At 41.0% G+C, this 128,110-nt stretch overlaps 1 protein-coding gene and 1 long non-coding RNA gene across 4 annotated transcripts; one reads left to right on the forward strand and one right to left on the reverse strand.

The window, feature by feature from the left end:
* Nucleotides 1-3,270: 3,270 nt before the first annotated feature.
* On the forward strand, nucleotides 3,271-115,872 carry LOC122661281 (methionine aminopeptidase 1D, chloroplastic/mitochondrial). Of its 3 annotated transcripts, XM_043856634.1 has the most exons (12): nucleotides 3,271-3,515; nucleotides 28,889-28,958; nucleotides 33,129-33,360; nucleotides 35,197-35,358; nucleotides 35,455-35,496; nucleotides 47,138-47,209; nucleotides 64,845-64,924; nucleotides 73,034-73,131; nucleotides 86,604-86,651; nucleotides 93,002-93,185; nucleotides 113,313-113,323; nucleotides 115,861-115,872. In XM_043856634.1, the coding sequence occupies exons 1-10, from the start codon at nucleotides 3,410-3,412 to the stop codon at nucleotides 93,145-93,147; spliced, it is 1,056 nt and encodes a 351-aa protein (XP_043712569.1). In that variant the 5' UTR covers nucleotides 3,271-3,409; the 3' UTR covers nucleotides 93,148-93,185; nucleotides 113,313-113,323; nucleotides 115,861-115,872. The 3 variants fall into 3 exon arrangements, with proteins under 3 accessions (XP_043712569.1, XP_043712570.1, XP_043712571.1); XM_043856635.1 differs by lacking the exons at nucleotides 113,313-113,323; nucleotides 115,861-115,872 and having other exon boundaries at nucleotides 33,132-33,360; nucleotides 93,002-93,223; XM_043856636.1 differs by lacking the exons at nucleotides 35,197-35,358; nucleotides 35,455-35,496; nucleotides 113,313-113,323; nucleotides 115,861-115,872 and having other exon boundaries at nucleotides 93,002-93,223.
* On the reverse strand, nucleotides 45,730-64,744 carry LOC122661283. Its single transcript, XR_006332856.1, has 3 exons — nucleotides 64,526-64,744; nucleotides 51,496-51,500; nucleotides 45,730-45,743 (listed from the first exon to the last, which is right to left on the reverse strand). It is a non-coding gene; the product is annotated as an uncharacterized LOC122661283 (long non-coding RNA).
* Nucleotides 115,873-128,110: the final 12,238 nt, after the last annotated feature.

Consider the following 128,110-nt stretch of genomic DNA (forward strand, 5'->3'; position numbering starts at 1 on the left):
CACTTAATGGACTTTAACAAGCAATTTGGGAATATTAAACATCTTCATTGTTGTTGAGCACTTCCACTAGTTAGATTTCTTGAAAAATGAATTTGTTACAACGTGAAGTTGTATGGAGTTAAGTCGTTCAAACTTGTTTGGGAAAAAAAAAAAACAAGATTGACTCCAACAACTAGTTAATGGCTAGTTGTTTGCCTATATAATAGGCTAAGTCGAATTATACTTTAATCACATACATATGTGAAATAACTTAGAGGGGTTGAATAGGTTGTATCTAATAGATTAAGTCATTTTTATGAAATAAACCACACAATTTAAAATTGATGAGATAAAACAATCACAAGAGACAAGAGATTTATAGTGATTCGACTCCCAATAGTCTACATCCACTCCTCTCAACACTTGAGAAAATTCCACTAGATGTTTTCTCTCAGTATAGTAAGTGGAAAACAATACCTTTAAAAAATCTTGTTATAGGACAAGAGAATCATTTACAAAAGCTCTTTTAAGGATAAGAGAATCCGTGAACAATTTTTTTTAAGGATAATGGAATTCATGCAAACACCTAAGTCCAATCTAGGTGCACACTTAGTTTGATCAAGAGTTCTACCATACGTTAGATCAACACTAAGATTTTATAAAAATAAACAAGTGAGGAAAGATAGCAAAGCCTTTGATAAGAATGAAAGTGAATGCATACACATGACAAAGGCTGATTCAAAGCTTCTTTGATGAGAAGATTAAAAGTGGTGATGCAAAGCCTTCAATGGTTGAGTAGATTCAAAAGCTAGATCTTATAATGACAATACATGTGGAACCAAGACCTCCCGAGATGCTGGTTTTAGATCCACCTTGCGGCCAAGATCCTTTGGAGTGGTTGCTTATTGAGGTCCCTTTGCAATGGGGATTTGGGATCATGCTATATATAGTAAAATAAATGGAGTCATCACCTAGGATTCAGGCCTAAGACCAATGGGTGTAGAAATCTGTTACTTTGTTCGTGATCAAAACAAAAAATTTGATTTCTTCTACTTTCTTTTTCAAGTTAATTCTTTTTGGATTAAATTAAATCTCTGTCCATATTCAGTTTTGTCCAGACATTGAAGCCACTATCCAGTATCATTCTTGATTTCCAAATTGACAAATCACCATCATACAAAACTGATCTTCCTTGTTTGATATTTGACTCTCTAATTTTGTCCCCTATACAATTCCTGAATCTGTATTGCATCTTTGGATTTCTATTGCCTTCAAGTTTGACGTATGAAGCTATGGAGCGCAGGGAGTTGCAGGTATGAAGCTACAAAGCTCGGTTGAGTTGCGAGTACGAATGTCATTTGAGTTGTAGAAATGAAACCCGGTTGAGTGCAGTTAGCAAAAAGGGTTGACTTCAGGAAAAGAGTTTGCTTTTAGTGAAAGTTTAAAGGCCAAATGTTCTCTGTGCAGCAGCGCAGGCTGCACCCAAACACATGAGGGTGGGCAAAATGACCACCCTGCCCCCCTAAAAGGGCAGCCCATGTGTCTGGGCGCAGCTTGAGCTGCTGCACACAGAACTTCCACCCAAGTTTAAATTTGTAATTTGCTTTTTTCGTTAACAATGTTAGTCAAATGGGGTTGACTGTATATCTTGGAAACACAGGTGAAGTTCGTATATTTAAGGGAAATTTTTGGCAACACCCCCTCCGTTGGACCGTGGAATTAATGCCACCCCATTAAGTCCCAATATATCAATTTGGGCCCAAAAACTAACGAAAATAACAGAGAGTTAACCATGTAGAAGTAAAATGACTAAAAAACCCCAGCCTTCTCCATCTAACTCTTCCTCTCCCTTTCTTCTTCGTCTCCGGCTATCATTACCTAAGCCAGTAATTGATCTGTTTCATTTTACTAATCTGTTTCCTTCACATTCTTCAAACCTTATATCCTAGGTCTTGATTAAACAAGGAATTGGATGCACAAGGAAAAATTAAAAAATAAAATAAAATGAAATCTACCATAATCTATTGACTTCATCAGGGGACAACAAGATCCCCTGTAACATGGGAAAGGGAATGTGCCTGCTCAGGTAGCAGGGGAAGGGAGGAGTAGAGAGAATAGATAGAATGGAGAGAAGAGTTCACTTACAACGCAGTCGTCGGCCGATTGAAGGTTGTCAGGTGAGCAAGATCGCAAAGATGGAAGAAGGAAGAAGCGGTGGTTGCAGGTTCTCGGTGGTAGAAGGTTCTCAATTGCCCTAACATTTGAAGTTCAATGGTAAGATAGGAGTGTGTATTCCTTCAAATCCAAAGAGCCCGTCTCTAGAAGACGAAGCAGAGGGCCAAACCCCCTTCTTCCATGTTGCAATGCCTGGATGAATTGTTGGCGGTGGCAATGAGAGAAAAGCCAGCGGCACCTGCTCTCGAACTGAGGGAGATTTTTTTTTTTGGGTGCAAGAACTGAGGGAGATGGATTACTAGAGCTGAGCAAATGGACCAACCAACCAATGTCGCCCTCTTTTGGGACCAAAACAGTAGCCTTGTCATCTTCTCTGAGGAGCTGGAGCAGCGAATCCAGGGCCGCCTTCTTGAACTCGATGCCTCTGACCTGCAAGCCAGCGAAGAGGTTGTAGATGAAAAAACCAAGCTCCTCTTTGCCGGAGCCGGGATAGGGTTGAGAGAGACCAATGGCATTCGATTGGCGGAGGACACCGGATTTGAGGAGCAAGTTGAGATCGTGGAGGATGGAAGAGAGGGAGGCAAAGGCAGGTTTGAGTTGGGGCTGAAGAACCCCAAGTGTGAGGAGCAAGTTGAGATTGGAGGATGGAAGAGAGGGAGCGAGGCCAACGGGTTTGGAGTTGGGGCTTGGAAGATCCACCCCAAGTGTGTGTGTGTGTGCAAGGGTGCAGAGGAGAGAGATGGGAAGTTGCAGAGATGGGAAATTGACTAAGGAAGAAGAAGACTAGGGTTTAGTTGTTTTAAGTGGAGGGGTAAAATAGTCCTTCAAAAAAATCTAACATGCTGACATCACTAATTAACACTTAAAAGGGTTTTTCTGTTAGATTTTGGGTCCAAATTTATATATTGGGTTTTAATGGGGTGGTATTAATTCCACGGTCCAACGGAGGGGGTGTTGCCGAAAATTTTCCCATATTTAAGGCAAAACTCAGGGGAGGTCCGTGTAATTTTTCCATTTCAGTTTCATACAAATAAGTGGTAAAAAGCATACCAAACACGACGAGAAATTGAAATCACCCCTGAATTCTCGAAATTATACCAAAGAGTGGTTTTCAGTCGTTTCTTTGGGTTTGGATAATTAAAAATTCTCCTTGCCGGGTACATAAAACTAGTTCAATATTTTGTTACAGCTTCCGAAGTTCATTCTAAGAGCAGAGATTAGGAGCGGAGAAAGGAAGAACTTTTAGCAGAGAAAAATGATCTGTACATCATCTCTCCAACCCAGTCTCATCTCTTCGTTCTTTGGGGTACGTTTCATTCAACCTGTACAGCCTCTTCACCGAATGTTCGGCTATAACCCCGGTTCGTTTCTCTCCTTCTCCCCTTGCTTTCTTTGAATTTACTTGTTTGTAGTACTTTTATTCTGGTGAACAGAATCGTGGATACATGTTCCTGACACCCACTCATTGTTTTGGCTGGTTTCCGGGTCTTTGCCATTTATATCAGTGAAGCTTCATGGAATATTTAGATAAAGCCATGTTTTATTGATTAAAGAAAGACATGCAATTGGGTTCATATTTCATGATTTATTTGTTTTGTGTTTGGTATTTTAGCGTCCTCGAATTGTGTATCCATGTCCTCATATTAGAGATGGAAATACTTGTTTAAACTACTGCTTCTCAAGTTTTGTGGTTTGTCGTTCCTATTTGGATATTTTTCTCCTTGAGTATATCCCTGTAAATGTTCAAAATGTAGTCATGCTTCATGATCTGACCAAAATTATTCATCAAGACTTTGCAATATTACTGTTTCAGATGCACTCTATGTCTGCTAATACTTGAAGGTTACTAGGTGCTGCCCCACGAATAATCTGATATCAGCTAACTGTAGATAAAATTTGGGCATTAGAAATGTTTTTAAAAATTAATGCATGGTGTTGAACATCCAATGGTCTCTATGAACTATGTTTTATAAGTTTACATTGGTGGCTAGATTCTGAATGTTGGGCTGGATTTTGCCAGTTAGAAGGGTGGAATGTTATGCATGTTCATAATCTGCTTGACCTAGATAGGTAGTTTTGGGTAGCTATTGCTTGTGAGCTGGTTGAGAAATGATGTTCACAGACAGGAAGGTACTAAAAGTGACAGAGATTGAAGTAGGAAATCATGGCAGCTTGAATTCCAATGTTTATGGGTGGAGTTACACAATCTTCTGACTTTTATTATGACAAATACCCCGTTGACAGCTGAAGGAATTTTCTTTGTAAGTGCAAAAAAAATTTTAAAGACCTAAAAGAACCCTCTAATTTCTCAGCTCAAGCTGACTATGAGGTCATGTTCATCATGTGTATTAAGAACTGAAACCCTTGCCAAGAAGAGGCCAAGGTGAGGATATCTGCAGTTTCGGTATAAAATGCACGAACCAAATTTTAGGTTTTTCTGCTTGTACTATTTCAAACAACATGTAGGTCCCCTTCAATTTGCTTTGTCGGGCGAAAAAAATGCTTCAAGGGAGTTTGTGCCTTTGTGGTGATGGAAATAGCACATTTATATACTGAAGGAAAATGAATGATATTGTCATCAATTCATGTTAGAGCCATCCCTGATGCAGTAGCACTACAGTGGTTGGACTGATTCAACCAGGTTTGGAAACCCAAGCCCAAACAAAACTGGCACAACCCAGGTTTTTGGAGAAATGAGGGTTGGTAAGGGTTTATTAGCTACTTGGGGATATTTTTGTTATTACATTCTGTTTTGGTAGGACTTAGCTATATGTAGGAATGTTTCAACTTTCCTATTTTGTTTTAACTTTTATTTTCTTAGTGGACTAGATTTCTTTTTTCTGTATACCATGTAATCCTATCAATGGAAGTCGGTTGAATAAAGTTTGATTTGAAGAAGAGAGAGCTCCATGTATGTGGCATGGTTTGCTGGCCAGTCGTGAATACTGTTGGACCTACGCCATTGATGTTGTTATTAGTTGTGCAGTTGGTGTTGTCATTGTTGTCAACACAGTCTTGATCAACACACTGACACAGAGGTCAAAGCAGCACAGTCAGCAGTATGACGTGGCATAAGCAGCGCACAAGTAGTGCAGTGGCAGCTGGTAGATTGGCAGTTTGGCTGTGATGTTTACAGAAGTGTACAGATGTATCACAGGGCTTACAGAGTGATGTGGCAGTACTGGCAGTATCAGACTGTAATTTGGCAGTGTGGGGATGCAGAGGCAGTGTGTACTGGACATGTGTCAAGTTGGCAGTGTATGGCAGCATTTGGTAGTGATTGGTAGTGGCTGCATCGGCAATGGTGTTTATAGGTTCACACTGATGTGTCCACTTTACAGCCAATTTGAGCTAGCCAAGTGGTAGAGTTGAAAGGTGGTGTGGACTGGAAAAGTGTAGAGCATTGAGTCATCCTTCCAATGCAACTGGAATCACATCGATCCGACTCCAGATGAGGGAGTTATGGCCATTTCAGTACAGTCACTCTAGAATGGTTAAGTGTTCGATGAAATGCCTCAAAGAGGTGCTACACCCAAGTGGCATGATATATGGGTCCCACATGATGAGATGCCATCATCTGCTGATGTGGCACCATGAAGATGAGGTGGCAGAGGTGTCTGAATGATGTGATGTGCATGTTTATTGATGATGCATGGATGGTGGTGATGATATGGCCGTACATAGGGCAGAGACATGGAGTAATGAAAATGCATGACATATGGTGATGGTGATGTCTAGTGTTACATGATGATGGGCATAACATGCATGTCATGGTGATGATATGATGATATGCCTGAAGTACATGATGCATGATATGGATGCCTTCATGGCATGGGTGACATGGCACAGTTGAAGTGAGGTGGCATGATTCAAGTGATGTGGCAGCTCATGGGGCATGCCAGTAGCAGCAAAGCAGCTACATGGCCAAGGCAGCAACAACAGCCTGCAGCACATGGCCGCAGGCCACAGGGTCATGCCCACAGGCAGCCTAGCAGGCACAGCCTGCCGGCCATGCCCGCACATGGTGCAGGGGCCAGCCAGCCTTGACCGCCCAGCATGCGTGGACAGGCCATAGGGGGCAGCAAGGGGTCACATGTCCTTATGGGGTTTGGTTTCAAAATTTGGCTAAGGATAGACTTATATGTAATGACACAGAAAATATCAGAAATAAAATAATCACTGAATTACCCTCTCTGATTTCTTCGTCTTTAGACAGTGAATACCTTCTCAGACAAAGTGTGTTAACCACAAATCAAATTACCAAATAATTTCAGTCACCAATATCAGTTTGCTGAAACTGATATATGGATTGCTTCAGTAATCAAATATTCAAATATGAACTTCAAATAACATGGAGTGATATGTTTACAAAATGTACGTGCATATCATTAATTGCCAATGTATGCAAAAACGGCCACCATGGCACCAATAAGCCCAACCCAGCTGAAAAGAATGATTAAGACGGAGATGACCTGAAGGTGACACTCTCCGGCGATGCCCTCTCCCCCTCCGGCAGCCCAGTCTGCCTCCCCTCTCCCTACTTGCCCAACTGCCCACACCTTCCTTGCTGCCACTGTTACACCCTCCGCCGTTAGCTCTTCCCCACCCCCCTCTGCCTCCACTGTTTCACCCACCCCTGAAGCTGCAACCACCCCTGATTCACCCTCTGCTGCAACCACCAACCCAGCAACAACCCCTACTACCTGGAGTTCTCTTCTTTCTGGTAACTCCTCCAATCCCATCGACAGGCACTCCCTCCACTTTGTCCCCCCCTCCTCCGTTGACGACACCAAGGTTGGCTTCTGTCCCAAGGGCCTGCTGGATGTTGAAATCAGCAAATGGAGCAGCTGTCTTGTGGGACACTTCCTTGGTGTGAGACCCCCCTTCTATGCTGTCAAAGCTTCCCTTCTCAAGCAATGGCGTGCAGCTGGAGCTGTCTTTGTTTACCTCCTCTCCAATGGCATCTTTATCTTCAGATTTTCAGACGATGCAGACAAGTCTCGAGCCCTGGAGGGTGGTCCGAGGTTGGTAGGCAAAAAGCCAATCTTCCTCCGACAATGGGACCATCGCTCCTCCCTCAGCAAAATCAATCTCAAATTCATACCCATCTTGGTCAGCTTGCCGGGACTCCCTCTCCACTACTGGTGTGTCTCAGGCCTCAGCATCGTGGGTTCAATTATTGGCAAGCCTCTCTTTTCTGACGGGAGAACAAAGAAGATGGATCGGCTTTCCTTCGCCCGTATTTGTGTTGAAATTGCTGCTGATTCACCCCCACCGGAGTTCGTAACCATTCAAGAAGAAGATGGTCACACTTTCTCCCAGAGAGTTGTGTATGAATGGCTGCCCCAATTCTGCTCTGTATGCAAGACCTTCGGACATCCTTCGAAGCAGTGCCTACCTCCGAGCATCCCTCCATCCACCCTTGTTGCTTCTCCTTCGACTGCCGATGGTGCCCCTGCGTCAGAATCTGGAACAGCTTCAATCCTGGACCTGCGTCAACATCTTGCTGGTCTCACTGCAGCAGCTCCTCGGCCTGCGACAGAGACGAAAGATGGGCTGGAAGTTGTTGCTATTGACTCGATGGTAACCCCGATCGCAGTTGAGGTTGTCGCCGTGCCCTCGACCTTGATCCAAGACCTGGCGAAGACTACTCCGCTGCCTTCAAGGCCTCAACATACTTCTCGCGGCCGAAAAAAAACCAGGAATCGTCGCCGGAGAAGAAACCCTGAAGACGATGAAATTTCTAGCCCTGGCGAGGTTCCCGATGTCCATCAACTTCGCGATTCAAATGTGGCTGACCAGAACCGATTCGCCGTCCTCCTGTCGCTGGATCCAGATGCTGATGGAGACACTGCAGTCCTGCCTGCTCCTACTGAGCTCTGTGCGAATGACCTGCAGGCTTCCTTTGCTCCCCCTCTTTTGCCTTCGCACAGCTCCCCTCCCACTTTTGGAAAACCTTCTGCCACCCACAGCCTTTCACCTAGTTTCAACTTACAGCCTTTTCGTTCTTTGAACCCCCTTTCCACCAAACACCCCTCACGTGATCACCTTTCTTCCCCCCGTCTCGCCTCCAGCTATTACCCACCTTGACCCGACCCATCTACCTGCCCCCTCAACCCATTTATCTTTACCCAACCCATTTGACTTATCCACCCTTCAAACCCATTTAACTTATCACTCATTTACAGCCCACCCACCCAACCCTCTTACCAAACACCTTGGGCCGAACCTTTTTGGGTCTGCTTCTGACCCAGAGGTAGGACCCTCCCCCCCCTTTTGTGCTCAGTCCATTTTGCCCCCTTCCTCTCCATCCTTCCCCCTGGTTTGCTTTCCCCCCTTGAGGGAGTATAGGTCGAGACCCCGTAGTGTCCCGCCGGGTTCCCGGGTCAGTCCCACGGCTGGTTGGTTGCCCCCTCCCCCTCCTTGCTCATGATCCCTTGGACCATTTGGAACGTCCGTGGCCTCAACGCCCCGGCTAAACAAGCCGAAATTCGTGCTCGCATCAAGTCCTCCAATTCCTCCCTTTGTTGCCTCCTTGAAACAAAGGTTCTTGAACCCAATGCCTCTCGCATCGCTCATTCCATTGCCCCCTTCTGGTCCCTCATCTCCAATTACGCCCACTCTCCTAATGGGCGTATCTGGGTTCTTTGGGATCCTTCAAAATTCCATCTGTTAGTGTCCTCCGCCTCTCCCCAATATTTACATCTCAGCATTTCTGACCATCTCCACAACCATCTCTTCCTTTTCACCATGGTCTATGCTTCAACCGGCCTCAGGACCGTCTCCCACTTTGGGTTGACTTCCATTCCATCTCCCAGTCCGTTGGTTCCACCCCTTGGGGCATGGGAGGCGACTTCAATGTCGTCTGCTATAGTCAGGAAAAGCTTGGTGGCTCCCCCATTGACCATCAAGCAGTTGATGCCTTCAATACCTGTCTCGAGGATATTGGTCTCAACGACCTCCGTTGGTCGGGTGCCGAGCTCACTTGGCACAATAAGCGCTCTGGTGACGACAGAGTGGCTTGCAAACTTGATCGTGTTCTCGTTAATGATACCTGGCTCTCTTCCCTTCCTTCTTCTCACGCTGTTTTTGACCTCCCTGGCCTCTCTGACCACTCCCCCATTTCCCTCTTTGTCCTCCATTATCTCTCCTTTGGTCCCAAGCCTTTCAAGTTCTTCGACATGTGGTCCTCCCATGCTAATTTCCTTCCTTTGGTTCAGGCTGCTTGGGTTATCCCAGTCCAATCCTTCTCTTCTCCCCTCCTTGCCTTCTCTAAAAAGCTCAAAAATGTCAAATCTGCCCTCAAGTCTTGGAACTCTTCCACCTTTGGTAATATCTCTTCCCGTGTCTCCTCTTGCCGTGACACTCTTTCCTCCATTCAGGCCCGTCTCCAATCTGACCCCCTCAACCCTTCTCTCGCTGAGGAGGAATCCCTTGCTGCCTTTGAACTCGCCTCCTCTCTCTCTCTTTGGAGGAGTGCTTCCTGAAACAAAAATCCTGTATCAAATGGCTTAAACTTGGAGACTCCAACTTTGCTTTCTTCCATCGATCCCTCAAAGCCAGAACCAATTCCAACTCCATTCTCTCTCTCACTTCCTCTGATGGATCGGTCCTTTCCTCTGTCGATGCCATCAAATCTGAAGCTGTTTCTTACTTCACCAATATTTTCTGCCCCCCCTCCTCCTCTCAACCCTCTATTCCGGAGGGCCTTATCAACAAATTCGTTCCTTCCAACATCTACCACTCCCTTTGCTCCATCCCCTCTGACTCTGAAATTGCTTCAGTTGTTCACTCTCACAAGGCTAGCCAAGCCCCTGGCCCGGATGGCTTCAGCATGGGATTCTTCTCCTCCTGCTGGGACATCATTGGAACTGAGCTTATCTATGCCATTAAGAGCTTCTTCTTCAACCCCCACCAGATCCTTGGCATCAATCACACCTTTCTCTGCCTCATCCCCAAATCCTCTGGTGCCTCCACCATGGCGGACTTCAGACCCATCTCCCTTTGCAATCTTCTTTACAAGTTCATCGCCAAAATTCTTGCCAATCGTCTCCAACTTGTCATTGACTCCCTTGTTAGTCCCAATCAGTCCGCCTTCTTCTTCGGGAGAAGTATCTCAGACAACATCATCCTCTGTCAGGAAATTGTTCGAGACTTCCACCGGAATTCCATTGCCCCTTCAGCCCTCCTCAAGATTGACATTCACAAAGCCTTTGACCCCATTCGTTGGGACTTTATCACCCAAGTTCTCCTTAAGATGTCGTTCCCCCCCACATTTGTTAATTGGATCCGCTTTTGTATCTCTTCCCCTCGGTTCTCTGTTCTCCTCAACGGCAGCCCTGCGGGTTACTTCCCATCCTCTGCTGGTATCCACCAGGGATGCCCCCTCTCCCCCTTCCTCTTTTGCCTCTCCCTTGAGGTCCTCTCTCGCAGTCTCCAATCCAAAACTGATCTCCACCTCATTGCCCCCATCCCTAAGTGCAAGCCCACCAACCTAACCCATCTTGCTTTCGCGGATGACCTAATGATCTTCTCCAAAGCCGTCCCCTCGTCCATTGAGCACATTATGTCTTCCCTCCACCTTTTTCAAGGGCTTTCCGGACTGCGCATCAACCTCCTTAAATCCCAACTCTTCGTAGCTGGGGTTTCCGACTCGATCAAAGCAGCCCTCTCTACCATCATCGGCTTTCCCCTAGCCTCCTTCCCTGTCCGTTACCTTGGCCTTCCCCTCATTCCAGCCAGACTCTCGGCCCACCACTATAACCCTATCCTTGACCTCCTCCGAAAGAGACTTTAGCTTTGGAAAGCCAAACTCCTATCCTATGCAGGTCGCCTAGAGCTTATCAGATCGGTTCTCCAGTCTTGCTATATCTATTGGAGTGGTGTTTTTGGTCTTCCCAAGGCTACTATCAAGGCTGCCGAGTCCATTATGTGCGTTTTTCTCTGGAAAGGTATTGATTCTGCCAGATTCCTTCATCCCAAGAGCTGGTCCTCCATTTGCCTTCCCAAATCTGAAGGAGGTCTAGGTCTCAGAAGGATCAAAGATGCCAACTTAGCAGGCGCTATCAAACTGGTTTGGAAGCTCCTCACCAACAAATCTAGCATTTGGACTTCTTGGGTGTATGCGGGGCCTCTTCGTAGAGACTCCATTTGGACGGTCAGCGCTAGTCCGGACTTGTCCTGGATTTGGCTCAGAATTCTTCAAGTAAGGCACATAGCCAGGGATGCCATCTCTTGCAGGATTGACGATGGATCACAGACCTATCTTTGGCTCGATAAATGGCATCCTTCAGGGGTCCTTGCCACCATAGTCAGCCCCCGTACCATCTATGAGTCTGGCTTGGACAGACTTTCCCCTCTGGCATCCATCATCACCAACGGCTCTTGGTCGCCCCCCTCCTCTCGCCCCCCCCCTTGCGGACCTTTGGAGCTCCCTCCCCCACATCCCCCCTGGGCACAAAGGCAGAGGTGACACCATCTCTTGGCTCCCCTCCAGCATAGGCACTTTCAGCTCCCACTTTGCCTGGGAGATGGTTAGACATAAAGGGACCCCTTGTCCTTGGCAAAAAGTGGTCTGGTTCAGAGGTTACATCCCAAGGCAGAGTTTTACTGCTTGGCGTGCACTAGCAAATTGTCTTCCAACTCAAGCCTTTCTCTCTCACCGGCACATCCAGGCCTCTCCTAGATGTTGCCTCTGCTGGAGTGGACATGAAGACACAGACCATCTTTTCTTCACTTGCCCCTTTGCTGCCTCCATCTGGAACCGGGTTCTCAGCCATTGTTGGCCTGCTCGTAGAAGGCCTCTACCCCTTTCTCGTGAATGGGTTTGGATTCACATGACTTTTGGTGGTAACTCGATCTGTGACACTGTTGGCAAGCTTGCCTTTTGCGCTACCATATCTCACATATGGATGGAACGTAACCTTAGAAGATGGACGTCCAACTCCCGCTCTTTCGACAAGATTTGGAAGGCCATCTTCTTTGATGTTTCATCTAAAGCTAGTTCCCTCCCCCTGAGTAGTGTTACGGGTTCCCCAAGGAACAGGCTTATTGTTGTCTCCTGGGGCCTCCCTACCACCATTTTGAGCTCTTCCTAGCCTCTAGCTAGCTTTGTTGGCCCTCGGGCTTGTATATCCCTCCCCCCTTTCTTCGTAATTAAATTTTTATTCATCCAAAAAAAAAAAATAAACGTGGAGCAGCAACAGTAACAACACCTTATGTATATTCTCCTTCAGATCTCCATTGAACACATAGAACTTGTAAAGAAGTAGAAAACAGAGATAGAAGAGAAAGGAGGAAGAAGGAGAAGAGAATGTGAGAGCCAAAGAAGCAGTCCTCTCGTTAGTTAGAGAGGACTGATAATATGATCTCATATATCCAAAATAGGGTACAGGGGTATAAAGGGAAAGAGACAAATAAAATAAAATAGAGATGGGAATCTTTGGGTATTCCTGACGCTAATCCCAAGACTCCTATTTCCCTCTCCAACACTCTAACACTCCCCCTCAAGCTGGAGCATATATATCAATCATGTCCAGCTTGTTACAAATGTAGTCAACCCTCCAACTGACTAGAGACTTGGTAAAATATCAGCGAGTTGTTCTCCAGTCTTGATATACTTTGTAGAGATTACGCCCTGTTGGAGTTTTTCTCTTACAAAGTGACAATCCACCTCAATATGTTTAGTTCTTTCATGGAATACGGGGTGTGAGGCAATATGTATTGTTGCCTGGTTGTCACACCATAATTGCATTGGTGTCAAATGCTCAAACCCGAGTTCAGTTAGCAACATCTTCAACCAAACCAGTTCACAAGTGGCATGTGCCATGGCTCGATATTCTGACTCCACACTTGATCTAGCCACAACACTTTGTTTCTTACTCTTCCATGAGACAAGGTTACCTCCAACAAATATACTGTAACCTGTAGTTGATCTTTGATCAGTTGGTGATTCGGCCCAATCTGCATCAGAAAATCCATCAACTCGTGTATGCCCATGATCGGTATACGCTAACCCACGTCCTGGAGCCTTCTTGAGATGCCTCAAAATCCGAATGACAGCATCCCAATGAGGAATCCTAGGAGATGACATGAATTGACTTACAACACTAACCGAAAATGAGATGTCAGGTCGAGTGAATGTCAAGTAATTCAGTTTCTCAACCAACCTTTTGTATCCTTTGGATCATCAAGAGCATCTCCCTCATCTGCAACAAGTTTGACATTGGGGTCCATTGGGTTATCAAGAGGTTTGCACCCTAGCATCCCAGTCTCCATAAGCAAGTCAAGAGTATACTTCTGCTGTGAGAGTGATATTCCCTTCCGGGACTGAGCCACTTCAACTCCTAGAAAATAATTTAACTTTCCCAAATCTTTAGTTTGAAATCTCTGTTGTAGATGAGTTTTCAAACTATCAATTCCTGTAGGGTCATCACCAGTAATCACAATGTCATCTACATATACAATCAGAAAAATTCTTCCAGCACTTGTCTGACGATAGAAAAGAGAGTAGTCACTATTGCATCGTGACAAACCAAACTCAAGAACCACTTCTGTAAATTGGCCAAACTAGGCCCTTGGAGACTGTTTCAGTCCATACAAAGATTTCTTCAATCTGTAAACTAACCCACACTCCCCCTGAGCAACAAACCTTGGAGGTTGCTCCATATACACCTCCTCTTGGAGATTGCCATGGAGGAAGGCATTCTTGACATCGAGTTGATGCAAAGGCCACCGATGAGAGGCGGCAAGAGAGATCAAGACACGAACAGAGGAGAGCTTGGCAACTAGAGAAAAGGTATCCAAGTAATCGACACCATACGCCTGGGCATAGCCTTTAGCCACCAAGCGAGCAAGAGATCCATCACCATTAACTTTGATCACATAGACCCAATGACAACCAATGGTAGATTTCCCAGGGGGCAGTGGAATAAGGTCCCAAGTGTGGTTATGGTCCAAATCCTGTAATTCTTCTTCTATAGCTGTCCTCCAGCCAGAAATAGTGAATGCCTCTGCAATGCTCTTAGGAATAGGATGAGAAGCAACAGTGGAAAGACAGGTTTGAAAGGTAGAAGATAAACTAGAATAAGAAACATGAAAAGAAATGGGGTGTTTAACACACTGACGGGTACCTTTCCAATGTACAATGGGCTGATCCAAATCAGAAACAAGAGGATCAGGGGTAGGATCCACGGACGGCAAAGATGTGGCAGCAGGTGGAGCATCAATAGGGGTAGCAACTTCTTCCCTTGGACGAGGTTCATGATGATAAACATGAATGATTGGAGGCCGAACACGAGGTTGCACAAGAGGCTGCACAGGAAGAGGAAGATCCTCATCCAAGGAAGGATCCTCAATAGGCTCATGGACATAAGTTTGAGTCTCAAAGAAAGAAACATTAGTAGTAATAAAATACTTGCGAAGAACAGGAGAATAACAATGATACCCCTTCTGAACATGAGAATATCCACAAAAATGCATTTAATAGCCTTGGGATCTAACTTTGACAAACCAGGAGTATGGTCCCGAATAAAGCAAACACGGGCAAGGGGAACAAAGAGTCAGAAGGAAAGAGCAAAGCATGAGGAATGCCCCCACCTAGGACAGAAGAGGGCATTCGATTGATAAGATAACAAGCAGTTAACATTAAATCAGCCCAGAAGGACTTGTCTACTTTCATTTCAAAGAGAAGGGATCCAGTTACTTCCATCAAGTGATGGTTCTTCCGTTCAGCCACACCATACTTGATGGTTCTTCCGTTCAGCCACACCATTTTGTTGGGGTTGTGTCAGAACAGGAAAACTGATGAATGATCCCACGAGCGGTCATAAACTCAGAAAAGGGGGCAGAAAAATACTCCCGTGCATTATCACTACGCAACACCTTAATATGAGATCCAAATTGATTCTTAATTTCAGCAATAAAAGAAGAAAAAATAGAGAACAATTTAGAACGACTTTTCATTAAGTACAACCAAGTCACACGAGAGTAGTCATCAACAAAAGTAACAAAATATGTAAAACCCAACTTGGAAGACACACGGCAAGGACCCCATACATCTGAGTGAACCAAAGAGAAGGTATGTAAGGCCCTTTTGTTGACACGAGGGGGATAACTCCCACGATGGAGTTTCCCAAACTGACACGACTCACAATCTAAAACTGAAAGAGAACGCAAACTAGGAAACAATTTTTGCAAATTCTGTAAGGACGGATGACCAAGCCGACAGTGAAGCTGATGAGGGGAAGCTGTGCTGGAACAAGCAACTGAAGATGAGTCCTCAAGAAGATACAATCCCCCAGATACCCTGCCTCTACCAATCATCCTCTTTGTCTGCAAATCCTGAAAGACACAAGAATCAGGAAAAAAGGTTATGGAGCAGTTGTAGGCAGTGGTAAGTTGGCTAATAGACGAGATTAAAGGGGAACTCAGACAAATACAAAACAAATGATAGGGACAAGGAAGAAGTGGGATAAACAATACCGGTGCCTTTGGCTGTAGCACAAGAACCATCAGCTAATGTAACACTGGAATGAGAAGGTTGTAAGGAAGAAAAGATACTTGAGGTTCTAGACATATGGTCTGTGGCCCCTGAATTGACAATCCAAGGCCTAGAAGTGGAGAGACACGCTGTGGCATTACCTGTCTGAAGTAGCAGTGGAAGAAATATCGTGAGATGCCTTTGTCTGGCTGTAGCGAGCATATTCCTCCTCTGTCATAGTCAAAGTCACAAGGCGGTTTTCCATAGGTGCAAATGGGACTGCAAGATCAAAACTGGCAGTGTTGGCAACCTTGGACTGTGAAGGTTTGCCATGCAATTTCCAACAGAAACGCTGTATGTGGCCAAGTTTGCCACAATGATGACAAGTCCTTAAAGGACCAGATCTCTCAGACTTCTTAGATGAGTCATGAGCACTAACAGAAGGTGCAGCTGGGGAGGACTGAGCAGGCTGACGACCCCCACTGCGGCCACTACTCACAAGGGCAGAACTATCGTTAGAAGAGACTCGAGTAATGTCACGAGACACACGAAGAACTCGAGAAAAAGTGTCTGCAAGAGATGGAACTGTAACACCTCCATGAATCTGAGATTGGACTGAGTCAAAGTCAAGCCCCAAACTGCCCAAGAAACTCATAACTGCTAGTTGCTCATGCTGTTGCTGCATCTGGGTAACATCAGAAGTAATGGGCAACAAAGCATTCAACTCCTCATACATCCTCTTGAAATCAGCAAAGTGTTGGGTCAAGGGTCGACCCTTCTTATCAACTCGATAAAACTCTTGGGAGAGTTCATAAATCCTGGAGAGATTGTTATGTCCAGAGTATAAAACAGCCAGATAGTCCCATAGATCTTTAACAACGTCAATATGGGTCACAAGGTCTGCAATATTACTATCCATGAAATTTAATATCTGACCCAAGATATGAGCATCAACAACCTCCCAAGCATCATCAGTCATGGTAGTAGGTTTCTTTCCAGTCAGGTAATGTTTCTCACCCCTTCCTGTGAGAACCAAGGTCACAATCTTGTGCCATTGCTGAAAATTCTGACTCCCTTCTAGCTTCTTAGAGGTCAGAAAATTTGGGGACGAGGATACAACCTCGGGCACAGCCTTTGTGTCCTTCGATATCTCTCCCATAATTACCACCAGAGAGGAATCCAACAATAATAGCTCTCAAGCCAATGCAAACAACAATCAATCTTCAAAGAAGCACCCGAAAGTGCATAACAGAGCAACCAACTAGTGCATCAACAGGCCACAAACAGCCACAAACAGTCCACAAACAGCCACAAATAGTCCAAAAATAGTCCACAAACAGCCACAAACAGCCTACAACTTCAACATAGACCCACCCGAAAAAGTATAGTAGAGCAACCCAACAGTGCTCAGCCCTGAAAAATTACTGCAGCAGCATAGTAGCAACATAATGGCCCAATAGCAATCCAATAAAAGGGTAACAGCAGTATAACAGTAGCATAGCAGCCCAAAGAGAACTCCAAAAAACAGTTCAAAGATTGATATCAATGTCCAAATCGATCCAGCAGCAGCATAATCCCCCAAAAAATCGATTCACAGCAATGAAAAGGACCAAAGATAAGCCAGAAATTCAATCTAAACCACCAGAAACTAATACAAATGACATCGAACCTTGGAGGAAGCCTGAATCGATGTCTCTTATCCATCGCAGCAGGCTGCAAACACCCTCAAAGTTCCAGAAATGGGGTAAAGTACCCCTACGGTAGAGAAGAAACCTAGAGGAACTTCAAAATCTGAGGAAGTCTATCACACCTTCTTCTTTTGGTTGGATAAATAAGAAAGGGACTGAGAGAAAAGAGTAGAAGCGTGTCCTTCTCGATCAGATGTGCTCTGATACCATGTAGGAATTCGGCAAGGCTGTCCCCTCTCCCCCTACTTGTTCACTTTGGCTTTGGAAGTCCTCTCTAGGAAAATCCAAATTAGCACAGATCAGCAGCTCATTTCTCCTTTGCCAAAGTGTAAAGCTCTCAAGCTAACTCATTTGGTGTTTGCAGATGACCTGATGATTTTCTCTAAGGCTTCCATTGCCTCTCTAGAGTCTTCTTTGCTCTGTCTTCAGCATTTCCATGAGTTATCGAGCCTTTGCATCAACCCTTCAATGACTCTTTTTTTCTTTGTTGGGGTTTCGGATTTGGACAAAGTGGCTTTCATTGGGAGATCTGGTTTCCAAGAGGGTCATCTTCCTGTCAAGTACTTGGGTTTCCCTTTAATTCCAGCTAGGCTATCAGCTCACCATTGTTCCCCAATGCTTGATCTCATCAGCAAAAGGCTTCAGTTGTGGAAAAGCAGACTTCTCTCTTATGCAGGCAGGTTGGTGCTTATTAGATCAGTTTTGGATTCATCTTATATCTACTGGTCCAGTAGCTATGGTCTCCCACAAGCTACTATCAAGTCCTTGGAAACTCTTTTGGCTTCCTTTCTCTGGAAGGGTAATGATTCTCCAAGGTTCCTATTAGCTGGGCAGCTGTGTGTCTTCCTAGGAAGGAAGGTGGTTTGGGTATTAGAAGAATCATCAAGCTCATTTGGAAGATTGTCTCTAAACAGAAAAGCATCTGGGTTGACTGGATTTACTCGGGCCTTCTTCGTCAGGACTCCATCTGGACGGCTTCAGCTTCCTCTAATTCTTCTTGGGTCTGGCGTAAGATCTTAGACTCCCGCCATCTGGTTCTTCACAAAATTCACTCTAAGATTGGTGATTGTCCCACTTCCTATCTTTGGCTCGACCACTGGCACCCAAGGGCGATCCTCATCCACTCGATAACCTCGCGAATCATTTATGCTTCTGGTCTTCACAAGCTCTCCTTGGTAGCTCACATCTTAGATCAGACTGGCTGGTCCCCTCCTTCTACCTCCTCTCCGGAGCTTAATTTCATCTGGGACGAGCTTCCCTCCATTTCCAGATGACATATGGGTAGAGGTGAAATTCCAGTTCCTTCTCCTCTAAATCAGCTTGGGATCTTAGAAGGGTCAATTGGTCCCTTGGAGAAAGCTTCTTTGGTTCAAGCATCACATCCCTCGGCACTACTTCACTGCTTGGAGGATCTTCTCCAATTGTCTTCCAACTCAGGCCTTCCTTCGTCACCACCAGATTCCTGTTTCGCCCTCTTGCTGCCTCTGTTGGAACAATGTGGAAGATTCTGATCATCTCTTCTTTAAGTGTCCTACTGCGGCAGCAATTTGGAAAGGTATCTTGACCAAATGCTGGCCTGCCCCTAGAAGAATCCTTCCCTTCTACCGCGAGTGGATTTGGATTGACATGACCTTTGCCGTTCCTCTATCTGTGACACGGTCGGAAAGCTTGCTTTTTGTGCAACTCTTAACCATATTTGGATGGAGCGTAATATCAGGAAATGGACCTCCAACTCTAGTTCTTATTAGTAGATTTGGGATTCCATTTCTTTTGAAATTAAGGCGAAATTATCGTCAGCTCCTCCATCTTCTTGCCTTGACACCCCAAGGAACAGGCTCATTGTTGTCTCCTGGGGCCTTTCTTCTGTCTCTCTTGTTGCTCCCGGCCCTCATTTTTGAGGGTTTGGCTTTTGATTCTTTGTTTTGTTGCTCCCCTTTAGGGGCCCTGTAAAATTTTCCTCTTTGGTAATGTATTTCTTATTCACCCAAAAAAAAAAAAAAAAAAAGAAGTAGAAAACAGGGATAGAAGAGAAAGGAGGAAGAAGAAGGTGAAGAAAATGTGAGAGCCAAAGAAGCAGTCCTCTCGTCAGTTAGAGAGGACTGATAATATGATCTCATATATCCAAAACAGGGTACAGGGGTATAAAGGGAAAGAGACAGAAATAAAATAAAATAGAGATGGGAATCTCTCGGTATTAGCGCCAGAGTCCTGACGCTAATCCTGAGACTCCTATTTCCCTCTCCAACACTCAACAGAACTCACAGCGAACATAGTGATCAATTGAAGTAATTTTTATATAAAATATAACCCAAAAGTTTGCTGAAAACAGACCTGATATAGTACCTTAATTTGATCTCCTTCTTCTACTTTTCAAATCTCCATCAAGAATAAACAAGCAAGATTAGTGAAGTACAGCAGAATTACATTTATAACAGTAGCCATGAAATGGAGTGCACCTGGATGGTGCAGGTGGCAAGGCATATGGTTCATATCGGCAAGATCTCTGATGTGCTACTCTGGTGAAACCATCATGGCCTACCACTCTGCTTCTCTTCTGTCTAGGGGGTGCCTTCATCTGCTTCTTTGACAGCTTTATAGGGTCCTTAGCTGTGCCTTTGCCTTTGAACATTGAAGTATGCTTCAATGACATATTGTCATGACCTAAGCCAAACTTGATGTGTCTCTCTGGCAGCTTAGTATCTCATCAAGTTTGTCAGTTTGAGGATCAGTGGCTGGAGGAGTACTCATCATATTTCTTCAATTATTCTCTTAGCATGACAATCTTTTCCACAGCTTATAGCAGTCAACAGACTTGAGGGAGAGTTGAGCCTCAAGGCCATCAGCAACCTTCTTAGACTCTTGCATCTGAACCTTTATCTCAACGATCTTCTGCTTAGCTTCCTTGAGTTGCTTTACTGTTTTCTTGTGGCTTCTACGTTTAGGCTTAGTTTGCCTATGGCGGCAATGAACTCTACTTCTAGAGTTCTAGGTCATTTGTGCCCTAATCAGCAACATCCTTGTCCTTGTGTGGACACTTAGCAACAAAGCGACCAACAGGTATGGTTGAAGCATTTGAATGGCAATTTACCTCTGTATTTTCCTTTAACTCGCTTCAATTTGCTGACGAAGTTCATTTCGGCATCATCATCAATAAAGGACTCTTCGTCAGAATCAAACTGGATCTGTTGCTTCTTCTTGACCTTGAATGCAGCCGTTTTGTTAAGGGAGCCGTGCTGTTCATCCATGCAACGTATCAAGGTCCTTTGCTTCTTCAATGGCAGACGTCTTCAAATCGTACTGGGGTGACAATGTTCTCAAGACTTTCTACATGATCACGTGGTCTTTAATTTCTTTTGCAAGTCCTCTAATGGCGTTGACTGCCCATAGTTCAAAATCTCGCCGAGATCTCGGAAAACTCGGAAAACTCAAGCTTCTCAAGATGAGTTATTATACGAAACATTAAAATGTAAAAACTCGAAATTCAACCGAGATTTCGAATATGTCGAGAATCTCAGAAATCTTGGCGAAATCTTGACCTCCTCAGTACTCAGAGTCATAGTATTGTATTGTTGGGACTTGGGAGTTAAGACGTGGAAGACTAGGGCAATCTGGTGTCTATGACTTATTTATTATTCATTGTACTTAGGTTGGGTGTCTATGTAATATGCATTGTGAACACTTTATTGTATCTTGTGGTTTGTAGTAGAAACTTTAAGTCTAACTACTTCTTAATTAATTATTCAATATTATGTGCATGAAACAAATTGGGTGTTTTTTTGTTTTTGCCAATTTGAACCTTTAAATATGTTTATTAAGCCTAAAACAAGCTTACCTTAAAGTTTCGGAGCCAACTATGGCCATATGCCCACCGAAACATAATTCCGAAACATAAAAAAAAGAGGGAAAATTATAAGATTAACTAGAATTGAGTTTCACTTTACAAAACTATCTACCTAATCTTTCATTTAACTAATATATCAACAACAAAGATAGGTATTACAAAAATAGCCAACACAGTAACCTTTATACATAACCTGCTACGAATTGGACAATTTTGTCCCTAAAATTGCACCGATCTCTCTCTCTCTCTCCATGGGCAATCCCTTCCCCTGAAACTGGTCTGCATCACTCACTCTGCCCTTCACTGGACTTCAAGTTTTCTCCTGCACCTCCAACATTATAGGGTTTCTGGGTTATGGGTGATATGATACTGAACATCCCAGTAGGTGGAATCTAAGTAAGGATTTTCAAACAAGTGATAATCCATTTCTCTGATAATGGGTTTTACTTCTAGAACTACTTTCTGAGTATATTAAGATAAGAAGACAAGGTGAGGAGGTGACGGTTAAAATAAAGACATATTTAGAGATACCATGCGATCTCAGATCTTACTGTTAGAATCCAAATTTCTTTTCATTTTTTATTTTCCCTTAAACGTGAACTCCGCTTGTCTCGATTTCACTGGTATCGTCCCTAGTCATTGTGTTGCTTTGCATTCGAATAGCCGGAAAAACTAAACAGAAATCAATTTTCTACTTTCTAGAGGAAAAGTTCTGAAGAGATCGAAACTCCGGTGACGGATGCAGAAAAGAGATAGCTTTAGTGATTTGGGCAAATGGATTGAAAGGGAAATGTTAAGCATTTATCGTAAGAAGGGAAGCAAATGTCGTTAAAGAGAGACGTTGTGGATTAGTAATTTGGTTGTCACTGTATTTAATGCTAGAACCTGCTGGTTTAGTAGGACCTTGTGGAGAGAACTATTTTGACTTTTATGACTTCCCTAGGGTTAGAGATGACTTAGATCAATCCTGTTTCCTCTGTTCTTCTCTCTCTCTCTCGCCAAAGAGAAATCCTTTATGAACGTTGTTGGTGGGCTGAAGCTAAACAGTTTCTGAATATCATGGTTGTTGGGTTTCCTGGGTTTCCTATCAACGAGGATTTACAGCGGTGAGTCAGAAAATTTAACGGTGGTGTGCAATTAGCAGGTAAAGGTAACGATTGCAAAGAGAGGGAAGAAAAAAGTGAGGGTAAAAATGTCATCAACCACAGTGAAGTGAAAGGAAAACGCTGTTTTGGTTAGTTTTGTAATGCCGATTTTTATAATGGTTAATATGGTTAAAGGAAAGTTTGACTGGTTACTTTTGTAATGTGAAACCCAATTGTTGCTAATCTTGTAATTTTCCCAAAAAAAAAATACACTGAGATCTGGGAAAGCTCGACCTGGCCGAGACCATGGTTGAGACCTAGTTTTAGAACCTTGTGATTACCTCATTAACCCTCAACATGTAGGCCTTGATAGTTGCATCTTTAGACATCTTCAGTCACTCGCATTGAGCTCTGTGAGACGGGCGTTGCCTTCATGAACATTGCATAGGTTGTCCCATATTTGTTTGGTAGTGGTGTGGCCCATTACTTTCACTAGTTCACTATTAAGTATTAACCAATCAGCTCATCAGTGCATTCTAAGCTTTGCTATCATGCTCGTAGGCTTTCTTTTGTGCATTCTTTGTCAAATGTCCTTCCACAAGTGTGTAGCCACTCTCAATTGACATCCAAGCATCGTAACCAAGTGACTTCAAATATGTCTTCATCCGGAGCTTCCAGAAAGCGTAGTTCGTTCCATCGAACAGTAGTGCCTTTTTGGATGATGATCTCGGCTGGCCTTTGGGTACTCATGATACTTCCCTCATGGTCAAGATTTCCTTTAGTAGTCTAGTTTCCTAGTCAGTTTAAGTTACCTAATAGGTTAGGGATAGGGTTAGGCCTTTCCTTTTTAGTGTCTAAGTCTATTTTTGAGTCTTCTATATAAGTTTGTAAGGGGGGCCAGCATTGAATACGAATTTGATTAATGAAAAAAGCTTTTGCTTGTTGGCTGCCATTGTTGCTGCTCTGCTCTGTTGAGTGTTGCTCCTTGTGAGTGTGTATCCTTGTGGTTCTATCAAGGTGGAAAGGGACTGGTGGAATCCGGTTGACTCCTTACGCCGTGACGGCTGGGAGGATCTTCTTCAATTCGAAGGTGGTTCTATCATATCTGTTCAAGCTGCTGCCAGTGGAATCTTTAGTAAGTTTGACACCCAATTTCTTCTTCTAACCCTCTAATCCTTTCCCCCAATTGATCCCCTTTATTTTTGGTTTGAATCCCATAAACCCTAACTCCATTAAACCCTAGATCTTTCTACCAAAAAAAAAATAAAAAAAATAAAACCCTGGATCTTGCTGCCCAGCCATATTTAACCATTATAATTACTTCAAATTCAAACCACAGCCTCTCCTTAACACCCCCTACACTCGACCCAAGCTGCTGCCCATATTTGTCTTTCAAAACCCTAAATTTGACCTAATTTCTAAAACCCAAAACCTGAAAGTCTAACCCTAATTTCTGGAATTTTGAATTCTCATCCAAACCTAACCAAATCTAGCTTTCTAAACTCCCCAAAACCTGCCTAGTTTAATTGTATAAACTATATTCCCATTATCCTACCCTAACCCTAGGAATAACCTAAATCCTAGTGCTGTCCGTTCGAACCAGCAGCCCCTTTTGTTATTTGATCCTATTGTTTGGCTCCTAGTAGGTCTCCTACCTATCTAGAACTACATTAAGTGGTATCAGAGCCCATGGCTGACCCCATGGCTGACCCCATGGCTGCAATGCTCGAGATGTTCCAGAAGGTTGCTGCTGAATATAGGGCTGTAATTGAAGCCTAGAGGGCTGCAGTTGATGCCATCATGGTTAGGTTGCAACGTTTGGAAGAACAGCGAGTTACCCTTGACAGATATGGGAATCCCAGATATGGATATAGAGAACACAAAGGACAGCAGGTCATTCTAAATCCTTTTAATCTACCCTCCAAGATGCGCAAACGACAAACCATGCGTACCAATCAGAAGGGGACAGATTATGGGAATAAAGTCTTAGCTGTACCACAAAAGGAATTTGAGCAGACCAGCCATGATTCAGGTCTGATCCTAGCCGTGGTTGCACAAGGAGTTGCTGCCCAGCCTGAGGTCATGTTGGCACAGCCCATTAAGGAGTTATTGCATGTTTTTTCTAATGTAGTGCCAGAGGAGCTGCCAAACGAGTTACCCCCATTGAGGGATATTCAGCATGTAATTGATTCAGAGGTGATTCTACAGGAGAACAATGACCTTCAAGATGCTGTTCTTGAAGAGGTGGAGCTTGTGTCTCAAGTATTAGATGAGAAGGTTGCTAACACTGAAGACTCTTTGGATAGGACATTCACAGTTGGTGTTGATTCAGAGGTAAAGCATATAGAGTTTGTTATGCTACCATGGTTCTTCGAAGAGAAAGCTCCACTCCTGGAAGACTATATTCCTAATGTTCCTGCCCCACTAGAGTTTTGTTTGGGAATGGTCAAATCTGCTACTCACATGTTGTTTCCGCCTTACCACTACAAAATTCGAGGACGAATTTTTTCAAGTTGAGGAGAGTTGATGCAGAATTATCACCAAACTGGGCTTCTTTTATTAGGAATAAGTCTAGGGTTGGGATATATATATGTTGGGCCTTTGATCCCAAGGGTTTTCTATGTAATAGACCACTTTAATGAGTCTAAATTAGGGGTATATAGGTTGCATACGGGATTAGCCCAATATTTAGTTTATTTCTATGTTTTTTAATTGAACCGGTTCCAATTGGTTCAATTTAAGTGATCATGTGACTTGGTTAAGTGGTCATGTGATGTAAGTTGGGCTGGATTAAGACTTTATAAGTCCAGCCATGTTTTTAGTCTATTTCCTTTAGTATTCTAGTTTCCTAGTCAGTTTAAGTTACCTAATAGGTTAGGGATAGGGTTAGGCCTTTCCTTTTTAGTGTCTAAGTCTATTTTTGAGTCTTCTATATAAGTTTGTAAGGGAGGCCATCATTGAATACGAATTTGATTAATGAAAAAAGCTTTTGCTTGTTGGCTGCCATTGTTGCTGCCCTACTCTGTTGAGTGTTGCTCCTTGTGAGTGTGTATCCTTGTGGTTCTATCAAGGTGGAAAGGGACTGGTGGAATCCGGTTGACTCCTTACGCCGTGGCGGTTGGGAGGATCTTCTTCAATTCAAAGGTGGTTCTATCCTTCACATCTGTTCAAGCTGCTGTCAGTGGAATCTCCAGTAAGTTTGACACCCAATTTCTTCTTCTAACCCTCTAATCCTTTCCTCTAATTGATCCCCTTTATTTTTGGTTTGAATCCCATAAACCCTAACTCCATTAAACCCTAGATCTTGCTGCCCTACCATATTTAACCATTATAATTACTTCAAATTCAAACCACAGCCTCTCCTTAACACCCCCTATACTCGACCCAAGCTGCTGCCCATATTTGTCTTTCAAAACCCTAAATTTGACCTAATTTCTAAAACCCAAAACCTGAAACCCTAACCCTAATTTCTGGAATGTTGAATTCTCATCTAAACCTAACCAAATCTAGCTTTCTAAACTCCCCAAAACCTGCGAAGTTTAATCGTATAATCTATATTCCCATTATCCTACCCTAACCCTAGGAATAACCTAAATACTAGTGCTGTCCATTCGAACCAGCAGCCCCTTTTGTTATTTGATCCTGTTGTTTGGCTCCTAGTAGGTCTCCTACCTATCTAGAACTACATTACTCGTGCAATGGGTACTCCCTTTAGTTTTGTTGGTTGGTTAGTTGGTCACATTTTGTAACAAGATCTTATTTTGGATAACACCAAAATCGTTTTATCAGATCTAATATACTTATTCAATCTAAGAAGGATTTTGTGTCAAAATTGAGATATTCTATGGCCTTTGAATCTTTATAATTCTCTTATTTATCACCTTTTGTATCTCCTATTTAGGTAGAATGGTGTCACCGATTGCCACTAACTGAAAGAAACCTAAAAAACAGAAAAAGGGGGGCAAAGTGAGGAAGAAACAGAAAGAACTTCCATAATGAAGGGGTCTAAACAAGAACAAGAGGGATCCACCGAAGAAGACGCTCACTCTTCCGTTTGGTCCAGAAGAAAAGGAGGATCCAGGCAAAATTGATGAAATGGAAGAGATCCGAGTGAATGGAAATGAAAAAGCAAATGATGAGTTCCGTTTCATTTTAAAAAGACATCCTATAGAAATAGCCCAGTTTTAAAAAATTCTTATCTTGATGGAAATCCAGCAAATTCGAAGTTAGAAATGCTTAAAGAAGATAAAGAACAATTTTTGGTTTGAAAACCCCCTGCATACTTGCCAATGCATTTTCTTGAAACCTATGAATCGAGAAGACTAATGCATTAGTACCTTGTAATGTTTTTGACTTATTAGTTTTGGTGAATAGACTTTTACTTTCTCGTTGTATGAGGTTTACTATTTATAATAAATCTTGATTTTAACATTTATAGTAAGCTAAACAATTACCATTTATAGTAAATACAAATTTAAACTACTTTAAAAAGTATAAAAAGTATTACTGCTTTTGTTTCTGTTTTAGTTATTGGGAGTTTATATTTAGTTGGTAGCGATATTTTTGAATCACTTATAAAAAAAATGAAGTTTTAGAGTTCTAGTTAGACTATCGTTTGAATTGAGTTGGATTCATAGTTCGAAAACTCGTTTCGTTTCGGTGTCTACCAGTACCAGGTATAGACAACTGAAACCTCGAAATTTCAGCGAAACATTATATTTTTTTCTCTGAGTTTTGCTTGGCCATTTCGGGGTGCAAAAGGCCGAAATGAGCGAAATATTGAAACGAAATGACCGAAATAACTGAAATTTCGATGAAACGATGCATTTTTTAGACCAAAATGAGTGAGATTCCAAAACGAAATGACCGAAATTTCCGATGGTCAGAACATTCTGTTTTGGGTTTCAACGGTTCGTATGATGTTTCGTCTCAGGGGATTCAAAATTACAGAAATATTAGAAATTTCAGCAAAATTTTGCCGAGTTTTTGAATTCGGATTAGGGTTGTGAATTATGTTCAGTTTAGGAATTTCTTTTCCAGTCCCAATAGTAGTTCGTTTAAGTTTGATTCCCATTAGGATTTGTTAAAATTGTGTAGGATTAATATGAATTTAATTCAAAGTAGTCACTCTTTTGAAGAATTAATTTTCCAATTTAGAGCAGGAATTGGTCCGGCAAGCCTAATCCTGGCCACAAATAAACTTGTTAGCGGTTTTATTTTCAATATAATGGCATGCTTTTGTTTATGGCTAAGAGAATGGTTTGCTGCCATTAATTTTTGATGGTCAAACCCTAGAACTAGTCAGGTGGATGCTCCTTCTCTCTTTTTAATTCTTCAATTCTGGAGCAAAATAAAAAAGATTTAGCCCAGTTTGGACCCTTTCGTCTATTCTGTGACTTCTATCTTGCCATGGTAGACTCCCTCTCAGAGGTTTTCCAATTATTTAGATGCTATTCCAAAGGGTGCCCAGAAGACAAAATAAAGTTATACTTAAAAGCTCAAACAAAATTACCCCGTTTTAGTCCAAAAGCCCAAGGATGATGAGTTGAATTTGAAGTGGAGGCTTAGAATAATAAAATACTTTTATGTGGGAATTTAAGGAAACAGATAGTGAAGTTCAGAAATGAAAAGGGAGTCAACTAAGACAATTCAGTGAGGATGATGCTATGGTTTAATTGTGAAAAATTAGATGTTTGGGTTGGGGTTGATAAGACAAAGTTCGTTGAGGTGTATTACTGGCTGGCTGAAGAAAGACAATTTTCTACTGTTTTGCAATTTGTTGGTGGACGAGGGTTTTTTGGGTTGAATGACAAGCAGATGGAAGGTTTGATAGTTGGTGGGATTAGGGTTTAGAAATTAATGCAGGTGAATTGTTGGAGTAAATTATCCCGGTCAAAGCAGTAGCCACCAGCAAAATGCAGATAATTTGGACAGATGGAGATAGGAATCAGTAGAAGTCAAATATAGTTACCCTACCAATCTAGCTTTCTTTTAAACTGCGAGGCTCCACAAATCATCACAGTTCAAAATCATGCATTGACAAACTCTCAAATCCAGCATATAGGGTTTTATTTCTCCCCCTCCTCCCCCCCCCCCCACCCCAAACGGTGATTATTTTTAGCCTGGATGTTCTATTTGCTTTCTCTTTTAATTTGATTCCTAACCTAACTATTAGTTAAAAGTCAACTGAGATATATAATGGGAACCAAACAATTGTTGACCCAAATAACATATAGAATGAGCCTTGACCAAACAAGAAATAAAAATAATAGAACTGGAACTAGACTAGATTCTGGGAGTTAGGAACAGTACTAAAAATTAGTAAAATACTCTTCCAAACTCGGAACAAATCGAATAATACTTGAACTAGTGGCTGAAGACCCATAAGAATCCAGCCTCCTCCAGAATAGAGCATCAATTTTGATTGACGTAGTCCTTGTGACCAATCATGAATCCCATCTCAGCCTCACATATGTTTCACTAAGTTTGGCCTAGACAAATTCAGAAAACCTCCCCCTTTTGATTGATGCTTGCTTTCTGGCCCAAGGGGTCTACCAGGTGTACTTGCATGGTTTTGCTTATGGGTAGTGATGAATTAATTATCAGCTTTATATTCTCGTGTTTCAATTTCTGTAATCAGGATCTAAACATGTATTGATGCGGTTATCAAGAAGCCTTTCTGGCTTAACTGATCTTCTATTCAATAAGAGGTACTTCATTTAAATCTCTCTCAACACACACACACACACACATAGCAGTTATCAAGAATGTTTTCTGGCCTTTCTGTACTGTAAAGATTAAGTGGCTGTTACCATTGCCCTTGATTTAGTTCAGCATGATTGCAGTAAACACATAGAAGTTGATTGTCATTTCATGAAGTAGAAGTTGAGGTTGTGACCGATTTTGTACACGATATGTGGACCAATTATCTGGTTGTAGATAGGATTTTGGGGCTATTTGTCCTTTGTATGTTTCGTATCTTTTCATCTCTTTGTCTTTGTAGGGGGTGTCTCAGAGAAGTGACTGTGCTCTCCCCATTTTTCCTTTTCCTCTTGTTCTTTCTTCTATGAACCCTAAACATAGGGCTACTTCAAGTAATGCAGCCAAGAGAAGCATTTACTCATTAGTATTACTTTTTATGGTAGGAAACTCTCATATTCCAACTTCTCATTGTAGCCTTCAAGAGAGCAGCACACCAGTTGAGAAACTTGCTTCAAACAATGCAAGAAAAGAATCTAAAGAGTAGATGAATCATTCTCCGTGCTTTCCTTGCATAACATGTAGGTTGGCATGTGCCTTCCCTGACTCACCAACTGATCCAGCATCAAAATTTTATCCAAATTCCAAGTAGCATTCGTTGCAAAGAAACTTCTGAGAAAGTTTAGTGCACCCAAAATAGCTTTCTCTGGAAAGCACAGAATCCAACCAGAACCGTACCTGAAGATAGGGAAGACTATATTGATCTAACAATATACCCCTGAGCTCTACTTCTAATATCTACTGTCCTCTGCTAATCATGTCGTCCCCCCCCCCCCCTCCCCAAACTTATCTTTAATATTTAACAATTGCTTGAAAGGTTTAATCTCTAATTACTTCCCTAAGTTTACTGCTGTATTTTCTAATGATGATTGAAAAAAGAAAAGAAAAAAAGAAGTGATTGTTTAGCTTTAAGTTCATTGTTTTTCATTACATAAGAACAACATTATGCTTTTATAACCATGGTTCAAGATTTCGTGAAATATCGCCGATATATTGGGATATTTCGGAAATCTTGACAGTACCGAGACAAAATGGCAAGGCGAAATGGAAAAAGTTCATATTTCGGTGATATTTCGGCGATATTTCGTGATATTTCTTGTGAGTCTTGCATTCTTGTGAGTTGTGAAATATTGTGTAATGAGTATTGACTATTGAGTATTGAACTATTGACTATTATGGAGTTTATGAGTTATGAGTTATTTTTGTTTCATTACTTTGTTTAAATTTCTTATGTCTTTTAGTACCTAATCAATGTGTATTTAACTATTTATACATCAGGGTCGGCGACCATATACTGTCAATCAAGGGTGCAGACCCAAAACACCATTTTAAGTTCATTTTTTTTGCAATATGAAGGTTTAAATGTGTTTATTTAGTTTAAATAAGGGTGTACATGAAGTATTAGGCCTTAATATGGCAAAAAACCCACCAAGATGGAGTGTCGAAATATGGCAGAAAAAATACCATATTTCGGCGATATTTCGGTATATTTCGGATATTTCGGCCATCTCGACGAGCCCGAGATACCGAGATATCGTGAGATTTTAAACTATGTTTATAACTAACTGAAGAAATATTTCCAGTATAGAAATAGATTGTTTATGAACTTGAGGAGAAGAAAATGAAGAAATGAATCATGATTTTATACTTTCACTTTAAATTACTGTTTAGGTTTCATTAGGGAGTGATATCATCCTTTAGTGAAACCGAATATTTCTCTAAACTTCTCCAGTTTCAGCCCTTGGCAAAACCGAATATGTTGCCAAATTTGGTTGAAATTTTGATACTACTACCAATATGAAATCCCATACTGTAAATAGTCATCCTTGGTAAGCACTTGTCAGTAACTATTTCAGGAAATTGTTTAGCATATTGATAACTTTATCCATTAAACGTCTTAACTAAAGGGACCAACGTTTGCAATTATTTGTAAGTGGGTTTTGTTTTCAACATTTGTCAGGGAAAAAAAATTAGAACATAACTAAGTGGGAAATATTGCAAGGATCGGTTCAGGAGGAGAGAGAAGAAAGTAAGAGCTGAGAAGAGAAGATGAGAGGAAGAAAAGAGGAGAAGAGAAAAGAGAGTGTGGAATCGTATGGGAGAGAGAATGGACTCCTCTGCCCTATATTGATTTACTAACATGGTATTAGGAATTACATACACTAACCTAGGGAGGTAAAAGGTAAAAAAGGAAAAATACAATATAAGACAACAAGATAATAGATCAGTGCCCAAAGTACCCTTATTACATAAACTCTAACACTCCCCCTCAAGCTGGAGAATAAATGTCATACATTCCCAGCTTGTACAAAGGGTTTTGAATATAGAACGAAAACTCGCGAGATATCAATTGAGATCTCAGTTTTGCAAGACCTCGAGACGAGATCTCATGCGATACGAAAAAGTACCCCAACTCAAGCGAGAATAAAAATGACAATTAAAACTTGGCCTACCCAAAGACCCTTGATGAACCACTAGATCCTTGCAAAAATTCATTTTTGGGTAGAAGTTCATTACCTGGAACTATTGAATGTGGCCAACTCTTCATCAATTTGGAGCAAACGATGTCGTTGGAGAGAAGTGGTTGCCCCCAGCAGCGTATTCCAGCAGTGTGTAAAGGAAAAAATGAGGTTTTTCCTTCCTGCAGGTGAAACAATCGAGGCTCACGAGTTTTGATTGAAATTTTGTCAAGAGCTCACAAAACAGCTTATTTACATAACACCCAAAAGTCGTATCGCTGAAATGATAAGACAGAAGGCCAAAATTTTGGCAAAGCACCAAAATTTCAACCGAAATGAAGGTATCACTCAAATGATAAGACAAAAGGTCAAAATTTCGACCGAAATGAAGTCTTTCCTCTGATTTGCCTTGCATTTCATCTTGGTGGCTTCAAAATTAGCGAAATTTCTCCAAAATATCAGCGAGTTTTTGAACCATGCTCAGGAAGCATTTACTGGTAGCCCGAAAAACTTGTGTTTTTTCTGGATTTTTGACAACATAGTTTCAAATACATTTTCCAACATATTCCAAGTAAAAAACCCCCAATTTAAACCAATTTGCTTCCCAAGGCCAAACATTGATAAAGTCTACAGTCTGGGTATACCAATATGCTCAAGTTAGGTCTTTTTGATTCAGGTGAGTCTTTAATGTCCTAGTGTTGCGAATCACCTTACATATGCATGCTTAGGATTACAAGAGATTACAAAAATGAAATCTTAAGTTATAGAGGCACATCACCATTGATGAAATCTTTGTTGAATGATCACTTAATGCTCTTGACCCAATTGTTGCTTTGACGATCTCCAATTATTGGTCTTGCTGATGGGAGCTTGATCGAGTCCAATATGGCTTCTCAATCATCATGCCACAATGTTGGACTTACTAAGGTGCTCTTGATGATGCTGAGTGAGTGTCACCACATGTCGTAGGTGGACTTACTGAAGCGTAGAACATTTAAAGCCATTGGGGGTGGACTTGCACAAGCGCAAATGGTAACCAATGAAGTTGCCATTAGCTGCAACACATGGGAAGGCCAAGCTCATAATAGAGGCTTGACTATCCAAGGAACCGTTGCTTACAAACCATCCTGCACACATACAAGACAATAAGTGAGGTTAGATAATACAAATTTAATAGACTTTTTCCCATTGACGACACAGCCATTAATCACCAAAAACTTAAGTATATATACCATGTCTCAACAGATATGGTATTATATGATGACTTATGTGTTATCACAATAGGAGCCATAGAGATGAACATAAGCAGTAGAAAATGTGTGTTGTCTTTGCTTCTAAAATGTTAATATTGCAACTAATTATCATCTTATACTCTTATTGGGATTTCAAAATTTGTTATATTAAAATTAAAAAAAGACCACTGAGACTTCTTACCCTTACCATTTTGGAAGAAATTAAAAGGTCTTCATAAATTGGTTTTGTTTTGGTATATAAATATTTTAGGATCAAAATTGAAGGACATTGAATTTTCTTGACTTCTAGAAGTAATAGGGTCAAAACCATCCTCATTCCTCAATATGTATCACTTTATTAGTTTCATTCCAGTACATAAATCTATAAACCTGTACTTTGGATGGGAGCTGATTTATTTGTTTAAATTAGCAGAAACCAGGTTGACTCAGTGAACAGTAAACAAAAACGTCTACGCCCTGGAAAAATATCTCCTCGTCGACCAGTTCCAGATCATATACCAAGGCCTCCATATGTTAATTCACGACAACCACCTGGAATTTCAAGTGGTTCTGAAGTTCATGATGAGAAGGGAATAGAGTGCATGAGAGCTTCTGGTAGGCTTGCAGCACAAGTCTTGGAGTATGCTGGAACTTTAGTCAAGGTGATTGTGAAACATTTTTATTGAAAAAGGTCTTGGAAATTTTTGTGGCATGTATTGATCCAGTATCATTTAAACCCAATCTGACAAAGCAAATTCAAAATATATGCCAACCTGGTCAGTTAAGACCTATCTGATCCAATTTTTAATTACCATTTTTCTGCTACTACTATCATTGTTGTTATTGCTACTGCTCCTTGCTGTTTCAGCTTTTAGGCAGGGTTTTACCTTTATGCAGTACAGGAGTCAGGGATTTAAGGAGTTAATCATCAGGCACTCTCCAATCCCTCCACTTCTGTGGTTTCAAAGGTTTGAGATTTCAACAGGGTAGCTCATTTCGACCCTTGTAGAAATCAAGATAGTTCATCAAAATGGACGAAGTGTGTTGAAATGGTCGAAATTTGGTAAAATTTTGGGAAATGGAGGGAAATTAGCACAAATAAGGAAGTACCTCGAATATTGAAATGAAATTTTATGGGATGCTTATTTAAACATAAATATGTATGGATGAAGGTTTAGATGTTAAAAAAAATAAGAAAAAGAAAACTTAAAATGGAGTTTGTCTAACTTCGTATTTTGCTTGTGCAAGCATTCAAACAGTGCTTGAATCTAATTAAAAAATTGAACGAAGATAAGTTTTAGGGGCATCTTGAATTTTCAACCCAAATATTTCTTTGCAATCTTGTCATGGGAGCTTAGATGAGTTTGGGAGAGGTTTGAATCCTTGAACAAATTTGAAGCACTCTAGCAATTTCAATTCATTTCCCTATTTTGCCAATTTTTACTCTTTCAACTCAAAATTTGGTATTTTATATGAAGGAATGTGACATTTCGACTAAAATTTTCACATTTCAATCATTTTGTTTTGCTCAATTTGATGAAATATTGTATTCTTTGTATTTCACCTGTGATTTCATTTCGAGGTCCATTGGAACCTAAATATAAAATTTTGACCAAAATTTTGAACATTAGTGGTTTCATGTGGGGGTCAGAAACATATTGAAGCGAGCTGTTGTTCCAGTTTGCAAGCCCAAATGGAGTTTTGTTCATTAAGGATTGAGCTCTGGATACTCTTTATTGCTTTGCACTTTGTTTCCGCAAAAAATGATTCAGTTGTATTCTTTCATTACATGTGCTTGAGTCCTCTTCATTTTCTTTTCAGGCAAGTTGTCTAAAGATATTAGCTTGTCGAAGAAGTCTCTTTGTTTAGAGCTTTATGCATATCATACATAGAAACCAAAATTGCATGGTAGCTTGTTTGTTTGTGTATTTGTTATTAAGTAAATAAGACAAGGGAGAGTGTTTCCTGCCTGGGGACATAGCCTCTGCTAGCACCGCTTCTCTCTTTGTCTCTTTCTCTCTCTTGCCCCCATGAAATGACCTCTCTACCCCCAATTGATTGAACCGATTGGGGTCTTCATACCACAAACTGTATATTGTAGGAATCTGTCGTAAAAAAAACTTTTGGTGGAAACTTTCAGGGGCTTGTTTTTGGGTTCTTCTATGTTTAACTATAATATCCCTTTGTTCTTCCGTGAGTGTCCCCTAGTATTATCTAGGTTATTAGTGAATCTACCTCTATATGGGTTTTGAATGGCATTTCAAATGCCTATACTAGTGAATAGTTGGACATAGAGACAGGCAGTTAGAATTCTTTCTCTTCTGCCAGGGATAAGGTTCCAAGTTCCGACAGTTTTGTCTTGAGTTTTTTGCGTTGATGACTAATTGCTGACAGAATAAAGATGGGAATTGAAACAGTTTTGTGGATTTTTTTTGTTAATTTTCAGGAGGCCAATTTTCTTCCACCTAAAACTTATTGATTGGTTATTTCTTTGACAGCCAGGTGTAAAAACAGATGAAATTGATCAAGCAGTTCACCAAATGATTATTGATAATGGAGCATACCCTTCACCTCTTGGCTATGGTGGTTTTCCAAAGAGCGTGTGTACATCAGTTAACGAATGTATTTGCCATGGGATACCAGACTCACGTGTCCTTGAGGTCCATTCTGCATTTTAATAGAGTTGATTCCTTGTTATGTGGTCACTTGATCTATGCATTACAATAAAGTTCACTAAGCCATATTCCAATTTGCAGGATGGTGATATAATCAATATTGATGTCACTGTTTATTTGAATGTAAGTTCTTCTGGTACTTGTGGGTTTTAAGCACATAATCTAATGAATTAAATGGGCCACTCAACTGATTTGTGGACTCCCTAGTAACTGATTACAATTTTTATTTAAAATATTCTGTTGCTTGATTATTTTGACTTTGTAGCATGGTTCAAGCTCTCGGTTTCGGCCAGGCAGAAAACCGAGTTGGGCCGAGATCTCGGCGAGTTGGTGCATTTTTTTTGGTTGAACTCGTTGCTTGGTTTTGGTGGGTTTTGGACTTAGTTAGGTCATGAAACTTCGTATACAGCCTTTTTTAGGCTATTTAAACATAATGGTACTATCAGATTTTGAAAAATCAAAGTCCAAATAAGGAGTTTGACTTTGGACCCTAGGTTGGTAGGCACGTATACGGTCTCTAATAGCCCCTATTTTACACATAATTTAGTAGTAAAAAGCATACAATTAATGTAAAACGACTTAAATAAGCATTAGGAATGTAAAAATGTAAAATACATCAACCTTATCTCACCTCTATCATGCAAACGAGTGCTGTGCTGGATCTAAACCTTGAGACCTCGCCTGACTTTGTCGTAGCAAGTTAGCCTATGTCTGTGACATATAGGCTTCCCATGTTATAGTGTTGTTGAAGAATCGCATGTACTCATTCACACAATACAAAAAAAGTGGAGTCATCAACAAACTGAAGGTGCCCTATCTTAGGGTATGGATCTCTAAAACATGGTTGCGATGAACTCGATCCACTGCTAATGGATGGTGGCTGTCGAACTACCATCGACATGTATGGCTCGGTTGGGATTATGAATATGTCGACCACAAAACCTGACCCAGTTGTCATAGTCTTAGTTTTCTCTGAGCAACCGCGCCGACACTTAGCACTAAGTCAGCCTTACTTTATTCTTGAGGGACTTAGGAAGAGAGCTAGGATGAATACAAGAGAGTTTGAGAGAATGGAAACTTGTATTGCATTAAAGAGCTTTGAGTACAATGCTTGAATGCTCACTTGCTTGGTGCCTTGGCCAAATGAAGCCACCTCTATTTGTAGGTAACCAAGAACCCAAAGAATGCCTAAGATATTTATAAGCGTCCTCCATCCAATGATGGAGAACTTTCTAGCCTAAGATACTAGAACCTTCCCACCTCCTTTGTGGAGGATTCTAGTTACTTGGAGAACTCTAGAAGTCTCCTCTTTCCTTAGCTATTTATAAGGCTTCTCTAGAAGCTTCTTCTAGAACCTTCTTTAACCCTCCTTGCTTTTAGAGGTTCTAGAACATCTTTAGACTCTTTCTTCAAGTGTAGAGAGTTCTAGGTCATGGACTTGGTCTTAGCCCAATGTCCAGTCCATGGGCTTGCAAGCATAGTTCGAAAACTCGTTTCGTTTCGGTGTTTCGGGCTAACTGAAATATCCGAAATATCCGAAAATTTCGGATATTTCGGTCAAAATTTTGCATTTTTCTGTTATGTTTCGGTAGGTCATTTTGGTGGGTTTTAGGCCAAGTTAAGGCCTGAAACTTCATGGAAACCCTATTTTAGGCTATATAAACACATTTAAATGTTTGAATTGCAAAAATAGTCACCCAAAGTGGTGTTTTAGATTTGCACCATTGATTGGCAATGTACGGTCGAATCCTAATATATAACTTAGTTAATTACACATACACATTGTTTAAGACTTTAAGTACTAGAGGACATAATAAATTAATGATTAATAAGCAATTCCAAACAAATAAATTGACTTGGAAGTTGGAAATATAAAGTGAATGGCTCATAAGTCATAACTTAAGTCATACTATTAAGTACAATAAGTAAATAACAAGTTAAGAAGATGATATCAATGTGACAATATCCCCAATAGTCCAACATAAGTCAAGTAGTCATCTAGTGACTCAAATGTTTACAAATATTCTAATAATAATTACTCCGACGTCCAGGATCGACCCCACTCATAGTCCGATGGAGCCGACATGCATTGTTCTTCGACTATAGGACAAATGAATGCCACGTCATAGTATGGGAGAAGAAACGACCGAGACTAACGAGGAGAAAAAAACCCAAAAAAATCAGAGCTTGTTAAGTCTCGGTCGAAATTTCAACTGAGACTAACGAGTTTTGGTATTTATAAAGCTACTTTTGAAAAAGGAATCTCGATATCTCGCGAGATTTTTATTTTGTCACTAGATGACTACTTGACTTATGTCGTCGCATCCTCCTCGTGGAACCTTCGTATCACCTCTTGGAATTGCCATTGAGAGTCTGCCGGTTCCCAACTTGCTTCGCTCTCTTGTAGCCCCTTCCACTTGACTAAGTACTCCCTACTAGGAGGTACTTCTCGTTTCCGAAGGACTCGGTCCGCGATCATGTACTCAGCCTCCTTGTCGTCGGAATTAGTAACACTTATCGGTACTCTTGTTGACGTTCCACGACTTGGGTCTTCCATGTTTCCATGATAAGGCTTGAGCATGCTGACAATGTGTGACTAGGATACATTAAGATACTTAAAACCTTGCAGACAAGTCTACGGTGCCTTTCCATGTCCCAATGCTCATCTCGACCCCTCGAGCGACACCTTCTATGGGACGAGGTTGGGAGTTAACTGCCTTCAGCCATCCTCCCTCCTTGGACACCTTTAATCCAAGCTTCTTTGCCTCCTCCATTGAGACAAAGTTGTGTGTAGCACCAGTGTTGACCATAGCACACAAGGGCTTCTTGTTGATGTGTACCTCCATATACATAAGCCCCTTCTGAGAGGTAGTTGCTTTGACCTCCGTTGCCTTGTCCTTGATGGCAACTAATTGTTGTAGGGACCCCATGTGTGCTTCGCCTTCACCCTTCTCCTCAAGTAGGGCATTGAGAGCTTTCCTCTTGGGGCAATCCCTAGCCCAGTGTGGCCCGTCGCACAAGAAGCACTTGTCTTTGGGCGTGAACTTGTCCTTGTCATACTTGGGCCTACCCTCCTTGTTTGTAGTGGCTTTGCTACTTTCTTCCTTGGGAAGATATTTCTTGGGACCCATCTCTCCCCCCACCATTTCCACCATTACTCTTCTTGGCCTTGGTGTTATCTTCCCTCCTAAACTCCACCAATGACTCCGCCGTTGCTATGGCCGAAGCAAGATCTTGCATGCCTTGGCGTTGTAGTTCTTGAGCGGCCCAGCCTTGGAAGCCATCCATAAAGTTGAGGAGTTCTTCATCAGTCATACTAGGGACCTCAAGCATGAGTGTTGAGAATTCCTTGACATAGTCCCTAATAGACCCTGTGTGCTTGAGCCTTTTGATACTCTTTCTAGCCAAGAAAGCAGCATTTTCAGGATAGAACGGCTTCTTTAATTCCTTCTTAAACTCATCCCAGATGTCTATGGTGCACATACCTCTTTCTATGTTAGCATGCCCTCTGCACCACCATAGAGTTGCTGTATCGGTGAGGTAGAGTGTAGCCGTCCGTACCTTCGTTTTCTCGTCCTCGAGTGCCATCGCCTCGAAGTACCTCTCCATATGCCACAAGAAGTTGTCAACTTCACGTGCGTCTCTCTTCCATAGTTATCAAGGCGTCGCCATGGCATCCAGGCTCCTTGGTCGCCTTGGGCGCCATGGCGAGCGCCTTGCCGCTATGGCGGTGTTGCCTTGAATTTTGCCCCTCTAAAACGCCATGGTCGCTTTCCCGCCTTGATAACTATGCTCTCTTCCCATCGAACGCCTTGGGCCTTTGTGCCTCCACCTTAGGCATCTCACGCGAGGTAGTGGCTCCCCCGGCCGCTGCCCTCCTACACATGGCCCAATCCGCTTGCACTTCGTCGATGCGAGCATCCATCATTGCCAACACTTCCCACACTTGAGCTTTGAAGGTGGCAAACTCCTCCTTTTGGTTGTGCACTATGGTGTTGAGAGTGCTTAGTAGGGACTCCTTAAGCTCCCCCATTTGGCCAACAAGCTCCTCTTTAAGCTCCACCACGTGGCCTTCGAGCTCCTCCCTGCTTTGCTCCACAACATCAATGCGCTTCTTCACCTCGGCCATTGCGAACTCCACCCGAGCTACGCGTGGCTCCATAACACCAACATCAACGGACTTGTTTTTGCCTCTTCGCCTCTCCTTGTTGGAATTGGCCTCCCTTCCACGGGCTTACTCGCTCAATGCCATGTCCACGACCTATGAAGGGTTAGTAGACATCTTTACAAGTATGCTCCCTTGCAACCTGGCTCTGATACCACAATTGTCACGGACTCACGGCCTTAGTTTTCTCTAAGCAACTACGTCGGCACTTAGCACTCACACTAGCACTAAGTCAGCCTTACTTCACTCTTAAGGGACTTGGGAAGAGAGCCAGGATGAATACAAGAGGGTTTGAGAGAATGGAAACTTGTATTGCATTAAAGAGCTTTGGGTATAATGCTTGAATGCTCACTTGCTTGAGGCCTTGGCCAAATGAGGCCACCTCTATTTATAGGCAACCAAGAACCCAAAGACTGCCTAAGATATTTACAAGTGTCCTCCATCCAATGGTGGAGAACTTTCTAGCCTAAGATACTAGAACCTTCCCACCTCCTTTGTGGAGGATTCTAGTTACTTGGAGAACTCTAGAAGCCTCCTCTTTCCTTTGCTATTTACAAGGTTTCTCTAGAAGCTTCTTCTAGAACCTTCTTTAACCCTCCTTGCTTCTAGAGGTTCTAGAACATGTCTAGACTCTTTCTTCAAGTGTAGAAAGTTCTAGGTCATGGACTTGGTCTTAGCCCAATGTCCAAGTCCATGGGCTTGCAAGGGCGGGTTGTGACATAGTGCTCCGATTACCTCCATAGTCATAATCAGATGCAAAGAATACTGATGATATAAAGCCAAAGTACGACTGCGACTGCCCAAACTGACCAACCCCAACATAGCCATTATATTCGGAACTGGTGCTTTTTTGGCCATAATCATAGTCATACTGAGTATGAGATGCATGCCACGGCTCATGTTCACTAGTATCCATACTCATGCTTCCGAAACTTTCAAGCATGCCCTTCATACTCGTGTCCATCGACCATAACTCCTCATCCTCAACCTGAGCTTGTGACTGTGTGCGACCCGGGTGTCTCATGTACGTACTACCGGAACATGCAGAGGCACCATGTTCCTAATCCTATGTGGCATGAATAAACTGAGTCTCACCTGTGAAACACACCGACTCTGGCTCCGTCTTCAGCTCGTACTGGTACTGCTTGCGCATCCCCTCATGACGATCATCATAATAACCACCACCACCATCATCATCATCATTACCACCACCACCACCACAACCACTACCTCCATCATCATCAGATGGCGACCCATCTGACTCATGTTCCTCCTCATGAACTTGAACAGCCTGAGTCTCAAAAGGTTTAGGCAACTCTGAATGCACACGCTCCTTTTCCGACATATATTAATCCACATCGGTACCCATCAAACTTGCTATGATGGGGTCGGGCCTACCCCCAACCTGATCCAATTCTGGTTTACCTCGATCCCTCACCCAATGGTATAGGGGATCCTCTTCATCATCTAAGTCCTCTTGAAAAATGTTTGCAAGCTCGATTGGTTCTTTATCATTGTTGTCCATTTCTTCACGTATGTGCTTCATCCATAGTTTCATAGTATAGTGCACATATACCAGCTGCTCCAGTCGTTTGTCTCCCAATCGCTTCTGCCTTTTAGTGTGTATGAATGAAAATGTACTCCAAGTCTCCAATTACGCTCGCATCCGGAGGATGAACAAGTCTATGAGAGCACCCTAATTGTTATCTTTTTCAGGTTAGTTGCACTTGAGCCATATAACACCAACCAGTCGGCTGCATTACACATATAGAATATTAGGAATATTTATAGGTATATGAAAAAAATTATAAATGTAATGCCGGTAGACAGTAGTGGACTTACTAGGGTGTGACTTTTGTCTAGCTTCCATTGCAGATTTTCGACTGAAAATCAAGGAAGCATCTCTGAAGTATTGGATCTGTTTTCATTTCAAAGTTCAAACATGCCTTGCATTAGTATTTACTATGCAGTACACAAAACAGTAAAGTGACTAATTACATTCCTTTGCTTACTACAAAGTCTCACATCACTATTTGCGGCAGCCTGTATCTTTGTATTAGGCTCCAACTTCTCAATGACATTTTCAACTACTTTTAGCAATTTTGGTTCAAGTCCAAGATTATTCTTGTACTGATATTTGGGATTGAGATAGTATGCTGGTAACGACATAAATAACTTGTTAGTGCTTTTGAAATTTGATATTTAAATGTAAATATTACTGTAAAGTATGTTGAACCAAACGTATAAAACTCACCAATTTTATGCAATAGATGACTCAAGTGTTTTTCCCATTGATCATCGATAATCTTAATATATGCCCTTGCACTTTGGGGTATCGTAGCTCTTAGAAAGTCCTTCATCTTCTGAATGACAACATAAATGTGGGTCAAGGTAGGCTTCTTCTCTGTATCCACCATCCTTAATATCCTTACCACTGGGTCTAATATACCAACCACTTTATTCATGTCACGCTAGAAATTCTCACTAGCGATGGTCTCTTGTGTTGTATTCCCTTCGTCGGAATTCTAGCCACTCCAACTAAACCACTACTCACTAGCAAACATAGACCTTAGACCGACAACCTTCTTGTGAAATCTCTTCAATGCAATGTAGTTGGTGGCAAAGCGAGTAACACCAGACCTCACTAAATCACCATTGCACTTGTGCCTCAAACAATTTTAACATATATCCGTGGTTATATACAAAAAGTGGTCACTTGTCTTGCTCTCCTAACCACACTTGCTACTAAAGCTCTCTTCCCCATGTCCTTATGCATTGGGTCAATGGAATGCGCTGCGCATGGTGTCCAAAAGTGGTGGATCCTTTTGCTTTTCTTATTCATCAATTTCTCTCCTGATTTTTTGAAGTTAGAACCATTGTCTGTCACAATTTGGATAACGTTCTTTGACACTACCTCCTCCACAACTTTCTTCATTTCCTTGTATAAATGTGCAACATCCTTTATGTCCTTTGATGCTTTCAATGACTTTAAGAAGATTGTCTTACCATTACAATTGACCATGAAGTTGATGATGGACTGTTTAGTAGGTCCAGTCCAACCATCAACCATAATAGTAACTCCATATGTATCCCACCTTGGCTTTAATGTTTCAATGTATTCTTCCAACTCCTTCTCCTTTGGCAAATAGACATTCATCAATTCCCATGGGGTGGGCCCCTTCACTCCTTGGCCAGCCCTCCCTGCAGCGTCAAAGGGCATCTCGTGCTGCATCTTCTTTACTACCAAACATATGCGGGATGGTTGGCTGAAAGGCATCTTGTTGCCTGTATTTGGTGGGATCTTGTTGAAAAAGGGGACCTAGAGAAGGTGCTTGTGGTCGGGGTGGGGGCTGTGGGGGTTCCCTCACACTCTGGGTTCTCCTAAAAGGAGTAGAATCTCCTCCTCTCCTTGTCTCTGTTTTTTCCTCCTCTCACTTCCTTGCCCTGCCTCTATTGCAGCTGAGCCAGATCCACCAGCTCCTCTCAACTGCTCATATGGCCTTACATTTTCAAAAATGGAAAGATTGTCGACTAGTTTCTATAGCTTGCTGGTATTGTCTCCACTCAACCTTTGACGGGAAATCTGGTCCCCTATAATCAGAATTTATCAAACCAGGCATGAGGAGCTTGTTTGAGACCATAGAGAGCCTTCCGAAGCCGGCAAAAGAAGAGTCTGGGGGAGCCTGGGGGAAGCTGTATAAAGACCTACTGATGTAAATCGCCGTGAAGAAATGCGTTCTTAACGTCTAACTAGGATGAGAGTTGGGCCACTATTTGACTGCAATAACAACAATGTTGGTACGAACAGTGGTATACTGGTATCACTATCAGAGTCATCTGCATCGACCTCTACAGGTACTCTCTCTAACACTGCCTCATCAAACTCTCGCTGTTGCCGTTCCCTTTCAGCCTTCTTTAATTATCCTCCTCTTAAGTGCCTTGACATGGTCTGCTGCAGATAAGGAACTTGGGTGCATTTGGCAACATCGATAAAGTCACCAGCCAAATGCCAGCTTCAATCTAGTGGCCCCTCCAGAATTAAGCAACTTCTGACAATATTGACACTTGGATTTCTTTTTATCTTGCGACATAGGGTCTCTATGTTGCCATGCTATCTCACCATGTTCAGCCATTGTGTAGCAAATCTCTTACTTTTAGCCTTATCCCAACTAAATGGGGTCGGCTACCTGGATCCTTTCACCAAAAAAAAAAAAAAAAAAAAAAAAAAAAAAAAATGAAAAAGAAATTGAGGTCCTCACAAAAGGAAAGGAAAGTAAGAGGGATGAAGAGTAAAAATGAAGAAATGGGATAAGAAAAGTGAGTGATGGAAAATGAAAAATGAAAGTAAGAGGAAAGAGGATGTTTCCACGAGTTTCTTGGAGTAATCCGGCAATTTTCCGCCAAAAAATGGGAAGAGAGATCAATTTTTGGAAGTCCATAGCTTCTCCCACCGAGATGATTGAGACCTATCGAAATCTCGACTGGTCTTGGTCGAGATAAGGGCCTTTTATAACTAGGTTTGGTCTGGTTTCAGTCGAACGAAGATCTTTACCAAGACACGAAATCTCGGTCGAGGTCGATGTCTTTTTATTTCGTATAAGGTCTCGTCTCAGACCTTAAAAAATGAGATATTACCTAGCTCTTGTCGAGATCTTTCATCGATTACGTATTAATCAATATTCGATTGATTGGTTCGAGGTTATTGATCACTTCTCTTTTTGTCAATGCTTATTTTTTGTTTCTTTTTGTCAATGCTTATGAAATTGTAAATGGAAAGTAATTTGACTAAGGGAGTATAAAAGAAAAATTCACCAGCTTTATGCATTGGATGCATTAGTTGCCTAACTTGCTTCTCCCAACGGGTCTTGTACTATTTGAGTATAGCTCATACCATCACGTGGTAGGGTTGGCTTCTTCTCAGAGTCAACCATCCTCAAGACCTTCACCAATGGCTCAAGTAATTTAATAACCGTCATGTCATGCCAGAACTGCTCACTAGATATGGTCGACTGGGCTGCTCTACCTTCTGGAGAACCCGGCTACCTTAAAGTAAACCATTCCTCCGATGTGAACATATATCTGAGTCCTACCTTCTTTGCCTCAAAGGTCTTCAGGGCAATGTAGTTGGTGGCAAATCGAGTAATGCTTGGCCCAACCACACTTGTTCCTAAGCATCTGTAGGGCATGTCCATGGTTGTACACAAATATAGTCACTTGTCTTGCCCTCTCACCCTTACTTCATACCAATGACTTCTTCCCCATGTCCTTTCAGCATGAGTTCAATGCAATGGGCTCCACTTGGGGTCCAAAACAGGCATTACATGTTGTTCGCCAGTCTCTCCCCTGCCTTCTTGAAGTTATTACCTCTGTCCGTCACAACTTGGACAACATTCTCTATCCCCACCTTTGATAACAACTTGTATATAGATTTTGCATCCTTCTTTTCTTTGGATGCATTTACCGACTTAAGGAACACAATCTTACCACTATAGTATACCATGAAATTGATGATGGTCTGTCAATAGGTTAGTCCAACCATCACATATTAAGGGTCTCTATCTACTCCTCTAGGTCCTTTCTTTGCTGGGCCAAATACACATTAATCAACTTGTAAGCCATGTGCCCCTTCACTCCTTCCCCATCCTTCCCTACAGTGTCTAGCATATTTTGATACTAGGGTCCCTCAGTAGCATGTGCTGGGATATTGTGGTAAAAGAACCACTTCGACATGGCATCACACACTTTACCCTTCCAATCAGACCACACATGCTTTAGCTTTCTGTGTGTACTGCTCTTAAGTCTTCAAAAGTGCAGGATCTTACTCAAGTATGTCAACAACTTCCTCATCTACTTGGGGTAGGGGTGTGGGCTCCCCTCATACTCCGTGCTCTCTGGAGTCTCTGCAAGTGCAACTCCGTCTGCTTTTCTTTCTTCCTACTCTGTGCAGATGAACCACTACCACCAGCCTCTGGTGCAACTGCTCTAGAGGAACTAACTCCTCCTTTGAACTCTCTGGCTCTATTCTCCTGCAATGTGTAACTCGGCTCGCTGTCCTAGCAAGCCCTGTCTTGCCTCTACCTTTCTCTCCACATCAGCAAGCATGCAGTCTTCATCACTATTAAAATCAGAGTCATCCCCTGCTCATGGCCGTCTCTCTATCACTCCTCATCAAATTCTTCCTTTGCCTTTTGCTTATTTAAATTTCCTCATTCCTCCCTTCATGAATACACCTGCCAAATGCCACTTCAGTCTAGTGGCCCCACCTCCCATAATTTTCTTCTCAGAATAGTTGTGTTGTGATTTTTTATCATTTTCAATGGGTACACCATACCTTCATGGTATGTTTCCCCATCTCCTCCTAGAGCCAGCCATGAAGTACTCTTCTTACACTGTTGCAACAAAAAGTGCCACATTATTAATTTTTCTGCATCAATTAAAAATCTGTTAACAATAAAGGTATTTCCTAATTTTTACTTAACTCTTATATTTTTCCTAATAAAAATTAATTTTTATAAATTTTAAAATTAATAATACCCTAATCAACCAAAATTAAGTATGGAACAACACATCAATCACCATTTTGAGATGAAAAGACAAAAACAATACTTTCGGAAATTTTCATGATTTTTCAAACAAAAAAAAAAGATATGTCTTTATATTTTGAATTTTCCAAATTATTTTTCTCATTTTACAAAATTTAATAAATATTTTCATCAGAGAATAGAGCGACGCTGTGAAGCCATAGATCGGCCAACGTTGTCTAACATATATGAAATTGAGTCTCAACAATGTACATTAACCGTATTTTTTTTCTTTCAATTTTTTATTTAAAGAAAATCTATTTTTAAACTGAAAAATTTAAAGAATAATTTTAAAACAGAAAATCTGACTTTGTGGAGTCGTAGATCGCCCTACGATATCTAATATATAAAAAATTGAAGCCCAACCACTAATATTTATCCCTTTTTTTGCAAAAATTAACTTAAGGAAAAAAAGGTTTACCTCAAAGTTTGAATCTTCAACAAATCTCACTCAAATGCACCAAATCGTCGCTGTAGATGTGTTGTAGAAGTCCCCAATATGTTCCACTAAGATTTACAGGTGATTTGGCCAAACCACCCCCCCCCCCAAAAAAAAAGGGGTTTTCTAGCACTGTATGTCAAAGTAGCTCGAAACCACCGAAATAGGTCGAAACAATAACCCATTTTGATTGAAACTTGGATTTTATATCAAAAGAATGTAACGCTTCGGTCGGTACAAAAGCGAAACCCGAAACATACCCAGATTTTGACTGAAAGCAGAAAGTTTCAGTTGAAATATTATATTCCTAATGAGTTGCAGGCCATTTTGTTTTGACCAAAGTTGCGAAAATCCTGAACATTGTATATGAGATGAGGCCAACCTAGCATCAAAAGTGTATATTGGAGTTGGCAATGACTTTTTTATTTCTTAGTTAATATTATTTAATAAATGCAGCTGTTAGATTAGTAATTTGCTTGATCACCTAGATGTTAGTAGTATTATCTTAACATATGTTCTACTGCTTTCTTCTATTCTCAAGATTCCATTTGTTGATGTGTGACTGGCTTTCATATGCAGGGTTTTCATGGTGATACGTCAGCAACTTTTCTCTGTGGAGATGTCGGTGAAGAAGCCAAAAACCTAGTTCAGGTAAATTTCTGGAGTAATGATCCTAAGGTAGCTGTATATAATGGTAAATAATTATGTGTTACTTCTAATCATAATAAGAAATATAAATTCCATTTTGCCCCAATGATGATCCTGTTAATGATTCCTTTCTCTATGAATCCAAGCAATGACCTGCTGCTGTTGTTATTTGCTTCGAAAAGTGAACCAAGAGTGGGCTCCCTCTCTTATTTACTCAAGAGAAGCAGTTTTATTAATGCATGTTAGTATATTTGTCACGTCAAAGCGGTTTTAGAAGTCCTTTTTTGCCACTTTTCTATTTTTTAAACCTATGATTCAAGAAGCCATGTTGCTCTCTCTTATTGCACGAATCCTGGTGGGTCAACATCAACGTGGATGTTCTGAATAAAGCAATAGTTTGGCCTGTAGTAGCAAATTCGAGGACAGGAAAAGCATAGTGTGGGATGCATATACATTGTTATAGTCATTGAGATATGTACATGACTAATACGGCTCGAGTTTTAAATAAAGTATGCAGAATTTTCACTATATTATAATTCTCAATGTATTTGAAAATACGTGATACGATATGTACTTCTCTATATTGTAGTATGTATGCATATTATGCAAAAATTAATATGTTTTGACGGGTTATTGGTTTGAACAAAGTAAGGACAACATGCTCTCCCTCACCTTTGAATAATGTCATAAACTCCCAGATACTGTCTGGAATCTTATATTACTATTCTGAAGTAGTATTATGCTATTACAATGTTGCCTTGATATGCGTCTGGTAGGCAACCGGCACCTTAATATATTCAGCCAGTCATCTTTTGCATGGATCCTTTTTCATGAGTACTTTACTATTTTAGTATTATGTCCTATTGACTTTTTGCTAGGGCGTTCTCTGTACGCGATGCACCGCGTCGTTGCCCAAATGCGGTGTCAAGTAGGTGAAGGCTCTCGTACAGTGGACAAGTACGAGGTAAGAATATAGTCCAAAAGCGTAAGATTAGATTAGCATCTTGGAACATTAGATCCTTAAGGAACGAGCCTAGAGTTGATAGATGTTATGAGGAAAAGAATGATTAATATTGCCTGTATTCAAGAGACTAGATGGAATGGGAAAAAAAGGTTAAGGTGTTGGATAACTTTAAACTTTGGTATACAAGAGATCAAAGTAATAGAAGTGGAGTTGGTATAGTAGTGGGCAAAAACTAAAGAATGATGTGGTGGATGTTAAAAGAATTGGAGATAGGATTATATTCATCAAGCTTGTGTTGGACAAAGAGGTTGTCAAAATAATTAACGTTTACACACCGCAAGTAGGATTGGATGAAAGTAGTAAGTTACCGTTTTGGGAACATATCCAAAACATATGGATGGATTAGTACGTTTTAATCAAGGGAAAAAGATTATTATAGGAGGTGATCTGAATGGACACGTTGGGAGAGATATTAGAGGTTATGGAGTTATACATTGGGGCCATGGATTTGCAAAAAGGAATGAGGGGGTCTCAATTTCAGACTTTGCAGTAGCTTATGATTTATCCATTGTGAACCCTTTTTTCGAAAAGAGAGAGGATCGTTTAGTTACTTACAAAAGTGGGCACCATATCAACCAAATAGATTTCTTCCTAACAAGAAGGTTCGACTGATTGTTTTGTAAGGACTGTAAGGTTATACCTAGGGAGAGCCTAACCACTCAACATAGATTGGTGGCCCTGGATATGTGCCTCATAACGCAAAAGCATAAGATAGGAGAGCCTATTTGGTGGTGGAGATTAAAAGGAGATTCCTTGAACTCATTTACTAATCAAGTGGTCAAACAAGGAAAGTGTGACTTCGAGGGAGACACTATTACGATGTGGGATGAGATGACGACATGTATTAAAAATGTGGCTAAAGAGGTGCTAGGGGAATTGAAAGGTACACGTTATGCCCCTAGGGAGACTTGGTCATGGGAATGTGGGATGATGAAGTCCAAGCAGCCATTAAGACTAAGAAAGCTAGTTTTAAGACATGGCAAAGGACTGAAAAGGTGGAGCCGTGGAGGACCTAAAAAGATATATATTAGCCAGAAACGAAGCTGAGAAAATTGTGGGAAAAGCTAGGGCGAAGAAATATGATGATCTTTATAATAAACTGAGCACAAAGGATGGAGAAAAAACTATCTACAATATAGCTAAAATGAGAGAAAGGAAGAGCAGAGATTTTGACCATGCTAGATGTATTAAAAGTGAGGATGGTGGAGTACTAATAAAGGATGAGGACATTAAGGAGAGATGGAAAAAGTTTTTTACAGCCTACTTAATGAAGACTTCTCAAGTAAAAGGGCACCGGAAGACAACATTACTTATCTTGACACCACATAGCGTAGATATATACGCAAAATTAGGGTGTCTGAAGTAAAAGAAGCTTTAAGAAAGATGAAAGTAGGCAAGGCTCATTGGCCCAAACGGGGTCCCTATTGAATTGTGGAAGAGCGTAGGAATGTGTGGGCTATTTTGGCTAACTAAGCTGTTTAACAAGATAACGACCATTAAATGCCAGATGAATGGAGGATAAGCATCGTGGTTCAGATTTACAAAAGTAAAGGTGATATTCAGAACTACAATAACTATAGTGGCATAAAATTAATTGGTTATACGATGAAGTTATGAGAGAGGGTGATTGAAACACACCTGAGAAAGGAAACTACTATTTCAGAGAACCAATTTGGTTTTATGCCAGGAAGATTCACGATGGAAGCTATTTTCTTGCTTAGGAGACTCATGGAAAGATTGGAGACCTTGAAAAATCGTATGACAGAGTTCCTAGAGAGTTAATCTGGAATATACTAGAGAAGAGAAAGGTGTCATGTAAATATGTGGACAAAATTAAAGATATGCATGATGGTGTGGTGACTAGTGTAAGATCTATGGGGGGTGGTCAAGGTAGTGAATTCCCAATTACAATTGGGTTACATCAAGGATCAGTCTTAGCCGTTATTTGTTTGCCTTATCATGGATGACTTAACCAGAGGCATACAAGATGAGGTTCCTCGGTGCATGCTTTTTGTGGACGATGTTGTTTTGGTGGATGAGACAAAAGCAAGGATTAATGCCAAGTTAGAGATATGGAGATCAACCATGTAATCAAAAGGTCTTAAAAGTAGAACTAAGACGCAATATATGGTGATTAACTTTAGCCACAGTAGGATGGATAATGAGTTAGTGAATATTGAGGATAAGGAGATTCTACAAAGTAACTACTTTGGATACTTGGGCTCAATCATAATTCATAAATAAAGAAGGTAACATAGAGGATGATGATGCCTAAAGAATTACAATAGGATGGGTGAAGTAGAGAGGTGCGTCTAGAGTGCTGTGTGATCAGTGTATTCCTTTAAAGCTTAAAGAAAATTTTATAGGATTGTCATACGACCGTATGATGTATGGTGCGGGATGATGGGCGGTTAAGAAGTGTCATATAAATAAACTAAGTGTAACGGAGATGAGGATGTTGAGATGGATGTGTGGCAAAACTAGGAAGAATAAAGTAAGGAATGACCATATTAGAGCTGGGTTGGGAGTAGCTCCGATTCATGATAAGCTTCGGGAGAGTCATTTGAGATGGCATGACTGTGTTCAACGGAGGCCTTGGGATGCCCTAGTATGGAGCATAGTTGTCATGGCGGCTCGGCGACCTAATTCGTTGGAGAGGTCCAAAGTTAAGGCGGTACCAGTTAGGCGGCCAAGGTGTCCAAGGTGCCCAAGTCGACTATGGTGCCTGGACGCCTTGACAACTATGGTACGAAGGAGCAATTTGATTCAGATTGAGGGAACTAATAGAGCCAGGGGCAGGCCTAAAATAACCATAGGAGAAGTGGTTAGGAAAGACATGCTTAGCTTAGGCCTCGTATCATGTATGATTTCGAATACAGCTGACTGGAGAGCAAGGATCCATGTAGCCAACCCCATTAGTTGGGATAAGACTATGTTGTTGTTGACATGTTGTTGTTGTAATGTTGCCTTGATATGATGCAGTTGCTTCACTAATGCTGTAACATCATGCATTGGAGGTCCAAGCCTTGATTTTGACAGTGGCAAGGTTCTAAATCTTGGTTTCGAGGCCAGTTTTGACCCTAGCATGGTTCAAGAACTCAACGAGATCTCGCTTAAAATTCCTTTTTTTTCAATTAGCGAGTCGAGATGGGAGGCGAAATACAAAGTTATATGGACTTGAATGAGATCTCGGTTCAATCGAGATGTGGACCAAACCCATATTTAAAAGGGGAAAGATCTCGACCGAGACAGTCGAGATCTCGACAAAAACTCGACTGGGAAACCAGTGGTGAGCTGATTTTTGAGCTTTTGCCACCTTCTTTCGACGGAAAATTTTTCGAAGACGTCAATTAGCATCCTACTTGCATCAACTTGCAAGATTTGTTACAAATCATCTCAAACTTATAGAAATTTTGAAGGTAAACCATTTTTTTCCCAAATCTTTTTTTTTTTTCAAAAAAAAAAAAATTTTGTTCAAATCTTGGTGAAATCATGTCAATTTAATATATGTTACATAACTTTGGCCGATCTATGACTTGATGTATATCATATATGTTAAGATTGATATAAAATACCCTACTTTACCTTTCTAATGCTTATTTAAGTTGTTTTACATTAATTGAATGCTTTGATTGCTTTCTATTACTAAATTATGTGTAGAGTAGGGTATTTCAAACGCTGTCGCATACCAACTTAGGGTCCGAAGTGCAACTCCTATTTGGATTTTGTTTTTGCAAAATCTGGTAGTACCGTTGTGTTTAAATGGCCTAAAATAGGTCTAAAACCCACCGAAACCAGCCTTCGAGTTTAAAAAAAAAAATGCACCAACTCGCCGAGATCTCGGCCAACTCTGTTTTTTTGCTGGGCGAAACCAGTACTGAAACCGAGTTCTTGAACCATGTACCCTGGCCGAAACCGAGATTTCCCAGGTTTCGACCGAAACTTGGTATTTTTCTCGGCCAAACTCAAAATGTCATGGGCTGGTTGAAACTAGTCGAAATCACTAAAACTGGTCAGAACTTGAAATTTTTTGGTCGAAATTGGGCTGGTCAAAACTTGATATTTTTTGGTCAAATCCACAAAAATATACGAAATATGGTCAAAACTGGCCGAAACTTGCAATTTTGACCAAGATTTAGTTCCATGGAAACTGGTGTTGAATGTTGATGCCTATTGTGTGTCACCTTTTTATCAATATTCTTTGGAGTATCTTTGAGTGGTGCTATACTGCAATTCTTTAAGTCAACTAATTACACAGTACACTGCTGGATTTTTATCTGGAACAGCTCCACCAAAGTAAGTCAAAAAGAAAAAGAATCTCTTGCCCTAGTGTTGAATTTGGGTAACAAAGAATTTCTTTACCCCAGTGTTATATTTGGCCTTGTGATATAGCATGGCTTATATTAATCAATTTTTTGGCACTTAACGAGTTTACGTTGATGTATGTTTATTGCTTTGTTTTTTGATGAATATGCCTATATTATATCTTATGTTTATTTATTATATGTTGGTTTTCTCATATTAGGTCATTACTAGCATAATTATATCATATTGCATTGATATTCTTCTATATTTCATATAAGTATAATTATATAACGTTATCATTGCTATATAACATATACTGCACGCCTTGGGTGCTTAGGTGATGCCTAGGTTGGCACCTTGTCACCTAGGTTCCTACTTCCTAGGCGTTCCTCCAATGCCTTAGGTCACCTAGTCGCCTTGACAACTATGATATAAATGCAATGCTAACCTTGAACTGGTGTATGCTAGGGGATTATAGTTGTCATGGCGTCTAGGTGACCTAAGGCGTTGGAGGGTGCCCTAGACTGAAGGCGACCAAGGCTCCTGGCACCTAGGCGATGCCTTGACAACTATGAGTGGGAGATCAGTTTGCAACGGGATCACATGTATAGGATAGAATGAAAGAAACAAATAACTCGATGAACTGAAACTGATATACAACTGTAGGAAAGAAAAGAAATAAAAGAAATGATAAGAAAGAAGGATATGATTAAAAGTCACCACTTGATCTGCAAGGCTGTAATCACCACCCATACCCTACCTTAGAATCACCACCAAGGGTTCCTGGAATCACCACTAGGGATCCTACTGAATCATCACAACAGGGATCCTACTGAATCACCATAGCAGGCAGCTCTGAATCATCATAGAACCCAAAGGGTTAAAGCCAATTACGTAGCATATCAGACCACGAATGTATAGATTCACTAATCCCTCAATTTTCTATTCTTAATACTACTCACAACTAGAAACTTTCCTAAATTCCTTAACTTGAGAACCAAGGAATCTGAAATAAAAATTTTCTAGAACTTCTAGAGTTTCTAAAACCAGATTCAACAGTTTTTTAACAAAACAGAAACAATCCAAATTAGTAACACAATATGGACCCAATCTAACCTAAATCTTCTTGAAAATGGAAAATAATAATTAGAAACTAACATCGAATATCATATAGGGCTCAAATTCCTCATACTTGGGCTTATAGAATTGACCCTTTACAATAGAATACCCTAGCCCATGGTCCATATAAACCATTGGGGAAAATTGAGCCTTTTGTCCCATTCTTGGGCCAGTAGGAAGCAATTGATGGCTTTGGTATGCTGGTGGTTTGCGGCTGCATTAATTATTGCAGCTCTAACCTGCAGAACATCGGTTTGTACTCCCTGCTGCCTGTTCCTCACACATCATGGGTTCATATTAGCATGGATTTTGTACTTGACCTACCCACCACACGGGAAAAGCACGATGGTGGTCGATAGTTTCTCAAAGATGCCTCTTTTTATCCCATGTCGCAAGAAAAATGATGCCAGTAACATAGCAATCATATTCTTTAAGGAGGTTGTGCATTGACATGGGCTGCCTGAGTTGATAGTATCCAACAGAGAGTCAGAGACATAAAGTTCATGAAGACACTATGGATGAAGACAAACACAAAGTTGTAGTTTTTTATGGCTTTTTACCCGTAGATGGATGGTTAGACGGAGGTTGTGAATCCGAGTTTTGGCAATCTCTTGTGTTTCCTTGTACGTGACTATGAGGAGACCTAGTCATCTATCCTTGATATATCTGAGTGCATATACAATAGCTCGGTGTGTGAAACAACCTAGAGAGGGGGGGGGGTGAATAGGTTGTATCTAGTGGGTTGGGTAATTTTTATAAAATATATTGCCCAAAACAGCCACAAAAAGCAAGTAAAACAACCACAAGAGGCAAGTAATTTATAGTGGCTCGACCCCAATAGTCTACGCCCACTACTCTCAACACTTGAGAGAATTCAACTAGATGTTTCCTTCAATATAGTAGATGAGAAACAACATCTTTACAAAAATCTTGTTACAGGACAAGAGAATCATTCACTGTTTCTTATAAGGATAAGAGGATCCGTTCACAAATCTTTTATGGATAAGAGGATTTACGTACAAATCTTTTATGGATGAGAGGATCCGTGCAATCACCTAAGTGCAGTCCAGGATGATGCACACTTTGATCAAGAGGTCTACCAACTCTTAGGTCAACACTAAGATTCAAAATATAAACCAACGAGTAAAGGAAGGATAGTACCTATTTCGGAGAATACTCCGTGTGTAAAATGATATGACTGCATGTGTGCACAAATTGAACACTATCTCAACACTTCTTTGATGAGATGATTCAAACACTCCATTGCAAGCCTTCAATGGTTGAGTTGATTTGAAATCTAAATCTTATAATGGTGGCGCTCAACTCAAATGAATAAATAAAGAACAAAACAACTCCAATAAAAGTTCTCAAATGATGAGTATTCAATACCTCAAATGCTGTATTGAGTTTGTCCCTTAGTGGCCTATTTATAGTTAAAAATGTGAGAAATTTGAATTTCAAATGGTAAAAAAGGTCATATTTTGGGTCTATCGGTCGGCATGTTCATGAACCAGCTGGACCGGTTGGAAGAGCCATTGGACAACCGGCTGAATATTCTCCAGCCGGTTGGGCCAACCGGTCAGACCGGATATCAACCCTGTGCAGCCGGTTACGGCCAGTGCACATTGCCATTAACCAGTCAGACCAGTTGGTGCAAAAACACCTCCGTTTTGCTAGTTTTGGTTTGAGTTTTTTGGGGCTTTTACACCAATGGTCTTTTGAGCTTTTATATGGTGCATCACCTAGGGTCTATCTAGGTCTATGTTCATATGAATATGCAAGTATGCAATACAAGTGTGTGTAAGTGTTCTAAGACAGTCTTGATGTACACAAGCATGTCTTGAATAGTCTTGATGCACATGAGCATGTCTTGAAGCTTCGTCTTCGGTCTTTGAGTGTCTTGACTTTTTGCCTTGACTTCAAACTTGTATCTTGTCTTGAATCTTGTGTCTTGTCTTGAGGCTTTGCCTTGGCTTGACTTGTGTTGACCATGATCTTTGTTTGACTTAATAAGCTTGGTTCTTCTTCAAGTTTTGTTACTCTCTAATGTAGGACAGGATTGAAAGTTCAACCAGTCCCAAAACAGGATCTGAAATCAGGGAGTTACTTAGGTTAATGGAAATAGGGCTGGAATACTCAGATGGGTTAAGGGATTGTTCTAGGGTTAGGGTAAGGTGATGGAATGGGACTGAAACATAGGGGACTAAAATGGTTAAACAAAATTCTGTAAAACAGCAGGTTTCCCCTCTGCTGATTTCACTAAAAGGCCAGGAAAACTGGGAATTGGGGAGAAATCCAATAGCAGCCAATCTGCTGGGCAGATGAGGCTGAAACTTGGATCGTGTGGGGGTCTTGGAGGGGGAAAGGTGAGCTCAAAAGATTGAAGAAAAGTAATGGCTAGATTGGACAGGGGGTTGAGGGAAAGGAAGTAGAAGGTTAGGCTCAAAAATAGAAAGTAACCTTAAAACAGTAGGTTGGGAAGCAGGAGAGCAGCTCAGTTGAAGGGGTGAGGCTTCTAATGATTTGAGAACTTGAAGGGGATGAAGAACAGCAACTGGAAGAGACCTCCTGGGTTTCCCACTGCAAGGAGTCAGCTAGATCATACACTAGCTCCTTGTCCAAGGATCAAACACCAAGGGAATACTTCAGTAGAAGCAGCAGCTTGACAGCAATATTGAATAGCAAAATCATGGGCTGCTTGCCCTCCTGGGTTGTCTTTACATATTGCAATGAAAAGAAATAGGAAGGATCAAAATTAGAAGGTCCAAAAATAGAAACTTCCAACTTTGACCCCTTACTTGGGTTACAAGACACTATCAGTTTCTAAAACTGATGTGAACTACTAACTCTTAACACCTACTACATATGAAAATAGAAACTAACTTCTTACAATGAAATTAGAAAGTAAATATCCTAGGCTACTAACTTAGCCTACATGGCTGACCATAACTTAAACCAGACCAACCAATTGAACCAACCGGTTCACTGGTTTATTACAAGACTAAAAAGTAAGACATAACACAACCCAGACAAAACCGTGGCCTGCTGCTGGGCAGCAGCCTTCTCAAAATCGTGGCTGGCTGCCAAGGTAGGCAGCAGCCTTCTTCTTTTTCTTCCTTGAGTACACCCTTGGTTCTGCATCACTCTCAATCGTTTAGTATCTTGATTGTTGTCTTGCATCAATGAGTAACTACAAGTCTTTGCATACATATTAAACAAGTGTTTGTTATCATCAAAACTTAGGTGTGAAAAATTTGGGAATGTGAGATTCTTGAATGGCCGGGCCAATTCCCCAACACGGTGAACAAGACAATGGGTCATACTCCAAGATAGGACTTGGAGTTCAGCCTTAACGACCTATTGACCTTGTTCCCCTTCCTTGCACATGTGTTTGAGGCAGATGAATTTATACACCATATCACTGAGGTGCATGCTGATGTACAACAATGTATTGCCCTTAGCAATGAGTCATACAAAGCTTCGGCTGATCGTCATTGCCATTTTTTCGAGTTTCAGCCTACAGATATGGCGATGGTTCATATCATTCTGGAAAGATTCTCGTAGTACCAAATGTTGCACCTCTTGTAAAATGGGTCCATGTAATGTTTTGAAGAGAGTTGGACATAACGCTTATGTGCTTGAGCTGCTCTCTGACATGGCCATAAACAACATCTTCAACATGGCGGACCTTACTCTTTATCTGGGTCACCATTTTGATGAGGGCGACACTGAGCATGCTTTGAGGATGCCCCAGTTTGTTAAACCTCTTGAGGACGAAATTGAAGATCTGGTGGACGATGAGTATACTATGACACGGAAAGGTGCAGGCTATCATTCTTTTCTTATCAAGTGAAAGTGCCATTCAAGGGCTGATTGCACATGGATACATGAGGATAACTTCAAGTGATTCAATCCGGATCTATACAAGTGCTACATGTCTCTTTTACTTTCATCGAGGACAAATGCATAGCTGATGCCAGATTCCAAGTTCACTCATAAGTATATGCGTCGGAAAAATAACCAGTTTGGATAGCTCCATGCGAATCACTATTGGTCCAAGTTTTGGACCAGTTTTTGGTTCTAGACTGAGCCTACGGTTCAGTCTCTTTTAGTTACATGTGTGTGGTTTTGTGTTAAGTGTATTTGCTTTCTTTTTATTGTTTCTAGAAGGTTGGACAATTGTCAAGGTCCAGCCCTTTTAGTGTCTATTTTCTTAAGTTCATATATATATATATATATATATATATATATATATATATATATATATATATTGACAAGAACTTCAGCTTTATACTCGTTTATTTCTGTGAAATGCAGAAAGCTCCTGTAAGATGCAGCAGCAGCCTTGGTGGGATGCTGGTCAATTTCTAGGTGGGAAGCGTAGATCTTCTCTTTCCCATCCTTCTTCCCCAACCATTTAAGATTTTAAATCAGGTTTCTAGTGTTGAAATAGTTTTCAACTCAATCCATCGATCTCAAGCTCTGTTGGCAGATCACTGCCAATCATTGAGTTCTGTTTCAACTTTCAACATACCTCCACCTTTGGTCTATGAGATCAAATTATTCTTGTTTCTGATATCTGATTTTCTCCAGTCTGAATTATTCTTCGTTGCCTGTGGTTCTAGATTCTCTCTGGGTTTTTCTAGTCCCTAACTTGTTAAGGATGTCGGTTAGAATTAGTAGTCTGGGGGTGTTTGGTTTGATTTATGTCTTATTTATGTTTCTAGTTTATTTTCTGTATTAAGGGTAGTTTAGGTATTTACTCTTGTAATGTGATTAAGTTATTATAAATATATTGCCTCTCCTCACAATTCAATTAATTAGAATCGTGAGGGAGTTTTCCTGCTTCTCCCAATCGATCTCTCTTCTCCATCTTCCTTCTTCTCTTCTCCTTCTCCATCTTCTTCCCTCTTCTTCTCTACTGATCACGATTGCAGGTTTGCATTGTTTCATGGTATCAGAGCAGCAATTCTGATCCACAATCTTCCCCTCTCCTGCGGTTTTGAAGGAATTTCTGGGTTCTCTCTTATCCTGGTCCACAGAAACCATATGCTGCCTTATATTGCCTGAACCCTAGTCATATTATGATGGACTAGGGTTCCCTGCTGTGCTAATGTTTGACTGCCTGCAAGTTTGATGGTTGAAGTGTTCTCTGCCTCCATTTAAGATCGATTTTCCAAAAAACCCTGTGAAAATCGATTTTGTTTCTCCTAGGATTTTATTCTCTCTTCATTGGCTGCTGGTCTGGGACTTTGTTCTCTGCTGTTTGAAGATTATTTGGCCATAAATTGGTTTCTTTTTTTGGCCGCTGCTCTCAGGGTTTTCGGATCCCCTGTTTTTTGCCCTATTTTTGGGTTTTTTGGCTGAAATCGATTTGGCTTAACCTGTTCTATTGGTTGGCTGCATCTGTCCAAGCTTTGTGATATCATCTTCTTGGTTATTATGGCTGATTCTAAGCCTCCTACAGATCACTTTAATGTTCAGATTACTACCATCAAGTTGAATGGTGCTTCGAACTGTCTTCTTTGGTCTCAAGCCTTTGAAGTATATGTTATTGCCCGCCGGAAGATGTCCTACCTTACTATGACTCCTCCAGCCTCTACTGATGATAAATATGAAGATTGGAAGGCTGAGAATGCAACCCTCCTCTGTTGGCTTTGGAATAGCATGGAGTCCTCCATAGCCTCCAACGTGATGTTTCATAAAACTGCCAAGGGTGTTTGGGAAGAACTCAAGGAGAGCTATTCTCAAGACACTAACCTCTCACGGATTTATGATTTGTATGAAAAGTTTTTCTCCTTTAAGCAAGAGGGAAAATTGCTTGGCGAATACTACAGCTCTTTGAAGGGCATGTGGGAGGAACTCAATGTGTACCAACCTATATCTACTGATGCTACTGTGATTAAGGCGCAACGTTTTGAATTTCTTGTTGCTAAGTTCCTCTCTGGGTTAGATTCTGATCTTCAGTCAGTCAAAAGCCAATTATTGATTGGTGAGAAGATCCCGTCTATGAATGAAGCTTACTGTCGCATACAAAGGGTTGTTTCTCCTTCCATGGTCAAATCTGATGCAGCTCCTGTCTCTAAGGATAATTCTGCCCTTTTTGTTTCTACTGGAGGGCGTAGTCGTGGTGGTGGTACCTCTTCTCGAGGTGGTCGTGGTTCTGGAGCTGGTCGTGGCCGTGGGGCTGTTTCTGGTGATCGAGGGGCTGGTTCGAACCCTGCTGGTTCATCTTCTAGTGATGCTGGTTCTCGATGGTGTTCTCATTATGGTCGTCCTAACCACACTGTTGAAAAATGCTGGCTGAAACATGGCAAACCACAATGGGCTCGAGAGCAGTTTGTCAATGCCGCAGTTTCTGATGGAGTGGTTGATTCTGTGCATCCTTCTAACACTAATCATGGGTCTCCTACTGATGGTGGTGGTACTTCTAGTGATCTAGTTTCTCAACTGTTACAACAAGTTCAACAACTGGAGGCATCATCTTCTACTCCTACGGTTACTCTTGCCCACTCAGGTACTACTGCATGTTTTGCCTCTTCATCCTCTCCGTGGGTCATTAACTCTGGTGCATCTTCTCATATGACTGCTAAGCCTAATTTATTTTCCTCTTTTACTCAGTCTACTACTTCATCTCGGATTTCCATTGCCGATGGATCTTTTATTCCTGTTACTGGTCATGGGGATATCCCCTTATCTTATAATCTTTCCTTGACTAATGTTCTTCATGTACCTAGGCTGCCTCTTAATCTTTTGTCTGTTAGTCAGTTAACTAAATCTTTAAATTGCTCTATAACTTTTCATCTATCTCATTGTGTTTTCCAGGATATCGCAACGAGGACGACGATTGGTGGCGGGCATGAGAAGGGTGGTCTCTATTATTTTGAATTGGCAACTTCTCCAACAGCGGCTGTTGCTACTTCTTCTGGTATTTCCCTATTACATTGGCACTATCGGCTAGGACATCCTTCCTTATCCAAGTTGCGGCATTTGGTCCCTAGTTGCAAATCTATCTCCCGCATTGAGTGTGAAGCTTGTGAGCTTGGCAAGCATCATCGAACTGTTTTTCCTTTGAGTCCAGAGTCTAGGAGTACTTCTTTATTTCAGTTAGTCCATTCTGATATTTGGGGTCCATGCAGAGTTAAGAGTCTATTAGGTTTTCGTTATTTTATCAGTTTTATTGATGATCATTCTCGGATGACATGGCTATACCTCTTGAAGGATAGATCTGAGTTTGTTTCAGTTTTCAAACAATTTTATAATGAAATTCGTATCCAATTTGGTGTTCATTGAAAATTTTACGTACTGATAATGCTCTGGAAATGGTTCAACATGAGATTTTTTTCTTTTGTTCTAACAATGGCATTCTCCATCAAACTAGTTGCTCTTATACACCACAACAAAATGGTGTGGCGGAGCGCAAAAACCGCCATTTGTTAGACAGTACTAGATCATTAATGTTTCATATGAATGTTCCTAAACTCTATTGGGCTGATGCAATGTTGACTCCTTGTTTCTTGATTAATCGTATGGCTTCCTCAGTTCTTCATGATCAAATTCCCTTTAATGTTGTTTTTCCAGAGCGGGCTGCTTTCTCTCTTCCTCGTGTTTTTGGTTGCCAATGTTTTGTTCATGTTCTTTGCCTTGGCCTTGATAAATTGTCTCCTAGGGTTATCAAGTGTCTGTTTCTTGGTTATTCTCGTACCCAGAAGGGGTATCGGTGTTTTGATCCTGTTTCTCACCAACAATATGTTTCCGTTGATGTCACTTTCTTCGAAAATACTCCTTATTTTCCTGGTTCTCCCAGTGATATTGACCTTACTGTTGATACTGGTGTTGTTGGTCCGGTTGTTACTACTGTTCCTCCTCTTCTGTTAGTTGCCAATCCTCTGCAGGTCTATCACCGCCGTGCCCAACAGCAGCCGCCGCCTATGCCGCGTCAAAATGTTGTTGCTGCCCCTCTACCGCCACCAGCTGAGTTCTTGCCTGCGGATCCTCCTTTAGATGTTGATGACCGTCCTATTGCTTTGCGCAAAGGTACTCGTATTTGTACTGAAAATAGTTCCCTTTACCCGTTGGCAAATTATGTTTTTGTTGCTCATCTCCCAACTTCTTATCGTACTTTTGCTACCACTTTACACTCTACCTTTGTTCCTACTTCTTATACCCTTGCCTTGTCTCACCCGGGTTGGAAACATGCTATGGATGTGGAGATGGATGCCTTTATCTCTCGTAAGACTTGGTCATTAGTGGATCTACCACCTGGTAAAGATCTTGTTAACTGTCGTTGGGTGTATACAGTTAAGTACAATCCAGATGGAACTGTGGAACGGCTCAAGGCCCGTTTGGTTGCGAAAGGGTTTACACAGACCTATGGGGTCGACTATTTTGAGACCTTCTCTCCGGTTGCGCGTTTGAATTCTGTTCGTATCATACTTTCCTTGGCAGTCAATCTTGATTGGCCTCTATTTCAGATGGATGTGAAGAACGCCTTCTTATATGGTGATCTCTAAGAGGAGGTATATATGGAGCAATCTCCTGGGTATGTTGCTCAGGGGGAGGATAGTGTCCGGGTTTGTCGCCTTCACAAGGCAATTTATGGACTGAAACAGTCTCCCCGTGCATGGTTTGATAAATTCAGCAGTATTGTGGCTGGTTATGGGTTTTCTCAGTGCTATTCTAATCACTCTATTTTTGTTAGATGTCAGGGGTCTAACGTGGTCATTCTTACAGTATATGTTGATGACATCATTGTTACTGGTAATGATGCTTCTGGAATTGCACAGGTGAAGACTTATTTACATGATAATTTCCAGATCAAGGACTTAGATAACCTCAGGTACTTTCTTGGCATTGAGGTTGTTCGCTGCTCTCGAGGTCTTAGCCTGTCCCAGAGAAAGTATGTCCTTGATTTACATGATGAGACAGGGATGTTAGGTTGTAAACCTATTGATACTCCTATGGATCCCCACATCAAGTTTGGTGCTTCTGATGACAAAGAGTTTGGTGACATACATCAGTATCGACGTCTGGTTGGTAAACTTATTTATCTCACAGTTACTCATCCTGATATCTCCTTTGCTGTACGGGTTGTTAGTCAGTTCATGCAGAACCCTAAGCAAGTACATTGGGATGCTGCCTGTTGCATTCTAAGATACCTAAAAAATGCTCCTGGTAAGGGATTAGTGTATTGTCACCATGGTCATACCAATGTTGGTTGGCTTCTCTGATGCGGATTGGGCTGGTTCTGATGGCGATAGAAGATCGACCACAGGTTATTGTACCTTCTTTGGAGGAAATTTGGTCACTTGGAAGAGTAAGAAACAGACGACTGTAGCTCGTTCCAGTGCTAAGGCTGAATACAAAGCCATGGCTCATACTGTTGCAGAGTTGATGTTGATTCGTTCGTTCCTTATTGAGCTTGGTTATTCCAGTGATCAGTCCATGGAGATGTACTGTGATAACCAAACTGCTATTTACATTGCCAACAATCCTGTTTTTCATGAATGGACCAAACACATTGAAGTTGATTGTCATTTTGTTCGAGATGCTGTTCAGAAGAAGCTCATTGTCACTCCTTTTGTTCGTTCACAGTTTCAGCTTGGAGATATGTTTACGAAGGCCTTGTTTCGACCTCAGTTCTTGGATGGTTGTTCCAAGCTGGTTCTTGGTGATGTCTATGCTCCAGCTTGAGGGGGAGTGTTAAGGATGTCGGTTAGAATTAGTAGTCTGGGGGTGTTTGGTTTGATTTATGTCTTATTTATGTTTCTAGTTTATTTTCTGTATTAAGGGTAGTTTAGGTATTTACTCTTGTAATGTGATTAAGTTATTATAAATATATTGCCTCTCCTCACGATTCAATTAACTAGAATCGTGAGGGAGTTTTCCTGCTTCTCCCAATCGATCTCTCTACTCCTTCTCCATCTTCTCCCCTCTTCTTCTCTACTGATCACGATTGCAGGTTTGCATTGTTTCATAACCCTTAGGTGATTAGATATCCATTATTTCGGTATCAGACAGAGTTATGGCTGAACTCAGCTCAAGGAACTCTGACCCAACAAATATTCTTGAATTACGTAACCCGTTTCAAGAGTTCTTTAACAAAACAGAAACAACCCAAATTAGTTACTTCATATGGACCCAATCTAATCCAAGTCTTGTAGAAAACTGAAAATAGAAATTAAAAACTAACACCCAATCTCGTTTTGGACTCAAATCCCTCATACTTTGGTTTATAGAATTGGCCCTTTAAAATTAGAAAACACACAAATAATTAGCCCATTTCCCATATAACTCATTGGGGACTTAAAATTGAGCCTGCTGGTTCTTTCTTGGTCCAGTTTGACCAAACTGATAGCCCTGGGCTGTTGGTGGTTTGCAGTTTGCTGCTGCATCAGATGAACATACAAGATCATTTCCTTTCTCATAAGATTTTCTTTTTAATTTTATTCTTTTATTCCTTTTTCTGATGTTCTGATTTTCATCTTGCCACTGGATGAATGTTTCATTTTCCTTCAGAAGAGAAGTTTTTCCTTGGACTTCTATCTGTAGAGCGTTTCCTGACCATTAATATCTAACATTAGAAGAGACTGGAGTTCGTATTTTGTGTAATTTCCAGACGGTTGACATTTTGTATAGTCTCTGACTTTGGGTCCTTGCAAAGCATAGCTGGCCTTCGATCAAATATTTTTGGAGCCATTTGAAATAAAAAAATTTCCCTGTTTTTCATAATAACTGTTTAGTGACAATTCAGCGGTTTTAAGTTCTTCAACTTACCTGTGATTACACTAAACAGAAAGGGAAACCAAAAGTTTCTATCTTTTGTTTATACTTCTTTATCTATCTTATTTTTCTTATTTTTAATAAGAAACTTAGGATATTTTTTAGAATCCGATAGACAATAATTATTCTACATACCACCCTTCTGATCAGTTAAAAATAAAAATATTAGTGAATGTAAATCATTCATCCTATAACTTATAAATTTAAATTAAATTATCCAATTTATCAAATCATGTTGATTCAGATTAGTCCAAGGCTTGAGTACTTATTTATCGCACAAAAAAACTTTTTGAATTTCCGGTAGAAAGAGATTTTGAAATTCAGCGGTTTTAAGTTCTTCATAACTTACCTGTGATTCCTTATCCAGATTTTGAAAACGGAAAATGATTCTTTCTATCTGACCTCTAGGTAACAAAGGAATGTCTGTATAAGGCCATAGCAGTTTGTGCACCAGGAGTGGAGTTCAAGAAAATTGGCAAAACAATACAGTAAGGCAATTTTTTTTGGTTCTGCTCTCTTTTTCTGTTTGTTTGGAATTGTGATTCATCAATTTATTTGATTCTATTAATTGGAGAAGAATATGGTTATTTGTGCTTGTTATTTGTCCCTACTACAGTGACATGTTATCTTGTTTCTGTAGTTTCTGGTTATGGCTCTGGTGCAACCTAAGGTTCCAAAGCCCTAATTTTGTCATCACTAGGGGCCCACTCCAAGTGGTAAAATCTCAAATAAAGTAAACAGTAGCAATTCCATAATTTTCAGAACAGTTGAGACTAGGAGGCAAGGACCTAGGGTTTGGATCCTATGGGAGGACAACCTACGCCCAGAATCCCAGGCCAAACTGGACTGGTATGATGGAGCCATAGGTCTTTCTTCTCAGCCCCAGTAGTATCACCCAGCAGGGAACAAATCTCAACAATAAAACATAGAAATAAGGGAAAGGCAGAAAGGAAGAAGAAAGAATCAGTGAAGAGGTATGGAAGATAGCACCTGAGAGAGAGACAGTTCTGGAGTTGAACAGAAAAGAAGAGAAACCCAGTCACGCTACAGCAGCATGACTTTAGGTACCTCAAGATCCTATATACAGCTGCGAAGTGACTAGAGTATGGATTCTGCATGTACTAACTGACCATGCTAACAGCAATGCAATGTCTGGCTTAGTGTGAGAGAGATAAATCAATCTCCCAACCAATCTCTGATAACCACCTTTATCCACAGGTTCACCATCCTTTTGCTTAAGATTGAAATTTTCCTCGAGGGAGATACCTACAAGTTTGCACCCTGGCATCCCAGTGTCAGACAAAAGGTCGAGTGTATATTTCCGTTGAGAAAGAAAGATACCTTGATCTGATCGTGCAACTTCAATCCCAAGGAAGTACTGTAGCTTTCCCAGTTCTTTAATCTCAAATTCGATACCAAGGAAAGTCTTCAATCGGGCTATTTCACTATGTCCCTTCCTATAACCACGATGTCATTGACATATACAATGAGGACAGTAATCAGCTCACCATTCTTCTTGATAAACAGAGTATGATCAGCATTACTTTGTTTGTAACCCACAAACATCATGGCTTTATGAAAGCGCCCAAACCATGCTCGAGGTGATTGTGTCAACCCACACAATGCTCGTTTTAATTTACATACCTTGCCATGGGTTTTCAGGCTAGAAAATCCAAGAGGGACATCCATGTATACTTCTTCAAGTTCCCCGTGAAGAAATGCATTTTTCACATCTAGTTGCTGCAACTCCCATCCCAAGTTAACTGTACATGAGAGAATCACTCAAACGGTGTTTAACTTAGCCACAGGAGCAAATGTCTCCTAGTAGTCTATGCCAAATGTCTGGGTGAAGCCCTTGGCAACCAATTGAGACTTGTATGCGTCAACAGTACCATCCATCTTTTGCTTCACAGTAAACACCCATTTGCATCCCACAGGTTTCTTCCTCGGAGGAAGAGTGACTAAGTCCCCTATCTCATTTTTCCCATGTGCCTTCATCTCTTCCACCGTAGCAGCCTTCCAGTTTGGACCAGCCAAAGCTTCCTGCCAGTGCTTAGGAATAGAAATAGATAACAAAGAGGAAACAAAAGTATGAAAAAAGGTGAAAGAGATTCATAACACTACATTGGAAATAGGGTGTAGAGTGCAAGTTCCAATAGGTTTACGGATGGCATTAGAAAAATCAAGTATAGGATCAGAAATAGGAGAAGACTCACCAGATGGAGACCGTGTAGAAGAACTTGGATCAAGAGGTGACGATTGGAGTGGCATAGTGGTAGTAGTGGTGTTTTCATCTTGCTGCTGTTTAGACTTGGAGCGAACGAAAACCTTTAATGGAACTATGGGCCTATCTTGGACATAAGCCGTGGGCTCCTCTTGGGCTGAAATCTCCCCCTGCTCTCCTAGGATGAAATCATGTCTTCTTCCGGAACCTGAACCGCCAAGTCTGGGAGTGGAGCAATCAGAAGCACATGCTCCTGTGAAGAGGACTCCCCTTGAAGCAAAAAAATCCTTATAATAGTCTAACTCTTTCCACATACCTTGCAACTCAGAAAAATAATGGGATAATATCATCTCTTTTTGTTTCGTCTCATGGCCATCTTTATTTATAGTGGGGTTGTAACCATCTTTATGCCACGGGACAGAAGCACATCTTCCCGTGAAGAGGACTCCCCCCTAAAGAGGTGCGGCAACAGGAAAATATGCCTCATTTTCATGGAACACCACATCCATAGAGACAAACATACGGCGAGAGGGTGGATGATAGCATTTATACCCTTTTTGAGTTGCCGAATAGCCAAGAAAAATACAGAGGATGCTACGGGGATCAAGCTTACCATGTTGGCGATGATAACGAGCAAAGCACATATAGCCAAAAATCTTCTAAGGCACAATGAAATTTAGGGAACTTGTAAGAAACTCCAAGGGCAAGCGGGAGTCCAAAACGTGAGAAGGCATCCGATTAATGAGATATGCAGCTGTAAGAACAGCCTCACTCCAATAAGGGACAGTGATTTTCATTTTGAAACATCAAAGAACGAGCTACCGCCAATAAATGCTGATTCTTCCATTCGGGCATGCCATTATGAGCCGGGGTGTCAACACAGCTTGTCTGATGAATGATTCCATTGTCACCCAGATATGTTTGAAAGGACCCATCAGCATACTCTCGCCCATTATCTGTGCGTAGAATCTTGATCTTGGCATCAAACTGGGTTTTAACCATCTGATGAAAGAGATGGAAACAGTGGAAGACTTCACTCTTTTGGCGTAGCAAATAAATCTAAGTAACTCGTGTATGACAATCACTAAACGTAACAAACCATCGGTACCTAGTTACAGAAACTCATCGGGCAGGGCCCCACACATCAAAATGAATTAAATGAAAAGGTGCCAAACTTATATTATCAAAAGGGGGATAAACTGAATGAGTTTGCTTTGTAGAAAATGCATGCATCACAAAAACAAATGGTTCGGGTTACTTTTTTTAACTAAAGCAGGAAAAATCTTTGCCAAAGTCCCAAGAGGTGGATGACCTAGACAGTGCTGCCACCTATATAGATCGGCTAGAGCAACTTCAGAAGAACCAAGAGGAGCTTGTGTTGTCAATGCTGAGGAAGATGAGTCTGCAGAATCAAGCAAGTATAAGCCATTGACCACTGTACCACTACCAATCGTTTTCCCCGTCACCAAGTCCTGTAAAATACAATTGGAAGGGAAAAAAATTATTTTGCAATTCAAATCCCTATTAAGGCTACTAATGGAAAGGAGATTAGTAGCAAATTGGGAACATGCAAAACAGAGGATAAAGAGAGTAAAAGAGAGCATTTGTCAGAACCCTTACCAGCAATAGAGGGGAGGGAACCATCAGCAACCCTAACTTTACTCGTACCTGAACCAAGGAAATACTCAAAAAAGAAATGAGATGAACCAGTCATATGATCGGTGGCTCCTGAATCAATAATCCAAGGATTGGATGCAACGGAGGCACAATGACGACCGATGGAAATACCTTTGTGGGCAAAGTGGGATTATGAAGAGGCTGGTAGGGAAGTGGCTACAGATGCTGATGGAGAAGAACTGGATGAAGCAAGGAGACAGCAGCTGAGTCATCAAATCCTCTAGAGAGAGAGGTGCCCCGATGGGTGTAGCATTACTGGTTTCGGTTTGGTGTGCCAGGCACACTAACCAGTACCATGACCACGACCTTTGCCATTTGCAGGTCTACCATGGAGTTTCTGACAAAAATCTATGGTGTGACGTTCCAGTACCGTAAGTACTCACATTTAATAGTGCCCTTGTCTGAACTAGGGCGGTCATTGGGACGTTGAGTCCATCCATGAGATGAAGCTCCGGACCGGGGCAGATCGATCTTGAGAAGCAGGTTGCAACATCGCAGTATGGCGGCTGTCCTCAAATTGAACCATAGCATATGCCTGCTCTAGAGTTAGAAAAGGATCACGACTCATGACATGGGCCCAAATCTGATCAAACTCAATATTAAGACCTGCCAAAAACGCATACACCCGAAGCTTGTCCTCCCGTTTGATGAACTTCAGGGCATCAGTAGTGCAAGAAGCAGAAAAATCCTCATAATAGTCTAACTCTTGCTACATATCTCGCAACTCAGAAAAATTCTGGGATAATGTCATCTCTTTCTGTTTTGTCTCATGGATCTTCTTCTAGAGCTCATCTTCCCTCTCCTCACTATAAATAAAGATGGCCTTTGTCATTGTAGACAAGCCAAATCATTCTCCCATATTCTGATTCTCAACTCATTTTCATTATATGCTTGTCTTTTTGTTGCAAGTAGAGGTTAATAGAGTTCTCTAGACCAGAGTTAAGTTTATATGAGAAAATACCCTTTGGATGCGTGTTTGAAGTGAGAGAACAATAAGACAGGGAATCATGGAGTACTCATATTTGTTGCTGGGGGGGAGGGGTGGTTCTACTTGAGTTGCTTCTTCATAGACAAGGATTTGAGTGTTAGTATGCTGATTGGGGTGACAGCTCTTCTACTTATAAGCTATGAAAGCTAAGCCGTTAGTCTTTTGGGTTGCTTTTTAGTAGTTAGGAATTTAGGGATCTGGAAATTAATGGGCTGGCATTTCTTTTTTTGCGTAAATTTGTTTAGAAACGAACTGTTGTATAGTATAATAGTATAGCATTTTCTTGTCTTGTTTTCATTTCTTGAAGATCTCCACCCCCCCCCCCCCCAACAACAAAAGAAACAAAAGAGAATAAAACACACCTACTCTCACTAGTAACATTCTGCTACTTGTCCAATAAAAAGATGCAGAATGTTCTAACGATACATAGTGTTAAGTCCATGGACCTCTAACTGAGACACAGACTTCTTGTTTTTGGATGAATGTAAAATATATTAATGAATCACAAAGAATCTTTCCCCCAGAAAAACTAAAAGGGGAAAGATCATGGAATAATACAAGGAGAAAGCTCCACAACAAAATAACGGACTAACCTACAGCCTAATCAAGCTGAAGGGACCACCTAAAGAGGAACGAAGGACATAATCAGATCCAAACAACTGACGTTCTTCCCATTAGGAATATAGGGAGGAATGGGAAGAATCACCCAGCTCCCACTTAGATTTTTAGAAGCTAAGGAACGACTCTCCCGATCCAAAAAGGCACCATTAGATCCAAATACTCCCCTAACATTGACGTCAAAACACTATCATCCACCCTAGGTGGAGTGGTCACCATGTCCCCATTTGGATTATCAATTGGCACATCCTGGCTGGTCTGATCATCACAGTTTGCGTTGCTATACTCACCGAAGGAGTAGTTCCTATTGGAGGCTGGGGGCTCTGCACGGACGACTGAAGAGTTGTGACAGTTGCAGGGTAGTCAAGCACCTGGATTGGGGGGGGTGTTGCAGGCCTGCAGGAACTACAGCAGAAGGAAGACCAATTTGGGAAGTCTCGTGATACACATCCTGCATTGGGGTGTCAGCATCCTCGGGCACTGAGGATGGGGGTCAACGGCGTGAGTGCCCCCCAGAACTTGGCCCTGCACCCTTCTGGCACTGGCGGAGACAATATCTCAACAGCAAAGGAATTATCACTCGAACCAGTGTGGGTGGGGGATGAAGACGCCTGCCTTCTTCCTTGCTTGAAACCTTGGCAGTGAATGAAAGTTGCAGCGTTTCCCTCACCGCAATGACCAGAAACGTTTATTTCATAGCATCAATGGGCTTCAATCAGTGGTAACAGATTCTTGATGATTGTGTAGCTGGTAATGAATGTATTGATTTGCAGATCTTGAGGGTAAACCTGCTGTTGTAAATTACATATAAATGGAGCAAGCTTATGACCATTTAGAATGGAACAAGTTCTTGAGTAAAATGGTGACTGTTGTACATACTATTTGTCTTTTTTTATTTTGTGGGTAGGGAAGAGAGCCCGCTTACTATTTGCTGTGTGTGCTAGTACGTCCAGTAGAGAGAACATGTGATTTACCAATTAGAGATTTTTTTTACAGTTGGGTTTGGTAATACTGATCAGAGGTAAATATCATTCTCTTCTACAAAGCCAGATGAAGCCATAGGCCCATAGTACCTTAAGTGTTTGGTTTTTTTTTTTTTTTGATACGTAGGCCCCAAGGACATTTGAACTCCTAACCTTTTAATGTGAGGTGTTGGTCTTTGCCAACTGAGTTACCCCTTGGGTATAGTACCTTAGAGTTAGAGATGTTGTGCCGTATAAAGTGTGTAAATGAAATCAGGTCGTCATTGTGGGAGAAGTTCCTGCCTTGTCAGATTTGAGAAGAGCCTTTGGTTCTATATCAGGGAAGGAGTATATCTATCCACTTCCTTCAACCATTTCACTCTCGACTTTTGCCTCCAAAATCTTTCTTCTTGCCAGAGTACCTTCTGGTGATCATCTTTGGTCTATTGTAGATCAGCCAACATAGGCTTGATCCGACCAAACCGACTGCAACAACCACTCCGCCATCCAAGCATGAATACCTTCGTTTAAGAGAATATTTTTGGTGTAAAAAGTCTCAAATTCAGGATCTTCCGCTGCACGGATTTCCTGGGAAACAAAGTCATATGCACGTAGGTTCAGAGCCAGACCGACTACTCCAAGAGCACTCTACCCAGAATAATCTATCCTTTTCTCATTGCGAACTATCAGGCTTAGCCTATTTGAGCTATGGTCATTCTATTAGTGAACAACAAGCAAGCTAGATTTTCTATAGCTAATTGCCTGGTGTATTTCATTTCACTCTGCTCAATCCCCATGGGTGGTGCATGAGTTTGGTGTTTCAGTCTGATGGGAAGCTGGTTGATGAGATCAAATTACCACCACATTAATTTGAATTCAAGTTACCCTAATGAAGAGGTGGTTTGTTCTATTGATTAAGCGTCATTGGTAAATGTTCTGCGGATTTTGAGAGGAGGCAAACCACCACTCATGGAACAGAGCTATTGAGAGGAAATATGGGGGAAGGTCTGATTGAGATGAAGTTCTGTTTGAAGAAGTCTTTAGACATGGTACAGGAGCATTGAGAGGTCAAAGTATTTTAAGTCTTCAAAAATACATATCCATGGAAGTTGGAAAGGGGATAAGAGATTTTTTGGAAGCATGGATATTGTTTTATGGTGATTCCATGATTATGGATTGTCAGTTTCCTACATTCTATCATATGTCAGCCAGTAGAGGAGCTGAGGTTCACACATTATGAGCAATATTTTGTAAGTCAAGTTTATGGAGCTCAAGAAGAAGACTTAATTTGAAGGATTGGGAGGGTGACCAACTTATTGATCTCTTAATGATGCCCAATGAAACTCCAACCAACTTGTAGAGAAAGACCAAAGCAACTGGAAAGCTGATTCAAGAGTCCTTTCTTCTGCTTGATGTTAGTTCCCCGAAAAGATTCTAGCGCTGGCCAATTTGGTGGCAAGGAAGAAAGTGATGGTTGGTATATTTTCTATGTGCATGGACATCTGTATTTCAGTCACCCACCTCCATATGCGTTGTGATTTCGCTACATACTTCCTTTTGGCTACCAATGTGTGGTGTCCTACAACACAACTTTTAGTGTGCAGCTGTTGGAGCAATCCAGTTAGCAGGGGATGGATATTTCAGAAGTATTCTTTTGCAACACACTGGTCCCTTAGGTAGGAATTGACAATGGAGTTCCAAGATCTTTGAAGACCAAGGTCAAAGTGGAAAGTTATTAATCCTGTATGGTTTTCAGTTTCTCTTATGGCGAACCCCATTTAGTTGGGATAAGACTATGATGTTGTTTGTTTTCAGGTTTTCTCTTTCTGGAGTTCTATCCTGAAGGATTTCATGGTCATTTGTTTCAAGTCGTTTTGAACTAACTGCCTTATTTTCTCTTTCTGGAGTTTTATCTTCGTTTTGTCCTTTGATATATAGCTTGGCATATTTTCTTCTGTTCAATATATTTCCTTTTGTACAAATTATATTGCTATCAAAGTAACCTCTTTTGCATAGTTGTTATATCTGCCTCACCATATTTATGAGAGAATCAGAAATGGCCAAAGGGAAAAAGAAAAAAAGAACAAAAAAGTCCATTCAGCATCCTCACAATTGGTGTTTGTTGAAGTGATCATGCAGACAAATATCGTTATGGTGTTGTCCGACAATTTGTTGGCCACGGGGTGGGACGAGTTTTTCATGCAGATCCAGTTATTCTACACTTTAGTGAGTATTATATAGCAAATGGTAGCACATTTTACATTTTGTTCTTAATTTGTGCTTGATATGATGTTATAGTGGGATTTTCTTATTGAAACCTCTCAATGTGTCAAATAATTTGTAACCTTACTTTTTTTCCCTTTTAGTTATAACACAACTTTTTCCAATGCATGTAAATATTTTCATTTCACTGTATTCGAAAATGTGCATGACAATGTAATGTAGTTCTAGATAGGGTAAAGCCCTACTAGAAGCCAATTAAACCAGGACCAATAACAAGGAGCTAAGGGGCTGTTGCTTCTGCAGTTTCAGTAGGACAGAATTGCAGTTTTAGGTCAAATCTAGGGCTTAGGTTAGGATAATGGAAGGGGGGCTTAGGGGGTATGGCTAGGCAGGTTTATAGGACTCTAATAATGTAGCCATGTAGGTATTATAGAGTTTAAGTGTTTTGAAAATTCTGTAAAACTGGGCAGTAAGTCAGGATCGACTATGGGTTTTGGGGAAATTAATGAAGGATGAGGGGATTAGGGTTTTGATGGACAAATATCGCTGAGCAGCAAGATCTAGAGTTTAATGGAATTAGGGTTTAATGGAATTCAAGCAAAAATAAAGGGGGATCAATTGGGGAAGGGAGTAGAGGATTAGAAGAAGAAATTAATGAACAAGTTGCAGCAGAAATCCACTAGCAGCAGCTTGGACAGAAGTGAAGGATAGAACCACCTTCGAATTGGGATCCTCCCGGCCGTCACGGCGCAAGGAGTCGATCGGATTCCACCAATCCCGTTCCACCTTGATAGAACCACAAGGATGTACACTCACAAGGAGCACAGGAGCAGTAACAATGGCAGCCAACAAGCAAAAACTTTTTTCATTAATCAAATTCGTGTTCAAGGCTTTGCCCTCTTACAACTTTATATAAAAGACTCAAAAGTAGACTTCTACTCTAAAAAGGAAAGGCCTAACCCAATCCTTAACCTATTAGGTAACTTAAACTGACTAGGAAACTAAAATACTAAAAGAAATAGATTCAAAACCTGGTTGGACTTATCCTAATCCAGCCCAACTTACATCACATGACCGCTTAAGTTGTCACATGATCACTTAAGTGATCACATCACCACTAATTATATAAAAATCAAAACTAAGGAATTAAAACAGCTAATCCCGTATGCAACCTAATTACCCATATTTTAGGCCCATAAAAGTGACCTATTACATAAAAAACCCATGGGATCAAAAGCCCAACATACATATAACCCAACCCTAGATTTATTTCTAAAGAAATAAGCCCATTTCGGTGATGAATCTGCATCAACTCTCCCCAACTTGAAAAAATTCGTCCTCGAATTTTGCAGTGATGAGGGAGAAACAACATATGAGTAGCAGCTTCAACCATTCCCAAACCTAATTCTGGTGATGCAGGCACATTAGGGATGAAGTCTTCAAGGCGTGGAGCTTTCTCTTCAAAGAACAATGGTGGCATAACAAACTCTATGTGTTCGATCTCTGAATCACCCGGGAATGCCCTATCCATAGAGTCTTCAGTGTTAATAACCTTTTTAGACACCAGCTCCACCCCTTCATCTTCTACTGTATCAGCCTTATCTACATTGGTTTCTTCGATATAGACCACTTCAGTAGGATCTTCTACATGTTGATTTTCCATCTTTGAAGCTATAGGAGTGGTCTCTTTCTTTTCATCACAATTCACTGTCACTTCAGATTTATTTTCAACTTCCTTTGGCAATGAAAATATGTATTCTCTATACCTTTCTGTGTCTTCTCTGTAACCTCTGAGTCTATCCCTGTGATCTCTGGCAAGGGTGACTCTTTGTTCTCCCAATCGTTGCAACCTATCCAAGATGGCTTCAGTTGCACCCCTTTGTATAGCAGCAAATTTCTGGAACAATTCTAACATAGCAGCCAAAGGATCTGCTGATGGATTTACTACTTGATTACCATGCTGATCCATGGCTCTGATACCAAATAATGTAGTTCTAGATAGGGTAAAGCCCTACTAGAAGCCAATTAAACCAGGACCAATAACAAGGAACTAAGGGGCTGTTGGTTTTGCAGTTTCAGTAGGACAGAATTGCAGTTTTAGGTCAAATCTAGGGCTTAGGTTGGGAAATGGAAGGGGGGCTTTAGGGGGTATGGCTAGGCAGGTTTATAGGACTCTAATAATGTAGGTATTATAGAGTTTTAAGTGTTTTGAAAATTTCAAAATCGGGCGTAAGTCGGATTCGACTATGGATTTTGGGGAAATTAATGAAGGATGAGGGGATTAGGGTTTTGATGGACAAATATCACTGAGCAGCAAGATCTAGAGTTTAATGGAATTCAAGCAAAAATAAAGGGGGATCAATTGGGGAAGGGAGTAGAGGATTAGAAGAAGAAATTAATGAACAAGTTGCAGCAGAAATCCACTAGCAGCAGCTTGGACAGAAGTAAATGATAGAACCACCTTCGAATTGGGATCCTCTTGGCCTGTCACGGCGCAAGGAGTCGATCGGATTCCACCAATCCCTTTCCACCTTGATAGAACCTCAAAGATGCACACTCACAAGGAGCACAAGAGCAGCAACAATGGCAACCAACAAGCAAAAGCTTTTTTCATTAATCAAATTCGTGTTCGAGGCTTTGCCCCCTTACAACCTTATATAAAAGACTCAAAAATAGACTTCTACTCTAAAAAGGAAAGGCCTAACCCAATCCTTAACCTATTACGTAACTTTTTTTTTTTGGTGAATAAAAATTATATTACCAAAGCCCAGGAGGGGCGAGAAGGAAAGAGGGGGGGGGGATATACAAGGGGGGAGAAATGGGGGGGGAGGGAAGAGAAAAAGCCCCGAACCTGGCTAGGGGGAAAGGGGGCAGCAAAAGAGCACTATCTAAACCCCAGGAATTTACAATATGCCTATTCCTTGGGGTATCCAAAAACCTCTTGTGAGGGAGAAACTGGATTTTAGAGGAGACATCCGAAGAGATGGCTTTCCAAATCAGGTCAAAGGATCTAGATTTGGAGGCCCATCTCCTGAAATTCCTCTCCATCTAGATGTGATATAGGGCAGCACCAAACACAAGTTTACCTATAGTGTCACAGATAGAGCTTCTGGAGAAGGTCATGACTAGCCAGAGCCACTCTCTGGCAAAGGGGAGGGGGGTTCTGTTGCGAGGCCTGATGGAAGAGAGGGACTTTTTCCAGATGGTAGAGGTAAAGGGGCAATCAAAGAAAAGGTGGTCAATGTCTTCAGCCGCATTCCAACAAAGGATGCAAGAGGTAGGGACATGGATTCTCCGGTGCAGGAGAAAAGCTTGGGTCGGGAGGCAAAGATTCAGGGCTCTCCAGGCTAGGAAGCTATGGCGAGGGATGTGGCCTTTGAACCAGATGGCAGTAGGGGCATGAGGCCTAACAAAGTTCCAGGCAGATTTAAAGCTAAAAAGGCCATTCGAGGAGGGGAGCCAAATGACCTTGTCTGCAAGAGGTGATGGGGAGGGCAGGGGGGAAGGGAATGCCAGATCTGGTTGAGGATTGGGGGGACGGGAGAGGGAAGAGACCAAGAACCAAGAGAGATGATGGAAGAGAGGGGCAGACTTGGGGATACTAGAGGAGTAGATAGAACAAGCCCCAAAGGAATTATAGAGGACTCCCATGGGGTGCCAGGGGTCAAGCCAAAGTGAAATGGAAGAGCCATCAACGATGGAGGAAGAAGTGGCGCTGAGGGCTAAGGGCCGGAGAGAGAGGATCTTGTGCCAGACCCATGAACAGTCCGAGGGGGTGGGGGCAGTCTAGATGGAGTCAGATTTGAGAAGATGGGAGTAAACCCATTGAACCCAAACGGAGTCCTGTTTGGAAGAGATCTTCCAAATGAGCTTGAGAATACCCGTGGTATTGGAGTCGCGGATACGGCGGATGCCAAGCCCGCCTTCAGGCTTGGGAAGGCAGATAGATTTCCAGCTGATGGGGTGAAGGAATTTGGTGGTTTCTTTTCCTTTCCAAAGGAAGGCACAGAAGAGGGTTTCCATAGCCTTGATGGTGGCTTTAGGGAGGCCGAAGATGCCTGACCAATAGATATAGGAAGATTGGAGAACCGATCTGATGCACTCAAGCCTGCCCGCATAGGAAAGAAGTTTACCTTTCCAAAGCTAAAGCCTCTTGTGAATGATGTCAAGCATGGGGGTGCAATGATGGCTAGAGAGCCTAGCAGGATGAGGGGGAGACCAAGGTATTTCACAGGGAGGGAGCCTAGTGAAAAGACCGTGAGGTAGAGAAGGGTGTCTCTGTCAGAGTCAGAAACACCAGAGAGAAAGAGTTTGGATTTGAGAAGGTTGATGTGGAGGCCAGAGAGACTTTCGAAAAGGTGGAGGGAGGACATGATGGCCGAGATGGAGGAGGGGGAGGCTTTTGAGAAAATCATAAGATCATCAGCAAAGGCAAGGTGGGTGAGGTTGAGTTGCTTGCACTTGGGGATAGGGGAGATGAGGTGGAGGTCCGATTTGGCTTGAATACTTCTGGAGAGGACTTCCAAAGCCAGAGAGAAGAGGAAGGGGGAAAGGGGGCAGCCTTGGCGAATCCCAACTTTGGAGTTGAAGAAGCCAGCAAGGGAGCCATTCAAGATAACGGAATAAGAGGGGGAGGAGATGCAAGCAAAAATCCAGCGGATGAATGCAGGGGGAAAGCCCATTTGAGATAACACTTCACAGATGAAGTCCCACCTAAGGGAGTCAAGGGCTTTATGAAGGTCAATCTTCACAAGGGCAGCGGGCAAATGGGATTTTCTGTCAAATCCACGCACAACTTCAGAGCAGAGAATGATGTTGTCCGCAATGCTTCTACCTGAAATGAAGGCAGATTGATTGGGACTTACCAGGGAAGGAATGACAAGCTGGATTCTGTTAGCCAGGATCTTTGCAATGAACTTGTGGAGGAGGTTGCACAGAGCGATAGGTCTGAAATCAGATAAGGAGAAGGCACCATCTTTTTTAGGGATGAGGCAAAGGAACGTCTGATTGACCTGGGCAAGCTAGCTAGGGTTAAAGAAGAAGCTGCGAACAGCTATTATAAGGTCCTCTTTGATGTGGTCCCAGCAGCTAAGGAAGAATCCCATACTGAAGCCATCGTGGCCAGGGGCCTTGTTGGACTTGTGGGAAAGGATGGCTTTAGAGATTTCATCATTAGAAGGGATGGCTAGGAGGGAACTGGCCAAGGAAGAAGGGACAAATTTGTTAATGAGGTGAGGGGGAAGGGGGGGTTGAAGAGGGAGGAGAAGTAGGAGACAGCTGCAGACTTGATATCGCGAACAGAGGTGAGGGGGGATCTGTCCTGAGCAATGAGCAGGGTGATGGAGTTGGAGTTGAGCCTGGCTTTAAGAGAGCGGTAGAAGAAAGCGGTGTTAGAATCCCCAAGTTCCAGCCATTTAATGCGAGATTTCTGGCGCAGGAAGCTTTCTTCATTGGAGGCCAGGGAGGAGAGCTCCAAGGAAAGGTTTCTCTCTTCATCAGCCAACAAAGGATTGTGAGGATCCGATTGAAGGCAGGATTGCACGCTGGCAAGATCAGATCTGCAGGCAGAGACTCTAGAGGAGATATTGCCAAAGGTAGAGGAGTTCCAAGATTTGATGGCAGATTTGGTGATGCGGAGCTTCTTGGCAAAAGCAATGAGAGGGAGGGAGGGGAAACGGACGGGAGTGCTCCAGGAATTGAGAATGGTTGGGAGATAAAGGTTGTGAGAAGTCCACATGTCAAAGAATTTGAAAGGCTTTGGCCTGAAAGAAGATGGCAAGGGCTGTGGTCAGAGAGACTTTGTGTAAGGAAGTTGGCAATGGAGTGGGGGAAGGAGGAGAGCCAAGCTTCATTAATAAGCAGTCAGTCTAGCTTGCAAGCAATCCTATCAGTTCCCCCTCTATGGTTGTGCCATGTAAGGGGGCAGCCAAACCAACGAAGATCATCGATGCCAATGTCTTCAATACAGTCATTGAACGCATTGACAGATTGGGAGTCAGTAGGGTGGCCACCAAATTTCTCAGATTGAAATCTGACAACGTTGAAATCTCCACCTACTCCCCAAGGGAGAGAGTCAGTCCCAGCTTTGAGGAGAGTAAGATCATCCCAAAGGGGGAGCCGGTCAACATGCCGGTTAAAGGCATAGACAACAGTGAAGTAGAATGAAAGGGAGGAGTTAGGGATAGAAAGGAGAAGATGAATGAATTGGGGGGAGGATTGAGAAAAGGAGACCTGGAGTTTGGAGGAGTCCCAAAGGAACCAGATCCTCCCAGCAACTCTTCCACTCTATGGGCCTTGAACCTAATTACCAATATTTTAAGGACCACTTATTGGCCCTACTTAAGTGATCACATGACCACTAATTACATAAAAATCAAAACTAAGGAATTAAAACAGCTAATCCCGTATGCAACCTAATTACCAATATTTTAGGCCCATAAAAGTGGCATATTACATAAAAAACCCATGGGATCAAAGGCCCAACATACATATAACCCAACCCTAGATTTATTTCTAAAGAAATAAGCCCATTTCGGTGATGAATCTGCATCACAATGACACCTTTTTAATGACATAATGACAAGTCCCTTTCAATTTATTTATGAAAACCCTTTTATACCTTTAACTTAAAAACCTTTTGTGACTGAGAAAAAGGGAAATTAAAAGGTGTCAAGTTCTAAATACACCTATAGAGATGTCATTTAGACAGTCCCTATTATAATAGTTTTAATTTCATTGGGTATGTTACTTTTGAACTGAAGGCTTTTTTAACTGTTTTGGGCCAGAAAATTTAGGAATATCAGAAACATGTCAATTTGTTATAACACAAAATGTTACAGAAAATATGGACCTTGGAAACATGCATTAACATTTCGGGTATGGAATAAGAGAGAACCACACACTTAAAGCCTGTATATTGTAAGCATATTGGAAAAAGCTTGTAAATTATAATCATATTGGAAGTTATCATCTGGATGTAGTAAAGCAAATAGATGCCCTACCTGCTAATGTACATATTTGAGATTGATGGGATTACACTTTTTATGTAAAAAATTATTATTCTCTGCAGTCCAAGTAACTAGAATGTCAAAGCATATGTATAACTATCAAGGTTGAGTGTTGGATAAATCTGTGTTTAGTAATAAGAACCTTTGGATATATTATATAAAAGGATTGTTTATTTAAATTTTTTTCATTAAATTATTTAATCTTAATGAACCATTTATCTCTTTTTTACTTAAATTGTATAATCATGTTGTAAAAGGTCTGAGAAGCTTATTCCTTGGGCCTCACTTCAGGAACACATCTCCAGGCTTAACCTTGAAAGTTCCTACTTAAAAGTGGAGGCACCCAAAGCACATGCCTCCACTCATAAAATGGGGGGCTATGTGCTTTATACAATAAATTTAAAAATTTTCTAATCACAACGTTAATACTTTAAGGAGTATTTCCTTTGTTTTGAATTTTATTTGTTCTAGTTATGATGTATTTCCTTTTAAATATGTTTCATACATTTAATTTTAATTTTGTTTAGAATAATTCATTAGTTAGCATGATTTCCTAATTTTTGAAACCTTTGTGTATTCCTTTTTGTTGTAAAATGGGTTCAATGGAATTTTTGTCCTAGGGGTATTTCTGTCCTTGTAATTGTACCTATTCTAGAATGTTCTCTCAACCATAGTTGTCAAGGCGTCGCCTAGGCATCCAGGCGCCTTGGTCGCCTCGGACGCCTTGGCTATATTGTTGGTGTCGCCTTGATTTTTTACCCTCTCCACCGCCTTGGGTCGCCTAGACGCCATGACAACTATGCTCTCAACTATTATAATTTATAAATAAAGAGAGTCTGTGATCATAATGTCATAAGCCATTTTTCGCAAATCTGCACATGGTATCACAGCGGGGATCCACTTTGGGATCTGAACCCTAATGGTTCCATCATAAAACCCTAGCAGGATCTCTACTGCCTCTCTCTCTTGTTCCTTGCGCCATAAGCACCTCTGCTGTCTCTCTCTTCTCCGTTCCAGCCACCACCGCCGCTACCACCTCACAACACCGCCGCCACTACCCACCACTTCTGCCTTCGTCTAGCAGCTCCTCCGCCCTCTTGGTTCAACCTTGGTAGTGAGTTTTTCTCCCACCAGGGAGTTTTTGACCACTCCATAGCCTCATATATTTTTCGATCCAATGTGATTGATGTTCTTTTTTGGATCCAATCAGTGTTGATATGTTTGTGACTCTGGACCAGCAACTATGGGCGATTCTGAGATCTCCACCGCATCTATTGGACAAGGAGTTAATCAATGTGACTTTCTTCCATTCCCTGTTAACTCCATTAAATTAAATGAGACTAATTATTTGATGTTGTTGCAATCTTGCTATCTTGCCATTGGTTCTCGTGGTCTTTCAGACTACATTACAGGGGACATTGTTCTGTCTACCACTGTATATCTTTCTCAAGACAAATGGGTGACATCTAACTTTCTTGTAATATTGTCACACCCCGGCCCGGTTTATATGGGCCAAGTGGGACTGGATGTCTCTGACATCCAACCAATCCACTAGGATCGCAAGTGCAGCACCCTATTTACAATAATTATCACGATATACAGAATTTAAACGCAGCGGAAGCAATTTAAATATAGAATTAAGATATTAATAAGGGAAACTAGTAATAAAGCTGATATGTATATAACTCCAAGGACTCCTTAGTGATTTATGTGTTCCCGTTGAGCTGCCTATGCGCCTATACTGTGATAGCAAATCAGCAATAAGCATATTGAGATCGATTGTCATTTCATTAAGGAGAAGCTGGAGCAAGGAGTAATATGCATTCCATTTGTTGAATCTGGTGATCAGTTAATTGATATCTTTACTAAGGGGACTAATAGTAAAAGTTTTGTATCTATTGTTAGCAAGTTGGGCATGTTTGATATTTATGCACCAACTTGAGGGGGAGTTGTAACATGGGTTCAAGGGTATTTCTGTCCTTGTACCTATTCTAGAATGTTCTCTCAACTATTATAAATAAAGAGGGGCTGTGATCATAAAGTCACAAGCCATTTTTCTCAAATCTCCACACTTTTACTTTCTTTTTTCCCCTTATCTGTAGTAATACTAATTTATATATTTTATGTATTTGTTTATTATTTATTGATAGAAAGTTATAGTTTTGGTGGATGAGACAAAAGAAGGGATTAACTCCAAGTTAGAGCTTTGGAGGTCAACCTTGGAAACAAGAGGATTTAAGATTAGTAGAACGAAGACGGAGTATATGATGTGTAATTTTAGTCACACTTTGATGGATATCTGGGGTTACCGTAAAGTGACTATTTTAGATATCTGGGGTCAATCATAAATAAAGAAGGTAACGTAGAGGATGATGTTTCATAAAGAATTAAAGTGGGATGGATGAAGTGGAAAGGTGCGTCTGGAGTACTGTGTGACCGACGTATTCATCTAAAGCTTAAAGGAAATTTTTATAAGACTGTTGTTCGTCCGACGATGTATGGGGCAGAATGTTGGGCAGCTAAAAAGTGTCATATTGATAACCTTTGTGTAGCAGAGATGAGGATGTTACAATGGATGTGTGGAACAACGAGGAAGGATAAATTTCGGAATGAACAAATAAGAACGGACTTGGGAGTTGTCCCGATCAATGACAAGCTCCGAGAGAGTCGTTTAAGGTGGTATGGTCATATTCTACAGAGACCTAGGGACGCCCCAGTAAAGAGGAGTGATATGATTCCGATTAAAGGAGCTAAAAGAGCTAGGGGCTGACCTAAAATTTTCATAGGAGAAGTGGTGAGTAATGACATGCATAGTCTAGGCCTGGTCCCAAGTATGACCTTGGACAGAGCCTATTGGAGGGCAAGGATCCATGTCGCAGACCCCATTTAGCTGAGTTTATCCTGTCGTGTTGGGTTGTGCCTTTTTCCTCTTACTAACTTTCATCTTTCTATTTATTTCCCATCTTCTATTTGTCCTTTTTCCTTTGTCATTTCTCATCTCTTTTCCCATCCCTCTTTTCCCATCTTTTCTTCACCTTTTTTTAAGTATAACTGTTTTCTCTTTTTTTGTTTTGTTTGAATCCATGTAGCCAACCCCATTAAGTTGGGATACGGCTGTGTTTCTGGTTGTTTGTTGATAGAAAGTATGCTTTTTAGGCTTACATATGACTCATTGAGGCCTACACTTGCATTTTAGTCAAGTGAAACTCCCTTGCTTCATGCCTTAGTGCTTGAAAACTCTGATTAGGCAGTTGTTAATAGATTCTATTAAATGATATACATGGACGCAGTTAATGATCATCGTTTCTGTAATGATATGATTTAATATTATTAACATTATTATTTTAACGATGATAATTGTGAAGCACTGAAGCTGCTTCTAAAGTTATTGATAAATATTAATTTTAAACATGTAGTTCTATTGTAATAAGATTTTGAGTACACGGAAAATACTAAATGAATGGAGGGGAGCATTGTGGTTCCAACTTATAAAAGTAAAGGTGATATATAAAGCTGCAATAAGCCAATAACTAGAGCAATAAAACCTATGAGTCATACTATGAAATTATGGGAGAGAGTATTTGAAACCCGCCTGAGGGCTGAGACAAGAAACTAATATTTTGCATAACCAATTTGATTTTATTGTACGAAGATCAACCCCAGAAGCTATTTATTTGCTTATGAGACTAATGGAAAGATTTAGAGAATGTATGAAGGATCTCTATATGGTCTTTATTGACGTAGAAAAAGCTTATGATAGAATCCTTAGAGAGTTAAATTGGAAGTATTAAAGACAAAAAGTGTTTTCGAGTAAAGATATGTATAATGGTGTTGCGACTAGTGTAAGAATTGAGGGGAGAGGTGGGTAATAAATTCCCATTTACAATTGGATTATATCAATGGAATAGCCTTAAGCCCATATTTGTTTCCGCTAGTTATAGACGAGCTGATTAGAGACATTCAAGATCAGATCCCTTGGTGTATGCTTTTTTGTTGATGATATTGTTTTGGTGGATGAAACAAAAGCAGGGATAAATTCAAAGCGGGAATTATGGAGATCAACCTTGAAATCAAAAGGTTTCAAGATAAGAAGAACAAAAAGCGAGTGATTATAATGAAAAGGTTTTAAGATAAGAAGAACAAAAAGTGATTATATGGTGTGTAACTTTAGTAACAATAGGATTGAAAGTGAGGTGGTGAAAATTGATGGTAGGGAGATATCGCAAAGTGAACATGTTAGGTATCTATGTTCAATTATAAATAAAGAAGGAGAAGTTGAGGATGATGTTGCACAAAGAATTAGGATAGGGTGGATGAATTGGAGGGGTGCATTGGCAGTGTTGTTTGATCGACTTATTCCTTTAAAACTCTTATGGAAAATTTTTAGGACAGCTATTCGACCAGCAATGATGTATGATGTTGAATGTTGGGCAGTGAAAAAACAACATATATCTCCAAGTGCTACCTATCCCTCCTAATTGCTTCTTTTGTTGGAATGCTACGAAGATGTGGATCACCTCTTCTTCAACTGCACATTCTCTTCCTCGGTTTGGCAAGGTATCCTCTCCAAGCTGGCCCTTTAGAAGAAGAATCCTCCCCTTTAACGGGGAATGGATTTGGATTGATATGTCTTTTGCAAGGAAATTCTGCTGTGATGTTGTGGGCAAGCTTGCTTTTGGAACCGCAATCTACCACATGTAGTTTGGGCAAAACCTCAGCAGATGGGCTCCAAGTCTAGGTCTCTTCAGCAGATTTTAGATTCCATTAATTTTTATGTATGAGCTAAGATTGATGCTGCCCCCTCCCGGTGTGCAGACACCCCTAGAAATAGGTGTATTATTAATTCTTGGGGTCTTTCTCTCTCTTCTGCAAGTTGACGCTTCTCCCTTCTATAAAGGCTAAGCTTAGTATTTGTATTTTTCCCTTGTTTTCCTTCCCCTCTCTTGGGGAGCTCCTGTTTCTTCTTTCTCTTTGGTAATGAATTCTTTATTTTCACACCCCCCCCCCCCAAAAAAAAAAAAAAAAAGAAACAACATATAAACAAACTTAGTGTAGCTGAAATTAGGATGTTGAGATGGATGAGTGGTAAAAGTAGAAAAGAGATATAAAGGAATTAACAAATTGAAGCCAATTTAATAGTCGCTCTGAGAAAGTCGTTTGAGGTGGCATGGACATATGCGACGGAGGCCTTTGAATGCTCCAGTACGGTGATTTGATTCAGATGGAGGCAGCAAAAAGAGCCAGTGGTAGGCCTAAAATGACTCTAGGAGAAGTAGTGAGGAAAGATATGCATAGCTTAGGACTTGTAACAAGTATGATTTTGAATATTGCTGATTGGAAGAAGGATTCATGTAGCCGATCCTAATTGGGTGGGATAAGACCATAGTTATCAAGGCGTGCCCTTGGCGACGCCTAGGCGTCCAGGCTCCTTGGTCACCTTGGACGCCTAGGCGAGTTCCTTGCCACCTTGATGGTGTTGCCTTGATTTTGGACCCCCTAAAACTCTATGGTCGGCTTTCCGCCTTGATAACTATGGAAAATACTCAATGGTGTTGTAGTTCTATTGTAAGTACAGTCTGTATTTCTATAATGCTGCTCTTGTTGAGTATTTCAAAGTCTGAGCCCCCACAATCCACACACACTTTATGCAATAAAAATTAGATCAAAAGCAAGAGAACACAACACACAAGACAAGATTTTACATGGTTTGGCTACTGTGCCTACATCCAAGGGACAAATATCCAGTTTCACCACTATATCACTAGGATTGCCACTAGTTCAGCCCCTCTCTGCTCTTTTACAGCAAAAATGCCATAATCCAATGAACCCTCTGACCTTAATTTTTCATATGCATGTCAAACCCCAAACATAAAAGAGACATATCTTTTGCATTTCAGTCATGGGAGATTATCGTTGTCTTCCAAGTTCCAGTTGACACTCTAGGGTTCCCTAGAACTTCTAGTGTTAATTTTAGAATCTAAATCAATTGCTGTAGAACAAGACATAATCCCAAGAGATACTAATCTGATGCTTAAGTCTGGAGCTGCCAGAGCTTTTGCCAATATCATGAAAATGCAGTTGTGCTTCCTTACATATATCAGCTGATTTGACAATTTCATTGAGAATCTCATTGTCTCTACTATCAGAGGACTGGAAAGTTACCCCATAGCTAACTTTGAAAGAAAAGTCATTTTCAATCCAGGATTATAATGCAAAGACATAACCACCAAGGGACATAACAGAATAAAGGATTTAACTCTTCTCAAGGTTTGCGGAAAGACCGTAGCATATACCATTGGAATAGTACACCATCCCTTGGTCTTGTGTTAGAGTTTGCATCACAAAAACATACATGAGTGCTAAACTATAATTAGTTTCATTCTTTTTAATAATTTCTTTCTTCTTTCACCAACTCTTTTTTTTTATTTTTTTGTTAGTTTAGTTTTAGCTAACATTCATTCCTTGTAGGAAACAATGAAGGAGGGCGCATGGTCTTGGGGCAGACATTCACTATTGGTATTATCTTATGTTTTAGTTAAATCGTCTTTGTCTTAATTTTATCTGTTGCATTTATATGTTACCAAATTTCATCCTTTATGTTCTTAGTTTATATAAAAGTTGCATATGATACTCTGATCCTTCATGAAAGAATTTTCTGCATTTTACATTCATACTAAGGTGCTTTGGCTACTCTTGTGCATGTGTAAACTGATTGCGGTAATTATTAGTACATAAACTTGAATGAATTGTGGATAATTTAGGTAAGCATTGAATATAATGTACTGGAAAATGCATCATAGCTTGACACTATTACGTGCATGTTGAAAATTGAGATTGTCCTCAGGATATGATTCCTACTATAATAGCAGATAAGCAGTGATGTGTTCTAAGGTAGATAAGGAAGATTAAGAGAACACAATAACCACAGGACAGAAACACAGCAATCCAATGGTCAGATGGGGCTGAGATTAGGATCGATTACACCCCTAACTATGCTGTTCAATCCCTCCAAAGATCAAGCTGATCCAATTGTTGGATCTGCTGTAAGCTGTAACAAGGTATAACCGTATAACATAACATAGAAACTTTATGTCAACAGAAGTTAGTTACTCAAGAGAACACTGCTAACTCCCAATCCGTGGGTCAGATGGCCCTCAAGTTCTGGTCAAATGTACGATTAACAGGGAGTTAAACAATAGCAATAGATGAGGTCAATCCGATGGCTAGATTGGCTAGAATGATAGCTTGAATCCCTGCATCCAGAATTAGTATTAATACAGAAAACAGAGAACTTAATGATGAATACCTGCAAATCAGTGTTTGAAACAATGACCAAATAGTATTAGAATGGTAGGGAATGGACGGAAAAGAAAGAGGAGAGATAACACACTGTAGAGATTGATGGTTGCTAAGCTACAACCCAATACAGAAAAGAAAGCGATAGAAACCAAAACCATTGGGATGGTTCTGTGTTGGAAGACTGCAGAAAACTTTAGTAGTTAATAAATATGATAGAACAGCAACTAGGATTCAAAGATAAAGTGAGAAAATACCTAGAACATGGCCACAGTAGGAAGAAGATTACCTGCTGGAAAATTGACAGAATCGATGGAAAGAGGAACAAAAGAAAAGATAAGGATATGAACCGGCTTCACCACGAAGATCTAGGTTAGGCTTCTCTACCCACCATTCCAAGGATTCACCACCTTGGTTGCTGCTACTTCACCATAGCCATAGGAGCTATTGCTTCATTGAAGAAGACACAATACTTTTGCCAAAGTCTTGGGAGGCTTGCTCCCTTTCTCTTTTATTTGTAATAGCATCCAAAGAATTACAAAAATGCAACCCTCATGTGTGTCCAAGGGTTTCTTTGCTGCCACAACTAATTAGGATCTCTAATACATAGAAATACAAAGTAAATAAAATAGAACTAAAAAAGAAGCAACTTCTTAGTGTAAGTCTTAATTTACTACGTAGCCGAATACATATTTAGTAGCAAACTAACTTGGCCACCAAGTAAATTTGTAGCAACACCCATGTGCTGTCACATGGGCCCACACAATCTTCAAACAAATCTTCCCACTTATTGCTGGCTGCTGGCTCCTCTTAGAGGCTTATTGGGCTTAAGTTTGTTTTGGATGAATGATAATTAAATTACGAAGAAAAAAGAAGGAATATACAAGCCCGAGGGCCAACAGACCAGGGCCCAAAGCTAACTAGGCCATAAAATGGAGAGGGGAAGATCCCAGGAGACAACAATGAGCTTGTTCCTTGGGGAGACCTTTACATCAGCAATGGGAAGCGAACTATTCTTAGATGAAACATCAAAGGAGATGGCATTCCAAATCTTGTCAAGGGAGCAAGAGTTGGAAGTCCATCTTTTGAGGTTGCACTCCATCCAGATGTGGGAGATAGCAGCACAAAAGGCAAGCTTGCCAACAGAATCACAAATCGAATTTACTCCAAAAGTCATATCAATCCAAACCCATTCCAGGTGGATGGGTAGGGGAATTCTTCTACCCGACCAACAGGAGCGCAAGATTCTTGCCCCAAATGGAGGAAGCAAAGGGGCAAGACAAAAATAAGTGATCAAAGTCTTCTTGCCCATTCCAACAGAGGCAGCAACGGGGGGAGACCTGGATGTGGCGATGGATAAGGAAGGTCTGGGTAGGAAGGCAATTGGAGAGAGCACGCCAAGAGGTGAAGTTGTGGCTAGGAATATATCCTTTAAACCAAACAACTTTGTGCCAAGGACAGTGGGTCCCTCTGTGTCTAACCATATCCCAAGCAAAGTGAGAGCTGAATCTACCGGAGGGGGAGGGGAGCCAAAGAACAGTGTCACCTCTACCTCGCTGGCCAAAAGGGAGAGGGGGGAGGGAGCTCCAAAGATTTGCAAGGGGTGGAGTTAGCGCGAGAGCTCACAACTGAGGAAAGAACACCGGAAGGGTGCCATTTGTCTAGCCAAAGAGAGGTGGAGAGGCTGTCATCAATCATGCTAGAGATGGCATCAATGGCTATGTGTCTCACTTGCAAAATTCTGCGCCAAACCCAGGAGGAATTGGATGAGATGCTAACGAACCAAATGGAGTCTCGACAGAGAAGCCCGACATAAACCCAAGAAGACCAAATAGTTCCTTTGTTGGTGAGGAGGCTTCAAATAAGCTTGAGAGAATTTGCAGTATTGACATCTTTGATCCTTCTAAGACCTAGGCCTCCTTCAGTTTTGAGGAGACAAAGGGAAGACCAACTCTTAGGGTGAACGAATCTGGCTGAATCCACCCCTTTCCAAAGGAAAACACACATAATAGACTTTGCTGCCTTGATGGTAGCCTTGGGGAGGCCAAAAACTCCACTCCAGTAAAAGGAACAAGATTGGAGAACTGATCTGATGAGCTCAAGCCTACCTGCATAGGAGAGAAGCCTAGCTTTCCAAAGCTGCAACCTCTTATGGAGGAGATTGAGAATGGGGTAGCAATGGTGGGCTGAGAGCCTGGCGGGGATGAGGGGGAGGCCAAGGTAGCGGACAAGCAGGGTGCCAATGGTGAAACCGGTGATGGAGGAGAGAAGGGTTTTAGTGGTGTCAGGGACTCCAGTAAGGAAAATGTGGGACTTGAGGAGGTTAATGCGGAGGTCGAAGAGGTCTTGAAAAAGGTGGAGGGAGGACATGATGGACTCAATGGAGAGAGATTCGGCTTTAGAGAAGATTATGAGGTCATCAGCAAAAGCAAGGTGAGTCAGGTTGGTAGGTTTGCACTTGGGGATGGGGGGAAATGAGGTGGAGGTCGGTTTTGGATTGAAGGCTTCTGGAGAGAACCTCAAGGGACAAACAAAAGAGGAAAGGGGAGAGCGGACAACCTTGGCAAATGCCAACCGAAGGAGAGAAATAACCAATTGAGCTGCCATTTACAAGAACCGAGAAGCGGGGGAGGAGATACAGATATGAATCCAATTGACAAAAGAGGGGGGGAAAGACATTTTGAGAAGGACTTGGGAAATGAAGTCCCAACGGATGGAGTCAAAGGCTTTGTGGATATCAATTTTCATGATGGCGGAGGGGGAATGGGATTTACGATCAAAGCCCCGAACAATTTCCTGTCAAAGGATGATGTTGGAAATGCTACGACCCGAGATGAAGGCAGATTGGTTTGCCCTAACCATGGAATCAATGACAAGTTGAAGGCGGTTGGCAAGGATTTTAGCAATGAATTTGTACAAGAGATTGCAAAGGGAGATGGGCCTGAAGTCGACCATGGAGGAGGTGCCCGACTTCTTGGGGATGAGACAAAGGAAGGTGTGATTGATGGAATGGATTTGCCTAGGGTTGAAGAAGAAGCTTCTAATGGCATGGGTGAGGTCAGCACTGATGATGTCACAGCAGGAGAAGAAGAATCCCATGCTGAAACCGTCAGGGCCAGGAGCTTTGTTGGACTTGTGGGATCGGACAGCGGAAAGGATTTCTGAATCCGAGGGGATGGGGTGAAGAGAGCTAAGGCCTAAGGAGGTGGACAGGAATGAATTTGTTGATGAGGTCATCCAGAATGGGGGAGGAGGGGGGAAGAGGGGGGGTGCAGAAGATGTCGGTGAAATAAGGCATGACTTCGGATTTGATGGCATCCACAAAAGACAGGATAGAGCCATCAGAGGAGGTGAGGGAGAGGATGGAGTTGGAGTTAGAACGGGCTTTAAGAGAGCAGTGAAAGAAGGCGGTGTTTGAGTCCCCAAGTTCGAGCCATTTAATATGGGATTTTTGCTTAAGGAAGCTTTCTTCTTAGGAAAGCAAGGAGGAGAGCTCGGAGGCAACTAACTTTTCCTCGTCCGCAAGAGAGGGGTTGAAGGGATCCAAATGGAGACGGGATTGGATGGATGTGAGGTTATCTCGGTAGGAAGTGACACGAGAGGAGAGGTTTCCAGTGAAGGAGAGGTTCTAAGATTTGAGGGCAGATTTGACATTCTTAAGCTTTTTTGAGAATGCCAGAAGGGGGGAGGAAAAGGATTGGACCAGAATGTCCCAAGTGGCTATGACAGCAGGGAGGAAATCCTGATGTGAAGACCACATGTCGAAGTACTTGAAAGGCTTGGGGCTGAAGGAAAGGTAAGGGAGGACAAAAAGGGAGATGGGGTTGTGATCGGATAACCTAGGGAGGTCAAAGGGGGCGTGGGAGGGAGGGAGGAAAGCCGGGATTCATTGACAAGGACTCATTCCAGTTTACAAGCGACTCTGTTGGGGCCGGAGCGTCTATTGTGCCAAGTGAGGTCAGTACCCGACCATCTGAGGTCGTTTAGCCTAGAGTCCTCAAGACAAGAGTTGAAAGCTTCGACAGCTTGATGGTCAAGAGGGGTCCCTCCCACTTTTTCATGGCTGAAATGGACGACGTTGAAATCGCCTCCCAGACCCCAAGGGGAGGAGCCCACAGAGGAGGAAAGGGAGCGGATGCCTTCCCAAGGGGGAGCTGATCAAGAGGACAATTGAGGGCATAAACCATAGTGAAGAAGAAAATGTGGTTGTCTAGGTGGTCAGAAATGTTGAGGTGAATGAACTGAGAGGAGGAGGAGGAGACTGAGATATGAAACTTTGATGAGTCCCAAAGGATCCAAATGTGACCATTTGGGGAGTGAGAATAGTTGGCGAGAAAAGACCAGGAAGGAGCAATGGAGGTATAGATGCGGGACGAGTTGGACTCGAGAACCTTGGTCTCCTAGAGACAGCAAAGGGGGGACTTGGAGGACTTAATATGGGAGCGAATATCAAATTGTTTAGCCGGGGTATGGAGACCTTAGACATTCCAAATGGTCCAAGGGATCACGAGAACCTTGGTCTCCAAGAGACAGCAAAGAGGGGACTTGGAGGACTTAATACGGGAGCGAATATCAGATTGTTTAGCTGGGGTATTGAGACCTCAAACATTCCAAATGGTCCAAGGGATCATGAGGAGGGAGAAGGGTGGGGCAACCAAACCATAGAGGACAAGCGGGAGGTAGGGGGAGTGCTTATGGGGCAAAGGCGACACTCTTTGAGAACTTAATTAAAGAACTTAAAACAGGGTGGCGATAGCAGTGGTGGTGGTGGTGGTGGAAGTGGCGGTGGCGGTGCGGTGGTGGAGGTGGCAGCAGCGGCGGCGGTGGTGTTGGTTGAAGTTTCATTGGAGATGGTGTTTTATTTTGAACATGAAATTGCTGCTTTGCCCATCAAATTAGCCATGTGCTCATTAAAGAGCAACTCCCTTCAAATTGGAGATTTTTTTTTTTTCTATTTCTCAGCAACTTTTTTATCCTAGTTCATTCCTAGGAACAAAAAAATGAACCGGTGTCAACAAACGGATTCTATTCTTTTTTGTGTTCTCAGGAACAAAAAAAAAAAAAAGTAGAGAAATAGAGAAATCGAAGTGTTATCATGCAGGCCCTAGTATTTCTTTTCCAGGTGCCTTGTGGGACAAATCTGTATGGTTAAAAGAGATAGTTTGACTTGAGATTGGATCATGATATTTTACTCAACTCGACTAAGCCTTTTCCGGTCTAAATGGGGTTGGCTACATGAATCCTGTTTCACCAGTCTATTTATTGGAGTGAACCAAAATATGTAATATCTATGTTGAATTTTTTTGCTAGGTGCCTTAATAAATCAACCTGTGTACCATGCTGTGGTTGCAAAACTTATTTGCATGCATATTACCCTAAAATTAAGTATCTACATAACAAAGTAATTCAGAGGTAGAAGTTTCGAGCCTGTACATTAGCAGGGTTTCCGGACTAATACATATTCAGAAAATGCAGGTTTAGTAATTTTCTATCTGTGCATCTGTTGCGAAGCCTTGCCCAGTAAAGTGCACAAGGTCGGTTTTGCTAAAGTCATATGATCTGTTTTGCAGAGCCAATGCTGACAATTGGTAGCAGTAACCCAGTTATGTGGGATGATGACTGGACAGTCGTTACAGAAGATGGAAGTCTTTCTGCACAATTTGAGCACACCTTACTGGTTACGGAGGATGGAGCTGAGATACTAACACAATGTTAAAATGGTGTACGATCAAGAAAGAGTGAAAACCTGCAATAGTCCGACCATTATTTGGGCTTTTCTTTGTCTGTATTCTCAGTACACAAGCACAAGAGATCCTTGATATGAAAATGTGGCATGCTTGCCTGATACATATATATATCGAAGTTAAAATTATATTGGTTGGAAGGTATTGTAATATTTATTCTTTGTAATTTATTCTTTCATGTAATTCATCTTTCAGCGCAAAGGGGGAAATTTTTTCTTTGGCATGGTCTTTATTTTTTTTGGTAGATTGGAATGGTTAATGTTTTGGGTCACTGTTATACAAATTCAAAATTGTTTACCATAAGTTTTTATCGATTTTTATTTATGGGTTTTCTGTATAACGTTTCCCAAATTGCCACATGGCAATACATGGGTTAGTCCAGGACTAGGAAAGCATCTCATTGGTGTAATTTCAGCTTAAAATTAATAGAAGAAGTAGCTAAAAGTACAAAAGATGATATTTTGTATTTTATTTTCATATCCATTTGATGGTATTTTGATAATTTTATTCAAACTTTGAATCATAGTTTGAACAATTTTCTTTGTTTAATTTTCACTAATACGTATACTACTAGGTGGTAAATAGTTAAACGTTATACTTTACTAGGCATAGAGATGCTTAGGAGGACCTTTTTTCTAAAATTTACTCTAATGATAAACGTGAGGTATGGATATACAATATCCAAAACAAAGAAGTGGAAATTGATCTAGTCTCACATGTCATTAGTGACAGGGTCATTCAGGCTAGTAAACAAACTGTAGAAACAATTAAGCTTAAGTGCATGCACATTTGTGTCAATAGAGGGGGTCCCAGACATGCCGAAGAAATTGACGCCAACCCGCCCATGCGTGTCGATCGTCTAGCAACAGGAGAGGGATAGTGAAGGTTGAACGGCGGGTGGTGCTACGAAATCGACGGAAAGTTCGATACCACCAATATTAGAGTCGACAACACTTGCAAACACACGCACAAAAGAAAATAAAAAAGAAAAATCTTCCCGTACATGCCCGATTTCGAAGCAATCTTTCCAAGAAAAAGGTACAGATGACAAATTAGAGGCAGAAAGGTTGGGCCACTTAGGCCAGATTTCGTTATCGAGGGCGCTAATGCCAACATCGTTGGCGTAATCGGACTTGGGCCTGAAACCCGCAGCATCGATGAGTAGGTTAGGGACGGGACAGAAAGTAATGGTGGAGTGAACCTTGCAACCACCGTGATGGGAATGAGAGTAACAGAGTACTGGGAAGGTGGGAGAGGAAACGTTGGTGGCAGATAGGTTCTCGTCTGAAGTGAGGGGGTGGTTGCGGTGATACAGGGTACATACGATGAAGAAGCAGTGTTTGAGACCTCCGGCGTCTGCAGCGGCATAACTTCCTTCAAAGCTGGCTCCAACTCCCCTGTCGGTGAGACCGTCAGTGGCTCCCACCGAAGGATAATTGCTAGGTTCCGACATCAATGAAGGCCGAGATCGTGAAGAGGCTGGTGAGAGAAGGAAAATAAAGGGAAGGGAAAATGAAAGGAAATCAGGTCTAAAAGATTTGAGAATAGGCGAGTGATACAAAAGGTGAAGAAGAAGAGACTTTGAGAGCACCAGAAGGCCAGAACCCTGGAAAGCCCTGAAGAAATTCCCATCTCTGGTTCTGGAAACACGAGTTGCTGAACAAGAAAAAGCGATTCTGGAGGCCTAATACAGGAGGGGAAACGATGGGTTGGAGTTGCAATTTCAGGAAAGAAGACAAAGAAAGGGAAGGAAAAAAGGGAAAGGTACACGCCACTAGGGGCGGAGACGGGCACGCCACTTGGGGCGGAGACAAGCACGCCACTGTGGCGCCGTGGCGGAGACAGTTCACGTCACGGGCGGAGGTGCTACATCTTGAAGAAAAAACCATGAAAAGGGGAACAGCGGTGATGAAGATGAAGTTTCAGAAACTTTAGGGTTTTCCGAGAGAGAGAAACTGACTGTATCAAGTATATACCTTACCTTCTTTGCATTTCTAGAATTAGTCCATAAATTACAAAACCATTTGAGTATAAGTATTTCAATGCTAATCAATGATGGTTTATCCAATTACATTGACTGTCATCATATAAACACATGGCCTAACTGTCCAATCATGGCAAATAATCTACTTTTTTAGAGAGGGTTCTATGATCAAACGGCATAGGGAAGCGCACTTATGAGGTGTGGTAAAATGATATTGTACATTAGAGGACAGCAAAGACATTTTATGTGAAGAAGAGATAGACGCAGAAATGCTAGTGTATCCTATGCCAGCGGTTCAGAGAATTTTTTTCCCTTTTTTTTGTTTTTTCTCCCAACCTTTATTTTACTGGTTCCCAAAGAGAGTGATCTTGTGTGTTTGGACATTTATCTTTTTCTTAAAACTATGTGGAACATTTGGGTGAACTATCAGGTTAGCAAAACCCTAATGACTTTAATTAGACAAATTTGCCCTTTACCCTTCTTGTTCTCAATGTCAAACGACTTATATCCAATTATTATCAAAAAAAGACTTATATCCAATTGCCAAGCATAAAAAATCTGTGAACATCTGGAAAGATGCATGGATCACAAGGTTGAGGGCCTCATTCATTATAGAGAATGGAATTAGAGATACCCCTTAATCCATAATATTTTTCCCAAAGCTATTGTAAATGTCATTACGTCCATTCACCTAAGCTCCAATCCTCCTGAGGATTTCATCTTTACACCCTTCACTCAATCTGGAAAATTCCCCACCAATACCGCACCCAACCTTGTATTTTTACCTTAATATTTCACATCAAAGTTACCATCGTCATCACTGATGGGAGTTCCGACCACAATTTAAAAAATGGAGGATGAGCTGCTGTTGTTATTTCTAACTATCAATTTATATATGTCCACACAGATTTTGGAAGCACAGAGATTCAGCCCAAGAAGCAGAAGTAAGAGGATTAAAACAAGGAGTCTATGGAGCACTCTCAATGGGACAGCAATAAGTCAAAGTATGTGTAAGGGTATTATGGTAATATCTCTTTATATGTTCTAATATAATCCTACTTGTATTATGGTTCAGGCTGTGAGGGGTAATCTAGTAATTAGTCCATCTAACCTAAACCCTAGTTATACCTATAAATACTAGTTGGAGGTAGTAGCTTGGATATTTCAAACTTGATACACAGGGTGTAATGCTTTAAGCAACCAGTGCTTAAACCCTAAACCCTAACAGTATGGACCAAGCCCAACCTTAGATTTCTTAGCTTGGTTCGCTTGGGACTACCTCAAGCCCAACCCTAGATTTTTTATGGCGAGTGAAAGCTAAGAGACTGCCCTTTGAAAGCCATTTCTACATGATTAATTCTTTGTTTGGAATATTGGGTAATTAAAAGGAGGGAAAAAGAAACTCTAGGGTTAACTGAAAGTTGTCCTGAGCCTACTCTTAAGATGGTTACCTATTTTACCCCAAATATATTTTATCTTAAAAGTTTTTGAGTTTTGATGATAACAAACACCATGCATTTTAATGTGGAACTAAGCATCTTATTAATGATGAAAAAAAAAATTCGTGGAAATATTGTCATTAATTGAAAATAACTAATAAAGTTTTAGAATTAATGAATGGAAAATAACTAGTGCAATAGACGATAGAATTCCGGTTGCTCCATATTGTATGACAAAGCTATGTGGTGTGCAGTCTTGTGTTGATATAATTGTTAAGAATTTGGGTAGAACTCATCCTTAAAAGTTTATTATTAAGGAGAGAGAGTTCAAGTACCCATAAGTCTCCACATTGGGCTATTCACTTTCGATATGAAATTCTTACTTCCATGTGGAACCCCAATATCGTGCACCATGCATTTCTCTTCCTTTATAGATTGTTATACATTATAATTTATGGGAAAACGTTCCCTCCACTTGGGGCATAAGATGCGTCCAAATACATGGGGTGGGCAAAATGATCGCCCCACCCTCCCTGAATGACCGAAATGGCTGCCTGGGAGCAGCCTAAACTCCCAAGTAGAGAACATTGCCATTAACACAGTGAAAATCGTTTCATTCCATCATCTTGAGGGGGAAGAGAACTTCTTGAAACTTTTGGCTTATTGATAATTGGGGGTGGGGGGTTGTTGCCAATAGGGCATGTCCTATTGGATTTTTAGGGTTTTGTAAAGCCTTTCTTTTGTATATTTTTGTCTGTTTAGCTCTATAATTGAGGGAAAAAGATCTCTATCTGGGATTGTGGCCTACACCAGCATCCCCATGAGTCTATCTCTCTCTTCCTTATATGAAAAGACATCTCTGCCCCCCTTGTTTTGAGGAAGAGAGAGATAAACACATGGGAGTGCTCGAGTAGGCCACACTCCCGGATAGAAAATTGCTTCCCAAATTTAATTTACCGATAAAAAATATTAACTCTCAGCCCCCATTCATTTTACCTTCTCAACACTGATTGAAGCCTCGTTCAAGAGATTCACTTGATCCAAAATCTAATCAATAAAGATACTAATGAAATGCAATGGCATAAAAACCAATAATGAGATTGGTAGTTAGAATTTAATGTGGTTGGTAGCTTCGTATCTGCCACCGGTTTATGAAAGGGACATCACCTTCTTGTTTCTTTAATCAATTGCTTAGATCCAAAGGTCCCACTGAGATTGCAATCATAATATAACTGAGTAATTGGATGATGCATGGTTGGTTGGTTGGTTTTCCTCCTTGCACCGAAACTCTTGATAACAGACGACAACACACCCTTTAATTTGTGGTTTGGATCCTATTGGTACGTGGCCAACTTATAATGCTTATAAAAAAGGTCTATATGGAAGCCAATTAACAACCATACAAAAGTGTGAGTGTACTTTTTATTTGGCACTTCTGGTTTTGGAAGTGTCTAGCTTCATTCGTACATCTCTAATTTACAAAGAAGAAAGATATATTCTGCTAAGAGCCAATTCTCCCCCACCCAACCCCCCCCCCCCCTCCTCCTCCTTTCTCTTTTTCCTCCTTTTGGTAATAAAGTGATATTATCTATTAAAAAAAATAATAATAATTCAAAGAGTCAATTGTAAGGTAGGTGGTTCGGCCATTACATCATTCAGGTGATAGATTTTTTAGTGGTTCGGTGTATTTTGTGGGGGAGTGTGGCACTTGCACGTGTGGGAGCCAATGACAGTATGCACGTTGACATTATGGAGGTGGAATTTTCTCCTTTCATGGGGGGTGAGGTGGTCATTTCACCTCCTCTATATCTAAGTGTGACGATACACCCCCACAAAGAACTTTTCTCCTTTTCAATATAAGCCAAAGTCCACATTTTTTATGGTTATTTTTTTTTTTTTTGGGGCGGGGGGGGGGGGGGGGGAGTTGAAGGGGGAAAGAGATCGTTGTCTGGGCCTCTAGAGTCTACACATATGTTAGCCATTGGGAGCACGCACGCAAGTATCGCCTTGGATGGGATTTCCGTCTTTCCATGGAGCAACGTGGTACTTTCATACGCTTCTATGTGTAGGCACAGGAGCCATGCGGTCCACGCGACCAAGTAGCATTATTCCCCCCCCCCTTTTTCTTAAAACCAAGGATTCAGCTATACATATGACATAAGAGATCGCTGTCTGGTGGTTGCACAGCCCTGCACAAGCACAGGGCCAATGAGAGCATGTACAATGGCCTCAATATGCACGAGATTTTTTATTTCATAAGATGAGATGATAATTCCATACTCCTAGATCTAAGTGCAGGAGCCACGCAATGTACAATTTTTTGTATTAAGCAACCGTCAAAAGAGGATGAGGATTTTCGATCTATATATATACGCCAAATGTTCTCTGTGCTGGGGGCGTAGATTGCACCCAGACACATGGGGGTGGGCAAAATGACCACCTTGCCCCCTTGAATGGTAGGCCCATGTGTCTAGGCAGGCTGCACTGCGGTACAAAGAACATCAGGAAATTATATATATATAATTTCGTACATAGGAAATTCTTTGATCGATTCCATCAAATAGGGGACAGAGGGTGTTTATGCCATTTTGAATGGACATTTATACCAATCTGATTGCATTTTGCCATTTTGAAACATCCCTCCTTTTGTTTGTCTTTTGCATTCTTATTTTGTTTGGTAATGTGAGAGCAAGCAACAAAGAGCGTCAGGTGTTCTAGAAAGAGGTATCTCTCTATACGTAAAGATACCTATATGTACAGGGATATGCCCATACGTACATACATATATATATATTTGGGGTGAATACTCAACAGAAAATAGTTTTGAATACATACAGTTATAAATAGTATATCAATACGAGTTCATCTTCTACTTTGTAAACATTGTTTGGTGATATGCTATTCTATTGTCTCTGTTTTATTGGTTGCATTAAAACCTTCCTTCAAAACAATGATTAGTGAAACTAGCCTTGCTCTCCTAATTTAATCAAAGTTTGTGTGCATAAGACGTTCCATTCAGTAGTTGTTTTATCTTGGAGGTAAAGTGCGAGAACCCCGGTTGCACTACTAAATAGGGCATTTCAGACCCTAAGAAGAGCGTCTATTTGGATGTGACTCAACCAGTTGTGTTCGTGTGCTTCTGCAACTCTTTGGACGTACATCATCTTCTTGGCAGCTCCATCTTCATCAACACTCTGGTTCTATCATTTGGCTTTGTAACTTGGCAACAACATCTCAAGGTTCTTAACAGATAAGTTTTATTACTTTGAACTTTATTTTCCAACATTTTCTGGAGAAAATTTTCCTTCGCCATTGTGAGTCATTATTACTCTCCTTATGTGTTGGAGATTCAAAATTCCTTCCATTATTTTCGGGCACTCTTCATTACCAATTATGGTCATCCATGAGGGAATTCTTCTGTCACTGTGAGTGGAGGAAAACTCGATCATAATTTCTTGTTGTAGATCATCTTTTCCATTCTGTCCTCTTTTTTTTTGCGAGGGGAAAGGGTCGATCATATGCTAGATGTTCTAAAATCTATACATGCATGTAGCTTTTTTTAGCTTTTTTGAAAGGTAAGGAAATACATTGTTTACCAAGTTCTAGACCTCGTTTGGGCAAAAATGACGGGAAAATCCTGATAGCGAACAAGAAAAAAGCTCAGAAATTTTAATCCAAATCACATTGAGACTTTGGGTGGGCCCATGTTATAAAGATGGATCTCATCCATATCCTTGATCTAAATTCTAACCCGAAATGAATTTGTAGAACGGTGGTCTTTTTTTTTAGGAAACAGAAAAAGCAATAATATCAAGCCAAAGCATCTAACAAAACATCCATCATCAGAACACCCCTAGATCAACTTGGAGTGTAAAGTTTTCACAGTTAACCTATGAACTAGGAATATATATGCCACAAAAATGAGAACACCTCCCAAGGTCAAACCTTTGACTTCATATCATCAAACCATCTGTTGAAAATGTCAAAATTGGTTGAGACGTTTAGTTCAGCGAATCCCTACTCCAAAGCTCCTTGCAATCCTTGCAGGATTTCTATTTCTTGTGATTCTCGTAACATCATGTGATAGCAGAGCCCAGATATTACCAAACAAAACTCTGTTGAGCAAAAAGTAAAGCAACCCACACACCTCGCCCAAATGAAGGCACAAAGCATCTAGAAAATAATAAAACAGGCTGATCTTGAGAGGGAAAATGGGAACAGAAAGTGGAAGGGGAACAATGTAATGGGCTAGAAATAACAGTGTCCATGTTAGTAGAGAAACCCCATACCTTCATGTTATTAAGGATAAGGAAGAAGTTTCAATTTCAAAGTCAAATTTGAAAGCTATCAACGGTTTGCATGTTGATCGAGTCAAGGGTTATCTCATGCAAAGCTCTAACAACTTATCTTCTTCCTATTTCTTCTCTTGAGCACCTTGTATATAGGAGTCTGTATTCCACTCAAACTCAAGTCTTCTTGGTTATTCAAAATTCAAAATACAAAACTGTAATGTATCTCACATGTGATATAAATACATAGCAACACCGTGAATGTGTAATGCGGTGAGTTCTTATCCAAGCTACTGGGTCTAACTTATATCCTGTGTTCTTATCTTATATCATGTGTTCTTATCTTTTCATGGTATACAGAGCCTAAGACTAACGTCCTAAGCTATCATGACTTCCTCATATTCCTCCACCACCACCACCTCCTCTATTCCATCGATAATCTCTCCAACAAACATAGTTCAGTTGCTATCCATCAAGCTTGAACGATCCAACTATCTCCTCCGAAGTCCCAATTCCTCCCACTTCTTCATGCCCATGATCTATTTGGATATGTCGATGGAAGCTTTCAATGCTCACCCCAAACACTCGCCTCCCACCGATGTTGCCGAATCATCCATGCCCACCCCAATTGTGAACCCCGCATACACATCTTGGAGGCGCCAAGATCGATCATACTCTCCTGGATCATCTCTTCACCGACCGAGCTTTCGATTGCTCACATCATTGGCCTCACATCTTTTCATGCTGCCTGGAAGACCCTGGAACGCACGAATGCCTCTCATTCACAGGCTCGTGTGATGCAGCTCAAGTACCAACTGTTGCAGATAAAAAAAGGCACCAGCTCCATGATCGATTATCTTCAAAAGGTCATGGAGTTGGTCGCAAATCTTGCTGCCGCCTCCCATCCTGTGGCTGATCCAGATATTATCTTTAGTATTCTTAAAGGATTATGTAATGAATACGAGTCATTCGCCACATCAGTCACTACCCGGATTGACCCTTTCAGTCTTGACGATTTCACTGGCCTCCTTCTAAGCCAAGAAATTCTCAAAGAACAAAGATCTCCAATATTGGATCTACCAACTGTTGAGGCTAATGTTGCCGCCACCCCTTCATTGCCTACCTCAAAAAATAATTCTAACAGGGGGAGGAGCAACTACTATCAACGTGGTCGTGGAAGAGGTCGCCCTAATTACTCAAATCAGCCACGACAGAACAATGCAGCATTATGCCAGATCTGTCAACGTGGCTATCATTCGGCCCTGTCTTGCTATAATCGGTATAATCCAAACTTCCAGGGACCTGCGGCTTCAGCTTCATCCACACCACCAGAGGCTCTCCTTGCAACACCCATGGCATCTTATGATGCTGCCCGGTATCCTGACTCAGGTGCATCACACCATCTGACATCTGACTTGGGAAATATGCATATTCACAGTCCATACACTGGTACTGATCAGGTCAAAGTTGGTAACGGTGCAGGTTTGGCCATTAACTATACTGGCATCTCTTTTTTTTCTTCATCTTCCCATAAATTTCATCTTAATTATGTCTTACATGTCCCCAAAATAACCAAAAACCTATTATCTGTTAGTAAATTCATTGTTGACAATGATGTTGTTTTAGAATTTCACCCTTCTTGTTGTTTTGTGAAGGATCCTCGAACAGGGAATATTCTACTCAAAGGAACGAATAAAGATGGCCTTTATCGTCTTCCCACAACAGCAGTGTCTTCCTCCAACTCCAATAATCAGCCAAGTGATATTGGCGAATGAACTTCCAGGTCTATCTGGCATGACCGTCTTGGTCACCCTTCTTCTAGCATTTTGAACACTATTATTCGTAGTTCTAAACTGCCAGTATCTTCTACTGTTTCTAATTCTATTTGTTGTTCATGTCAAATGGGAAAGTCCTATAAGTTATCTTTTTCATTGAATAAATCCACTGCTTCCAAACCTTTCCAATTGATTCATTCCGATATATGGGGACCTACGGCAATACCATCAGTCCAAGGTTATACCTACTATATATCTTTCATTGATGATTTTAGTAGATATACTTGGATCTTTCCCTTAGTACAAAGATCAAAAGCATTAAAAGTATTTATTCAATTTAATGCATATGTGGAAAATTATCATAACTGCAGAATTATTAATTTTCAATCTGATGGTGCTGATGAATATAAATAATTTGACAACTTTCTCCATCAAAAGAGAATAGTGCACAGGTACTCATGCCCTCATACTTCTAAACAAAATGGAAGGGCAGAGCGTAAGCATCGCCATGTGGTGGAAACAGGATTATCTCTCATGGCACATGCATGTGTACCTAGGCAATTCTGGGTTTCGGCCTTTGACACTGCAGTATATTTGATAAATAGCCTTCCAACGCCAGTGTTGAAGAATAGGTCTCCTTTTCAAATGCTTTTCAAAGAAGACCCTGATTTCACATTGATGCGAACCTATGGGTGTGCTTGTTGGATCAGGATCGTCTCCAAGGAGTAGGGAACGCCTAGGGCGCTGCCAGCCGTTGGGCTATGCTACATAATCCCTAGGCATGCACCGAGATGTGTGCGGCACAGCTCAACCCCTGGATGCCCCCTAGCAGCACCCTGGGCGCTCGCCTCCCTGGAGACGAGCTAAATTCATGCTTGTTACCCTTGGTTAAGGCCATACAACAAGCAAAAGTTAGAATACAGATCAACTCAGTGTGTTTTTGTTAGGTATAGCAATTCACACAAAGGCTACAAATATTACAACATCAATAGTGGGAAGACCTACATTTCAAGGCATGTAGTTTTTGATGAGATGTTGTTTCCTTATAAAACATCTTTAACACAATGTGTAACTTCCCCCCTATCTCTCCCAACCCCACATTTATCAACACTGATGTAATCTTTCCCTGCCCCCTCCCCATAGAGAATATAGGGTTGTAATTTTCCCATCCCTTAATTCCTCTACTCCAATTATCAGCCCTAGCCGAGAACTCCTAGCTCTAACCAAGCACCTGCCACCTTAGGTAGATCAATCCAAAGCTCAAAACGAGCTCCATCACAAGTGTCGTTGCCCATTGCTTCTCCACCATCACTCCTAAACACAAATGAGCCAACTCAGCCCACTATAAATCCATCTATTTCAATATAACCCATCATAACCCAACCCACCACATCAACTCAACCTCAACCTACAATTGCCCCCATAAAACCCAAATACCCATCACATGGTAACCCATTCAAGAGCTGGAACTACTAAACCAGTTCTAAAATTGAACCTCCTTGCCACTAGACACCCTTTACCACAAGCTCTCCTATCCACCATCCCGACCCAAGAAGAGGAATCTACATCCTACACCGCTGCCAGCAAAGATCCAAAGTGGAGAATGGCCATGAGTGATAAGTTTGATGCTCCTAATGAGGAATGGAACATGGAAACTTATGCCACCCTCACCATCTTTAAATGTGGTCGGTAACAAATGGGTGTTTAGAATAAAAAGAAATGTTGATGGAACTGTCTCAAGATACAAGGCCCGTCTTATAGCCAAGGGCTTCACCCAACAAGAAGGAATCGATTACTTCGATACTTTCAGCCCTGTTGTAAAACCAACCACCATTAGGATAGTTCTCTCCATAGCAGTATCTAGAGGGTGGGTGCTCCATCAACTGGACATTCAAAATGCCTTTTTGAATGGAACTCTAGAAGAGCAAGTATATAGGACTCAACCATAGGGTTTTGTTGACCCAGCCCGTCCAGATTACATCTATCATCTTCAATGTGCCTTATATGGTCTCAAATAGGCACCACGAGCATGGGCTCATCGGCTTGGTTCTTTTTTGGTAACCCTCGGTTTTCAGTCCTCTAAAGCAGATACATCATTGTATGTTCGCAACAAAAATGGGCTGCTCCTATACATTTTGATCTATGTCGATGACATAATCATCACAGGCACAACAACACAAGAAGTTCAGAATGTCATACTTCAACTAGCAAATGAGTTGCTATTAAAGATTTGGGCACCTTACATTATTTTCTTGGTATAGAGGCCACAAGATCCTCTCAAGGACTCTACCTCTCTCAAACCAAGTATGCCCTAGATCTTTTAAAGATGACAAACATGGAGGCAGCAAAGCCTATGCCCACACCAAGTTCTACCACACATCTATCCAAGACAAGTGGGGATACATTTTCAGATCCAACACTTTACTGAAGAACTGTAGGCGCCTTGCAATACTTAACCTTGACTAAACCAGATATAGCTTATTCGGTTAACAAGGTTTGTCAATACATGCATTCACCAACAACGGAGCACTGGGTTGCAGTCAAACGCATATTGTGTTATATAACGAACACACTAGATCTTGGCATCTATCTACGTGTATCCTCATCATTATAACTCAGTGCATATACGGATGAAGATTGGGCTGGTTGTTCTAATGATCATCGATCAACAGGTGGCTACTGTATATATTTGGGTGATAACCTAGTCTCTTAGAGTTCCAAGAAGCAACACACTGTTGCAAGATCGTCTACTGAATCTGAGTACAAAGCCTTGGCCAATGCTTCAGCTAAACTAATATGGGTGCAACAGTTATTGGTATATCTTGGTGTTTCATGCCCGGTTCCAATTTTATACTGTGACAACATAGGAGCAACGTATCTTGCGGAAAATCCATTATTCCATTCTAGAACAAAGCATATAGAGATAGATTACCACTTTGTTCATGAACAAGTAGCTACCAAAAATCTCTATGTATGCCTTGTTCCAAGTCAAGATCAGATCGCAGATATAATGACCAAAGGTTTGCCAGAACCATAGTATCGTGCTTTACTTGCCAAGCTCACAGTCGTGGACCGATCGCTTCGCTTGAGGGGGCGTATTAAGGATAAGGAAGAAATTTCAATTTCAAATTCAAATTTGAAAGCTATTAACAGTTTGCATGTTGATCGAGTCAAGGGTTATCTCATGCAAAGCTCTAACAACTTATCTTCTTCCTATTTCTTCTCTTGAGCACCTTGTATATAGGAGCTTGTATTCCACTCAAACTCAAGTTTTCTTTGTTATTCAAAATACAAAAGTGTAACATATCTCACATGCGATATAAATACATAGCAACACCATGAATGTGCACCGCAGTGAATTCTTATCCAAGCTACTAGGTCTATCTTATATCCTATGTTCTTATCTTATATCCTTGTTCTTATCTTTTCACATGTAAGTAAGCCAACAATTAATTTGTTGGACAACCAAACGGTGTTGGGGACGACAAAACTGAAAACAAAATTGGTTTCTCGTATTCCAAAGAAAGGCCAAATGTTCACTGTACTAGGGGCGTAGGATGCACCCAGACACATGGGGGTGGGCGAATGACCATCCGCCCCCCTTGAATGGCCAAAATGACCGTTCCATGTGTCTAGGCACGGCCTGCGCTCCCAGGCAAAGAACAATCGCCCCTAAAGAAAATAGGAAGTCACAGCAACAACAAAGAGAATATGTTTATTTAAAACTATGAGGGACTGATCTGAACAAAGAAAATAAAAAAAGATGAAGCATAGAGGGTGCAACAAGTTTCAATTCGAACACATACAGACCTTGCAAGCCAAACCACCTTAGAAAAAAGACAAGAAAAAAGAACATGTGATGTAGTTTCTAGACAAGCATGGCACAAAGGACAAAGAAGATCCACAGATAAGAAAGTAGTAAGCTTATCTTTAGTTGGTATGTCATCCCGAAGAAAGTTATTTACCAAAAAAAAAAGTCATCCTGAAGAACCTTTCAAAGAAAAAGCTTAATTAAGTGGATACAAAGTTTCCAAAGTATGTACTACGTCATGTTAAAGGGCCACCATAGGTTTAAATTTTTTCTTAAACATCAAAACCTCAAATATATTACAAACTCGAGTTATGCTAGGGGCATTTTCATAAATTGATACAATTTTAAACTATATATTATAGCATATTACATATTTGCATTGGATGAGATGGGTGTGATATGTTGAGGTAGGTTCAAGAATGTAGCGGAAAAAATAAATTTAGTGTTACTAATCCCATGAGGATCCTATGATCAGATCTCATGTTAATGTAGGGTATACTAAAAATTCTATGACGATTGGAAAAGGAGAACAATTATTTTGATCACTGCAAGTGTAGTGCCTCCTAAGAAAGGAAGCTCTTTCACCATCAAGCAACGTAAGTTATCCCAATAGCAAAGGCTCCGACAATGCAATTGTAGGAATACCAAGGATACAGTCTCCTTTTACTCAATTATTCTTTGAGAAAACACAAAGCCCAATCTCACAGTGGTAAATAGAGGAGAGAAAGAGAATGTGCCTAGGGAGATATACCGTAGCTGAAATCAATAGTGAGAGAAGAGAGAGAGAGAGAGAGAGTGAATTCGGTGGAGAGGGAGGACTTGGCAAGCATAGCCAATCAAACCTCCCTCCCCTATTATTTATTAATTTAGAAAATTTCAAAAGAATTTCTTAAATTCATTCCACTTCTCTCTCCTATTTGTTTATCTTATTATATTTATAGTATCTCTCTCTCAATAATATATAATTATAGAATCATATTACTACCAATATCCATTCTCAACATAATGCTACTGAAGAGTTTCAAAGTTGCTAAAGTAGGGAAGAAGTAGGATCACATTGGGATATCTACCTAAAATATAATATTGGATTATATCTTCAAATTTATATATAAATAGAAATATTTGCTAATATATACATCAAAGGTAAGATAATTCTTACTCCAATGATAATAATTAATTACAATCACGTCCCTACACTTTAACAATATCATGTAACAGTCCTCAAGACATTGTAATAATCTCCGTTACCATCTTAGACTATCATTTTTCCGTATATAGAGAATCAATACCATTGATTGGACCACTAAAATCATTTAAAAATTTTTACAAAATAAATATTAACACTAAATAATATTTTTCAAAGACTTTTGTAAACTATTTATAGACATGTCATTAGATCTGGGTTTTGTCCAATCAAGTACAAATACTTTCTCTCTGACATTCTCCAATATAAGAAGTGAATTTCATGTTGAGCATCTCTTTTGTTCATAGCTAAACATCATGAATCCATTGCAACAGTATATAATTAGAGAGACATCAACCGTTGGTACACCAAAACTCATAATACTTAACTGCAATGATAAAGACTTCTCATCAGGTCAAGGGACCAATCATAAGCTACTAATGAGGGTCGTGTTCCTTATACAACTGTCGGTAGTCCATTCAAGATTCTCATGTGATCCAGTTTAATACACACACATATGTACATTCATACTTGTGTTTCGGAATCGACATTCCTCATACCATTTATATTGAACTTAGAGTAACTTTTTTCCACTCAGTATGGACCTCAAGCAAGCCATCTTATTTCATCAGTAATTTGTTCATTCCTTAATTCATCCAACTGTGCAACCTAATTTGTCATTAGATATATCACATATATCAAATCGCAATACATATATCGCAAACCCAATATATATATTGACATCATACAAGTTTATATACTTACATCGGTTTCGAACCATCCTTGAAAATTTTTCAATCTGAATACTTTTCTATTTGATATTCATATAAGAGACGTAAATGATTTTGCCTTTTGATTATCGCAGTATGGTCTCTGCATAAATTTAAGTCTCATGTAACTATATAGGTATTATAATTAACATTCTGATTAATATAGTTATATTGGTAGGAACTAATCATATATTTTCTTCCGCCCCTATTGGTTTACCTAATGTACAAAATATAGACGATCTTTGCTCCGATGTAAATTCTACCTAATCATCATTTCATACTAGTCAAGCAAATCTCGTCTCAACATCGGAGAGGTATCTTGAACAATGTGTTAAACACTCTTTTGCTAGGTACCCCTTGGCAATTGAACCCTCTATATGAACTCTATTATACACATAAGACTTCAATTTTGACAAGTATCTATAGTAAGACAAGTTTTAGGAATTTCTATATGAGAATAATTAATTAGAATAACAAAAAATTTGATATATCTAAGATCTCAAATTAAAAGGGCACACTTTTCTATAGGATACATCCATCGATAATGCATTGGACCTTCAATCTTGGCCTCTATCGCCAAATGAATCACTAGATGCACCATGGCGGTAAAGAGTAATGGAGGAAAAATCTTCTCCATATGTTTTTCTTTTTCTTAGATGAAATTAATGCATCATCCTCGTTATCATTCTCATTTCTTTGCCATCTAGAAGTACCACATGTCTTCAATCCTTCTTCATTCACTTTGTCTTTCATTACAACCTACAGTCGTTTGGACAAGCATCAATTTTTTCATACTTAGTTTGATAACTCAATAATGCTTCATCCAAAGGAAATGCCTGTTGCAATAGTTCTAGAAACATTGTAAAGGATTTCTGCTCCATCTATTAAGACATTTTAGATGAAATAAATGCACGATGAAAGAAATTTTGATAAATGTCTTGCAGCTTGGATATAATTATTAATTGTACAAATCATATACTAAGAAATACAAAACACATTATACTCTAACAAGGATCAATAAGCAGCCTTAATTTTAATTTTAAGTAAGATTAAAATCCTTACAAAAGAGAAAGTAAGATTAAAATCAAAGTCTTAGATTTTAAGAAAAAATAACAGGGATTATGTTGAACCAAGTCTATGTTAATCAAGGCTATTCAAATCAACGTTCAGCAGTTTTGTACTGTTTCTCCTTAAAAGGGTCCCAAGACCCCAATAAACCTTTTTCTTTCCACCTTGTAGGGGGTTATCCTCGAGTGAACTAGGATAGCTTAGTTTCGGTTGGTGGGGTTTGCTTTGGAGTCCGGATCATCAACTCCCCACATGTGGAGAGGATTTACCTTCCCCACCCCATCTCCTACCTCCCAAGAGGTATTCGGACTATGAGTCAGAGCATTTAATACACCATTGACTTGTGGCCTGATATCCCTTGGGTGGCGGGAGATGGGGTGGGGAGGTTCCCACATGGGGAGAGGATCCAAACTCTCTTCATTTGCCCCTTTTTCCTTGATTCAGGGATTTGAGGGTACTTATTGTGGGTTGGTTGCTATTGCACTACAATAAAACACACTTGTAGTAATGGATAGAAGTTGGATGTATACAAGTAGGGTTTCCAAGGAATTCTTGGAAGGGGTTGAACAATTTCTCAATTTTGCATTTATTTAAACTTTTTGTGATGGAAAGATTTCATGTCCTTGTGTTAACTGTGTTAATGCATACTGGAGGAATCAGGGTGAAGTGTACGAGCATTTGGTTTCTAATGAATTTCTTGCTGGTTATACTTGTTGGTTTTGTCACGAAGAATTAGGGTTGATGTAGGCCAAACTACGGTCCAGGGATCAAACCATGGTTCCCTAGGAAAACCAATATACTACAAAATTAGGGTTTTGCACGCCCTGGGTTATCCCATGGTGCCCCATGGAATTTTAGGGTTTCCTATGGTCGCCCATGGGAACCCTAGTGCATCCCTATTAGGGTTTCTCCTTCCCTATTGCGTCCCATAAAATTAATTATCACAATAGGGACAGAGAAATTCATCTCTAGTCCATCACATGGCAAGAGGGATCCATCCCATACTCGAATGCGCAGCGGAATGAAATCGATTTGAGTTTCTTTCGCATCCCATAAATATTAATAATCAATAAACTGAAGGAATTAATAAAGAACTGCTAACCTGGTGAGCCTCAAGTGTTGGTCCTCCAATAGACAGTGATTCTTCCTCCAGTGAGCGCTCCAAGCAAACATATCTGAACCTCCAATGGTGCTACCAAGGTTCTTTAAGCCAATCCCAGATGCTCTCAAATTCTTCAGCACAGATGTAGGGTTTCACAAACCCTAACTCTCAAACACGAGATGAGAGAAACTAGAAGAAGAAGAAGAGATCTCAAAGAGGGAGAGAGAGACCAAAACGCAGAAGAGGGGGTCAGGCAAAAACATGGAGCACTGCCCCCTCCTGGGTTTTCTGATCCTTTTATAGATCTAGGGTTTTAATTAAACCCTGGATGGATTACTTTAACCCCAATGAGAGTCTGTCTCTCTCTCTCTCTCTCTCTCTCTCTCTCTCTCTCTCTCTCTCTCTCTCTCAGTTTGGCAGTTTTGTTTAAACTCAAAGTGCTTCTAAAAGGGGAAGAAGTAGAATCTAATAGGGAAAGTATTAATTAGCTACTTTATTTAATTATTTATGGATAATTACAATTAGCACCAATTCCATTAATTAAATAAAGAGCCAATTAAATTAGAAAATTCTAAATAACTCCCTATATGATAACTATTATCATATACAACCCCCCCACTAATCAACACCATCATTATGGAATCTAGGGCACGTACACATGTACTGTCAAACCCCAATCCATAGTACAAGTCCATACACGAGCATCTGTGCATCTGATCGGGTCCCACAAAACTTGATAAAATACTTTGTTTAAATAATTATAAATAATGTATCATTTTATGTAAAATAGATTTTTGTAAAACCATTTCCAAAACGGCCTGGATCCAGATTCGATCCGACCATGCCTGAGACAATCTCTATCTGGTGTTCCCCAATCGGGCGTGGTGACCATGTTGGATAACTCCTTCACTCACAAAGTGTTCACGTATTCTCGAGAACACCGACTTTGACTCGCTTGAGTCTCAGTCATTGATGAACCAAAGAATGCGATCATAACTTTGCAGTGACAGGGTTCCCTCAGTCATGTGGTGTCGTTGATACATGTCTATCCCTTCCTACATCTAGCAGTAATACATGAGGGAATCGACAAAGTAGATTCTTCGCCAATGCACACATCAAACATGTGAGCACTCGCATTCGTACCCTAACATCACATGTCTAGGCATACCCAATGCGACGACCATATGATGAGGGTGCCCAGCCCAAACCCTAGTCGCGACTTCCATTTTAAGTATAACTTACGGACACACAATGCTCAAAAAGTTTATATCGCATGTGACAATATTAAACAAGAATGTATAAATGTTCAATACAAAGGTGAACTGGGTTGAACTGGATCGAACCGGATTTGATGGACACACACTTGTCCAATAATCTCCCACTTGTACATCAAAGCCAATTCCCCATACATTTTAAACCCATGCCCGCCATGTGTTTCTCAAACACTCTTGGTGACAAACCCTTTGTCATGGCATCAGACACATTTTCAGTTGTGTCCACTTTGGAGATACTCACGTCTCCCTGCTGGATAATCTCTCTGATGAGGTGATACTTCCGTTGCATGTGTTTGTTCCTCTAATGAGCCCTAGGCTCTTTAGCTTGTGCAATGGCCCCTTTGTTGTCACATAACAGGGGAATAGGGCCCTTGACAAGGTCAGGGACTACCTCCAGATTTGATAGGAAATTTCATAGCCAAACACCTTCTTTTGCTGCATCACAAGCTGCAAGGTATGCTGCTTCGGTAGTAGAATCGGATGTAGACTTTTGTTTCGCACTCCGCCATACAATGGCACCCCCACCCATTAGATATACCATCCCGGACGTAAATTTTCTGTCATCCTTTTCAGTTTGGAAATCCGAATCTGTGTACCCCAGTACTGACAACTGATCAGATCCAAAAACTAAGAAATATTCCTTAGTCCTTCTCAGGTACTTAAGGATATTCTTGACAGCACTCCAATGCTCGCGTCCAAGGTTAGATTGATAACGACTTACCATACCTACTGCATAGCAAATGTTCGACCTCGTACACAACATAGCGTACATAAGACTCCCTACTACTGACGCATAGGGAATCCTCTTCATCTCTTCAATGTCTACTTGAGACTGAGGACATTGAGATTTGGAAAGACTGACTTCATGTCTGAAGGGAACACTTCCCCTCTTGGAGTTTTCCATGCTAAATCTGGCTAGGACTTTGTCTATATAGGTTACCTGTAACAAGCCTAGCATCCTTTTCTGGCGATCTCTTACGAGTTTGATCCCTAAGATATAGCTAACTTCACCAAGGTCTTTCATCGAAAACGTTGTGGATAACCACTGTTTTACTGATGAAAGAAAACCTACATCGTTACCAATCAGCAATATGTCATCTACGTACAAACCAAGAAAACATATTGCCTTCCCACTGATCGTCTTGTAAACGCATGGTTCATCCATATTTTGATCAAAACCAAACGATTTGATTGATTGATCAAACCTGATGTTTCAGCTCCTGGAAGCTTGCTTCAGCCCATAAATGGACCTATGCAATTTGTACACCTTTCTTTCTTCCTCCAAGGAGGAGAACCCCTCTGGCTGTTCCATGTAGATTTCCTCTTGAAGGAATCCATTCAGAAATGCAGTCTGCACATCCATCTGCCAAATTTCATAATCAAAGTGTGCAGCGATAGCCAATAAAATCCTGATGGATTTCATCATCGCCACTGGTGAAAAGGTTTCCTCATAGTCTATACCTTCTTTCTGGGTATAGCCCTTTGCCACGAGTCTGGTTTTGAATCTTTCGACCTTTCCATCTGTGCCCTTCTTCCTCTTGAAGATCCATTTACATCCAATCGGCTTAACGCCAAGTGGTGGATCAACTAGAGTCCAGACCTTGTTGGAATGCATCGAATCGATTTCAGAGCGCATTGCCTCCAGCCACCTAGTGGCATCAACATCCTTTAGAGCCTCAGAGTATGTCATCGGATCATCATCTGATTCAACCGATACCATGTGGAACTCTTCCATAGTTTCCTCTTCGGTTAGAAGAGTAAGTCTGGTGGGTAGTCTAATAGTCCTCCCACTTCGTCGAGGTTCTTCAGGTGTTGGTATTTTAGCGGGTATGCCAATTGATCTCACTTCAGGAAGTGACATTTCTGAGCTATCTGATAGCTCTTTAAGGACTACTGGTTCAGACCTATGGGTCATCATTTCTTCCTCCAGAAATGTGACGTGTTTACTTACAATGGCCTTCTGGTCAACTGGGTCATAGAAATAATAGCCTATCGTGCCTTTGGGGTAGCCTATAAAATGGCATCTTGAAGTCATGGATTTTAACTTGTTTGTCTGTTGCTTTCGTACATGTGCTATGCAACCCCATACCCTAAGGTGTTGAATATTGGGCTTACGCCCTTTCCACAACTCAAAGGGTGTCTTGGCTACAAACTTGGATGGAACCCTATTCAAGATGTAAATTATCGTTTCTAAAGCATACCCCCAGAAAGAGAGAGGCAACTCACTATAAGTGAGCATTGTCCGGACCATATCCAATAGGGTCCTATTACGTCGTTCGGATACACCATTTTGTTGTGGTGTGCCTGGATTAGTTAGTTGACTAACTATCCCTTGGGATATGAGATGATCTTTAAATTCATCAGATAGATACTCCCCTCCACGATCTGATCGTAAGGACATAACGCGTGTATCAAGCTATCTTTCGACCTCGGCTTGGAATTCTTTGAATTTATCAAAGGCTTTTGATTTCCTACACATAAAGTATATGTAACCATATCTAGAATAATCATCGGTGAATGTGATAAAGTACTCATACCCATATCTCGCTTGTATGTTTATGGGTCCACACACATCAGTGTGTATTAACTCTAACAGATCTGTGGCTTTAGTACCTTTATTGCTAAAGGGTTTCTTGGTCATTTTGCCCTGAAGGCATGACTCACAGGTTGGGAATGGTTCCACCCTCAGACTCTCCAAGGGTCCATCCCTCACCAATCTACTGATTCGATCCACATTAATGTGACCTAATCTTATTTTTTTTTGGTAAACAATGTGACCTAATCTTAGATGCCATAGATATGTTGAGTTCGCTGGAGCTACTTTCCGTTTCAAATCAACATTTGAAACAACATTCGTTCTAATAGGGCAATCTAGAAATTACAAACCACTTTGTATATATCCAAATGCCACAAAGGAATTATTAAAATGAATAATTAACTTAGAATTAAAGGAAAAACTATATCCGTCCAAAACAAGTTTTGAAACTGAAATTATCTTCCTCTTGAAAAAGGGTACATAATAGCAATCCTTTAAAACTAAACAAGCAGAACTAAAATTTAAAATAAAAGTTCCCACAGCCATTGCCATGGTCTCAGCTCCAGTGCCCATCCGAAGACGCACCTCTTTTTTTTTCAGGTTCCTTATCTCCTTGAACCCCTGTAAATCATTGCAAATGTGAACAGTGGAACCACTATCCACCAACCAACAATTGATCGGTTCAAAAGACAAATTAGACTCATAAAGAACGTGAACATCACATGTACCTTCTTTAGCAGCCTCTGTTTCATCCGGCTTCTTGTCTTTCATAGTAGCCAGGTAAGCACAACAGTTTCTTTTCCAGTGACCCTCCTTCTTGTAATAGAAGCACTTCCCTTTGCCTTTATTTCCAGACTTCCCACCCTTGGGTTTCAGGGTCTTACCCTTACTTCCCTTTTTCTTCTTCTTCCCACTTGAAGAAGGCTTTGCCTCAGTTGCATTGACCTCAGCCTTATCCTTTTTCAAGGACGCTTCAGCCTCTACCAGTGCATTAGCAAGCTCAGTGAGCTCCATCTCCATATCGGACATCTTGTAGGACATCTTAAAGGATGCATAGACAGAAGTGAGTGACGCTAAGATCACATCGATCTTGTATCGCAGGCTAAAATCAGTCCCCATGGATTCCAGTTTTTCAAATAGATTGATCATTTTCATTACATGATCCATCACTGGAGTCCCCTGGGACATCTTGGTGTTGTGGATTTGACTCACCACATCAGAATGGGGGTGTGTCAACTGCCTATTGAACAATTCAACAAGCTTATCAATCTTACCCCTAGCAGTGCGTATATCCTTGACCGAGTCTAGAATTGGCTATTCCAACGATCCTAGGATATAAAGTGACGCCTTGGAATCCCTCATGAGGAACTCCTGCAACTCTTCATTTGCCTCAAAATCGTTCGGGTCGAGTTGAGGAGGAACTTGTTCATCTAAAACTGTATACAGTCCTTCAGCAGTCAGGAGCAACTTAATGCTCCGGTATCAATCGACATAGTTTGTACCATTAAGTTTGTATTCGCTAATGAGTATCAAAAGGTTGGAATTAACGACAGTCATTGTATAATTTTCTACACATGCACAAGTGAATAATCACATGCTAATTAATAACCATTGAAAATAATAAATTGAGCACACACACATCAATGGCCTTCATTATTTGGGTTTCTCTCATAACCCAAAAGATGAATTGGATACCTACAACCCTTGCATGCATAACTTACCCTGTCGGGAGTCATTATACACATCGTGGTAGTGTGGACTAGGCTGTCCGTCTCATGGGCTTCCAATATTTTTGGTCACCTGGGTGCCATGTCCAGATCTTGTCGGCTAACATACACCCAAGTCATGTACTTACCTATTGCATTAGTTAGAATCATGGAATCATGAAAAATGGCCCACTGTCGTAGTGCCCTCTCACTATTTCACTATCCATACCCTAACGTATCTAGATAGAGGTAAATATAGGTAAGTAAGTGACATTGGTCCTGAAAATGTCCTGTCGGCGTATGCGGGGCATATCACACAATCTCTACATTTATCTTCAATAGGAGACTATGGTCATGTCTACTGATTAAGACTAGTCTATATCATACATGTATTATGATTAAAGAGGGATTAAGCAACTCTCACATACATGGATAGATTTAAACAACATAATTAATCAACATTAATTAAAAGTGATTATGGGATGGCAGCATTTTTATCAGAAGCAATTTAAAGAATCCTCCCAATAAAAATAAAACTAATAACTTTGGGTGCATTTATCATGCCATGGATGCCACACCTTGATCATCTCCTCCGCCCTATCACGTCTTCAAAGTAGGTGACGTGCATCTCCATAAGCTTTGAGTGGCACATGTGGATCACCATCTATATGCCCAGGGAGTCCTAACTCCTCTAAAATTACAATGGAAACCTAGGAAAAATTCTATACACTTTCCTTTCCATAATAATAAAGAAACCCCGCATGGAGAAACCAACCCACCATTTGGGCTGCCCATAGGGTGGAGTACATTTGTTTATAAAAAAGATAAGGAGAGAGAGAGAAAGAGAGAGAAGCATCACATCCGCCCATAACCCCATGTATCACATACATAAATAATCCATCCATTTATTAGAATGTCATTCCCATAATCATATCATAATATAATTTCATGCATGAGCATTAAAACAAGTAAATTAAAAATAACATGGATTTCCTCAATTATTGAATCACCACATCACATGTGATAACATGCATCCAAACTCAAAAATTAAAATCATATTTTAATTGCAAGTGAGTGGAGGGAGGGATCCCTTCACCCATCTTCTTCCTTTAAAACCAAAAATTCTATTTTTCCCATAGGCAGTAGCCACTGGCATCGTAGGCAGAAGCGACTGGCATCGTAGGTAGTAGCCACTGGCACCGTAGGCAGAAGCGACTGGTACTGTAGGCAGCAGCCCAAAAAAAAAGGAAAGTATGCAAATGGGCAGGGAAAAGGGGAAGGAGCATGTGTAGAGGCTTGGCAGTGTGCGCTCCCCCCCCCCCCCCACCCACCCATACATGATTAAAATTTAAAAAAAATAATCATTTATTTGGATACATGCTTCAATAATTGGAATAAATAAATCAATAATCAAATCCATCATACATGGGTAGGTTGTTAAACCAACAACCTTGTAACTACCCATGTACACATGGGAAGGTTATTACAACAACCATATTATAACCACCCATGTGCCAACTTGCATTCCACTAATGACAATCATATTAATCCATTAATTATTCAATATTCATGGGTGGGAAAGGTGGCTTTGATACCACACTGTAGGCCAAACTATGGTCCAGGGATCAAGCCATGGTTCCCTAGGAAAATCAATATACTACAAAATTAGGATTTTGCACGCCCTGGGTTATCCCATGGTGCCCCATGGAATTTTAGGGTTTCCCATGGTCGCCCAAGGGAACCCTGGTGCATCCCTATTAGGGTTTCTCCTTCCCTATTGCGTCCCATAAAATTAATTATCACAATAGGGACGGAGAAATTCATCTCTAGTCCATCACATGGCAAGAGGGATCCATCCAATACTCGAATGCACAGCGGAATTAAATCGATTCGAGTTTCTTTCACATCCCATAAATATTAATAATCAATAAATTGAAGGAATTAATAAAGAACTGCTAACCTGGTGAGTCTCAAGTGTTGCTCCTCCAATAGACAGTGGTTTTTCCTCCAGTGAGCGCTCCAAGCAAACAGATCTGAACCTCCAATGGTGCTACCAAGGTTCTTCAAGCCAATCCCAGATGCTCTCAAATTCTTCAGCACAGATGTAGGGTTTCACAAACCCTAACTCTCAAACACAGATGAGAGAAACAAGAAGAAGAAGAAGAGATCTCAAAGAGGGAGAGAGAAACCAAAACGCAGAAGAGGGAGCCAGGCAAAAATGTGGAGCACTGCCCCCTCCTACGTTTTCTGATCCTTTTATAGATCTAGGGTTTTAATTAAACCCTGGATGGATTACTTTAATCCCAGTGAGAGTCTGTCTCTCTCTCTCTCTCAGTTTGGCAGTTCTATTTAAACTCAAAGTGCTTCTAAAAGGGGAAGAAGCAGAATCTAATAGGGAAAGTATTAATTAGCTACTTTATTTAATTATTTATGAATAATTATAATTAGCACCAATTCCATTAATTAAATAAAGAGCCAATTAAATTAGCAAATTCCAAATAACTCCCTATATGATAACTATTATCTTATACAACCCCCCCACTAATCAACACCATCATTATGGAATCTAGAGCACGTACACATGTACTGCCAAACCCCAATCCATAGTACAAGTCCATATATGTGCATCTGATCAGGTCCCACAAAACTCGATAAAATAATTTGTTCAAATAATTATAAATAATGTATCATTTTATGTAAAATAGATTTTTGCAAAACCATTTCTAAAACGGCACTGGATCCAGATTCTGATCCAACCATGCACAGACAGTCTCTATCTTGGTGTTCTCCAATCGGGCAGTGGTGACCGTATTGGATAAATCCTTCACTCACAAAGTGTTTACATATTCCCAGAACACCGGCTTTGACTTGCTTGAGTCTCAGTCATTGATGAACCAAAGAATGCGATCACACTTTGCAGTGACAGGGTTCCCTCAGGTACAGGGTGTCGGTGACACATGTCTATCCCTTCCTACATCTGGCAGTAATACATGAGGGAATCGACAAAGTAGATTCTTCGCCAATGCACACATCAAACATGTGAGCACTCGCATTCGTACCCTGACATTACATGTCTAGGCATACCCAATGCGACGACCATATGATAAGGGTGCCCAGCCCAAACCCTAGTTGTGACTACCATTTTAAGTATAACTTACAGACACATAATACTCAAAAAGTTTATATCGCATGTGACAATATTAAACAAGAATGTATAAATGTTCAATACAAAGGTGAATCGGGTTGAACCGGACCGAACCGGATTTGATGGACACACACTTGTCGAACAGTTGACATCTTCACTCCCTAATGAAATTCGTGTACAATAAGACCTACAACGCTATCACATGACATGCATGGGTTGTTACATGATTTATCTAGAGCATATAGGGAAGAACAAACTATAGATGGGGACGATCCATCGAGTGAACAACCTAGACCAATACCTAGAGGGATCGGACATCAAGGTACCCCTTGTGTTGGACGGTTTGAGGGATGTAACATCAGAGTAAGTACGGGTTTGCAGTCTATCATGCCAACATGTTGTAGGAGATCATTTATGTATTTGGATTGAGAGAGAAGAAGCCCCTGGAGGTGAGGAAGAGTCTCAATACCCAATAAAAGAATGAAGAGGACCCATGTCCTTAATGGAGAACTCACTTGCAAGCTGCTCAAGTAATGTGGTGACCTTATTAGGATTGTTATTGCTTACCAAAATGTCATCCATATATACGAGAACACAAACCAAATGCATACCATTCATGTATATAAATAAAGATGGATCGGTCAAAGAAGCCTTGAAACCCAACTGTAATAAGAACTGAGATAACCTGTGGCTTAAGACCATATAAGAAGCGATGAAGATTGCACACATGTTGTGGTCTAGTAGGGTCCTCAAAACTATGGGGGTTGGACCATGTAAACTTTTTTAGAGAGAATCTCGTGCACGAATGCATTGTGGATATCAAGTTGGCGAACCGATTAGCCCTGAGAGATAGCGATGGAAAGAATGGAGCGAATAGTGGTAGGTTTAACAACAGGGCTAAATGTGTCATGATACTCAAGGACCTATTGTTGGTGAAAGCCCTTGGCGAAGAGACACGCTTTATAGCACTCAAGAGAACCATCAACCCTGCGTTTGATTCGATAGAGCCACTTACAACCTACTGGTTTCATAGAATCAATGCGTGGAATAAGAGAACACGTGCCATTACAAAGCAGTGTATTAAACTTATCAGACATAGTCACCCGCCACTCAGGGAACTTGTTTGTCTAGGAGAAACAAGTTGGTTCAGTGGAGGGGACGGTGGTGGACAGGGCATGGGGGGTTGCAGCCTAGGACAAAGTTGCATGCAATGCACCCTTGTGGGTGGAGCAGGGGATGGGTCTAGTAGTAGTTGGAGCCTAGTGGGTTGGGTTAGAGGGGCGGTAGGGGAGGTTAGAGGAGTCAGTGGGAGGGTGGGTGACTATAAAGATAGGTGAGGGGTCGAGTTCACCAGGGAGAGGGAGGAGAGGTAGAGGGGGAGCATGCCATGGGAGGGAGAAGAGGTAGCGGGGAAGGAGGAAAAGGGGATTGGTATAAGGGATTGGGGCCAATGTATCAGGGGAGGTATTAGAGAAGGAGGGGGAGAAGTAGACAGTAATGGAGATAGAGGGGGGGTCCATGGGTTGGAGGGGGTACCCAAGAGGGGGCAAAAACCCATGGAACCAAGGGAGGTGTGGAAGTTAGAGAGTGGGAGGACCTAGAATAGAATAGGAAAATGGGAAGGAGGATTCACAAAGCCATCATGACGAGCGATGTAAATACGATTAGATTAAAGGTCCAAACAGAGGAACCCAATGTGGGAAGAAATATACCCTAGTAATACACACGAGACAGAATGGTAATCCATCTTATGAGTATTATATGGACAAAGATAGGGAAAACACAAACAACCAAAGAGATGGAGAAAGGAGTAGTTGGGGAGGCTTGTAATGAACAAGCTGGAAGGGGGTGATGCTAGAAGAGACCTTGGAGGGCATCCTATTTATCAGATAAACAACAGTCTCATAATCATAGTGCCAATATTGTCTTGGAACAGACCCGTGGGCAAGAAGAGAAAGAGCCATTTCAACTTTATGACGATAACGATGTTCTATGGATCCTTGTTGTTCATGGGTGTGGGGACAATAAAGGCGGCGGTAGATGCTAAAGGAGGCAAAAAAACTAGGGGGAGCAGTATTCACCACCCCAATCAATTTGGATTGATTTTATTTTACGAGAAATTGTCATTCAACTAATGCCTAAAACTGGCAAAAAATGTTAAAAACTTCAGACTTCTAAATGCGAGGGTAAAACCAGATAAATTTTGTATTGTAGATTACAAACGGTGCCTAGAGATGAAGGGTATAGGGGAAGGGCCCCAGACATCACTATGAATCAAATCAAGAGGAAATAAAGCATGACTATAAGTTTCTTTCAACGACAACCTACTAGCTATGCCAAGTTGGCAGGCAGTATAAGTAGAACAAAGCCATGTGGACTGCAATGGTAAGTTATTGATGCATAACATAAAATGAAGGAGACGCTCATGTGGATGACCAAGCTAGTGGTGCCAGCAGTAAAGTGAAGTTTGTTCAGAAATAATGGCTCTTGGAGAAGCACTAGATGGAGTAGGAAGAGTGCAGCGATCCTCATTACTCGGATTGGACAGGAGGATTGCTTTGGTTACCTACAAATTTTTTAACAAAAAGAAGAGATTTCGTAATACTTGGAACATGAAGAACATTAGATAAATGGAAAGAAAGAGAAGGGAGGGAAGCAGCACCAATGTGAAAAATGGGTAAGCCCTTACCGTTGCCAACGTGAAGCTAATCTTGTCCAGTTTAGGAATCGAAGGATGAGATTGTCTACAGATCCAGTGTAACGTGATTAGAGGCTCCAGTATCGGGATACCAGGTTAGGGTAGTAGATGGGGGGAGGGGAGGAGAGGGGTTGGGTGAAGTGGTCAGTGGGAGGATGCTATTGAGATGGGTAATAGTGGCAGTTGGGGGGATGGGAGGCCTGGTGGACAGTAGTAACATGTAGCAGTTGGTTTTTGTGATGGTAAATAGAGCACCAAGGCGATGATCAGGAGGGAAACTGGCCCCACAACCACAACCAGAGCCACCACGACCTCGACCTGTACCATGCCTAAAGGAAGAGGAGCCGAGGGTGGGGAACGAGGTGGAGTGGGCATCACTATGAGCACTGTCAGAAACCATAGCATGCAGAGCGGCAGTCGACTTAGAGATAGACAGTTTGTTGATGAAGGAGGATTGCACGAACTCATGATTGAGCAAGAGGCCGCAAAACTTAGAGTAAGAGAGTGTTCGGTCCTTTCCTAGTAGGGTGGGCACAATATCACAGAGATTTGGATGGAGACCATGACAAATATGAATATTGAAATCTTCAGGAGAAAGAGGCCTCCCGACAATAACAAGCTCATTAGAGAGAACCTTGGCACACTGCAGGAATTGAGTGACTAATTCATCCTGCTTCTGAGATAAGTCCTGGAGACCAAGGTGTAGGGAGAGAATTCGAGTCACAGAGGTGGAACCGTAAGTTATACAGAGGGCGTCCCAGGTGTCCTTGCTAGTTTCCTTACCAGAGAGAGAGAGAGAGAGAGAGAATAGTGAGCAAATTGGATGGAAGGGAGAGACGGGGAGGGAGTAGAACTAGTGGTAGGGGCAGTGATGGGAGAGGAAGCAATGGAGGGAGGGTCAACCGACATGATACGGGTGGGATGAGTCGTTGGCCGAAAAAACAGGAAGAGGGAGAGAGAGAGGATTAGGGTTTTGTGACATGAGCCAGTGGTGGCTTTGATACCATGTTAGAGTATAATATGCTTTGTATTTCTTATTATATGATTTGTACAATGAAGAGTATAAATAGTTACATGACAGAGGCAGCCCTAATGGGCTTACCAAGATTAAGAGATAGAGTTTACAAGAATAGAGATATGATTGAGATAAGATCCTCGAATAGAAGGTACCGAAATATTGAGTGCTAAATATGGACACTCAATATCGGTCAAGAATCCTATAGAAAGAGTTTTTGTGGCCTCGTGGACTACTCCTTGGTACCATCAAGAGTAATACTAATGGGCTTGGAAAGGGACTCTAGATCTTAGTGGTGGTCCTTGTATTAGACCACAATGGCAATGCACTATCACTTTTATGGATTGAGTGGTCACTATACAACTAGTGTAATGGTGAAATTAGAACTTTATTGGACTATATACACTTATGGAAAATGGCTTCTAAAATTCGATTCAAGCTATTAATGGCAAGGTGACCTTCCTTGGACAGCTAGGAGATGGTGGCTTCAGATCTACGTTGAAATCACAAGGGAAGACTTTACTGAAAATGGAGGTGTGTACATGCATGTAGAGAGAGAGAGAGAGAGAGAGAGAGAGAGAGAGAGATATCTCATGTTATTAATACAAATTTTTATCACCTCAAGTCCATTCCAGTGCACCTAAAAGGTGCATCAGACGGTGCACCTTGAACTGGTTTTGTTTAAAACACTCTCTCAAGTGCATGTGCACCGTCCGATGTACCTTTTAGGTGCACCGAACTTGAGAGGATAAAGGTCCCTGAGCAGAGTAATTTTATCTTCATGAATTGAATGGGTATTGTGGTGACTGGCAGTGCGTTTATCCATGTCTTTGGTTAGTGGTGTATGAAGTTGTGGATGTCTTAATAAATTTAAGGAAAAATGTTCTTGGGCGTGGGCGCAGGCCACACCCAAACACAGTGAGGGGTGGGGGGGGGGGGAGATGACCGCCTCGCCTCCCATGAAAGGCAGAAATTCCGTCCTCTGAGATGCCAATGCGTGCTCTCATTGGCTGCTACGCACGTGTGACCCCTGTGCTCCCCCACTGATAACGCTCTCCCTAAATATAGTTTGGTTAAGTAGTTATATTGAGAAGATCTGATGAGTTCTAACAATGACAAGACAATCTGAATTGCTTCTTGTCAGCTGAAAGTCCTGTGGTTGGCACCTAATTTTCTTTCTCAATTTCATCAAATGCAAATTTCGACAAATTTAAGGTGGTTGTCCTACCACTTTACACAAATTAATCAGTTGGTTGAGTATAATTTATTAATATGTTAAATTTGGTGGTGGTGGTAGGTTTTTAGTGGTCTTGCTAAGCGGATTTTTTTTTTTTTTTTTGATAAGAACAGTAATAAATTTACTAAGACAACGGATAAGAAACATAGTGTTTGTCTTGCGCATACGAAGCAAGATTTAAACCTATAGCTGGACAGAGGTTATCCTTATACAAGGTAAAGATAGTGTTTTGACATCTATCACTTATATACATTAAGTCTTTAATATAATTATAAGGCCACGGGGAGTTAGAAGGGGATGGAAGGGCATTGACTATGGATTCATTTGTGCACCAAATCTCCTTTATCGCCAAGCCTAACTACGCTACATGAGCTAAACCTGTCCTGATACTATACAATTCAGATTCCCACAATGATGATGATTCCATTTTCCCTGCAGCAAAACACAAAAACCTTCCATCCAACAAAAAAATGTACGACCAGCCACCCAGTTTTACTCCTGGAGTCTAGGTTCCTACACACATTAAAATAGGATATTTAAATTGAGGAACAGATGACCAATTTTTAAAAACATAACAATTGTCTTTCATAATAGGTACATTAGCGGAATAGAGAGGGGTGGGGTAAAGCTGTAAATCTGCTATCCATCGATTCACTTGGTTTATTACCCATAACGCATTTGGTTTCTCCAAACCAAATAAAACATTGTTCCTGGCAGACCAAATAAAATAACAAGTAATAATAAACACCTCAAAGAACCAACTATAGGAGGCCTTATCTAGCTGTATTGAGGAACGAAGATTAAAGCAAAGATCGCTCAAGGATTTGTAGACCAGAGATTCAGTACATAGACCAAGAGGTCCAGCCATCCAAATATGTTTGACCCAATCGCAGGACAAGAATAGATGCCAGTATGATTCAATACAATTTCCACAGAAGGCACAGTATGAGTCGATCTGACACCATTTTGAAATAGTCGCCTTGACCGGAAGTCTTGCATGTAGCAAACGCCAGAAGAAAATTTTAAATTTGGGATGAAGCTTCAGTTTCCAAAAGAGGTTCCACCAAGAGGAAACAGAAAGCGAATTGACAGTCGGAGGAGTTAGAAGAAAAATAGCAGCATGTTTAGTACTGAATTTACCATTTTTGGATAAAGAGCACCACCGACTATCAATGGAATCATTTAAATTGTAATTAAAAATCATGTGGTGCAAGCTAGTCGGAATCATGGCTTTAACAGAATTACGAGTGAAATCGTCGGTAGTGTTAATTTGGGAGATGGTTACCTGTTTATTCCTTGTGGATAGCTCAGATTTGGAATAAGTAATCAGACTGCTTGGAATTGATTTATTCCATTTATCAGTCCAAAAGAAAGTGGTCTCCCCATTTCCCAGTTTTCTAATAACCATTTTTTCAAGAGTGGGAATGATATGGGCAATACTATTCCAAATTTGTGAACCTTTCTTGGATCTAGTGGTCGGGTCAAAGAACGATGTCTTCGAAAAATATTTTACCTTGAGAGTTTTGGCCCAGAGCGAATTAGGTTCAGTGATAACCCTCCAACCGAGTTTAAGAAGCAGAGCCTTATTGTGGTGTTCAGCCTTGCGAAAACCAAGTCCTCCCTAGGCTTTAGGCTGACACATTTTATCCCACCCAATCAAAGTAGAGTTTCTCTTACCTTGCCTGTTTCCCAACCAAAACTTGAGACAGACAGAGTCAATGTCCCTGCAGATTTTCCCAGGTAACAAGAAATGATTCATAACAAAAGCAGGAGTAGAGGCTAATACCGATTGGATCAAAACTCTACGACATGCAAAAGCCAATAAGTTCGATTTCCAAATCGTCAACTTCTTTTTCATTTGATCCACTACCCTGCTAAATTCCCTCACCTTAGACCTGCAAGGAAACAGGTTAGTCCCTAGATACTTAGAATTGTCCCCCATCTCTTTGATTCCAAGAAGGTTTGAAAGGAACAATTTAACAGAAGAAGGGACGTTTCTACTAAAATGTATCCCACTCTTAGCAAGATTGATTTCCTGACCTAAGAGGTCAGAAAACAGATCAAGCAAAGCTTTAATTGTCAACAAATCTTCAGAAGAAGCCCGACAGAAAATAAAAATATCATCGGTAAACAAAAGATGAGTAATTTCAGGGGCCCCACGAGAAATCCTCACCCCTTGAAAAATATTCAATTCACGATAAACAGAGATCAATCTGGAAAGTACTTCTAAAGCAACAATAAAAAGGTAGGGGCTAAGGGGGCAGCCTTGGCGCAGACCTCGCGAAGTAGTAAAATGGCCAAAGGGGCTACCATCCAATTTAATAGAAAAGGAGGAGGTCGATATAAGAGAATTGATAAGAATCTTCCAATGGTTACCCATACCTAAAAATTCAAAAAGAGAGGTAACAAGGCTCCACTCCAATTTGTCATAAGCCTTAGACATATCAATCTTAATTGCAACAAAACTTGTTTTATTCCTGGTATGTTAAAAAAAGTGAAAAATTTCATGTGCCAGAATAATATTATCAGAAATTTGTCGTCCAGGAAGAAAAGCTGCCTAAAAAGGCGAGATGATAGATGACAGTAAAGGTTTCAATCTGTTGGCAATTAATTTGGAAAGGATTTTGTAAGTGGTATTACATAAATTGATTGGTTAGAAATCCTCCACCTTATGTGCATTATCAAATTTAGGAATTAAACAGACCAAAGTGTGATTGGTTCCAGAAGGGATTGTCGCTTCCAAAAAAAAAATTTGAGACAAATGACACTAAATCATTTTGCACGAGGTCCCAATATTTTTGGAAAAAAAGGGCTTAAAACCCATCAGGACCAGAAGCCTTGAAGGGTCCGAAAGAAAACACCACCTTCCTAATTTCCTGAATGGAAGGAACAACTACTAATGAAGTGCAATCCTAACCATTGAGGACTTTAGGGAAAAGACATTCAATGAAAGTAGAATCCAATAGCTCAAAAGAAGTAAAAATAGATTTAAGATGATCCGCAAATAACAGAGCCATAAGCTTAGGATCCTCCACCTGTTGACCAAGGTCATTAATTAGAAAATCAATCCGCCTGGTTCGCAAATTAATTTTAGACACAACATGATAAAATTTAGTATTCCTGTCACCAACGAGTATGTATGTCCTTCACATTACTCTCCTTTCAGAAATTAGATATATCAATGATTCACTTATAACCATGGAACAAAAACTCGACCGAAACCTGTTGAAACCATCGAGTTAACTTGGTTTCCCAGATTTTCGAGACGAGTTGAAGGGGGATTTTATAAAATTCTTGGATTCGACCGGGTTTTGATGATTTCGACTAGTTTTGGCTAGTTTTGATCATATTTCGGTGGTTTCAACACATATGCCCATCGAAACTAAGGGAAACTTGGCTCGAAACTAGGACAGACAGATATTTATTCTAGAAACTGTCAAAAACTAGGACAGACACTTAGTTATGTCTAATATCATTTAAGTATTTCATTTACTTAAGATATTATTCATAAATAAGCAAATACCCCCTATTTGAATCCAATAAAAATAGTTAAAAAATCAAATTCCAGAAGGAAAAAAAGTCAACCCCCCAGTTCAAGAACAAAAACTGGATTTTCGACGGTAGGTGCAATTTTCAACTTTCTAATGTTGGGGTATTTCTCAAATCTAAAAATTTCATAAATCTTAATATGGTAAAACATTGCTAAAAACAAAAAGTGCGGTAAAATATTCATTTGTTTTGATATCCAAAAAAATATTTTCATTTAGAGCGATTTTGACAGCATTCACGCACACCAAATTAAGTTTGATCGATACATAACTCCTTCAATATAAATTAAATTTAAGCAATCTTGGACTTATTGGAAAGCTATCAAAACAAAGTTTTCTAAAAAATCCAAGATTG

The sequence above is a fragment of the Telopea speciosissima genome, chromosome 5 (assembly GCF_018873765.1).
Source record: "Telopea speciosissima isolate NSW1024214 ecotype Mountain lineage chromosome 5, Tspe_v1, whole genome shotgun sequence".
NCBI lineage: Eukaryota > Viridiplantae > Streptophyta > Magnoliopsida > Proteales > Proteaceae > Telopea > Telopea speciosissima.

Bases quoted from the DNA above. Each gene is read 5' to 3' on its own strand.
- LOC122661281 (XM_043856634.1), top strand. From the start codon at position 3,410: ATGATCTGTACATCATCTCTCCAACCCAGTCTCATCTCTTCGTTCTTT. The intron at 28,959-33,128 runs GTACTTCATTTA...TGTTTAAATTAG, and splicing joins GATCTTCTATTCAATAAGAG to CAGAAACCAGGTTGACTCAG. The intron at 86,652-93,001 runs GTATTATCTTAT...TCTGTTTTGCAG, and splicing joins GGGGCAGACATTCACTATTG to AGCCAATGCTGACAATTGGT.